The following is a 141,539-nucleotide window of genomic DNA, read 5'->3' as shown; positions in this document are numbered from 1 at the left end:
GCCCTGCAGTTTTCAGACCTAACTCAGGTGTGACTCTGTGGATTTATAGAGACTTTTACACCATTCGTCAGCATTTCATTTCACTTTTGTCCAAATATAAACATGACCACGGAGACGGGCGGAGGTGTGGTGCTACTTTGTACTGTCAAAATCCTTTAGGGCTAGTAATTATTCATTGCCCCTCTGAGACCAGGACTCGTCTGAAAAAGATATTCAAAAATCTCAGTGGGACTTTCCTGGTTAAATAAAAAGATAAACATTGATTTAGCTCCACACAGCCCTTCCCCTCTTCTTCTTCTATCTTTCTCCATGTAACATTTCATTCTCTCACCTGATTGGACCGTCTCTAGATCTCAGTTTGGTGAAAGCGTCAGATTAGAAACAGTTTACGCCAGACACGCGGGTTTAAATGAAAAATGTCGCCGTTACTATAGAAACAGGAGCAATTGCAGGTGAGGTGGGTTTCACTTGAGTAACCGCCTCACGCTTACTGTACTTCTGAAGGTGTTTTGTTATTCAAATAGATCCGAGTGAACCCGCTGCCATTCTCTGTGAGGTTTGAATGTTTGGGTTTCAGCCGAGGTTTTAACTCGAGCGATTCAAGGACTAAACCACATTCAGCGCCTCAAATGGGGACAAAACCAGGACAAAAACTGTATCTAAACCCAGACTAGATCAGGACTAAACAAGGACTAGAACAGGGCCAAACCAAGATCACATCGGGGCTAAAAATGGCCTCAGTTTGGTGTGTTTCTCCTAAGACCAGATCAATATTATAAGTTGTTCAAAGAAGGGCGTCTGGTTCAGGCCTTATCCAGAAAGAGTTTCATTTGCATATTGTAATGTTGTCGCGATACTAACATTTAAAACTTAATTTTGTACGAAGAAAAAGGTTTGATACTCGATCGCGATTGCAATATCACAATATTTTAGATTTTTTTTAATTTATTGCATTTTTAGACACAAAATAATAACACTAGTTTATGTCAAATGTCCTTAATGAGTTTTTAACTATGCTATAACAGTGTTTCCTCACCGTTTGTTTCATCAAAGTTGTATTTTAATGCATTCTAAATTCAGACTTTGACTTCTACAAACACGTAGGGTCAACAACAACAAAAGAATAATAGAAATAATAATAGATGTGTTGTTTGTTACAGTGAAAGAGGCTCTTAGGTCTGCAGGAAGTCAATGGTTATATGTGTATTATTCAATTCATTTTGGATCAATATTTCCTACCTGAAATTAAACAGTTCAAAAAAATCTTCTTTAATATTGCATGTGGTCTTATAGTTCTAAATCAGGACTTTTAAAACTTCTGTCAAGGTCCATATTTGTCCCATTTCATCCTACATATGCTTTTCCCCCCAGTAATTCTTGTAGTATATTTTCAATACTAGTTGTAGTATGTGGTATTGATTAGGCAATACACATGTCAGACCTTTCCAAAGCCAAGATCAAGGATATAAGTTGAGGACTATGGCAGAGTCGTACGGAGTTTCTTCTGGATCTGTAGTGTTCTTTTGTGCTGGTGAAAGTGGCAGACGATGAGGTTGATTTGAGAGCGTTTCGAGAAGTTGTTTTGAGCGTGTGAGAAAGTGGCGATTAGTGATGCAGTGCTGATGAGGCTGTGTCAGGTGTGTGAGCGCAGACCGAGCTGGAGGTGAGAGCGAGCTGACTCCTGTAACGTCTTTATTACAGAGGAAAACCGATCGGAGTCAGAGCTGGATATGGGCTTTTTTCCTGTGATATTGATTGATCACAATTTTTCAAGAGTAAAAAAGGTTCTTATTAACAAACAAAACAATATGAATTATGAATGAGACTTTAAGTTTCATTTACTCGGTTTAATTTAACACATAATAGGCTGATTCAAATGTATTCCTCCAAAGTCTGAACTCTCAATTTGACACTTATTTTATTTCATTTTTTTGGTGTCAACATAAAAGCTTTCACCTGGAGACAACAATACTGTCCAAATCTTGTACGTAACAATAATTTGACAGATCTTACAGAAGGATTTTTTGAAATTTCTGTGAAATTTGCTTAGTTTACTCAAATATTAAATCGTGAAATCCCCTCTGGAGAAAGCCATTTAAAACTGGCTCTATCCATTCTATCCAGATTTATACATATTTTTGAGCAATTTTGGCATGATGCAGCTTGTAATTGTGTTACTTTTATGTAAGTAAACTACAGGAAAAGTTTCAAATTGATATCTTTAAATGCAAGATTTTTTCCTTTTCACCTGCAGAATCTCGCCTTCAAATTTGACTATTGGTACAGCCCTATTTGACAGAAATGTAAATGATGTAAAACTAAACCAGGACAAAACCAGGACTCAACCAGGACTGAGCAAGAAATTAGATAAAACATTGACCAGGACTAAATACGGAGGTACGCACTTGCACTTTCACCATATCAAAACTAAACCAGGACTAAACCTGGAATAAAACCTTGATTAGATCAGGACTAAACAGGGACTAGAAAACGACCGAGCCGAGTCCAAGTCCGGGTTAAAATGGGCCCAATTTAAGACCAAATAACATCAAGAATAAACTAGAACTACACCTCAACCTCAAAAAAAAACCAGATTTAAACCTAGGCTAAACCAGGTCCACAAAACAGGCAAAACCTGGACAATATTAGCTCTACTCCTGGGCCAAACCAGTCCAGTACTAAAGTAGGTGGAAACAGCTTAAACCAAGACTAATCATTGACCAAACCGAGGCAAAAACCAGCACGTTCTATATTACCACAGACACAAAACCGGGTCACCTTACGCAGACTATCTGGAGTTACGTTTGGTTCCATTGCACTTCTGCCGCTCTAGGAGGAAGCGGCCATATTTGGACAGCGAGGGGCGTGTCTCTCCCTCTCTCGCTTTTCCTGGTCTTTTCCATTTCTCTGACACAGACGGACTGAGGAGCGAATGTGTTTGAGTGGTACATCTTTGCCTGTCCCGGGGCGTCTCTGGCTCTTTCATCTGCCCCTCGCATTTCCAATAACCGCTCATGAATATTAATGAGGCTCCTGGAGGTTATTAGCATACGTTCACCCCGCACTGCTCTCTGAGGTGCAACACAAGGGCAAAAAGACATTTTATTTCAATATCAATGTTCAATATACAGTTATGTGAGCTTTTTTTTCTTTTCTTTTTTAAATAAATGTTGTTTTAATGAATAGTGACTTCAAAGCCAGTCCACAATCTACCAGGATTTAATAAAGCCAGGACTGGAATAGAATAATATTTAGCGTTATTCTGGAGTCGCAATATGCAACAGCAAAGCCTAAAGTATAAGATGGGATACAGTTGTGAGCCAGGATTACATTGGAATTAAACCAATTTTAAATCAAAAACTAAACCTGGATTGACCCAACACATTAAACGATTAGTCAAACCTAATCATATGGTCTTGAATCAGATTTTATATTCAACTAATTGACCATGACTTTCTTTTTGTGGTTTTGATTTTAAAAAGGTGAAGACACAAACTGTATTTTTTGTCTGGTTATTGAACAGTTCCAACACCAAAAATTATTCAAAACTACATGTATCCATTTACTGAAGATGATTTTATGTAGGGATTGGTGATATGGCAAAAATAAAATACCTATATCACAATATTCTTGGAGCCAGATGACAATTTCGATTTTATCACGATTCATGTTCGCTTTGTCTTTTTCTATTGCCTTTCAGAGGTAAATAAGGTTGTTTGTTTCTTCTGAAAGTCCACTCTTCATTGTGATTGGTTAAATCCAGCTTCCAGCCTTATAGAGAGTGTGTAGGAAAAATAATGAGTGAGGAAATCTATAAATCACAATTTGATTTTATCTCAATATCACAGCCTAATTTTATGGTTCTATTTGGTTGTATACAAATATTCACACACACCCTCTGGTATCGTAAAGCTGGTGTTCACATACTGATGCAGAGAAAAAACTGCACCAAATCTTAAATTTTGGTCTAACTTTGGACTACGACTGATTTAAACCTGGTCTAAACTAGAACTAAACTAGCATTAATCCAGAAACCATAACAAAGAAAGATTCCTAAACGGGAAGTGTCCTGAGTGTTTAGTACTTTCCTTTGAAACATCTTAAACTGTAGTTGTCCTCAGCAGTGACCCTGCCTTATACTTTACTTCAGACTAACCTTTATATTTGACCTCCACTGGCCGTGTCTCTCTCTGCTGTGGTCTTTAACATGCTTGTACTGAATATTACCATGGAAATTGTGCTCCTCTTTCAGCGTGTCCAGTTTTACCCAGCATGCACTGCGATGGGGTGAGGGAGTGACTGGATGGTTTGCTTTGGACTCGTAATGCCAAGATTATTAGGTTATAAGCGGTAATTGTGATTATTTAGGTCGCAATATAATCATAATGACTAAAAGTTGTAATCATGACATTTTTTAGAAATAATAATACCGTAATAATAATTCTATTTGTAGAAAAGTTTTTGAACTTAATTAAGTCATTTTTTAGTTCAATTGAAGAAATACAACAATTTTAGAAGCAAAATTCTGTTTCCTCAAAAAAGTTAATTTAAAGTTTATTTTAAAAAAAAATCTCGTTGTTCATGTGAAATCAAACATTCAGAAAGTACTTAACACATGGAGTGGTAATGTGTTAAGTAAATGAGGAAAGGAAATGTAGGATTTTGTTTTGGTTGTGATGATAATAATCACAAATAATCGTTAAAACGCAGGGTTTATTCCAGCTATAATTGTTACACAAACATTTGAAATTGTGACATCCCTATTCTTCTAAACCCAAACTAAACCAGGACTAAACCTTGGACAAAACAGATCAAATAAACCAGGGCTGAAAAAAATAATTTAGCTAAACCAGGATTAAATCAGCAAAAGAACTAAGAACTACGATAATCTTGAACAAAACAGATCTAATAAACAAGGACTAAACCAGTACAAAATCAGGTCTAAAACAACAATAACGAAAGACTAAACCCAAACTTAACCAAAGCTAAACCATGAAAAACATCTCAAAGTGAATTCATCTCTAAATAACCCGAGGCAGGGCGTATTATGACACATCTTTGGAGCTGCTGTGATTTGTGTTGTACAAGTAGTGTCACGACTGATCTCTATCACAAGCTTAATCTGTGCAGTAGAAAAAACTCATAATACAAATACGTTTTAGATTTCAGTTCGACCTGTTGCATCCTGAAAGGTGACGTCTCTGTCTGAACCGCGTTACAGACTTGTCCCGTCTTGACTGCCGAGGATCACGGGAGATTAAACACCCGGCATAATTGCTTAGGTCATGTTTTGATGATTCTAAATTTAGATTGCGTATTTGTAATGTGGGCTGGTACTTTACTAAATGTCCACAGTTTTCATTTCTGCTTAATTTCCTCCATTTTACGTTGCCAATGACATATTTATAAACGCATTACTTCCTCATAATACGTCATTTATCTTGAATAATGAGGATGAAATGTATAAATATATGGAATTTGCTGATTGGAATTAGCTTTTTTCACTGTCTACTCCATTGAATTTTCCCGTTGTTGACGTATCAGAGCTCCTGTAGCGCCTGTACTATTGCTGTGTAGTTGACTGGAAATGGAAGTGTGTGTGTGTGTATGTTGTCATGTAATGTTTGTTGGTTGGTTTGTGTATCTGGAGCCTGTGGAATGTGCTGACTCCCGCGTCATGAATTATTGAAAACGCCACAGAACAGAACACACTCTCCACCAGGCCGTAGCTCTGGAGAGAGCAACAGTCAATGTGTTTACTGCATTTGAAGTTACTGTATGGTCAGTTGTGGTCGATTTTTAGAAGTTTTTAAGATTTAATAGTCTGCAATATTTTAGTAGTTGTAGACTTTGTACCGATTTAGCTCACGCCACATTAAAACTGGGATTAAAATGGAATAAACCAGCACTAGAACAGGGCCAAACCAGGCAAACCGAGTCTACATCAGGACTAGACTGTAGGGCTGTGGTAAACACATTCTTGGTCGATTAAAGACATGTCCTATTCACCAATTAATTGACTAAAAGAGGGCGTGACAAAACCAATCAAAATATCTCCAAGTGTCTGACCCAAACTGCACTCAAAACTGCAACTATTTAAACAGGAAAGTACTACTAAACAGTGTATGTGTTACAAGTTAGATTAAACTCATGATTCTTTTGAAATTCTTCATCTCGCTCACTCCAAATCATCACCTTTTTGCTATTGTCCCATAGAAATCCTTTGAATTCAAATCAAATAATTAGTGGACTGATACGATTTTTGGTGGACTGGGACGTGATCGTCCGATTAATTGACCAAACGACTGAAGGATTACAGCCACACTAAACTGGGCTCAAACACCAAGACAAGAGTGTAAATGCACTCGAGTCCTTGTTTAAATCAAAAGCAAAATCACCACATCAAAATTTGGAATAAACTGGGGACCAAACCCAGAACTAAACCTGGACTAGATCAGGGCTATGGTTTAGTCCTTGTAAATTGCAGATTTTGTCCCTGGTTTAGTCATTTAGTAGTTTAATTCTGAGTAAATCCTTGTTCAATCCTGTCTCTTGTTTAGTCCTAGATTAGTCCTGGTCTTCCCCATTTAGTTCAGGCTTATTTAATTGTTTAGTCATGGTTTATTCCATGGTTTAGTTCTGGTTTGTTCTGGTTTAGTTCATGTTTTGTCTCTGGTTTAGTTCTGGTCAAATCACGGTTTTATTCAGAATTACTCCTTGTTTTGTCTCTTTTTAGTCATTATTGTCCTGTTTAGTCCTGGTTTAGTCCTGTTTACTTGCTTTTAGTCCTGGTCTAGTCCTATTTAGTCCTGGTTTAGTCCTGTTTACCTGGTTTTAGTCCTGGTCTAGTCCTATTTAGTCCTGGTTTAGTTCTCTTTAGTCCCTGGTATAATCTTTCATTTTAATTGCTTCGATTTCCCTCTAATTTCCCCTTGAGACTTGTTTATTGAGTGTATTAATAGGTGCTTCACTCTAATGGTGGTATAGTGGTCCATCGCCGCGGTAACAGCCTCAGCGCGTAACCACAGCAACCGCCTCCAACTTCAGCATCAGTCAAATTCCTCTAGAGATGGATCAGTTTCGACTCTAGGATGATGTTTTAATAGATTTATTCTTAAGTGAAGAAGCAGTGCCAAAACTGAAGCAATTGTTGTAGCAATTTAAAGCATTGCTGCACATGAACAAAAACTGGACTAAACAGGGACTAAATTCAGGATTTAGCAGGCCAAAAACCAGGCTTATAGGACCAAAGTCTGGACAAAACTAGAACAAACTCCCTCAGAATAGACAGCTTAATCTCATCACAATAACCAGACTTTGACATTTTACTGTTACTTCTGTCTTATCACTCAATGCATCATTTAAACCCTTTTTTTTTTGTACAATGTTTTAGTTTGATTCAGATTAAGGGGTGATTTGTGTCATCGTCTTGTGTACATAATACTGCTCGACCTTTTACGTATAGTAGTCTACATGTTCCCCAAAGTGCAATCTACAGTTTCACATCTGATCGTGTCCGTATCTCTCGTAAAGGTCAATACTTATAGACACATAGCATTATTTCAACACTTAAGTGCAATGAGGGCACTCCACAAACTGTGAGTTGGTAAAAAACGTCCACAAATGATTTATTTTCCTTGGTATAGTTTCTTCTGTTGTAGTAGTAGTGATTTGTATTGGCAGTTGTTGAGATTGTAATCATTTCAAATAATAGATTTGGGGGGAAAAGATCCAAATTGGCCAAATTATCAATTTTTATCATGGTTCATGTAAAGTCTTAAGTGTCTTTATGTCTCTTTGAAGTGGTAACGTAAGTCATCTACTTCAAGCCATACTTCATTGTAATTGGACTTTTGCTGAGTGTGGTTGGGGGAAAAGTGTCATTGTTTGAGCTTAAAACTACATTCAAGTTAAAATGAGTGAATCACGATCTTACAAAAAAGATTACAGGAACGAGATTACGGTAACATTTTGTGTAGTTAGAGATGTTAATTGTCAACTTGGGTTCGGGAGCAGGACCACGCCTCAACATCTACTCCTCCAGTAATCACGCCCAACTCTTTAACCACGTTTAATTACCCAGAAGCCCTATTTATAAGGCCTGTCCACAGCATATCTTGTCGTCTCTGCTCTCTCGACCCCACGTCTCTATCATCTTCACCTTAACACCATCTATGGAGGGGGGGTTCTGAATCGGCTGGGCTGATTACCCGAGTCAGAGCCCCCATCCTGAGTTTCTACCCAGCCAACTCTCGTCAATCCATCGTCGATCCATCGTCAGTCCATCATCACTATTATCAATAAACATTCTTTCATATTCCATTGTTTTGATCTGGTCCTTGCTAATGAATGTCACCATATCGACCGGCCCGTGTGCATTAGATGACGGACTAAACATTTAAAAATACACACAAAAAGAAGCGATGCTAACGTTTGCGTGTCTCTCTTTCTCTCTGTGTTCCAGGTGAAGAGGAGCTGCCATGTTGGCCTCCTCTCTCCCCCCTCTCCTCCTCCTCTTCCTCCTCCCCACGCCCTCTCCTGCCTCTTCTCCTCCTCGGGGCGTGGATCTGGAAGGCACGCCCCTGTCGCACCTGCTGCTGGACCCCCGCTCCGGCACGCTCTACGTGGGGGGAGTGGACCACCTGTACCAGCTGACCTCTGACCTGCGCGTCACGGCTCACGTCAGGACGGGCCCGCAGCTCGACTCGCCGGACTGCCTGCCCCCCATCGTGGCCAACGACTGCCCCTCGGCCACGCCCACGCACAACTACAACAAGCTGCTGCTGCTGGAGGAGGAGGCGGGGCCAGAGGGCCACGGGGCGGAGTCAGGCAGCCTCATAGTTTGTGGGACGCTCTTCCAGGGAATCTGTGAAAAGAGGTGAGATACACTGCTTTTATTACAATAAAAGGGAAGTTGATTTAAAAACATTAAAAGGCACATTCTCTACCAAAATAAGTGGATAAGCCCTCGGGTGGAGGTAAAAATCACAGTAGGCTAACAGTGTGCAGACAATCCATAAAATGTCCCTTGTAACATTTAAAATATGGCTAAAACAGATAATGCCACCAATAACCAATCACCAGCAGAGAGAACACCTCATCAGCAATACACATTAACAAATTTAACTATTACCAATTTGCATTATTCCCTCAGACACCAGATCACTAATGACTACAACCCTGATTATATAGAATATTTTAGCCGCTACTGTGCTTTTGGCTGATGTAAATACACTGATTCAACACGGCAACACCATGTTTGGAGTTGAAACATGTTTCACTATATCAAATATTCAAGAACGTTTTGATTTTCATTCTAAATGCAGGTTATGCATATAGATTTATATTTTTACAATAGGGCTGCTGTTGTCAACCAAAAGGGGCTTGGCAGTGGCAAACACTCTCAGAACGTATTAAATATCACCTGGGATAGGCTCCAGTCACCTGCGACCCCGAAAGGGAACAAGCGGTAGAAAATGGATGGATGGATGGATGGATTTGACCATCATGGTGATATTGAAAAGAGGTGAGATACACCTCTTTTCAATATCACCATCAACAGAAACAGCTTGAGCTCTATGTGAGCACAAATAGGGCTCAAGCTGTTTCTGTTGATGGCTTTCAATCTGAATTTTCTTACCTTAATAAAGGTCTTCCTCAAGGCTCCGTCCTTGGACCACTGTTATTTACAATTTACATAAACTCAATTGGGCATAATCTAAAACACAGTAGTATCCACTCACGACAAGATAAGATAACATATTACTTTATTGTCCACACATGGGGAAATTTCATTGTTGTATGCAGATGATGCAATTCTGTATGCTAAGGGCACCTTGTGCACAAATGATTCAAAATATTCAAGAAGATTTTCACTCCATCCAACAAAACTGTGTTAATTTAGAATTATTAATGAATTCAAATAAAACAAAATGTATGCTGTTCTCCAAAAGACACTCTAGAGACCCAAAATATATCTATTCTTACGCTTGATGGTAATATGATTGAACAAGTACCCCATTACAAATACTTGGATACTCTCCTTCAACAAACACATACAAGAGCTGACAAATAATCTTAAAGGCAGATTGTCATTCTTCTTTAGAAATAAAACGTGTTTTCCTCTTCACTGTAGAAAACAGTTAATCCAGGCGACATTTCTTTCTTTTCTAGATTATGGTGATATTATATATATGCATTCTACATGAACAGTGTTAAAACATCTGAACTCAGTTTATCATTCAGCTCTGAGGTTCAGCTCTGAGGTTCAGCTCTAAGGTTCAGCTCTAAGGTTCAGCTCTAATGTTCAGCTCTGAGGTTCAGCTCTGAGGTTCAGCTCTAATGTTCAGCTCTGAGGTTCAGCTCTAAGGTTCAGCTCTAATGTTCAGCTCTGAGGTTCAGCTCTGAGGTTCAGCTCTGAGGTTCAGCTGTAAGGTTCAGCTCTGAGGTTCAGCTCTAAGGTTCAGCTCTAAGGTTCAGCTCTAAGGTTCAGCTCTGAGGTTCAGCTGTAAGGTTCAGCTCTAATGTTCAGCTCTGAGGTTCAGCTCTGAGGTTCAGCTCTAATGTTCAGCTCTGAGGTTCAGCTCTGAGGTTCAGCTCTAAGGTTCAGCTCTGAGGTTCAGCTGTAAGGTTCAGCTCTGAGGTTCAGCTCTAAGGTTCAGCTCTAAGGTTCAGCTCTGAGGTTCAGCTCTAATGTTCAGCTCTGAGGTTAAGCTTTGAGGTTCAGCTCTGAGGTTCAGCTCTAAGGTTCAGCTCTAAGGTTCAGCTCTAAGGTTCAGTTCTGAGGTTCAGCTCTAAGGTTCAGCTCTAAGGTTCAGCTCTAATGTCCAGCTCTAAGGTCCAGCTCTGAGGTTCAGCTCTGAGGTTCAGCTCTGAGGTTAAGCTCTAATGTTCAGCTCTAAGGGTCAGCTCTGAGGTTCAGCTCTGAGGTTCAGCTCTGAGGTTCAGCTCTAAGGTTAAGCTCTACTGTTCAGCTCTAATGTTCAGCTCTGAGGTTCAGCTCTGAGGTTCAGCTCTAAGGTTCAGCTCTGAGGTTCAGCTCTAAGGTTCAGCTCTAAGGTTCAGTTCTGAGAATCAGCTCTGAGGTTCAGCTCTAAGGTTCAGCTCTAAGGTCCAGCTCTAAGGTTCAGCTCTAAGGTTCAGCTCTGAGGTTAAGATCTAATGTTCAGCTCTAAGGGTCAGCTCTGAGGTTCAGCTCTGAGGTTCAGCTCTAAGGTTCAGCTCTAATGTTCAGCTCTAAGGTTCAGCTCTAAGGTTCAGCTCTGAGGTTCAGCTCTGAGGTTCAGCTCTGAAGTTCAGCTCTAAGAAGGTTCAGCTCTAAGGTTCAGCTCTGAGGTTCAGCTCTAAGGTTCAGCTCTGAGGTTCAGCTCTAAGGTTCAGCTCTAAGTTTCAGCTCTAATGTTCAGCTCTGAGGTTCAGCTCTAAGGTTCAGCTCTGAGGTTAAGCTCTAATGTTCAGCTCTAAGGGTCAGCTCTGAGGTTCAGCTCTAATGTTCAGCTCTAATGTTCAGCTCTGAGGTTCAGCTCTGAGGTTCAGCTCTGAGGTTCAGCTCTGAGGTTTAGCTCTGAGGTTCAGCTCTAAGGTTCAGCTCTGAGGTTCAGCTCTGAGGTTCAGCTCTGAAGTTCAGCTCTAAGGTTCAGCTCTAAGGTTCAGCTCTGAGGTTCAGCTCTAAGGTTCAGCTCTAAGGTTCAGCTCTCAGGTTCAGCTCTGAGGTTCAGCTCTGAAGTTCAGCTCTAAGGTTCAGCTCTGAGGTTCAGCTTTAAGGTTCAGCTCTGAGGTCCAGCTCTGAGGTTCAGCTCTAAGGTTCAGCTCTAAGGTTCAGCTTTAAGGTTCAGCTCTGAGGTTCAGCTCTGAGGTTCAGCTCTAATGTTCAGCTCTGAGGTTCAGCTCTAAGGTTCAGCTCTGAGGTTCAGCTCTAAGGTTCAGCTCTAAGGTTCAGCTCTAATGTTCAGCTCTAATGTTCGGCTCTGAGGTTCAGCTCTAAGGTTCAGCTCTGAGGTTCAGCTCTAAGGTTCAGCTATAAGGTTCAGCTCTGAGGTTCAGCTCTAAGGTTCAGCTCTGAGGTTCAGCTCTAAGGTTCAGCTCTGTGGTTCAGCTCTAAGGTTCAGCTCTGAGGTTCAGCTCTAAGGTTCAGCTCTAATGTTCAGCTCTAAGGTTCAGCTCTGAGGTTCAGCTCTGAGGTTAAGCTCTAATGTTCAGCTCTGAGGTTCAGCTCTAAGGTTCAGCTCTAAGGTTCAGTTCTGAGGTTCAGCTCTGAGGTTCAGCTCTAAGGTTCAGCTCTAATGTCCAGCTCTAAGGTTCAGCTCTGAGGTTCAGCTCTGAGGTTAAGATCTAATGTTCAGCTCTAAGGGTCAGCTCTGAGGTTCAGCTCTGAGGTTCAGCTCTAATGTTCAGCTCTAAGGTTCAGCTCTAAGGTTCAGCTCTGAGGTTCAGCTCTGAGGTTCAGCTCTGAAGTTCAGCTCTAAGAAGGTTCAGCTCTAAGGTTCAGCTCTGAGGTTCAGCTCTAAGGTTCAGCTCTGAGGTTCAGCTCTAAGGTTCAGCTCTAAGTTTCAGCTCTAATGTTCAGCTCTGAGGTTCAGCTCTAAGGTTCAGCTCTGAGGTTAAGCTCTAATGTTCAGCTCTAAGGGTCAGCTCTGAGGTTCAGCTCTAATGTTCAGCTCTAATGTTCAGCTCTGAGGTTCAGCTCTGAGGTTCAGCTCTGAGGTTCAGCTCTGAGGTTTAGCTCTGAGGTTCAGCTCTAAGGTTCAGCTCTGAGGTTCAGCTCTGAGGTTAAGCTCTAATGTTCAGCTCTAAGGGTCAGCTCTGAGGTTCAGCTCTAATGTTCAGCTCTAATGTTCAGCTCTGAGGTTCAGCTCTGAGGTTCAGCTCTGAGGTTTAGCTCTGAGGTTCAGCTCTAAGGTTCAGCTCTGAGGTTCAGCTCTGAGGTTCAGCTCTGAAGTTCAGCTCTAAGGTTCAGCTCTAAGGTTCAGCTCTGAGGTTCAGCTCTAAGGTTCAGCTCTCAGGTTCAGCTCTGAGGTTCAGCTCTGAAGTTCAGCTCTAAGGTTCAGCTCTGAGGTTCAGCTTTAAGGTTCAGCTCTGAGGTCCAGCTCTGAGGTTCAGCTCTAAGGTTCAGCTCTAATGTTCAGCTCTAAGGTTCAGCTCTAAGGTTCAGCTCTGAGGTTCAGCTCTGAGGTTCAGCTCTAAGGTTCAGCTCTAAGGTTCAGTTCTGAGGTTCAGCTCTAAGGTTCAGCTCTGAGGTTCAGCTCTAAGATTCAACTCTAATGTTCAGCTATAAGGTTCAGTTCTGAGTTTCAGCTCTAAGGTTCAGCTCTGAGGTTCAGCTCTAAGGTTCAGCTCTAATGTTCAGCTGTAAGGTTCAGCTCTAAGGTTCAGCTCTGAGGTTCAGCTCTAAGGTTCAGCTCTGAGGTTCAGCTCTAAGGTTCACCTTTGAGGTTCAGCTCTAAGGTTCAGCTCTAAGGTTCAGCTCTGAGGTTCAGCTTTAAGGTTCAGCTCTGAGGTTCAGCTCTAAGGTTCAGCTCTGAGGTTCAGCTCTAATGTTCAGCTCTGAGGTTCAGCTCTAAGGTTCAGCTCTGAGGTTCAGCTCTAAGGTTCAGCTCTAAGGTTCAGCTCTAATGTTCAGCTCTGAGGTTCAGCTCTAAGGTTCAGCTCTGAGGTTCAGCTCTAAGGTTCAGCTCTAAGGTTCAGCTCTGAGGTTCAGCTCTAAGGTTCAGCTCTGAGGTTCAGCTCTAAGGTTCAGCTCTTATGTTCAGCTCTAAGGTTCAGCTCTAAGGTTCAGCTCTGAGGTTAAGCTCTAATGTTCAGCTCTAAGGGTCAGCTCTGAGGTTCAGCTCTAAGGTTCAGCTCTAAGGTTCAGCTCTAATGTTCAGCTCTGAGGTTCAGCTCTGAGGTTCAGCTCTAAGGTTCAGCTCTAAGGTTCAGCTCTGAAGTTCAGCTCTAAGGTTCAGTTCTAAGGTTCAGCTCTGAGGTTCAGCTCTAAGGTTCAGCTCTGAGGTTCAGCTCTAAGGTTCAGCTCTAAGGTTCAGCTCTGAGGTTCAGCTCTAAGGTTCAGCTCTAAGGTTCAGCTCTAATGTTCAGCTGTAAGGTTCAGCTCTGAGGTTCAGCTCTAAGGTTCAGCTCTGAGGTTCAGCTCTAAGGTTCAGCTCTAATGTTCAGCTGTAAGGTTCAGCTCTAAGGTTCAGCTCTGAGGTTCAGCTCTTAGGTTCAGCTCTAATGTTCAGCTCTGAGGTTCAGCTCTAAGGTTCAGCTCTAAGGTTCAGTTCTGAGGTTCAGCTCTAAGGTTCAGCTCTAAGGTTCAGCTCTAAGGTTCAGCTCTAAGGTTCAGCTCTAATGTTCAATTCTGAGGTTCAGCTCTAAGGTTCAGCTCTGAAGTTCAGTTCTGAGGTTCAGCTCTTAGGTTCAGCTCTAATGTTCAGCTCTAAGGTTCAGCTCTAAGGTTCAGCTCTAAGGTTCAGCTCTAAGGGTCAGTTCTGAGGTTCAGCTCTAAGGTTCAGCTCTAAGGTTCAGCTCTAATGTTCAATTCTGAGGTTCAGCTCTAAGGTTCAGCTCTGAAGTTCAGCTCTAAGGTTCAGCTCTGAGGTTCATTACAGGAGAAGGATACAGAACTCACCACTGTGATTTATATTCTAAAGTAGATTCTAAACAGCACTGCCCTTTGTTTGTGTACAAGGCTGTATTTGGCATTTTGCCTGATTATTTATCCAGTTTATTGCACATTAGTTCAAGTATTTGTTGTTTGAGGTCTCAGGACATTTTTATCACAGAGACAGGAAAAAAGGCTTTCATCAACTTTTCTCCCTCCCTGTGGAACAAAACACAGAGACTTTTTAAATTAAATCATTTTATGCCTTTTCATGGGTTTAAAGCACTGGTCAAGGACGACCCTCAATGCTGATGCACTTGTACATAATTGTATCTCAGATTGTATGTTTAAATTTGTTTTAATGTATTGATTGTTTTATTTGTGTTTTAGTATCCTATGTTTGTTGTTAACTATGAAACTACAGGAGTTCATATGATAACAAATATTCACACCGAAAAGTAGAAAGCTGTGCATTTATCAGTTAAAACATCTCAACAAATCTCAAGAGAACTCATTACGTGCCTTCTCCCTTCTGCTGTTGTGACTATAAACCCTTTAAAAATCCTCCCATATGAATTACTAATAACAAATGACAAGTTCAGTCATGCTACACATCATTGACTGAACAATCTAAAGCTCTACAGCTCTACTTCAGTGACCCAAAGTGTGTTGTCGCCGGTGTCACCAACACCTCCAAGCCAATTTCAAATGGATCCATGGATACAGATCTGGGTCATGGATCCACTGTGCTGCCTCTGTTCTGCTCCTCCACTGACCGACTGGAGCGATTGTGTGGAATTGTCACCTCCTTCACTGTCAAATGGCTGACGACTTGCAAAAGGCCACGATTTTTCAGTGCAAATTTTGCGATTCTTGGTGTCTGAAAAAGTCTTCTGCATACTTGAAATGTCTGCAAACTCATACACAAATGCAGTTCCTATTTCCCTTTCTACAGTCAACAATAAAATGACTGTAAAATACTAATGAGCCGTTATTTGATTATAAAAAGTTCACTCTTCTTTGACTGCGGCTCATTAGCTCCCATTTGTTGCGCTGCCTTCTCCCTAACAGTGACAGATCAGAGCTTTTAAACCTGTTAGACTTTAGAACTAAAAGCTAATCTTCACTGGAGCTGAGTCACCACCGTCTCTAAGCACTTCATTACACTATTGATTACACTATTGATCCCGTTATCGAGCGCCAGTGTTAAGGTCCACTACCCGAATCGTCCCTAACCTGTACTTAAAAACAACCGCTTAGGGAAGGCTTTGTGTTAGAGGGCAGTTGTCTAGGCTAAACAAAATTATAGCAGATGATAACTTTAAGATAGTATGTGTAACGTCTGTGACTGGGTAAAGAACACATTTTTGGCAACTACATAAAAAGACTGGGACAATAGGGCTGCAAAATGTATTGGAATTGAATCGAAAATGCTATTTGTATGGAATGCAATCGACGTAATTATTTTATGATGCACTAAATATTATGTATTTGTGTTTTTTTATTATGTATAAACTTGCTTTACCTTCACAAACAAGAGCTGCTACTAATGATTATTTAAGTAGTCGTCAAGTCAGTGATTATTTTTTCGACTGGTTAAACGATTTTATTCTATTGTGCATTGAAACTTTTTAAATATATTATCAACCAAAGAAAAGTGGTAATATGGTGACTGAAGAATATTTACGACATTTTTTATTAAATAATGCCACTGCTTGTTATAAAAAAGGTATTTCTGTATGTGTTTGTATAGAGTCTGTATCGTCCAGATAACAACTGTGATTAGAGTTTATTTTTATACTCAATTAGTCACAATTGGTCAGTTAATTGTTTCAACCCTGCAAGTATCAGATTCTTTTTTCCAGTATTTTCTATATCTTTCATACAGTATTGATTGCTCACTTACAGTCTTCCGATAAACTGTCCACTTTAAATACTTTATTTTGCTGCTGCCGGACTTAGAGTTTCTTTCAGGATCAATAAAGTATCCATCCATTTATCTTATCTTTCTATCTATCTAGCTATCCATCTATCTACTCTGACTATCTGTCTTATCAGCGAATTTACCCAGACAGCGCCATCTGCTGTCCGACTTATTCAGGACAGTTTCCCAGGTGTGGGAGAGTAAAAATGCCCCCTCGTCCTGGTTTAATGGACTGTAGGTCTAAAAATACAATTGATATTGCCAAAACGCAAGAAAAATGATCCAACCCTACAAGATAATAACATGCCTCTAGTTACACGTAGCAGTCACACAAATTTAATCTGTCAATCCCAAAACCAAAAGTGTATTTCAGTCTTAAATCTCAGTCTGTTTTCTTTCCCAGGAGTCTGTCTAACATCACCGAGCTGCTGTACCGCACCACAAACCCGGTCGACACGCAGTACGTTGCCGCTAACGACCCTCGCATCTCCACGGTCGCCGTCATCGTCACCCCGGATGGGGCGGGGCCTACCACAGGAAGGGGCGGGTCCAGGATGCGTTTGATGCTGGTCGGACGAGGCTACACGAAAGGCCCCGGCGACATCCCGCCAATCACCACGCGGCGCTTGTTTCCAGTCACCCCGCCCCGACGAATGTTTTCCCAAGAAGAAGAACTCGGAAAACTTGTCGTCGGGAGCTATTCGGAATATAACAACCATTTTGTGAAAGCGTTTGCTCACGGGAAGCACATTTATTTCTTGTTTTCAAGGCGAGACATGTGGCACAAGAAGGAATATCGGACGTACGTCTCCAGACTGTGCCTTTCCGACCGGAGTTTCTATTCTTACGTGGAGGTGCCGTTGCTGTGCGAGGGCGGGTACAATCTGGCGCAGGGGGCGTGGCTCGGGAACCACACCGGAAGTCCCGCCCTCTTCATGGTGATGTCAGCGGGACAGGCCTCGACGCCAATGGCAACGAGCCGGTCGGCGTTGTGCGTGTACGGTATGGAGCAGCTGGACACCATGTTGATTAGGGCGCAGGAAGTGTGCTACACCCAAGCAGGAAGAGGAAGTAGCGGACAGGAAGAGGCTTACATCGAGTACCAGGTCTCCTCCAGGTGTCTCAAACTGCCCAAGGTAAAGAAATACACTACTAATGTGTCTAACCTATTAGAGCGTTCTCTGATGACATAGGATTCAGTTCCCAGTCCGCACATAATGGTAACTTTGCGTACTTTGAACGTTGATTGTTATAATATGAATGGAAAAATACTCGTTGGTGGCCTGGCTTCTATATAAGATGTGATAAAATGTTGAAATGTTTTTTTTTTTTAATTTAAGATATATTGGAGTAGTGTCACAATACTAACATTTCAAACACAATTTCAACACTAAGCAATAGACTTTTCAAAACCAATTTCAATTATATATATTTTTTTAATTGTAATTTTCCATACTAATTAATTGTACCTTCTTTATGTTACTATGTGGTCTTGTACTAATAGTTCTAATAAAACTCAAGATCATTATTGGAAGTATCGATGCTAAAAATTGGTATCTTTTCTACAGTTTTAGGATTTTTTTAGTATCGATACTTCCAATAAAACTGTGAATAAGAGCGTTGTCCCATTGTCCTCCACTGACATACAATACCTTATATCCACTTACATGAGTTAGAATGAGAAAATGAGTGAGATTTGAGCAGAAAAATCTTGTTTCAGTACTAGTTTTTGTATCAATCAACCCTATATTGCGACTACGATGATAAAATGTCATCTCGATCTTTTTAAAAAGTTGTAGAGTAGGAATGTCTAAACAGCTAGCACAGTTTGTTACATATAGAAAGTACTGTTCTTGGAAATTACGTCAGTGTTTTTCCTGTAACATTGTTTAGTCAACAACATAATTTCCTTTCTAAAAAAAAGTCTTTGAACGTGATCTTAAAAGACAACTTCCAAAGCCGACTTGCCTGTATTTTGTAACTTTAATCCAAGTGGGACCGACGACTTCATCCTCTCCCTCGTTAATGGCAGCACAGGTAATTTCACAGATTAACAGTCGGACGACATCTGCAGCCGCTGACCCTAATCCAGTCTGGATTAACGTTAATCTGCAGCATCTGCCTCAGACGTGACCCACATCTGTACGAGGGGAAACCAAAGGAGCAATGAATGTGATCTTACTGTAAATGTGATGCGTTTGAAATGAATCGGACGCTGCTAAACACTGGCACGGAGGAGCAGACAAAAGCAGGCAAACGGGAACAGACACTTGTTTATATTGAGGATGAACAGACGCGTCCAGAAGAGTGATAGTTTAGTTTAATGGTGGCTCAGAACGTGCCCAGATTGAGATGGTTTTCGAAAAGTAAACAGGAGGTAACGTACGGGTAGAAGTATGTAAACTTGATCATTTACTTCCTTTGCCTCTCTGCTGTTCCCTGGCTCCAGTCGAAAGTGGCTGCCGAGTTCCAAATGGCGTCGGCTGGCTGGTGTTATCGGCGCTGCATTTATTAGTGTCTTTCACGAGTCTCAAGTGCTTCTGCTGCTTCGTAGACCTTGAAACAAACAATGCAACAGAAGCAAGATACGTTTTCAGCCAGAGCCGTTCGTTTGTGACTTTTGGCGCTTCGTCGTGCTCGTACAGTCAGAGATAAGTGTGAGGAAGAGGAAACAACCACAGTACGCAGACAGGTCAGGAATCCAACTGTCTTCTCGAGACATTTGTATGTTTATTTTCCAAATTTACAGTTAAAGATGACTGAATTTATGTTGTCCAAACGTGCAGCTCACGTCGGGTATTCCTGGCTTGTAGTACTCAGAATAGATCTTCAGTGCTCCAAGGAAGGAAGAGAAGTGGCAGAAAAACCCTTATATTTGATTTCCTGCTTTGTGACATTTGACCCCTGACCTCTCTGACCCCTCTCCAGTCTGGTTCAGGTGTCTGCGCTGATTGTAGATCCGTTGGTGTTGAACAAGTTAATCCATATCGATTCAGGCCTTGTTTTGTCCTTTTTAGTCCTGGTTTAGCCCTCGTTCAGCCATGTTTTAGTGGTTTTAGTGTTGGTTCGGATCTGGTTTTGTCTTTGTTGAGTCTTTGACAGTTTTTGGTTTAATTCTAGCTTAGTTCTGGTCTTGGTTTTAGTCCTAGTTGGTCCTTATTTTAGAACAGTTTGTATTGACCCAGTTAATCTCTATTGATTCTCTTTGGGCTCGTCTCCGGGAGAAGTCTGTGAGAAAATAAAGCTGCATTAGTCAGTTTAATGAAGTGTTTAGTGGAAAACATTGTGAATCATTCCAAATTATGTGCGCCTGAAGTCAAGCTTGGTCCAATCATGGATAGTAAATGCGATAAAAATTGCATTTGCATTTAGTGTTTTGTCATATTCTCTCTTTTCTTTTTCTTTTTTAAGGATTTCTGGCTCATAGGCTTTATTATACATGACAGTGTAGAGTGAAATGGGGGTGAGAGCAGGGAGGACATTCAGACAATTGTTGGAGCCGTCATGTATCGCTTTAGAACTTCACTCAAACTATTTCACATTTAAAATTGTTTAAATCCTGGTTCAGTTTGTTTCAGTCAGTTTCCTGTATGGCTGCACAATATTATGTTAGGTACTGCAATATCCATGGTATTACTGTACAATATATACTCTTTGACACTGTGATTTCAGTTTTATTAAAAACAAATTTGCACGTGCTGTAATGACTTAGACAAAAAATAACAACAAAAAACAGGACTAAGTCAATTCTGTCAGATGGGGGACCTTGGTGTTATTTTGATATAATATTTTATATAATAAGTTATTTTATATAATCGGTTTGTTACGATATTGATTACTGCATCAGCCAATACTGCAATATCAATACTTTTACAATAGGGTTGAAAGAAGTTGACTGAAGGCTTCTTGTTAGATAATATTTACAAATGATGGACATTATTGATGCAAATTATAAATTGTCTATTCTTTTTCTACATTTTGATTTAATAATGCTGCCTTTGTTTTTAAAGGTTTGTGTTTTAGAGTCTGTATGGTCCAGATGACTATTAAAATCATCAAAATCACCAAAATTGTTTAGCTCTCGTTTCCCGGTTTTGATCCTGGTTTGGCCCTGGTTTGATCCTTGCTCAGTCCTGTACAAGACTGGGTTTGGTTCTGGTTCACTCTTAGATTAGTTCCTGTCCTGGTTTAGTCCTGGTTTACCCCAGTTTTAACCCCTCTTTGTCTTTGCCAGGCCTCTTTGGTGGATTACCCTTGTGGAGGGGAGCACACGCCGAACCCCATCGCCAGCACTGTCCCTCTCACAGCCAAGCCCAGTTTCACCTGCACCTCTCACCTGTCCGCTGTGGCCACGGCAACGGAGGCGGGGCTCACCATCGCCTTCTTGGGGGACCGCCAGGGGACACTGCACAAGGTGAGCGCTACCGGAACTACAGGCCTATTATGTCCTCTGTGGGCCACCATAGGGTACATGAGGATATCTGATCAGTTACGTACAAGCCTTTGTAGGTATCAACGTCTCTTCCTTCCTTGTTATCTATTGTTTCTTTATTTTAATGTATACATATATGTTTTTATTTGGGAGTATTTAAGAAGACGTGTGACGCTAAATCAACTTAAATCAACTTTTAGCTAGTGTTCCCTAATCCTAAAGTTACTCAAAGTTTGTATTTGTTTGATAGATTGTATTTTATTTGTCCTGCATTGTCCTGCATTCAAGACGCTCGGAAAAGTCCTGTTTTCACCTACCCCCTATCCCCACCCACATGCCTCTATTAAGTTGTGTTTTTTAAAAAGAGAAAAAGAAAACCATTACACTTGTCTGGCTCTAAAATGTCACATAGCCATTTTTGAAGAATAAATATTGTGAATGACAATCTGCTGCTTGTGACGGTGAAAGGTCGCGCTGAAGAGGCGGAGCTTATCAGTGCTGCAGTTCTTAACAGGAAGTCAATGAACCTGTTTCTAATCTACTTTTGTTGTTGTTCAATACTAAATACCTGAAAACACACATCTCCTTCAACATTTGAGAGAAAACTGAATAATGAACTGCTAAAACAATAGTCCCATACATAGCAGAACATATTTGTAGAGGTTTGTACAAGATCATTGCGACAAATCAAATTGCAGTTTTGATTAACTGTGTCATTTTGATTAGAAATATTAGAATTCAGCTCTTATATTTTGAATGAAGATGAAGGCAGCAAGGAAAGCAACAATTTAACTCAATTATTTGCCAAATTTGGTAGTTCCATTCATGACTTCTCCATTATTACCATTATCTTCTCTGGATAATGGTAACCGCTTCAGTTGACTCACACCAAGAAGTCATGGAACTGCACAGGGACAGCGTGCAGTGTCACATTTTGATTTGTTTCTATAATTACATTCCTCCAGCAGCGCAGTTCAACACGAGCCCGGAGGCTGAACACATAAACATTCTCAAATTAAGACAAATTCTCCTTCATTTATCAGCATTAGTATGAGTTTATACCTGGTGTAATCTCGGTCTGGTCCTGTTTTTCATACCATCAAATATTAAAACCATCCGGTATCAGCGCCAGTACCCAGAATGCACCTGGGGACAGTAACCAATCAGGACGGAGAGTTCCCAGAGGCTTTTCTTAGGGGGATTCTGACACATGTGGGTGTCCAAAGTGTGGGCCCCGGGGCAGAATAGATGAGAACAGAGAGAGTTTAGAGCTACGCTGCAGGCCATGCACCAGCTGCTGTTTTGTGGCGGTATAAACAACACTATTTATCATGGCCTGGTTTAGTTCTGGTTAGTCCTGGTTTAACTCTCATGTAGCCCTTGTTAAGTCTTGGTTTAGCACTGGTTTTGTCCTTATTCAGCGCTGGTTTGCTCGTGCCAGTACTGGTTTAGTCCCATTTTAGGTTGTGGTTTTAGTTCTGGTTTAATCCCGCTGTAGCTCTAGTCTTACCCTGTTTTAGACCAATTTTAGTCCTGGTTCAATTCTCATGTAGCCCTTGTTAAGTCTTGTTTTTTTAGTCTTGGTTTACCTCTCATGTAGCCCATGTTAAGTCTTGTTTTAGTCCTGGTTTAACCCTCCATGTAGCCCATGTTAAGTCTTGGTTTAGTCCTGGTTTAATTCTCATGTAGCCCTTGTTAAGTCTTGGTTTAGTCCTGGTTTAATTCTCATGTAGCCCTTGTTAAGTCTTGGTTTAGTCCTGGTTTAACTCTCATGTAGCCCATGTCAAGTCTTGGTTTAGCCCTGGTTTTGTCCTTATTCAGCGCCGGTTTGCTCCTGGCCCAGTACTGGTTTAGTCCCATTTTAGGTCTTGGTTTTAGCTCTGGTTTAATCCCGCTGTAGCTCTAGTTTTACGCTGTTTTAGACCAATTTTAAACCTGGTTCAGTCCTGGTCTAGTACTGAAATAGCCCTGGTGCATGGTTTAGGCCTTGTTTAGTCGTTGTTTAGCAATAGTTTAGCGCTGGTTTATACATGTTTAACCCACTTTCTGTCCTGCTGTAGCCCTGTACCCTGTTCTCGTCCTGGTTCGAACCCAGTTTAGTCCTGGTTTAGATCTGGTTTAGATATGGTTAATTCTTAGTGTTGTCCTGAACTACATACACTGGTCCAATGAAAGAAAAAGAGAAATGATCTGACGAAGGCTGTGTTTCTGTTTGGTTTCGGTTCTTAACTTCTCCCATAAACCACTGGCCTGTGTTGCCGCCTGTGTTTCTGAGTGAATAGATGCTAATACAGATTCCCTTGTGTGATCTCGGTTGAAATGCCGTGATATTTTCTCACCCGGCTTTTTAACACAGAATTTTCTCTGTCCCAGCGACAGTTCATAATGATCTCAGACTAATCTAACTCTGCACGGTCTAATCACTGGAGTGTGAGCGTGACACCAGCATTTAATCCAGTCCGTTCTGGGGTTAAGACTGTTTCATTCCACAACAAAGACTTAAAGGAATCAAGCAATATCAATAAATCATAAGAGGAAATACTGTTATTTTTCTATTATATCATTTTTTGAATGACCACCAGAAAATGTTCAGAAGGGAAATACTGTTACGAACCCTCTGTTAAAAAGTTTCGATTGCATACCGCTAATACCGCTACTACTATTACGATTATTACTACTACTACTATTACTACTACTAATGTTCATTACTACTATTGATACTATGACTGCCGGTACTTCTACTTCTACTCCTACTATGTACCTATAACCACCACCACTATTACAACTGCTACTACTACTATGACTACTGCTACTACTACTACTACTACTACCACTGCTACTGCTACTACCAGTACTACTGCTACTACTACTACTACTACTACTACTACTACTACTACTACTACTGCTACTACCACTGCTACTGCTACTACCACTACTACTGCTACTACTACTACTACTACTACTACTACTGCTACTACTACTACTACTACTACTACTACTACTACTACTACTACTACTACTACTACTACTACTACTGCTACTTTGACTTTTCTTTAATTGTTTTTCTTGCTTAGCCCTGAAAGTATTCACGTCCCGAGAGAAGCCTGCAGCAACAGAAGGATTATTTTTTTGAGCCGAGTCCAGCAACAAAATCAAATTTTCTATAATGTTTTTGCAATTCTCGCTCAGAGCAAGTATCTGGACAAGACCAGTCGTTAAAGTTGCACGAGTTGAAGACATCAAAGTGTGGCACTGTGTTTCTCTCTGATCCCAAAGCTCCTGTTTCCCCAGGCCTTGGACCGGTCTGGGGTCTTCAGCTGGTCTGGGACATGGTCTGGAGGGATTTGAACCAGGTTTTAGGGGTTTCTGGTTGTGTTTATGTGGTTTGGGGAAGGTTTTCTGATCGCTCTTTAATGGTTTTTGGATCATTGAGACGTAGGGAGCAGGTGGGCATTCGGGGGCGTCGCTAAAGGCGGATATTTTAATGAGGAGAAACTAGAACAACAATCTGGTCAATAAATCCACATTGGGTTCAATACCAAACAATAGAGAGGATTTTGGACAAAGGACGAGGCAAACAAAGCATTAAACCAAGCAAAAATCCCGTTCACTCATGTTAGAAAGTGCTTTCAACTTATGGAGATCAGGAGTTTAACCCACAGAGAAGCAGAACAAAGGCTAACCACTCTGCCACAGCAGGATGGGGAGGAGATACACAAACCGGTCAGGAAACTAGACTACAACAGACTAATAGAACAGTCAAAAAAGAGGAGTATTGCGAGTGTGATTAGATTTGTTATTAAAATTGTAATTATTTGAGATGGAAATATGAACTGCCAATTAAAACATTTCGTAACATGTTTGTGGAGGTTTTAACTACAGGGTTGGCAGGTTTTATGTACATAACAAGACAGGAGTTTTTCATTGTTTGCAGAGGAAATGACTTAAATAACTTTGATTAGCTAATTACAACCATTCAAACTGCGATTTTGATTCGATTGCAGTATATTGTGTTGCGTTGTTATGATATTGGCACATAAACAACATAATAGCGTGATGTGTACTTTTCCTTTTTTTGGAGAATAGATTTAACTGAAATTACTGTTGATGTTCACAGTTTTAGTTATAATGTGACCTAAATAATCACCATTATCAATTAGATGAATAACCTTGACATCCCTAGCCGTTACCAAACAGGAGTTAACCATGATTAAATCAGAACAGCACCAGGTCTAAACCAGTATTGAACCAGGACTAAACCAGAACGCACCCACTCTTGAGAGAGTTGTCGCAGGAAGGCCATCTGGTTCAAAAAGAAGTACACGTGACAGTCACTTCCAGGAACAGTAGAATGCAGTATATATTTATTTTTGGGTTTGTTAAGTCGGTTGGTAAGTTGGTGCGATCATGTTCTTCCCTCTTAGCTACTTCTCTTTGATTTTTTCTTTTTCTAATATTGCTGCTCTTTGGTCTCTCTTTAGCCTTTGGTTTAAAGGGATCATCAAAGAAATGTCAGTCCTGGTTCAGTCCTGGTTCAAACTGGAGGCCACTTCACGAGGATCACTCAGGGAAACTATATGAACAGTATAGCTCTAGGATGCACATGAGAGTGAACTTTTGAGCTGTATAGTCCTGTTTTAGTCCTGTTTTAGTCCTGTTTTAGTCCTGTTTAGCCCTGTTTAGTCCTGTTTAGTCCTGTTTAGTCCTGTTTCGTCCTGTTTAGTCCTGTTTAGCCTTGTTTAGTCCTGTTTAGCCTTGTTTAGTCCTGTTTAGTCCTGGTTTAGTCCTGTTTAGCCTTGTTTAGCCCTGTTAAGTCCTGTTTAGTCCTGGTTTTGCCCTGCTTTAGCCCTGTTTAGTCCTGGTTTAGTCCTGTTTTTTCCCTGGTTTAGTCCTGTTTGGTTCTGTCTAGTCCTGGTTTAGTCCTGGTTTTGCCCTGGTTTAGCCCTTGTTAAGTCCTGGTTTAGTCCTTGTTTAGTCCTGATTTAGTCCTGGTTTAGCCCTTGTTTAACCCTTGTTTAGCCCTTGTTTAGTCCTGGTTTAGCCCTGGTTTAGCCCTTGTTTAGCCCTGGTTTAGTCCTGTTCTGGTTTACAGGTTAGGTATGGTCCTGTTTCAAACATTCTTTGACTATAAATAAATAAACCTCATCTCTTTACGTCAAGTTGTCTATATATTTTTGCCACTTGTGAATACGCTGCAGTTTTATCAGTAGTGTGCAGAAAGGGTGGAGCGCCCTCTGGTGGTGGTATTAAAGCATTTTTATTGCATTGGAAAAAAATATTTAAAATATGTACACAGTGAACTATTTTCAGTGTCTATAAAAGAGCTACTGCATCATTTTTGACACAGTTGACCATTTTATTTTATTTAAGGCGTAATGGACGATTTTTTTGGCCCAAATCTGAGTCTCATTGTGGCGTGGACTGCCGATTAGTCCTGCCACGTATCAATCATAAAACTCACCTACCGCTCACCTGCAGCCTCGTTCTGGCTCCTCCCCAGGAGAGCAGCACGTTTCCGCGTGTCTAAGGGCATTGATCTATCATAATATAGTTCCCTCAGTGTACGGGACAAAATTAAGACGGAGAAAGACTGTTCGAGCTGGCGCATTAGAGACGGAAATCTACGGGAGACGAGAGATGCAATGTGATCCGTCACGCTAATAAACAAACGCATGTGTGTGTTGTATCAGTCCACACGGGGGAGTGCGCATGCACTTCATTTACTCGGATCAATCAATGAAGCCCTTTGTTAACTAAAGAAAGACTTCTGAGAAATGTTAAATGCTTTTGTCAAACTTGTTTATTTGTTTGTTTACTTGTTGTATTTATTCTAACTTGTAAATGCTTGCTTTGTATTGCTTGTGTGAACAGAGCACCATTGTAAAAGAGAGCATGACTCAACTGCATAAATAAAGGTTAATAAACTAATAGATAAAATGGGACAAAACATGGGTTGGGAATTGAGTTTCGCATTAAACATGACTGGCCTGTAAAATTCCCCTTAAAAAGTGCAGGAATATCACATTATACATTCAGTCTTATTCCCTGCTGTGTTTTAACCCTGTCCTGTGTGTGTCTCAGGTGCTGGTCCATGAAGACACCTCTGGTCACCTCTACAGCTCTGTCCCCGTCCACCCGAACAGTCCGGTCAGCGCAGACCTCCTTCTGGACCAGAAGCAGGAGCATGTTTACGTCCTCACACACAACAGGGTGAGTGCAGACTCTTACACAGAGCAGAGAGGAGCAGAGAGGAGAAGGCAAGATCAGGCGGGAGCAAGCGGAAGCAGGCGGGAGCAGGCAGGAGCAGGCGGGATCAGGTGGGTGCAGACAGGAGCAAGGTGGGAGTAGACAGGAGCAGGTGGGAGCAGACAGGAGCAGGCGGGAGCAGGTGAGGGCAGGCGGGAGCAGGTGAGGGCAGGCGGGAGCAGGTGAGGGCAGGCGGGAGTCGGCGGGAGCAAGTGGGTGCAGACAGGAGCAGGCGGGAGCAGGCAGGAGCAGGTGAGGGCAGACATGAGCAGGTGAGGGTAGGCGGGAGCAGGTGAGGGCAGGCGGGAGCAGGTGAGGGCAGGCGGGAGCAGACAGGAGCAGGTGGGAGCAGACAGGAGCAGGTGGGAGCAGGCGGGAGCAGACAGGAGCAGGTGGGAGCAGACAGAAGCAGGTGGGAGCAGACAGGAGCAGGCGGGAGCAGACAGGAGCAGGTGGGAGCAGGTGGGAGCAGACAGGAGCAGGTGGGAGCAGACAGGAGCAGGCGGGAGCAGGTGAGAGCAATTCCAATCAATTTCCTATTTTCCAAGTTCGTATTATGTATGTATTTTTGTTTGCTCTGAGCCAGCGCTTGAACTCAAAGCCTTTCTGCAGAATGTCAACGCGAATGTGCTCAAATCTAACCATATGAAAAGTACTTTATAGTTTTCAGTCCAGTTCAAAGAGTAGAAAGTCCAGATAACCTCTCTCAAATGTAGGGAAGTATACATAAAAAGTAACCACTGTAAAAATGATCAGAAGGACTGATTTTGTTCTTTGTTTCCTTCCATTACTGGTAATAGTTTACGATGACATAACAGACTATATGTATTGACTATACTTGTATTGTGAATGTAATGATTTTAACTGTGTATTTGTTGTTGTTTTGCAGTTGTCAAAAGTGTCAGTGTCTTCCTGTGAGAAACAGCCTGACTGTGGCTCCTGTTTGTCCATGAGCGACCCCTACTGTGGGTGGTGTGTACTGCAGGGAAGGTAAGAAAAGCATTTGAAGTACCATATTTATCAGATTGAAATTTAAAAACACAGATGTTTTTAAATGTCTTTTCTGGTCACTTCTCCTCTTAACCCTTCTCATATTTATCTCTGCAGATGCACGCGGAAACATGAGTGTGAGCGCCACCTACAGCCCAACCACTGGCTCTGGAGCTTCAGCCAAACTGACCAATGTGTGAGAGTGGAGAGTCTACAACCAGCCAATCAGAGCAGAGATACACAGACAGAGGTAATGCAAATAAGCATATTTATTTGAATTATTATTTTATGACCTTGCCTGAAATAGTTGTAGTGTTATTGAATGGTTACTACGCTGTCGTGGACATGTGTTTTCATTAATAATGAGTCTGATTGTGATTCCAGGTGACGTTATCTGTGCTGCTGCTCCCCTCTCTGTCCTCCACTGAGTCGCTCTTCTGTGAGTTTGGAAAGCTGCCTCCAAGCCCCGCCCAAATCACTGGAAATAACATCACCTGTCAATCACCTGAGCCCCGCCTCCTCCAGGCCACACCCCTAGGAACAGGTGAGCCAGTGGCTCTAGGCTTTATTAAAGATCCTATATTATGCTATTTTTCCCATTTCATAATCTACCCTAAGGGCATAGTTGATAATAATGAGTGTTGTGCAACACCCATAACATAATAGTTATAAAATATCACCCATATCGTTGACCCCCTACCCTACCCGGAAAGGGAGGGGTCCATTTAAGCAGAGCTAAGCGGTGAAGGCACATCTGTGCACCAGCCCCTGTAATATCATGAGATCAGGACAAGATCCAGTGCAACCATTGAAAAGCAACTGCAGCACCTTGAGAGTCCAACTGCATGATGGGAAATGTAGTGCTGTATAACACATGAGAAGCGCACTGACAGCTGATTGGGCAGATCTGTTTTGATCAGAAACATAACGTGCTGCTGTTCTGCTCGTTCCTCCTCCTCTCATCTGTCTACTTTTATATCATCACAGATCACAGATGGTCTAAATGAGAATTAAAGGCTGTTGTACAATAAAAACAGCATAGTAATATACGAACTTGATGTGTAAACAAGCCTAATATAACAAGACTTTTAAATAGCAAATATTAAGTTTATAAATGTAGTGATAGTTACATAAACTATAGCAAAATAATTCCATCCCACAATAATTATGTCAGTAAAATTTTATATTTTTTTCTACTTTCTCATTGGACACTTTTGTCGATCATCCAGACGAGGCGCAGCTGAATGTGCCGAGAGTCTCTTTGTGGTAGTTTACAGTAGCAGATGTCAATCACATGAATGACTCCTCCCCTTCTCGTCCACAGATCACTTGATCTTGCCGGTGGCTGTGAAGTTTGGTAACGTGACCATCACCACAGGAAAAATGACCTTTTATGACTGTGAAGCTGTGAGCCGCCACAACCAGACCTCACAGTAAGAATTGGATTGATAAACTGAACTTAAAGGTCCTGTACCTGACTTTGAACCATGAGTAAGGAACATTTTGGGATATGGTTTGAACTGTGTGGGATAGCCTCATGCTGTTGTTTTCATACAGTTCTCCAATCCCTGCATACTTTCTGCTTTGGTGTCACTCTTGATAATGCACCATGACAGAGAATCACGTGTCTGGGATAGTTAATTCTTAGTTAGCTACTTTTACCTCATGATGCATTTTTAAAGAGCATTTATCTTGGCTATAATACATTTAAATCAGGTACAGGCTTTATTGTTAGGAACATTCTCTCCTGTGTTACAATCAGTGATTCACACCAAATCATTTTAGCCAGTGCCTTTCTAAGTCAAACTGGTAGAGAGACCACCGACCTGCTGTGTCCTTGAGCAAGACACCTTACCCAGCTTGTCTTGAATGTAGAAGGTGATCATGGGATTTATTGACTTCAGTGATAACTTAATATCTTTGGCTGACAGTTTATGCTTTTCAATATTGATTTAAATGTATTTCTTGCAGAAGCATTAGGCAAGGCAAGTTTATTTGTAGAGCACATTTCATACACAAGGAAATTCAAAGTGCTTCACACAGCAGGAAAAATGCATTAAAATCACAAAGAAATTACAGAAACAGAAAATGTCATGGAATTAGACATGCACCGATGCTATTCCTTAACACATAGAGAACACAATTCAACTTAGAATATGAAACGACACAGAAACGTCAGACATTTGTATGGCATGCATGGGAGAAAACGCGGGGACTGTGTCAGCCAGGCCGTTGTAAGGAGCCTGGCTGATCCTCCTGCGTCTCACCCCCGCGTCTCACCCTGTTTTTTCCCATGCTGGTTGGTTTTATTAGATATTCTGGAATAGGCGGGTCACATTTCTCATTGGTCAGCCTCACATCAAGGCACTTGGTATTTTTTCGTAGAGATAAAGCCTGCAAAGGGGGGTGCAACTCCCCCCCTGGGGCAACATTCTTTGGCCCATCTTTACGACCCCTTCACAAACAAATGCAGTTTGTCACACACCCGTTCTTCTCTTAGACTAATGATGCAGATAAAATATCACTATTATGCAGATAAAATACATCACAGAAATATACTCATATATTCACATTTTATCACAGAAATACAATAAAATTGTAACTAAATAAAAAATAAAAATGAAAAACACCTAGCCAAATCCAAATTTATCAGACCACATTGACAGGCATTCCAGACACTCCTTCCCATATTTATTTGACATTGCAGCATGACAGGTGTCTCCGGGATGGACACATCACTTTTAGATCGATTTGTTCCCATATCTGCACACTTTCTGCAAACTGCACACGTCTGTGCTGAGCCTGATCGTATGTTTCTTTTACGACGACTCTCTCGTCGACGCCTCCACCTGATGTGTGGCGCTTTGTATCTTTACCGACGGACCTCGTCTCGTCTGCCCCTCCCTAGATTTAGCTTTAAACTAATTGTCTCAGACAAAACTCGACCAAAGCTTTAGTGTTAAAACCTGGCTATTGGTCAGTGTGTAGGTGCGCCAGGCTCTTCCTGGGCTTTACAGAAGGCTTACTGCCGACCGACAACCTAACCAGCGTGTGTTCTGACCCTCTCCCCAGGCACCTGCTATGCGGCTGCGCTCAATCTTATAAATCTGTATGTTCTGTGCAGATGCCTGTCCTGTGTGTCCAGTGTGTGGGGCTGTAACTGGTGTCCTCTGGACCAGCTCTGCTCTCACAGCTCCAACTGCCCTCACCATCACACGATCCTCAACCACAGAGTGAGTGAAGGAAAACATTTACATTTTTACTATTATGTCCACTTTTGTCTACAGTTTGAAATGTCCACAATTCAAGACTAAGTAAAAGAAAACATGACTATATATAACAAAAGTTAAAAGCTTAACTGAAACGAATAGAGTAAACAGTATTTCATTGTTGTATAAATCCTGTGATGTTCCCAGGACTCAGACGGCCTGTCGTCGTGTCCCCTGGTCTACGCTCTCCAGAGTCCAGCTCTAGTACCAATGGGTCTCACCACCACGGTCGTTCTACTGGGGAGAAACCTCGACATTTATACGGTCAGATACTCACCTTTTACTTTTACTATGTTTCTTTTAGCAGTGTCCATTGTGACTTTTTGGTCCTACATAACTTGATCCATGACACATCTGACCTTTTTTATCACCTTCACATCCGGTTTCTTAGTTGCTAACATTGTTCCCTTTACTCTTCTGTAGGATACTGCAGATTACATGTGTGTGGTGGCAGTTAAAGAAGTCCAGTTCAACCTGTCGGCTTCAGTTCAGAAAACAGACGACCACACTCACACCTTCACCTGCAGCCCCCATCAGGTAATCACAGTGTTTAAAGGGGCACTGCGTAACTTTTCATACCATGGATATGCTATTGCTTTGCCTGGAATGTTCCACAGTATCACACATTTAATTACGGATGTTTTTATTGCTCAAAACAAGTATTGACACAGATCTGACCTGAAACTTTGCTAAGTGGCATCACCTGCTTGTTTCTATGGCGATAAGTTTAATGCCATACTGTGAACCATTCTAGCAAAACAAGAACACACAGTTACCTTTAATTCTGGATAGGGTGAAAGGACTCAAAAAGAAAAACATTGTACAGGGAAACAGTGGTGTTGTTGATATGTGTTTGGTAGTTCCAAGTCCAAGGGGTTTTCTCACTGTAGGAACCTTTTTTCGTTCCTGGTACTTACATTTAGTTCCATTCCCCATTGCTCTGCGTTCACATTGAATAGGAACTAGGGACTGGGGCCACACTTTTTGTTAGCACCTGCTCTTGGCCAGGTAGCTTCAGGCTAACTCTGGTACAGTGCATCAAATGGCAACATGTACATCATCAACATCTAATTGTACATTGTCCCCTTTTTATTATATATAAATATACCTCTGTATCTACCTGCGTTGCATCAATGAAATTTCCCCATGTGGGACAATAAAGGAATATCTTATCTTATCTTATAAAATATGCTTTATTTGTTTTCAGACTTTTTTAGATCCACAAGAGAAATTACTTATACACATTAGCTCCAAAAATACAATTCTCCGTATTTTTCAGACTATAAGACGCACCAGCCAAAAATTGCATACTAGAGAAGAAAAAAACATATATAGATTGCACTGGAGTAAGAAATGCTGTTGCAAGTGTGAAAATAACAAATAATATGACTTATAATTATACTCCGGAGCGACTTATAAGTCTATTAGTATAAATATAAGTATAAGTCGCACACCCAAAAAACACGGTAGTCTCAATTAGCATAAAACTGAGAAAAACACAAAGCAATTTCAATATCTATGTTTTGTCTGACACATTCCTCTTTGTATATAGTTCCAGTTTGAAGTGTCTGAACTGCAGTATTCAGCCGCTGTTTATTTAAGACGAGGAGAAAGACGCATCGATGCCTCTCCAGGACTCACACGTAAGAACATCCTTTCAAAAAACAAAACACTTACAGCATCAAAAGACCAAATCTTAAAGTTCCCCACGTTCATTCTCACTCCAGTGCAGCTCTATGACTGCTCGGCCGGCCAATCAGATTGCTCCCAGTGCAGAGCCGTACCCCCAGAGTACGGCTGCGTGTGGTGTCCAGGAAGTCCCGCCCCCAGCTGCGTCTTCAACCTGTCGTGTTCAAGCGCCGCATCAGACACCTGTCCTCCTCCACACATCACTCAGGTACTGCAGTGTATAAAGCGTCTGTCAGGCCAAACCTCTCTGTCGCAGAGGAGTGATCTCTAATATGATTGTGCTGTTCTTGTAGATTGTGCCAGTCACCGGGCCACTAGAGGGCGGTGTGCTGCTCACTATTACAGGCTCTAATCTGGGGATGAAGTTCGAGGATGTGGAAGGGGGAATTTCTGTGGCAGGAGTGGACTGTGTGGCCCAGGCTGAAGAATACCACATCTCCACCAGGTAAAGACGTGACTGAAACAGGACTAAAGCACCAGGTAAAGACGTGACGATAAAGACGTGACTGAAACAGGACTAAAGCACCAGGTAAAGACGTGACGATAAAGACGTGACTGAAACAGGACTAAACCACCAGGTAAAGACGTGACGGTAAAGACGTGACTGAAACAGGACTAAACCACCAGGTAAAGACGTGACTGAAACAGGACTAAACCACCAGGTAAAGACGTGACTGAAACAGGACTAAACTGAAACAGGACTAAACCACCAGGTAAAGACGTGACTAAACAAAGGAGTACCCAGGGCTAATGTGCAATAAGACTAGATAGAAAGTTCTTCACGTTTCCATGGAAATAGAACATTAAATTAAGTTACTTCGGAGCATTTTCCAAGTAGATGGGTTTTATGCCGTACTGTGGAATATTATAGACAGGAATAACAGGCCATATGAGAGTACATTTTATGGAAATGCAACCTGCTCACAATAAGAACACATGTTTTATATGCCTTTAGTGCAATAAACATATAAAACAAAAAGAACATGCTTATATTTTACAATATTTTTTGCTTTTACTATTAAATTGCTGCTCTTTTTGATTTTTTTTTCTTTTGCAACCCTAATAAAAAAAACTAATAAAAGTTTTATCTTCTTGTAAGCAAAGACGGGACCAAATCAGGGACAAACAGGACAAAACCAAGACTAAACCAGGACTAAACCATGACTAAACCAGGATTAAACAAGGACTAAACAAGGACTAAACCAAGACTAAATAGGGACTAAACAAGGACTAAAACCAGGGCAAAAGAAGAGGAGTAAACCTCATAAACGCTCATATGTGTCAGCGATGAATAGGTCAATAGTAAACGTGTGTGTTTATGTTAAGGGTGGTGTGTGAGCTGGGTCCCAGTGGAAAACAAAAGAAAGGCCCAGTCCTGATCAGAGTGGGACCATCTGCATCTGGGCGGTCTACTCAGGAATTCACTTACCAGGTATCAATATATCAATATCTATTTATATGCACTGTAGTTACCGGATATAGCTGACTCATGTGTGAATACCTGGTTTAATGCTATTCTATGTCACTATCAGGACCCGCAGTTGTTGGGCCTCGTCCCAGATAAAGGGCCCGTCTCCGGGGGAACTCGGCTCACCATCAGGGGGCGCCAGCTGCTCACGGGGCAAGCGTCTGACCTCCAGGCCTTTCTGGGACAGCAGCCCTGCTTCATGTGAGTCATTCTTCTGTTACACAACAATGCTCCATTATGTTGTAACATGTTCTGCAGATGAAGTCACATTTGTCCTGATTGAGACGGCTTTCTCTTTTCTTTTGGTTGTTTTTTTATATACGAAACAACAGAACAAGACACAGAAAACGAAAAGATAAAACAAAAGAGAGTAGTCTGTGGAAAGTCAGTCTCGAATTTGTCCGCTTTTTTCGCTATGTCCGGCAAACTTGTACTTTTTCAAATTCACTGCGAAAGTCAGTCTTTTTATGAATGTCCAATGTTATTTCAGTCCAGTCCTTCACAATCGGCTCTGTCCCTGTCGTCCAACTCCTTTTTATTGCTTTTTTTTGCCATTCTACATGTATTTATCAATCCTTTCCATTCCTTTCCAGGAGTTTTACATCTGAGAGTTTTCAAAGCTTCATTGATCTCCCATTTCATTTCAACAGGGCAGTTGTGTTCCCCTGTGAATAATGTGCACTTTGACATGGTTTTCTAAAATGCTCTGATGAATTTGTTGTTGTTGTTGAATTTTGAGAAACACTTTGTGCTTCCCCATTGAGATGTATATGATCTACATGTTCCATTCTTTATCAGTTAGAACACAATTTCCCTGTTTTTATCATTTATTTTTGCTATATCTAATAAAATGACAGTAAGACAGTACTAATGATATGGTTGTTCCTTTCTCCCAGGTCTTGTATCATAGTAAATTATTGAGTTCTTGGGTCTAACCTTTTTGTCCCTCTGTCCCCCTTGTCTCAGAGTGGAGGAGGTGACGGACTCGCAGCTGGTGTGTCAAACGGGACGCTCAAACAGAACCGGCGGTGTCTCCGTGTCCGTGTTCTTTGGGAAAGCAGAGAAAGTGGTTCCAAATGGAGCGTTTAAATACATGGATGACCCAGTGATCACAGAGGTGGAGCCAGGAGAGAGCTACCAAGCGTAAGACATACAATGATGTTAAAAGTACTCAATCAATATTTATACATGGAATATAAGTTTTAATAATACTATTTAGAGCCTTTGTCATAGCTATAAACAATTCAAAATATTATAAGTATGGTTAGAAATATGTCTTTAAATGTATTTTCCTTATATATATTACACACACTTTTGTTAAGGCTAAATCTGGATTTTTAGGCTTTTCAGGAGGTAAAGTAGGTAACAGTATTTCCTTCCATTTTAATAGACAAGCTAAGTGACATTTATACACTGGAAATTGTTTGCTAAAAATCCCCAATAATGGTTAGAATTTATGTCCGCTAATAATTTAAAATATATTATGGCATTTCATCTTTTCCTCCCGTTGTGCCTCTAATCTTTTGATGACACTGCATTTTCCCCACCTCTAAAATGGAGCTGAGCAACAAAGGAAGTTTTAATAAGCAGTAATTGTCATCTCGTTCTAGTTTAGAGAATACAAATTGGGTCCTTCCAGAATGTACATCACTTTTTACTTGTCTGACATCACATACTAAAATAACTCTGATGAATCTAAAGAAAGTGTTTAAATGTTTAAATCTGGTGTGTTTGTTTCAGTGGAGGCAGAATGCTGCTGGTGGAAGGCAGTAACCTGGACGTGGTGCAGCGCCCTCTGGTGGTGGTGTGGGTGGAGCCGGAGACGCAGAGAGAAGTGAAGAGGAAGAGGAGGAGACAGGCTCTGCTCAGCGCCAAACAACAGGGCTTCAACCACTCCGTAACCACGGTGAGAACAGACCCTGGATGAGGATTAAAATGTCTATGGTGTTTATCAAAAGACACACCAATATCAATGTCAAGGTTTATTTATAAAGCACTCTTACAACTTTAAAACCCCAAAGTACAGCAAAGTGCAATAATAAACAAGTGAAGAGACCAGCAGCATTGCTGTTGCTTTTTTAACTACAAAATGGAAAATAGGTGCCCAAATAAAATAAATTAAAATATAAAAATTATTGCAATAATAAAAAACATAATCATTATTAACATTAACAAATCAGAAATATCTTGAAATAGCACAAAAACATAATTTTCCCCCCTTCTTTTTATATTCAATACCTCTTCATATTGTTCCAGAAACATTTTACTTTTATTCTTTTTGCAAACACTACTTCTTTGTATTTGTCCAAAAAGTTTTATATTGGTTTCTTTTTTATATTCACAAGTCTTGAAATATATTTAATAATTAGGGCATACTAAACAAATGAATCATGATTTGCTTCAACTTTGTATTTATTTATTTATGTATGTATGTATTTATTTATGTATTTATTTATTCGCAGGTGTCAGAAATGTGCGTCCTGGACTCCCCCTCCCAGATGTCCTGCCCCACCCCGAAAGTGTCCCCTCAGTTCAAAGTGAAGGATCTGTGGTTCCAGTTGGACAATGTCAGAGTGCACTACGAGACCATCAAGGTACTGGTATATCTGCCCCAGGTCCAAGACTTGTAAAAACTTCCATGGCAAATCTATGAAAATCTAGATATAAATCGTCAAACTTTAATACAATAACGGCGTCCTTCTTATAAACATGTTTTCAGGGTGAGAGTTTCGTTTACCACCCAAACCCAGAGTTGTACCCGCTGAACAAGGAGGCTCCAGACACGCCCTACAGATTCAAACCTGGAGGAGTTATAGCTGTGGAGGTACTTTTCCCCCCTCAAAATGCAGTTGACTGTGTTTTGATATTGTGCGTATATGACTTGTTTCCTGTGTGTTTTGACCCAGGGAGTGCACCTGACCAGGGCCATGTCTCGCCAGGAGGTGAGGGCCCGTTTAGGAGATGAAGAGTGTGAGGTGAAGACGTTAGACAGCACACATCTGTACTGTGAGCCTCCAGAAGCACAGCCGAACAGCCTGGACCACAATGACCTGCCCACGCTGAAGGTGACAGGGATTCATCCATTTTAATGTTTAGCTTGTTTAGTTTGATTGCCAAAGTACATTTCCCATTCTTTTTCCTCATAGGGTTTTAAATTTTGAAAGCATGTTTGAGGCTTTTTTGTGTTTAGTGGATATCAATTTAGTCTCCCATCAAGAGTTTTTTAGAACCTGAAAACCCAGCTCACGGTTTAGCCATTACATTCATGTTTGGGGCAAAATGATCAAATTTCTAAACTATGAATGTTTTGTGACCTGACCTGATCTATTAGACAGTTAATTTTTGAACTTATTTTTCATGATGTCAACTTAAGAGATAGTATGGATGTAAGAGAGACAAGAGGAGACAGTCGAATGATTTCTCCTGAGCCTCTCTTGCTGGTCCTTGTCCAGGTGCTGATGGGTAATCTGGAGGTGGACCTTGGTTTGGTCCAGTATGATTCCGACTCTCCTCTCCCTCCTGTCCCGCTGGCCGCTCAGATCGGACTGGCTGCTGGAGCTGCTGTTATCATCCTGTCTGTGCTGGTGGTCATCCTCATGTACAGGTACTGAACTATACTAATCACTAACAAGCCCATTGATTATGTAAGAGTGCACTTTTGCATTGAAGGAATCTTACGTTCTTTGTGTTGAATATGTTTTCCTTTATTCTCCAGGAGGAAGAGTAAGCAGGCCCTGAGGGACTATAAGAAAGTGCTGCTGCAGCTGGAAACACTGGAGATCAACGTTGGAGACCAGTGTCGCAAAGAGTTCACTGGTAACAAGCTCCAGACTCCTTCTCATCATTAGAGTGCTCAAACTCACTACGCAGACTTCATCTTACTCACAGCTATTGTTTAAACGAGAGAGGTCAAACGGACTTTTCTGAGCTTTTAATCATGTTAACCGTGTTCCCTCATTATTATCTTACTCAGAAATGGCAGGAAGACTCTGGGCAGTTTGAACCTGTTTCTATAAAATGTAAAATATAAGCTCTGTATGTTTAAGACTAAAATACACTGACATTGTAAAAGCATTTTATCGACCGTGAACCCAGAAGAAAAATGCTCCAGCACCTAGAGTTCTCTTCAGTTTGTCATTCTAATCCACGTGACGTCGTCTCCTAGACCTGATGACGGAGATGATGGACCTCAGCAGTGACGTGGGAGGACCTGGAGTACCTTTACTGGACTACAAGACATACGCCGAGAGAGTGTTCTTCCCGGGACAACAGGGGGCGCCGCTGAGTCGACAGTTAGACCTGCCAGAGTCCAGGAGGATCACGGTGGAGCAGGGACTACAGCAACTCAACAACCTGCTCAACAACAGGCTGTTCCTCACCAGGGTAAGAGGAGATGTTTCTGACAGTAAATGTGAGGAATGAGAATGTCAGTTGCATTTGGGCTGCTCGTGTTAGATCTTTGGGTGTGTTCTTCTGTAAAACCAAGCAAAGATCTATTAAATAACCTTCATATTTGATTGTTTTGGTACATTTCAGTTCATCCACACGTTGGAGGCTCAGCAGGGCTTCTCTCAGAGGGACAGGGGTTATGTGGCCAGTCTCCTGACGATGGCGCTGCACGATAAGCTGGAGTACTTCACCGAGGTGATGAAGAGTTTACTGCAGGACCTGGTGCAGCAGTACGTGGCCAAGAACCCCAAACTCATGCTTCGTCGGTACGAAAACTACTCATTTATATTTTATAATGAATGGCTTAAATTACTATCTCCAAAACCTTCGAGAAGCATGCAAGTTGATGCTAACTGTAGCACTAGAGCAAATACTAATCATTCAATTTGTGCTGAAAGTTAATTGATCAATTCCAACTAAATGATTTTTAACTAATTAACAAATGTAGTAATTGAATAATTGTTACTTGAGCTATATATACAGACTACAATACATGCAATGTGCTGAGAAAGCAGTTTTAAAAGGATTTTGTCCGTAAATGATCCATCAGTATGACTTCATGTGGCTTCACTTTAGCTTCATCTGGGTCTAAAACAAATCATACATTCACTGGTCTTTTTTGTTCTAAACAATGCATCGATTAATACAAATGGCAAAATAATTTTCCTTTGCAGCGCTAGATTCTGATTCCTTATCTTTTTTTTTTTTTTAATCCCCACAATTTTAAATACTTTTGTCTTGACTAATGCTGCCTGGTATAAGATGATCCTTTCCACTTGAAGTAGTAATTAGAAGTGTGTTTTTGACACTATCTTGACAAATATGCAAGGATACAGTGTAAACAAGATCATTCATAATTCTACATTTAATGTAATCAAGCTAAGTGGAAATAGAGATGCCATTCAAGGTTTATTTGCCATATCATTATGCAGGAATCCAAATGCAGTTCATGTCTTTAAAAGATGAATTATTTCCCAGTTTCCCAGTAGAAATGACAACATCAAACAGCCTTTCATGTGTAACATCCCAGTAGTAGTAGTAGTAGTAATAGTAGTAGTATGCAGTCTTAATAGTATTAGTAGTATGCAGTCTTAGTAGTATGCTGTCTTAGTAGTCTTATTAGCATGCAGTCTTAGTAGTCTTAGTAGTATGCAGTCTTAGTAGACTTAGTAGTATGCAGTCTTAGTAGTCTTATTAGTATGCAGTCTTAGTAGTCTTAGTAGTATGCAGTCTTAGTAGACTTAGTAGTATGCAGTCTTAGTAGTATGCAGTCTTAGTAGTATGCATTCCTGGTAGTCTTATTAGTATACAGTCTTAGTAGTCTTAGTAGTATGCAGTCTTAGTAGTATGCAGTCTTAGTAGTCTTAGTAGTATGCAGTCTTAATACTAGGGTAATAGCAGCATGGAGTCCTAATACCTTCTCTGATTCCAGGACAGAGACGGTAGTGGAAAAGATGTTGACAAACTGGATGTCCATTTGTCTGTACTCCTTCCTCAAGGTAACTCTCCATCTCCTATAGACATCTGTGTGTTCCACGTTTTCTTCTTGAAGGTGAAAGTACTCTCTTATGTTCCCGGCAGGATGTGGCGGGAGAGCCTCTGTACATGCTGTATCGGGCCATAAAGTACCAGGTGGACAAGGGCCCCGTGGATTCGGTGACGGGGAAAGCCAAGCGCACTCTGAACGACAGTCACCTGCTCAGAGAGGACATAGAGTACTCTGCTGTGGTAATTACTCTGGGCCAATAGGTTTAATGTGGGTCAAATATACCTGGCTAATCATAATCCTGTGCTTTATTTAGACGTGGACAAACTTTTTGATCCACTATTAGAAATTGGTTGGACACAGTAAAAAAAAAAAAAGCAAATAGCCGGCAGCAAAGCAGGTGTTATTTACCATAGTGTGTTCACATATGGTAAAAGTGCTTCTTGCTGTAGGTAAATCTTAAACTGTCTCTCACCCACTCACTGACATAGATCTGTGAGTGGGTGAGGGACGATATGTGTAAAGGGACAGCTTCAGAGGCGGATTTGTACGCTTTGAAGAACTAAAGTCTAAATCTAGTACGGCAAGGTTAGATTCATCTGACTTTATATCGCCCACACTTCTAACATGAGCCTCTGCTTCTCTGCTTCAGACGTTGACAGTGTTGGTGAAGAACGGCGTGGAGGTGCAGCACTGTCCAGTGAAAGTCCTGGATTTGGACACCATCACACAGGTAACTCACCACCCAACAGCAGCTTCTCCAAAAGTAATAAAGGACATTTAAGTGGCCTATAATTTTTTGTGTTTAGAAAATATGCCTATGACTTTCCCTGTCCTCCACTTACAACTTAAATGTGTTAAGTTTATGTCTATAATAATAACTGATATTCACTTTAACTCATTCGCCTGCCACTATAAGCACAATGGTCATCTAATAATGTTCACCTCCTTTGTTTTTTGTGAAGGTCAAAGACAAGATCCTGGACCAGGTTTATAAAGGCGCTCCGTTCTCCCAGAGACCTGCAGCCGACAGCCTAGATCTGGGTATGGAACTTACATACATATTATATACATCACTTTGACTTGGATAACTGTAAGGATGCATACAAATCTATCACAGACTAAACTCATATTATTTTCTAACATCTGACACGTGTATAGAGTGGCGCTCGGGTCAGGCAGGTCACCTGACTCTCTCTGATGATGATGTCACCGCTGTGGTTCAGGGAAGATGGAAACGGATCAACACTCTTCAGCACTATAAGGTAAATATCAACCAGTGAGGACACGGCTTCTAAATACATCTGACCAATCAGAACAAAGCATCCAAGAACATCCTATAATGATTCTGATCATGTTTTCTCATTTGTCCAGGTTCCAGATGGAGCCACTGTGGCCTTGATTCCACGATGCAGTGCAGGAAATGGAGTCAGCCAAGTTTTTCAGACTGGAGAAAGTAAGGATGAAATGTTTAATGAAAATAAACGTAATAGAAAGTAAAATCCTATCTAAACTTGTTGTTTTTATTCATGGCAGAAACACCAATGTTGGAGGGGGAAGAGGAGGAGGGTCTGCGTCTGTGGCATCTGGTGAAGAGCAGCGAGGATCCAGAAATCCCCAAACACCGAAAGAGCAGCATGAGAGAGCGAGAGAGAGCTAAAGCGATTCCAGAGATCTACCTCACCAGGCTCCTGTCCATGAAGGTACTAAACCAGCTCCAAACTAGGACCAGATCTAAACCAAGCGCAAACAGGGTCTAAATCCAGACTCTTTGCTTTAGGGAACTCTGCAGAAGTTTGTGGACGACGTCTTTGTGGCGATCCTGAGTACGAAGAGGCCTCCTCCAATCGCAGTGCGGTTTTTCTTTGACTTTCTCGACGATATGGCAGAGAAACACGGCATCGACGACCCGGAGACCGTACACATCTGGAAAACCAACAGGTCGGTTTCAGAACTGTGAACCAAGTCGACAGAAATAATCCCTGAACAAATGCAAATGAAATGTGTGGGTTTTGCAGTCTTCCTCTGCGTTTCTGGGTGAACATTTTGAAGAACCCGCAGTTTGTCCTGGACGTGCAGGTGACCGACAGCATCGACGCCGTTCTCTCAGTCATCGCACAAACGTTCATCGACTCCTGCACCACCTCCGAGCACAAAGTCGGCCGGGTACAAATCGCTTTCTCGTTTATTTTCAAATGTCTGCCTTCTGATTGGCTGTATCATTGTGCATCTGACCGTGTGATCTGTTCTCAACCAATCAGGACTCGCCGGTGAACAAACTGCTGTACGCCAGAGAGATCCCTCGATATAAGCAGCTCGTAGAGAGGTCAGAGGTCACTTCGTTAATAGAGAATGTGTTTGTATTTATCAACGTGTATGGAATATGGACTTGAACGTATTTATTTTTCGTCCACGTTCAGATACTACAGTGACATCCACAGCGCTGCGTCAGGCTGTTACCAGGAGATGAACTCCACTCTCACGGAGCTCTCCGGGGTTGGTTCCATTTTCATTTAAAAAAAAAAAAAAAATTCTGAGTTAAACCGTTTGCACTACACTGTCTTTTTTTATGTTTTCAGAGTTTTGCGTCAGAAATGAACACGCACGTGGCTCTTCATGAACTGTACAAATACATCAACAAGTACTATGACCAGGTAATAAATGTACTAACTGTTATTACTGTACTTATGATCAAAATGATATAACGTTGATCTAACAGACCTTTTTAATGTTACTGAATTGTACTTCTCTAACTTTGGGCGAGGGTGGGCGACACGGTCAAACAGGCATGTCCAAACTACGGCCCGGGGGCCAAATGCGGCCCTCAGACCAATTTTTATTGGCCCTCTGGCTTCCTGCTAAGTTGGTCCAAACAACAAAAAGTAGTACTTTTTACTGTAAAATTGGAAAAATTCAAACATTTCGATGTTATACCAACTTAATACTTATGTTCCAAGTCTTATTAAAAGGTGTGGAGGCATCGAAACTAAATTTTACATCGAGATCGAGCCAGCCCTATGCAGACTCCAGAAAACGGGCCACCGAAAATGGCTTCGCCGGTGGCAACTTCCTGATAATAAGACGTCGCATTATCACTGACCAGTAGGTGGAGTGGGTTGAGCAAAGTGTCAGTGTTTCATCTTAGAGCAGCATTAAACCAAAAAGTACAACATCCAATCAGGGCCATCGCTTTAAACTGGCAGATTACAGTCATCACATTGCCTGCTCTTGATATATACTTTTGGATTCTAGTCTGAATAAATGTGAAAACCTCTTCACTGTTCATCCCTCAGGTGATCATGGCCCTGGAGGAGGACAGCTCTGGTCAGAAGATGCAGTTGGCCTATCGTCTGCAGCAGGTGGCCGCTTTGGTGGAGAACAAAGTCACCGATCTCTGAAAGAAAAGGAAATACTGTTGAGCACGGAATTTACTGAGCCAAACACTGAGCAACCAACAACTTAATCAATAAAACCAACAAGCCAACCGCCGACCAAGCACCAGCTGACCGAGCAAGACGCCAAAACCTTCGCTGTACGGCTGTTAATCCGCATGTTCGTAACCGGAATCAGGGACGACGAAAGCACAAAGACGTTTTTTCCCCCCATGAGTCGTATGGGGCACAATCATTTCTGAAAGCCAAGACCTGCGGGGAAAAAAGCTATTTATGGATGTATGTTACCATTGGGAGAAGTTTAAAATGATGACTCTATGGTCAAAGAGAAGCAGAGTGGACAGAGGGACAAACTTCACGTGTCTTCCTGCTGAGTTTGTGTGAAAATAAGAAGATTTATCAATTTTTTTTTTTTTTTAGATTTAGACTCAGGATGTTAGCTGTTTGTTATCTTCAAACACTGACAGCGGGCAGAAAAGTCAATTCCGTACCATTTGTATACTTATTAAATCAACACTGAAGATGAATACATTTTCCCCCTAAAATAATAATGCTAAAATGATAATTTATGGACGTTGAATAAAAATGACTGTTGTTCAATGTTGCCAAATATACAAGTATACAACTCCAATTTTCTCTTTGGGGACCAGTGTACTGCCTTGACGATATTTCCCAGGGTTCCCTTCCACCTGTTGTTTGTGTGAAGGACTGCGAAAAGCACAGTGTTAAGCAACAGATCCTCTCAAACAATCTCTAGTTCATTGCTGCTGGTTCAAACTATTTTAAGTTGTGTGTTACAGCTGCGTAAAATGTACAGGAAAACAAAAATGGGACGCAATATCACAAATCAGGGACGTCAGAGAAGCTGGAGGTTCAGTGGGATTCTAGTTCCTGCTGAGAGTCAATGTTAAAAGGGACACACTGAACATTTAATTATGTTATCTTCGTTGCTTTGACTGGGCTGATACTTGACTGGGTATATCTTGTAGAACAGCCAGTTTGTTAATAATTGAATTCAAAATTGGAACTCTTGGTAAATCCATGTCAAAAACATTCAAACAAGGTCTAGGACTAAAATTAAGGTTAACAAAGTACCATTAATCCACTAGAAGTACATTTGTCCAAATTTGCTGCTGTTTTCTACTTTCCCAGTCTTGTGTTGCTGTAATTGAGTCACATATTCTATATGTACATAATTGTACAATGATTTATTTGCTCTGACAACAGATCAATGACATCAGTTCCTCAGCTCAATGCTCTGTGGTTCATGCCATGTTCCACCTATCAAAATATTTGCATGTAGTCTCAAATCAAACCAAGTCTAAACTGGAAACTGTGGTGGAATAAGGTGTAAATCAAGTATTTATATTGAACTCTTTTTGTTACATATTTTTAAGCTATTTAAACAAGTAGATCTAATACCTGCACTATACAAAAGTACTGGTGCATTCTGTGTTAATGACTTTTACTTATACCTAATGTAATGCACACACAATATTGGCTTTTGCTTTTTATTTACTATTTAACTCATTTTAACATGTCATACACCTGCTGATCATTTCTAGCACAATTTTCTTGCACTTAAACACCTTTTTTTCTACACATAACATTTGCCATAACTAAAATCCCACTGTATTTTCAACCTGCTGAACATTTGACCAATCAGAAGTTACGACAAAACAATCTGAGTCTGTTAATTTTGTGAATGTTTATAGTAACTTATTGTGTACATAACTGCTGTAAAAGTCCTATTTATTTAAGCCCGGCTGTGCCTTCTCTCTGCAGCTAGGGGGCGCCGTCTTTACTCATCAGTCTCTTTGCCTAATTTAAACGACCGACTTATTGCCTATTATGCCCCAATGACAAAATGGGAAAGTTTTATGGAATTAATAAAATACAATAGTGAGTTTTAGCTGTTAGTGGCCAAACGAATCTGTAAATAATAGATTTTAGACATTTTTTTAAGCACAAACTGAAATTTAACTTAAGGAGCATCAAGAATTTTGACCACTGGCTAATCCCTTTGATGGGAAAACTGGCTTGGACTCTTCTTTGCCACAGTAACCATGACTTCTATTCACCAAAATATCTCAAAAATAATTCAGGTAACTTCTCAACAGTGCCATCTGATCCATGTTAAATCTCTTGTAAATGCAATAATGGAATGAATGACATGGTAACCGAGCTTCCGTTTTAACTTGCTAATGCTTACTTCATATTCTGTATCCTGTATTCAACCCTCTGTGTTTTTGCCTGGCGTGTTTCTTGTGTTGGACCCGTAGGTGTAGTGTTTGCATGCGAGTGGACACAGTTACTTTTGGTGCTTCTTTTGAAATCAATTGTTTCCTGGGCCTTTGCATTTTTGGGCCTTTTTGTACAGTTTTGTAAGTGAATCTTGACTTCGAATGGTCAACGATTTGTTTTTATTTCACAAGGGAATGAACCAAGAGAATGGATAAATGTGTAGATAAATAAATGGGGGATAAGCACAATCGCTTTTCTACTGATGTGTACAGTTTGATAACAGTTTTGTGTAAATTAGTTGTAAATATTTCTCTGAATGAGTTTGGAATGAAATGTGTGTTTATTGTGAAACGGAATGAGCCCGACACAATTTGTACAAATAAAGTTATAATTTTAACTTTTAATTTTGTCATTTGCATTTCTTTTTAGGGTTACAATAGTTGTTGTAATGTTTGTTGTACTTGTAGTATAAGCAACTGAACATGTGGCACATTTTTGGCACGAGTTTTGTCAGTTTTCTCGGCCAATTGTTATCATTATGTGAGGCCTGTCATATCCATCTTTATCTTTGTCCGAGGCTGGTCGTGGAGGCAGAAGTCTGAGCAGGGTCCCTACAGCACACCTCCCCAGAGAGGCGTCCAGGATGAGGCTCCTGACCAGATGCCCGAGCCACCTCAGTTCCTCTTGATGTGATTTACAGTCGACCATAAGAACACTTTACAATGTCTACTCTCCGACCCAGACGCACTCAAAAAAATACAAGCTCAAAACATTTGTCTTAATAAATAAATACATTTTCTGGTGCTTAATATTAGTGGTGGGGAACTTTTGTTTATATTCTTATAATGTTAACATTTAATCATAATTAAGTTAAATAATTAGCATTTTAACTGTGGCTATACATTTTTCATTGTGTATGTATTTACTGTAGGTCATTGTATTAAAATGCTTCATTTAGAAAAGCAGATTATTATTTTTTACTTTTTGGTTGTGTCAGTTGCAGTGGTCTTAAGGATTTTTTTGAACGTTTTAATGATATAATATTTTTCTGTAGCTGTAAATTAAAATAAAAAATGTAATCCAGACAGGCCAACATCGTGGACAAATTCTGATCAGGATACAGATATTTATATGGTCTGGCAGATTTGTCTAAAGACAGTGCTGTTTCCTCATATGCAAAAAACATATGAACAAACATTGAAGAAACATTACAGAGTTATTTCTAAGTTATCTGTTTTTATTATTATACTTCTGATCTGCCTAAGCTGTGTTGCAACTCTGGAATTTCTCCACTGTGGGACAAATAAAGGTCCATCCATCCATTTTCTACCGCTTGTTCCCTTTCGGAGTCGCGGGTGACTGGAGCCTATCCCAGTGACTTCGGGCCTTAGGCGGGGTACACCCTGGACAGTGGCCAACTTGTCGCAGGGTTACAAATAAAGGTCATCTTATCTTATTTATTTTATCTTATTGCTTATCATAAGAACTTTTCATTGTTCAGGCCGGTCAGTTTGGGCAGTCAGCTCTTCAGCTTGGGACCCTGTAGGCAAAAGGATGGTTGCTTACCATTATTGCGGCTTCAGAGATTTGAAATGATGGTTTAAAAGCGGAAAACAAAATTCACTATTATCACAAATAATGTCGACCTTCTTAACCCAAGAATTTTTTCTATGTAGTCAACATTTGGAAATATCTGTAAATATATATGTGGATTGAAACTGAGGGTAGAGGGTTGTTTTGTTCACTTCACAGAGCACAAAGTGTGAACCAGCTCCTGTTACTAAACCTCTGGATAAGCTTCTTTGGCAGCAGACAGACCCTGTGTTTGTAAACTCTTGGACGGTGAAATGTCACTGAGGAGGACAGTTTAAGGGGATTAGCACGTTTAATTGTATCGATATAATCTGATCAAGACCTGTCTCGCCATTCTGCAACTTTTGTAGCATGGCATATAGTCTGCTATGGCCGTATGGGATTTAGTGCAGGTTTATAGACCAACATATTTATTCATTAAAAATACACTAATTGCTGGCAGGATCCATTTGAAAGTTGTTTGCTATTTTACAGTTTTATTCAGATAATCGTGCTGTAATTGTCTCTTTGGGCCCCCCGCCCCCCTCTCCTTACGTCTTCAAAGCCCCCATAATAGGTCTCGTGCTTGTTACGTAGCTGCGTCACTGCTCCTGATTTGGTCCATCTTCGGTTCAGTCCGTTCGGCCAGTGCGCATGCGCGTGCGTCTGTGCCGGTGTCCGGTGTCAGCAGTTGTTCGCTCCATAACGGAATCACACGGGGCTGTAACGGAGATTTACCACGCGGGGATAAACGCGCAAACCCGGGTTAGAGACGGAGCAATCCGGACCGAACCTCCACGTCCTCGCTGCTGTTCGCCTTTAGCTCCGAGCGCTAACAGCTAATCACTGACAGCCACCGACAGCTGTTCCCGAGCAGGCCGCTTCAGTGGAGCCGGGGATCCGCGTTATTTTGGGGATTTACAGGCGCGTCCAGCCCGGGGTGTCTCTGCGCTGGACCGCCCTCTGAGGCGGACTCAACCTGACCACACCGAGGCTGAGGGCTGACGGAGAACCACATTAACCTGCTTTGGCGTGGTTCGGGACACGGCTGCCGGGATGTTGATAGGTAATGTACCGAGAAGCAGGGGGTGTAACCCGGTTCGACTGTCACCGCCGCAGGTCCCGTTAGAACCGGGGTTTACGGAGGCTGATGCTAAGCTAACATGCTAAAGCTAACGGTGCCAGGCTGTGACACACGTTCAGAATAAAAATACTCTCAGCAGCAGCAGCAGCAGCAGCGTGGCTCTGGGGCAATATTGTTATGAGCAGGGCCCAGGACAATGTGATCATAATTACAAGAATATTACACTGCATATTTAGTTTTGTCATACTATTTATTACAGTATTATCACCTCTAGAATTCTGTCATCTCACCTATTTATTTGTGTAATAATTGATATTGTATTTTTCATAATTGCCCCTACACTTTGTGCATTGCGGTCTAATTGTCAAGGTATTAATATCAATCACCTCTGATAGTTATAACATATTTACACTGTTATAACCACAAGAGGATATGGATAAGATGTGTTTACAGAGGCTGGCAGAAGGCGATGGTGACCACAGTGCAAAAGACATACGACCCCATAACCCTAGTAACAAAAGAGGTCTTATTACTCATGTATGGTTTACCAGATTAATTGACCTTATGCCTTCAAAGTAAAACACAGTGACATAGAAGTGGATTATACAACAGAATATACAGCATGTGTATAGCTTTATAATATTTTTCTCTAGTAGTGTCTTCTGTAAATCTCAAATGCAAGATCACATTTTTTATATATGTATGTCATTTATATATATATGTAATTCCCTTGTTCAGGGATGTCAGGATTACTAGGTTAATCGAGAATCGTGACTATTTAGGTCACAATATAATGGTAAGAACTAAAAAACAATAATCGTGACAATTTTAATATTTTTGTTCAATATACCCAAGAAAAAATAGACCTAAATGTACAGAACTTTTTTGTCTGACTGTTTTTGTCTTATTTAATTTAATTTTGCCCTTCAAGAAGTAACATTTTGTAAAGTCGGTCACAAACTTGAGGAATAGTAACATGTTAGACCACGGCAAGGAAAGAAAATGAAAGATTCCTCTGTTTCATGATCATAGGGAATAATCATTAAATCATGATATTTTTTCACACAATAATTGTAACATTAAAATTTGATATCATGACATCCCTATTCTTGTTGAATAACCATAAACTACCTGGACAAAGTCACATAAAGCTTGTTTGGAAATGACAGTGATTGAAATACCAGACTGTATTGCTGTCCAGCTAAGATTAAAATTTAAAAGTAAAATAAAATGTGTTGTCTGTGTTTGATTTTATATCATTAAAGTGTTTTTTCTTTGTCTTTTCTGTGTCTGAGCAGCAGTGGGAGCAGGGCCTGGGAACCCGGCCGGACCCACCAAGAAACACAGAAAACGAGGAAAGAAAAACAAGAAAAACAGAGCAGATGAAACCAGGTAAGACACTACATGGTGTTGTGGTGCACGTGTTTGTTATTTGTATTTACTCATTTGTTAAGGATTGACAATTAACAATGTTGGTTTTGTCCTGTCTTTGCTGTTCATCAGACTGACATCAACATGACACAATCTTAAAGGACTTCTAGTATTACATTTAATCATTTGGCCGCTATAATGCACGTCTGAATACATGTTAATTTTACAGAGAGGCAAAAAACACGTTGTCTTTGACCGAGTGTCTATATTATATCATAAATCCAAATGACCAATCTTGCTTAGGGTTAGGTATACTGTATTTATATAAATATAAAAAACAAATAGATCTTTCTAGAACTCTTCAACTAAACCATTAATACTTGCTGTTGTATTAGTAACAATAACAATATTCCGACAATATTATGTTAATCCAAAATAAATAAATTTAAAGTTGTCTTTAAATGAATTAGTTGAGGTTTAATAATCAGATAAATGTGAAACGTCTGTCAAATGAATCCCAAATGGGCAGAAATATCACCATATACCCTTATTTTTAAATTGTTTTTTTTAACCTTTTATTAAACCAGGAAAACACCCATCTCTTTTTCAAGGGGGACCTGGCCAAGAGGTCAGCAGCACACATCAGGCGCATTCACAGTTTACAAATGTACAAACATTAAGCACAAATAATGTAAGAGCAGAATTACAGTGCAACATTCATAAGCAGCTTACATAAAGGGCAATATTTGTAAAGTGCTATAGTTTCAAGTAAGGTGTACAGTTTAATCTTAAAATATTTAAAAGCACAAACACTGAGACGTAGAGTCCCATTGTCTCTTTAGAAACACTGAACAAAATGTGTTAGAAGAAACTAAATTCGACCATTTCGTTTCCGGTTCAAAAGTGTCCCAAAAAGAAGGAGCAGAGAAACTAAAGGCTTGTTTTCCCAGCTCAGTTCGAATACGAGGGACATGCAAGTGATAAGTGTTATTTGAGCGTAAACAGTAGTGGCTCGTGGCTCTCTGAAGAAGTGAAGATAAATAAAATGGAACCATGCCAAGAGGGCCCCTGTACAGTAAGAGTATCTAATGTGTGTAACTCAGTGAAGGCCTCTGGGCTTTGCTCTGGAGCTCATAGTGCTGAATGAGGCATTGCATCCTGTCACAAACCTCACAGCACCATGACTGTGTTCACTTTTACTTATTTGAACGTTTACAACATAACCTTTTTTGTAGTAGCATTTTTTCACTATAAAATATGAAATCAATTTTCAAATACATTTTGAATATCTTCTTAACATTCATGATATTATATATATTGGCCACATTCTAACTGCTACTCAATTTAAATCAAACAAACATCAACATTGGTTTGGTCACATCTATTAAGGCTGGCTATTAACTCAGGAATTAGCATGTTTCAAATAGATCTTTTACTACTCTAGTATGTATTTGAAATTAAATTCCATCACCACAGTCTTTTTTTTTTTCATTAAACCTGCTCTTTCTTTCAAAATTTAGTTATCCCTGGGTGTCAGACATACAGAATCCTTATAGTTACACTGGTCGGGTCTATATTAAGACGCGTGTAGCTGTGATTTGTGGCCTGTCGTCTCAAGTTTTCTTCCACAACATCACGTTTGGGCCGTGGATGGAGGAGGGGGTGTAGTGAAGTGAGACATGCATTGATCTGCTGGAGAATCAGAGAAGGAAACATGAGCTGAAGGGAAGGGCCTCTCCAGAACATATCTATTACTTACTGCCTTTGGTCAATATTTTTATTGTCAGTGTTTAGAGTTTTCTAAAGGGGTTTGTACCAGGAATCAGTTTAAATAAAGCAATTTTTCATTATTAAATATGTCCTATCTTGTGCCATGTTATTGTGTTTTAGTGAAAAGACAAATGTGTTTGCTAAGTATGTTACATGATCTGTTCTGATGGCAGTTTGCATGTTCTCTCTGTGTCGGGGTGACTCAAAGCTGGTGATGAGTTCTGGCTCAATCAGATTTGGTCCACTGCACCTGACATGACTCCAGCAACAATTACACTGGGACTGATTTTCTAACGATGATCAATGACATTTATCCATGAACTCCATGAAGCATGTAAACGTGTCATTTTGCTACATTGGACAGCAATAGGAAACAGATTAACATGATTCTGTAATGTCTGAACAAGTGTTGTGAGCTCAGAGCAGAATCAGCAGCTATTAAATAGCTGCTGATTCTGCTATCTATCCTGATTTATGATCAGTAAAAGAATATAGTCTGTGGTCAGCAGGGAAAGTTAAACATGACTCATTCAGGTTTCCCCTTACCCCCCAGACTCTCTGCTAATGCTAAGGCTAATGCAAACCTCTAGTGTTTACAAAGTACAGTACAACAAAATAAAACCTCCAAATCTTTCAAACCTCATGCTTTTACTGGGGTCAGCTCTGTGTTCCTTCGGCCTTATGTTCCGTTTGTATGAAACTGTTTGTAAAAAAGGCTTTGTTGCCAAATGCACATGTTTCCAAGTTTGTGGGGACATTTTTTTATTTCTTATTGGTTAGTGTTGTAAAGGCCAAGGCCATGGTGAGGCTATGGGTTATGGATTTACTTTCTGAAATATTGTTTGGTACTTCGAGGTGTGAGCTCTCCTATTATTGTCACACAATCGGCTGTGGAACTGTCTAATAAAAATACCTTAATTTCACACATAAAAGAGACTTTTGGAGTATGAATTGGCCTTTTGTTTATCTTTAGTCTAGGCCTCAACTTGACATCAATCAAGGGTTAGGGTTATTTCATGGAAAACAAATACATCTTTTTGGACAACTTTACTTCACCACTCTTTATGAGCAGTGTCTCATTGGATTGGGTGCTCCCTTCTACCATTGAATATGCTCAGCTAAGCTAAGCTAAGCTAGCAGATGTAGGTCTGGAGTAGAGCCTAGAGAGAGACCAGGTCCATTAATAGGCCTGGCCTGAATCATGATCCTGCTCCGTCTATTTCAGCTGCAGCAGACCCCAACAATGTGTGTGTCAGATAACAGACAACACTGCAGTGAGAAGAGTTTGATCAAAGTTACACAGTTCTAGTTTATATTCCCAGTCCAAATGGGCAATAAGTTAGGCCTAGCCATGTTCTTCACGCACTGAAAATCCACTTTATATACTGTAGCAAGTAGTTTCTAGGATGAAAAACATTTGGATAATGTTTGATGCCCCGCTCCTGAACTCCATTTTCACCAAAGCTTTCCAACGTCATGGTGTGGGTCCCAAGGGTCCCTGGTCAGTTATTTTTGATTGGACTCCACTCACTGTGTGTTATTGGCCCTCTATAAAATATCAAAGTAAAATTTTTGCATTGCATGTTTATATGCACGGAATGTGCATGAGTTTTGCACATTCCGTCATTATCCGTTTACAACGACAATGTTAAATTTTCCCACTACTAATTAGTATGCAAGGGACGTGCATGAGTGGACGTTAGTGCGTTAGTGAGTGTTCAAAAGCGGGCGACCACTTCGTGCTCAATTTTGTGTGCATTTTTGCAGCCGTGCTTTGTAGGGCCTTATGGAAGTAATAGGCCTCTCGCCAGCCTGTGGCGCTCAGGCTTAAAAAAATACAACAATAAAAGCAAGGAGGCAAGGAGTTTTAATCTTTTAATCTTGTTGCTAACGGTGTTTTCTTCTCATTAGTGTATTGTCCTGCATTTCAGGTTTGAGTTCCCAGAAAACTTCAGTTTTCACCTACTCCCTATCCACACCCAGCTTTTTTTTTAGAAAAAGGTTTGGTCGTACCGGGTTAAAAGAAAGTCACAGACTTTCACAGATTTTTCAACAATAAAAAGGGTTCGAATAGGCGGAGCTCATCAATAAGGGGATTTAGACCCCACTACCTTTTAAACTATTTGAGCACACATATCAAATAAGTATTTTTTTTGTTTGTAAACAAATGACATGATATCAAACTGGAGAATGACTCTTGAGCATGTTTAGCCTTATTATTATTCACTGCTTGGTGCTCACCTAAATGTAAAATTATACAATTTGATATTTCAAAAGTATTTTTTACCATCCCTGTTTCTTGTGTCTCAGGCCTGATGAGATCTGCCAACTCCAAAATATCAGCAATGAGAACCAGTACGAAAATGGCAACATCAATCCACAAATTGCACAAGAAAGCACAAACATCGAAAAAACTTCTAGTAACGAAGATCAGACAACTTATAACCACAAAATCCAGCCATTGCCTGACGACGAAGAGAAACCGCCAACCTTTAACCATGACGAAATCTGCCAAACCACTACACAAGAACCAGAATATAACAACGGAGCTGAAGAGAATAATCATTTTAGGGATACTTCTCCCCACTCTCCCACATTAAAGACTGAAAAAACAAAACCCAATTCACAAAACGACACTGAATTGTTTCCGCTTCCTCCGTCTATCGCTGTAAACGACCCACAATTACATCCAGGAAGAGAAACCCCGACGTTATCTTCAGAAAACTGCATCGAACACCAAACTATTCCCTTTCCTGATGACCCGGTTCAAGCCAAAAATCACAACCAATCGCCTCCCTGCAAATCTCCAAGCCCCGCCCACAGTCGATCTCCAAGCCCCACCCATGAACTCTGCCCTTCCCCAGATGCTGAGTCAACGCTAAATCTCTCTTCATCGCCGCACAGGGACGAGGAAGACGAAGTCCCCAGCTTGTGTTACGTCAGGTCCAACTCGCCAGTCGATTTCGAGGCCGAGGCGTTGAAATTCGCAGCAAATTATGGCACGAAAAATGCGGCAGCTCCGCCCCTCAGTCCAGAGCAGTTGCTGCTCAGCTCCGTCACGTTCACGTCCACGGTCTCCTCTCACCTGTACTCGCCGCTCTGCACAACCTCTACGTCGTTTTTGAGCCCGTTCGACTCTCTTCCACCCTCCTTGGGGCTGCCTCCGATGATGTCGTTGGCTCCGCCCCCTCCTCTGCTGGCCACACCCCCAACTACTCTGAGCCCGCCCCCTCCTGAGTTCACGCCGCCTCCCACACAGCTCCTGGGGTCGGACGACGAGGAGCAGGAAGATCCTTCAGACTACTGTAAAGGTAACATTCCCATTGACGACTGATGCACATCATTTTAAAAGACGACTTATGGATTGTGCAGAAGCTTTCTTTGGTTGAAAATATCTAAAAAAGTCTCTGTACAATAGAGATTCTCCTTGACTAGTCGACTAATCGAAAAAACAATCACTGACTAGTCGACTACTAAAATAATCGTTGCAGCCCTACCAATCTACACGGTAACGTGAACACAAGAGATGAAGGAAGTTCAAATTGTATTCTTGTCTACACATACTGTACACATACTGTACACATACTGTACACATACTGTACACATACTGTACACATACTGTACACATATGCTTATACAATACATTAGTAAACCTCTATGTGTCCATGTTTTGTGATAATTACAGTATAATTTGACTATTTCAGCTATAAAAGGAGTGGGCAGAAAAAAACATGAAGTCTCCCTGTACATCAGTTACTGCAGGGGTGTCCAAACTTTTTCTCACTGCGGGCCGCATTTTGAAACTTATACGAAGCAGAGGGCAACAGACAACCCGACAATGAAGTGAACCTTTCAAATTGTTGACATAGTTTAATAAGACTGGGAACATTCATATTAGGTTGGTATAACATCAACATGTTTGAATTTTTCCTATTTGTATGCCTACTTAGCAGGAAGCCTGACAGTTTGGACACCCCTGAGTTACAGTGGCTCATCCATAGTGAATCAACATTTTAAGTCCTTTTCATTTCCTTATGCTTATTGTTATAATTCATCTAATTTCATGTGTTTAATCTCTCTGTTCTGGCAATATTAGTAGATACAACAGTAATAGTAATGTAATCTGGCTCTGCCTCCCTTGTCTTTCAGGCGGTTACTACCCGGTGAAGATCGGGGACCTGTTTAACGGACGGTACCACGTTGTGAGGAAACTGGGCTGGGGTCATTTCTCCACCGTCTGGCTCTGCTGGGATCTTCAGTAAGACACATTTTAACATTACAGCCATAACAGTCTATTAAAAAGTGTATTTAGACTGTTAGTTAAAGGAATAATGGAGGATTTTTTGGCGCCAAATAAGATAAGATAAGATATTCCTTTATTGTCCCACATGGGGAAATTTCATTGGTGCAACGCAGGTAGATACAGAGGTAGATACAGAAGAACAGATCACTTATAGGAAGTCTGAAAAACACTTTCAGTAGAAGATCTCCTATAAATAAATAAAAACTCCCATAGACAAATAAATAAATAAATACATAAATACCATTGCATGTGATCACGACAGTAATTGCACATGAATATGTGTCACAACAGCACATAGATTGCACATGAATTTCACAGTAATTGCACATATGACAGAATTGCACATCAGTATTAGGTTAGGTCAGTATTGCGAGTGTTCAGTACTAACAGTTTTTGTTAATCTGAGTCTTTGTAAATCTGAGTCTCTTTCCTCGTGGCGTGAACATCCGAGTAGTTCATTCACATGTCAATCATAGGATGCACCTACTGCACAGCTGCAGCCTCGTTTGCTCGTCCCTGGCACGTTTGCCTGGCTGCGCACGCGTGGTTAATATGCCGGTGTGTGTCTAAGCGCATGGATCTATTATAATATAGTTCTCCCTCAGTGTACAGGACAAAATGAAGATAGAGAAAGACGGTTCGAGCTGGCTCAGAAGAGACGGAAATCTCAGGAGACGAGAGATGCCATGCGATCCGTCGCGCTAATAAACAAACGCACATGTAGCAACGAGGCTGTTGCTACACGTACTGTACACATACAGTACTGTACTTCCGCTCGAGTTCTCAAATCGGCGAAAAATCCTCCATTATTCCTTTAATGCATACATCTTTTTCAAATTAGGTGATCTCCATATGATTCATTTTAGGAAATGCAACAGTCTATTCTACTAAGGATGTAAAAAGTACTAAAAACCGGATACTACTGTATTGAAAAACTATAGTATGGAAAGAAGATACTGATTTAATTTATAAAGTATCAAGCCTATTCCTCAGTTTCAAATTTGAAATGTTAGTGTTACTACTAAAACACCACTGAACTGCCACGAGACCTATTGACACATTCCATATCTCTGCATTTCAAACCAATTGCTTTCATGAGATGTAGGTTTTAGTGCGGAGCAGTTTTAGATATAATGATTGACTTTCCTGTTCCTCTCGTTTTTGCAGGAGGAAGCGTTTTGTTGCACTGAAGGTGGTGAAGAGCGCTCCACATTACACTGAGACGGCCATTGATGAGATCAAACTGCTCAGATGTGTACGCTTTACTCACATAACCTGCATGTTAATTATGCTTCTATAAAACCGATCATATTATCATTATTATTATTCCAGGTGAGAGACAGTGACCCCTCAGACCCACACAGAGAAACAATTGTTCAGCTCATTGATGACTTCAAGATCTCAGGAGTCAACGGCGTCCGTATCCTTCAATGATGAGCTAACAAAGACTTAAATATATTTTAATGATAGCAGTTCATTTTCAGAGTTATTCCTGAGCGAGTTGTCCTCAGATGTGTGTATGGTGATGGAGGTGTTGGGCCATCAGCTTCTCAAATGGATCATAAAGTCCAACTACATGGGCCTGCCCCTGGTCTGTGTCAAGAGCATCATCAAGCAGGTGATAAAGAGCTGTTCCCTGTGGGCTCGTGTATCTTCTCTTATGGCACAAGAGCTAAATAGTTGGCTCCTGTTCTCTGCAACAGTTTGCCAGAAAATACTGAACTGTTTTTGTCCAGCCATGAATAGGAAGCTCAAGTTTAGACAAAAATGATGATGTATTTGTCCTACACTGAAGTAACTAATCCTATATTGTCCTGTGCTCCAGGTGCTGCAGGGCCTGGACTACCTCCACACCAAGTGTAAGATCATCCACACAGACATCAAACCAGAGAACATCCTGCTGCAGGCGGACGAGGTGTACATCCGCAGACTGGCAGCAGAGGCCACCGTCTGGCAACGCGCTGGAGCCGCGCCCCCTTCAGGCTCCTCGGGTGAGACATGACTCCAGAATGTTTGCGCTCACAGGGTGTACGGTCATGAGCAGATGATATAAATAAATGCTCAGAAAAAGATTCATTGAGACTGAAAATGTACATAGTAAGTCTGCAGAATTGTGGTGTATTTAGTTTTAGATAAACGTGTGTATTTCCTTTGGATTATGTTGTTTTCATGTTATATAATCTGAAAACTAATTTACATGATACAGGCAGGAGGTATATGTTTCAATGAGCTGACTCTTAAAATCTGGGAGCTGTGTTTTTCTTTTGTCTTTGTCCTTTTGAACTGCCGTCCCTCTCCCCTTCGCTCTAAATGTACCCGTGTCCTTTCTCTCTTTCGCCTCATCTGTCCGTTCTCGCTCTCCTCTGGCCTCTGTCCTTTCCTGTATCTACATTTTCTGGCCCGCTGTACGTTTTCTGACATTTTCTCCTCTGTTTCTCTCTTTCTGTGTGTCGCCTGTGTGTCTCTAGTGAGCACGGCTCCCAGGGACTGCCAGGTAAGACTCTCCTCCCACAATCACACTATAACTTAGATTTAGACACATTTTTCTTGTTTCTTATTCTCATCTTTCCCTCTCGACATGGATAGAGTCTAGTGCTAAACATGTTCTAACTTTCCTTAATAATGTATCTGTTGCTTTCACAAAACATTTCTGCATTATTTTGTCACCTGATTCCAAGTACCGATAGTTCAATATTTCAAACATTAAACAGTACATATATTGTGAATACTGTATATTAAACATAATGTCGTGGTGTTGTCTTCAGGGTGGCAAACTGTCCAAAAACAAGAGGAAGAAGCTAAAGAGAAAAGCCAAACGACAAGAGAAACTATTAGAGGAGCGGCTGGTAGATATTCAGGTATAACACGTGTGTAAATCAGTAAATCTCTATTTAAAGTCTTGTTTTGTAGGTCAATATTGTATCAAATGTGTCATCTGGACTTTCAGATTGTTTTGTGGATTGTAGATTTGTATCATTTTTATGAACTTTGCAAGGGATTAGAAGTTATATTCGAATGTAATCTTTGTTTTGTTCAGAAATTGGAGGAGGAAGATGGAGTTGACCCGCCAGACGAGACTGACGACAATGGTAATGGTCTTTACGCTTTAATGGTCTTTAAGATTTATAAATACCTCATTTGATAGCGTAATAACAAAGAGCGTTATGAGTTCAAAGCGACACTTTTCTGCATGTCCTTCCTCAGTCTCATTCCCATTTTACGCTGCACTGTTCTGTCAAATAAAGCCTATGGATCAAATAACCTTAACAAAACTAAACCAGACGAGACCAAACAGCAAAAGCTAAATTAAAGCAGCATTAAATCAGGACAACTTGGAGCTCATCTCTTTCCCCTCAACTTCCAAAACACAATTTGGTCTGAACTAGGATTTAACGTTCATTTAATGTGCTTGTAGTTCCAGGTTCTCACATGGTGAACGGCAACGCCACAACCTCATCCAATCACAAGGCGAGTCCCGAGTCGTCGTCTTCTTCCTGGTTGGATGACAGGTGCAACGGGCACGCCCCCGGCAGATTCTCTAGCCCCGCCTCCGGACTGTCGGGCTTCTCTAGCTCTGTGATGTCAGCCACGTCTGAGTCCGCCGTTTCCACACAGTCCGGGTATTCCAGCGGCAGAGATGGTGAGCGCTTCATTTTCAACACTAAATCTTACAGATATATGCATTTTCGAACATTGTTTTAGCAAAAGCTGATTTTTTTGTTTTACTCTCCCCAGTGTTTACTGCGTCAGACTTTGTGCTCAGTCCTCTCGATCCACAAAACGCAGACAAAATCCAAGTGAAGATCGCCGACCTGGGGAACGCCTGCTGGGTGGTGAGTTCACTTCCTGTCTCTGTGATCACCTGACTCTGCCCAACCAATCACACCTCTGTGTATATTTCAGCACAAACACTTTACGGAGGACATCCAGACGAGGCAGTACCGAGCCGTGGAGGTTCTGATCGGAGCAGAGTACGGTCCTCCGGCGGATATCTGGAGCACAGCCTGCATGGTAACTGCTCTGAGCCTTATGAATGGAGTGGAACGTCAAGTTTATTCATTCATTTTCTACCGCTTCTTCTCGTACGGGGTCGCGGGTGACCGGAGCCTATCCCAGTGTCTTTGGGCCTTAGGCGGGGGCACACCCAAGACGGGAGCTAGCTCATCGCAGGGTTAACACAGAGACATAGAGACACAGACAAACATTCACTCTCACATTCATTCATTCACTAGGGGCAATTTAGAGTTGCCATTTTTGCCTAACACATGCATGTCTTTGGAGAACCCACGGGAACACGGGAAGGACATGCAGACTCCGTCCCTGGTCTGGCCCGGGAATCGAACCCACGTGAAGTTTATTTTGTTTGTATTGTAGGCATTTGAATTGGCGACAGGGGATTATCTGTTTGAGCCGCACTCAGGAGAAGACTACACCAGGGATGAAGGTAACTCTAATGCTATAATCAGTTTAGTTGTCTGATGTTTCTCTGTTAAAACAAATGTAAACCCCTCAGACCACATTGCTCACGTCATTGAGCTGCTGGGACCAATGCCTCTGCCCTTCGCTCTGTCCGGGAGATACTCCAGGGAGTACTTCAACAGGAAAGGTGTGTGTAACTTGTGTGCTACGATCTGTAAACACCGCACTGCTTTACTGAACCTGAACATCATGATTATGTCCCTTCTGCGTGTGTGTGTGTGTGCATATGTGCAGGAGAGTTGCGCCACATCTCCTCGCTGAAGCCCTGGGGTCTGTTCGAGGTGTTGCTGGAGAAGTACGAGTGGCCCCTGGACCAGGCGGCTCAGTTCAGTGACTTCCTGTTGACCATGTTAGATCTGGACCCAGAGAGACGCGCCACAGCCAAAGTGTGTCTACAGCACGCCTGGCTACAAGACTAACACTCCGCCCCCTAGAGGACAGGAGTTACTACAACACGCCTGGCCTAATAACACTGGAAAAACTGAAACTTTAAATATATATTTACTTATTAACTCTTCCACCACCACAGCCCCATTGGCCGGCTCCGAGGCGAAATCACAAAAATATATTTCTATACAAGCAACTCACTACAGCCCTGCAGTGGAGGGGACGCGGAACTGCAGGTATTTCTCTGTGACCAGGATCCTCGCTGTGAAGTCAGCCCACAGAGGGAGAGAGAACCGGATTAATGCATGTTTACCCTGCGGAATATGTCGGGGAGAATGTGTGTCATTGTGTATGATGAGATGTATCATACAATTTCAAATCTAACCATTTCGTGGAAAGAAAGTGTAAGTCATTTTTTTGTGTGGTCAGGCCACGGGAAATTAAATGTGTTTGCCACTGGCCTACCAACAGTAGACAAGGTACAATTTTGGAATGGTGATAGTTTGAGCACTGGTTATGTATCGTACAGCTGTGAAGGATTCTGGTACATGGGGAAAATCTGGATTTTATTGGAGTGAATGAACTTCTATTATCAAGACTAAATATATTTACATACAAACCACCACCATCACTCCTAGAGGAGAGGAGGAGACCAGTCTTTCTGCTTCTTGTATTTATTTATTCTGTTCTAAAGCACTGGTTTGAAACTATGGGCAGGGATATACTTGCCATAAATGCTAAAGTATTAAGTAACAATATCTAAGACAGACGGTGCCACAAACAATAAAGTAGAGAGGCAATTTTACGACTGTCCTCAGTTTTTTGTGTCCTGTGTGAATGTGTTGGTACGATTGTGTGATTGTGGGAGGTTGAAAAGGCCAATGGCGCAGAATGGCAGGCACTTCTCCTGCAGCATGCCCCGGATCAGCTTGGTACAAAAGTGTCTCACCACCACTGGAGTGAAGTAGTGAATGAACGATGCATCTGATTTAAAGCGACTTTGAGTGCAGAGTAAAGCAAGCAAATCAGGCCATATCCTTTTTTTTATGGTTTAATGAATTTGTCTAAACGGCAAGTATATCTTTGTGCCCACATTTGGCGCTTACTGAGAAAAGCCTATTAACTATTTAGACTATTTAAGTCAAGGATTTGGGGGGGAATATGTGTGTGTTAAGATTTTTACAGCATGTAAACTGGTAAATTTGACTCTTATTCTGGACAATTTGTGCAATGGTTTTGAGCTCTTTCTTGGTCCTCGTCTGTTGATTTATCGCTGTTGTTTAAAGATTCTTGGTTTCACAAAAGTGCTTCATCACGTTTACATCATCACGTGTTTGATCTTAGTCAGGAAAAGAGTTAAGGACCCACTTCCGCTACCTGTGGCAACCCTTCTCTCACATGCAGTTTTTATGTGAAAAGTGAGAGAAAATAAACTGCAATACTCTCTTAAGTTGCATTTTGTTGGAAATTCAAACTATTTTGTTAAAAGAAAAGATGTAAAAAGCATTTGGAGGAACATAAAATAGTTGGATACAGTTTAACATTTGTCTGTTGGATCAGGAGGAGAGGAAAGCTCTTTTGTGAAACCACATTTTGAATATTTCTGATAAAAAATGCTTATTGTCTGTTTCTGTTTTGAGTCCTGGATTCCTAAGTTTGTCCACACCTATTGCTCCGCCCTTTCCCCCCCTCAACCTCTGACCTCTCCCGTTGCCGTGTGGATGAGTGACCAGTGCCTTGATACCCGCCCTCTGACCCCGGACATCATGGGTTCTTTTGTATGTGTGTGTGTTCAGTGTGAATAATGATACTGTTGTTTCAATAAAGATCAGAACGAAAGCACAACAAAACACGTCTTAATCTCTTCATTTTAGTGATCGGACAATTTTTGAATTTGTTTAGAAACTTGCCGTGATGATTGTTTTAGATTGTTGTTTTTCTAAAGTTGAGTAAAAATATTTGAGAGAAGTTTCAAAAATGCTGACAAAAGTTCTGACTCTTGTGTTTGCTTGTGTCACGTGATTTAAAGTTGCACTATGTACCTTTGTGTTATCTCCATGAAAATGTAACCGCTTCAACTGAAATGTTTCACAGTATAGAATTAAACTTGTCTGTAGTCACGGAGACAAGAAAGTGACAGGCCAGGCCAACTTGCACGTCACATCTTTGGAGAGGCGAGCCCGTCTCACAAGAAGAATGCACTTTTTTCAAGAAAGTTTTTAGCAATAAAAACACCTGTAATTTATCAAATGTAAGATATAAAGGTTTAAAGTCAAATTGTGGAACATTCCAGACAAGGCGATTACCGTATTTTCCAGACTATAAGTCCCACTGGAGTATAAGTTGCACCAGCCAAAAAAATTAAATAGAGAAGAAAAAAACATATTTAAGTCACACTGGAGTATGAAATGTGGTTACAAGTGTGAAAATAACAAACAATATCACATATAAGTCGCTCCGGAGTGTAAGTATATAAGTATAAATATAGGTTTTAGTCGCACCTCGCCCCAAACTATGAAAAAAGGAACAACTTATAGTCCGGAAAATACGGTATACACTTATAGAGACACATGATGGACCCTCCAGCTGAAAAGTGACATAGTGCACTTTTAAATGCTTTTATCTGTAAAACATTCCAGTCAGATACAGTATTAAAATGTCATGCCCCGGCCTCCAAAAGCAAATATTGTACTGGCTTATTTAGCATTTGTAGTTTGCAGTCGAGGACATAACTTCATACTATATATTCTATTGTCTCATATATAACACAATATTACATAATAAGAAATATACAGTACACACATTTCTTTATCTGTGACTGTGACACATGCAGCCATTTCTGCAAAGTTTCCATAAAGGGGCAGACGGAAATGCACTGCAATTTTCAACCAGACGTTTCTTATTCAAGTCAAAATATATCAATAATATTCAGAAGAAAGAATGTTTTTTCTTTTTCTTTCAATGTAAAAGTGAGAGCTGTGTATTCAGGCCTTCTAACATGGACACACCCATCTTCTTTTGCTTGTCCGGGGCCGGGTCGCGCGGGCAGCAGTCAAAGCAGGGACTCCCAGACTTCCCACTCCCCAGACACTTCCTCCAGCTCCTACAGGGGGATCCTGAGGCGTTCCCAGGCCAACCGAGAGACATGGTCCCTCCACCAAGTAATTGTAATTCATTTATTATAACCCATCATTCAATTTTCCCATCACCTGTTTGCCTTTACGTTTGACTTTTCACATTCCAAGTAATAATGTACTGCAAATGTAAAAAAACTGCTGAAACTTGACTTTTACCAGAGTAATTGTACTTTTACTTGAGAAGTGACCTTCACCTCGGCTTAAAAATGTGTTTGGAGTGTTTTTTCTTTATTTAGGCAAGAGTGTGATTTATTCTGAAACAGTTTGTTGTTAAAGCTGTTTGCAAGAAGAAGAAGAAGAAGAAGAAGAAGAAGAAGAAGAAGAAGAAGAAGAAGAAGAAGAAGAAGAAGAAGAAGGAGAAGAGAGCGTTGGAGGACGAGGAAGAGGACGAGGAAGAGGAAGAGGAGAAGAAGAAGAAGAAGAAGAAGAAGAAGAAGAAGAAGAAGAAGAAGAAGAAGAAGAAGAAGAAGAAGAAGAAGAAGAAGAAGAAGAAGAAGAAGAAGAAGAAGAAGAAGAAGAAGAAGATGAAGGAGAAGAGAGCGTTGACAAGAAGCTTCTTTACAGAAGTGGCTCTGTTTTTTTTCCCCTTTTCTTTGAATTTTATTTATTTTATTATCAATGCAGTAAAACAATACCTAGTATTTGACCAAAAGTGTGCATTTGTTGAACAGGGCTGAGTGAAGGTGTCGTCTGTGGAGAAACTCAAATGTTGCAGTCCATCCGGGCGAGAGTGTGGCTTATTCTGACACTCTTTGTGGTCAGAGCTGTGAGAAGAGGAAGTTCCTCAAAGAAGTGGCTGAGAACATGAGATGCTGTACAGTTCTGCTCCAGCTTCTCTGTGAGTATTATTTCCTTCTCTTTTCAGTTTATTGCTTTTATTATAAATGTTGTAAATGCAGTTATTTGATTGTTCAAAAACGTGCATTTGTTGAACAGGGCTGAGTCAAGGTGTCGTCTGTGGAGAGACTCACACAGTTGAAGTCACTGAGGGAAAAGACATCACTGTGGAATGTCAAATTGTCTGGAAGAAAAAAAGTCTTCTGTAGAAATGATAAGGTCTGATAAGTGTTTCTGTTCAGCTCGTGTCCCTGTGAAACCACCTGCTCCTCGTGGCCCTGCTGTGACCACACCCACAGCTGCTGTGACCACACCCACAACTGCGGTCAGACCCAAACACACTCCTGACCCAAGTCCTGACCCTGGTCTCAACCCAGATCCTGATCCTGACTCAGGCTCTGGCGCCACCATCAAACCTGCACATGAACTGCAGTGTGAGGCTCCACAAACAGGTATCATCAAGTAAACAATAATAAACAGCATTATTTAAATGATCAGGGTTGATGGGTAGATTCTCACACATGACGCACTGTTAGTGAATGGAGGAGTCCACAGTGGCTCAGTGGTCAAACATATGCACAGATGTCGCCTTTTACAAGTCATTACAATAGACTTTGATTACCTGAATGTACGTCTGGCAAAGAAGGATAACACGAGAATGTATGACACAAACTGAATCCATGATCAAAGACTGGACTGACATTATTATTCACCTTCAAAACATGGAGAAAATGACATTCAGACTCAATTTGAAAATGGAAATATTTTACAGACTTTGGACCAAATGGACTGAATAAACCGGACTACATGTCAAGGACTTTCTAAATACCATATTTTCTGGACTATATATCGCACCAGCCAAAAAATGCATAATAGAGAAGAAAAAAACATATATAAGTCGCGCTGGAGTATGAAATGTGGTTGCAAATGTGAAAATAACAAATAATATCACATATAAGTCGCTCCGGAGTGTAAGTATAAGTATGTAAGTATAAATAAGTATAAGTCGCACCCTGGTCAAAACTATGAAAAAGGTGCGGCTTATAGTCCAGAAAATACGGTAGTTTGAATGCTCTCTGTGTCTTTGTTCCTCATTCTGTGTTTATTTTTGTTGTGTAAAATGGAAATCTAAAAAAATCATTTGAAAAGACTGATTACCCGTAGAGATATTTGAAAATTAAAAAAGTGAATTCTCTTAAAGCTTTTGTACCTTTTTATTATCTAATTTGGTCACTGCATCTCAAAAGGTTTCTGTACTTACGTAACTTAAGTGTCTAGGATTTTACTCAGTTACAATTACAGGTATGTGTTTAAAAATCTACTCAAAAAAGAACTACTAACCCAAAAATCTACTCAGGTACAGCACTGTGAGTATTTGTAATTAATGACACAGTCCTGGTGCTTTTTTATCAGCCGATCCTGTTACTACGGTTACATTTGGACAGAAACAGTTTGTAAGAGGTGACATCAAATTCACACTTTAGAAAAAATTGAAAATGACTTTCGGACTTAATTTGAAAATGGAGACATTTTTCAGATTGGACCGGGGGGAGGGGGACTAATGTGTCACGATTATGTTTGTTTGAATGTTTTGTGCTACTTGTCTTCTTGTTTATTCTGGTTTTACTTTCTAGTCACGTTCTACTCGGTGTTTGATTTGATTGATTTTTGTTTAAATTGAAAAACAACAAAAAAGAACATTAAATTAATCAACTGAGACTTGAGTAATTGTTTTGTACAATAACGACCTCTGTCTAGTTCCTCTGTTTGTGGCTCTGGCTGTGGCTGTGGTTCTGGGCCTGGTTTCTGCTGCTCTGGTTGTGCTTCACTGCAAGAAAAGAGTCGGCAGAACTCAAGGTGAGTCACAAGTGTTTACCGTATTTTCCGGACTATAAGTCGCACCAGCCAAAAAATACATAATAGAGAAGAAAAAATATATATAAGTCGCACTGGCGTATAAGTCACATTTTGGGGAACGTTTATTTGATAAAATCCAAGACCAAGAACAGACATTTAATCTTGAAATGTAATTTAAAATAATAACAGATCAGAGAACATGGTGAATAGGTGTACGTATGCTAACGCTAACACCTTCAGCTACATGAGGCACAGACAGAACTGTGGTAAGTGTCTGGTGTGTTAACGTAACATATTAACAGTTATTCAGATAACTATAGCATAAAGAACATGCTAACACGTTTACCAAAGCATCAGTTTTACCCCAAATCACTAAATCTATAAAGTTCTTCTTCCTCTGTGTCACTTCTAAACAAACTCCAGAGGAAGAGGAAGTGCAGATTCTTCTTCTGCGTCGCTTAGAGCCTAGAGCGCCCTCTTGTGGTTGTCAGTGTGAAAATAACAAATAATATCTCATGTAAGTCGCTCTGGAGTATAAGTCGCACTTCGGCCAAACTATGAAAAAAGGTGCAACTTATAGTCCGGAAAATACGGTAATTTACTTTGAAAGTGGATCTAGGAATGTCAATAATAATCAATTTGGTCATTTTTATTCCAGAACCTTCTGTAAATACACAAGTTCAACAGGTGAGAGCCAAATGTCCACAGACACATGTACAGTTGAAACGTCTCTAAATGTCCACAGACACATGTACAGGTGAAACGTCTCTAAATGTCCACAGACACATGTACAGGTGAAACGTCTCTAACTGTCCACAGACACATGTACAGGTGAAACGTCTCTAACTGTCCACAGACACATGTACAGGTGAAATGTCTCTAAATGTCCACAGACACATGTACAGGTGAAACGTCTCTAAATGTCCACAGACACATGTACAGGTGAAATGTCTCTAAATGTCCACAGACACATGTACAGGTGAAATATCTCTAAATGTCCACAGACACATGTACAGGTGAAACGTCTCTAAATGTCCACAGACACATGTACAGGTGAAACGTCTCTAAATGTCCACAGACACATGTACAGGTGAAACGTCTCTAAATGTCCACAGACACATGTACAGGTGAAATGTCTCTAAATGTCCACAGACACATGTACGGGTGAAACGTCTCTAAATGTCCACAGACACATGTAAGGGTGAAACGTCTCTAAATGTCCATAGACACATGTACGGGTGAAACATCTCTAAATGTCCACGGACACATGTACAGGTGAAACGTCTCATGAAAGTCATACAAATGCATTTAAAAGTTCTTGTTTATTCCTCAGATTGTTGCTACTGGAGACGGCATTTATCAAACCCTGGACCTGGACTGTGTGGACCCAAACCAAACATATAGCACTATTTCTGTCCAGCAGGGGGCGCCATGACATTCACAAAAACATATATTAAAGACAGATTGATGCCATTTTATTCTTGTGTGATAAGTTACATTTGAATAAATATGATACATCTTTATTATATTGCATTTATTTCCCTGTTGAATATCATTTATTACCATCATTAATAAGGATGATGTGTTATTGTCTTATGGGAGGAATGTGTTGCTATGTAAAAAATGTGTATCTGTTTAAATTACTGATAAATAACAAAAGTGTATACAAATATTTTGATGCAAATGAATGTGTTCGGCTGTTTACCAGGTGAATATATTACCAATGAAATGTACTTATTTGTGGATAAAGTTTGTTTAAATTGCCTCGTGCTTCCTCTGTAAAACATGTAGTGAGTCCTTTTGTCTCTGGTTTGAAATAATAGTAATAAAACCTCATCTGGAGAATTCAAATTCATCATTATTGTTGCTGTCACACTTTTGTCACTGACAAAAAATGGGTTTTGGGTTAGTTGTTAATATTTCTTTATTCATCTTCTGCATATTATGTGTTGTGCATGTTTTTCTTTAAATATTTTTAAATGTTGAGACATTTTACAAAACTCATTTCCCCCGAGTGGGACCATGAAGAAACTCTGAACCTCGTCAGTGACGTCAGAAGGAGCCTAGAGATCAGGGAAGGGCACCTGACTTAAAAGTGTGTTTGGAGAGTACTTTTTATTGTTAAGTATGAAGTAATGAAAGAAACATTGTGATATGGAGCTGCAGTAAATGCTGCAGTCCATCCGGGCGAGAGTGTGTCTTATTCTAAAAGTGTTTGTGGTCAGAGCTGTGAGAAGAGGAAGTTCCTCAAAGAAGTGGCTGTTTTATGAGAACATGAGATGCTGTACAGTTCTGCTCCAGCTTCTCTGTGAGTATTTTTTCCTTCTCTTTTGAGTTTATTGCTTTTCTTATGAATGTTGTAAATGCAGTTATTTGTTCAAAAACGTGCATTTGTTGAACAGGGCTGAGTCAAGGTGTCGTCTGTGGAGAGACTCACAAAGTTGAAGTCACTGAGGGAAAAGACATCACTGTGGAATGTCAGTTCAAATTGCCTGGAACAAAAAAAACCTTCTGTAGAAATGACTGTGGAGACAAAAGAAACATTTTGGTTGAGACAACAGAGAAGAGAGTTGAGAACGGCAGATACACAATTCAATTTAATACAAGGAACTATAAAATGATAGTCAGAATCAAGAAAGTGCAGCTGTCTGACTCTGGACTTTATCAGTGCTGGTTGGAAAGGACTCTTTTTTCTGATGGCTGGGCAGTTGATGGTACAGAAGATATTAAAATATCCGTTACTAAAGGTAGGTCCAAGTTTAAATAAATAACTTTCACAGATTCATTGTCTTGCTGTTTGTGCCTCTTTGTGTTTAAATCAAAAGACCAAAAAAAAGGTTTATCTTACCCTATATTTGCATGAGAATGTGAACATGGTGTCGTTTCACAGTTTAAGAGACTCGTTGCACATTTTAAGGGAAGTGTACCTGAAAAGATGAATACAACGTGGTGCTGAAGGTCTGATAAGTGTTTCTGTTCAGCTCGTGTCCCTGTGAAACCACCTGCTCCTCGTGTCCCTGCTGTGACCACACCCACAACTGCTGTGACCACACCCACTGCTGCTGTCAGACCCAAACACACTCCTGACCCTGGTCCTGACCCTGGTCCTGACCCAGGCTCTGGCGCCACCACCATCAAACCTGAACACAAACAGCAGTCTGAGGCTCTACAAACAGGTATCATCAAATAAACACTAGTAAACAACATTAGTTTGAATTGTGTAATGTCGAGATGTTTGTCAAATATTAGAGATATTTGCTCATAATCGCACCTCTTTAGATCCTCTGTTGTACGTGGGTGTGGCTCTTGCAGTTATTCTGATGCTGTTCTCAGTTGCTCTTTTAATATTTTGCCGCAAAAAGAAAGAAAACAACAGCAGAGGTAAACGAGCAATTCTTTACATACTTTTTAGGCTATGAAACACGTTTATTATTTTCCATTTCTGCAGATTCTCCAGAGATCTCTGAGACTGGGGAAGATCCAGAGGTGAGATCTGACATAAAACCCAAAAAACCCAGTTGGTGTGTCTCGAAATGTGTCTCTGTATTAGGTGCTGGAAGTGAACTTTACAGCACTTTGTTTGAACTTCCCTCTATGTGAGAATGTGTGACTAACTAAAACATGTGAACTGTTTTTCCATTTCCACTTGACAAGCAAAAAACAGTAGCTCTGGTAGGGCTCAGGTAGGGTTTAACCAAATTGGCCCAGAAACACTTGGCAAAGCTGTCCAGTTCAGTTTGGCAAAAGATGAGCTTCACGGTAAAGTTTCTGTTTCAAATACAAGTTTCGCTTCATGCAATTGCAGAACAGCAGCGAGATCAGTCCAGGATGCAGCTGGAGGCCTTGGCCGGATGAAGAACAAAACATTATAATTAACAAAGGCACTTTTTTCTTCACTGCATTATTTCAGGGGGAGATGGAGTACGAGGAGGTCCCGGAGCAGCAGCAGGTCCAGTGTGGCTCTGACATTTACAGTTTGGCCTCAGCCTCAGCTCATACGCAGCAGGTGAGTCACGTGACCTGGCACCGTTATAAAAAGGGAAGTCTGGGTATATGAAGGGTAAAGCAACAGTGACATTACACAACACATAACACAAAATACACAGTCACACGGAATGTTTTTGAGCTCAAACTCCAGCTCAGAGCAAACAAAAGTATAACCATGAAATTCACTGGTAAATTGATTTGAATTGATATTGTTGACCAAAGACCTTTTAAATGTGCCTTTTACTTTTACTTGAGTAATACAATTGTACTTCTTCCACCACTGACAGGACTAACTAATACTAAACAAAGACCAAACCAACAGAAATACTACACCAACTTAAAGAACTCATGTACTATGTGCCTTGTCTGTTCAGGTGGACCCTGTCTTGTACTCTGAGGTGGACCCTGTCTTGTACTCTGAGGTGGACCATGTGATGTACTCTCAGGTGGACCATGTGTTGTACTCTCAGGTGGACCATGTGTTATACTCTCAGGTGAACCCTGCAATGTAGTCTCAGGTGGACCATGGGGTGGACTTTGAGCTTTGGGTGGACTTCAGAGAGCAGCGCCCTCTACAGCCAGGTTGCTGCTGAGGCGGCGCTCTACTCTGCAGTACAAACTCAGGACAATCAGCTGTACTCCACTATTTCTGCACCACGGCAATAATTAAGGGTCCATAACATTTGTTCAGAATATATTCTTATTACTTCATGCATATTAAAAGTAAAATGTGTTTATGTACAGTATCACTTTCTGTTTGAACAATTGGAGAAGTTGTGGGAAATGTTGAAATGGTCTGTTAGCATTGTTGCCCATAGCTGTGTCGCTAACTGCTGCCCTCCATGCCTCGGCCCCTCAGTAGCTCTCAGACCTGCTGCACACTCTGCTCAGCTCCTGCATCTCTCTTGTTGGTGTGTGGATATGTACAATATTGTGAGGCGGTTAGTGTGTCTTGAAAAGCACTATGAAAATCGTATTATTAAATCAGGTGTCAGGCTTTGTGAATGAGGCCTAAAAAAAAAAAAATCTAATCTCTCCATTCATAAGTGTATGTTTAAGACTTTTTTTTAATAAAAATTACATATTTTTGAATTGCAATTCATGAATTACAAACGTTTATGACCCATCAAACTTTGAACAAGACAGATCAATACAGCTGTATCACCAGCTTTATTTAAAAACACACAAAGACGTTTACCTTATTGCTTTCAAGTGCAAACATAACATCTCATTTTTTACTACTTCTTTTAATATAAAGTCTGTGTTTTCTGTGTTATTCCATGCTTGGAGGAAAAAACGGTCCTGCATTTTGCGATGTGTAACAAGTCCCAAGATGGCAAACAAGAAATTGGTATTGAAGCATGATTTCATGTAGTTAATCAGTAAAAGTAGTCCATCTGCCTCTCAGCTCCTCTGGGTTAAGATAATCATTTAGTTTGAGTTGTTATTTTTTCTTCCGTACGACCGTCCAGCCGTCCTCTTCCTCCTGGTTCACAGCTGAAGAAGATGAAGGGTTTGTCGTAGGATGTGTCCCATTAACAGCTGGGGCAGCCGCATCACACTCCATGAACTGAGGAGAGAAGAATAAACATGGGTCTAAAAAGTGGAGCTCATTTTTACATGCATTTTCAAGCAGTAACAATTTCCCCACTATTGTTGACTGATTGCAAAAATGCAATGTTGTACACCAAATGTAAGTGTCATGTGAAACTAAGAAAGACAAACCTCATCGTCACCGTTGCTTTCTTGGCCCGAGTCTGACTCCGGAGCAGCGGCCGTGACCTTTACCCTTTGTTTATTCTGACTATGTTTGTCTATGGAGACCTGCAGCTGCTGTAGCGCCCCCTGCTTCCACTGAACGAACATCTGCAGCAAGTCCTTGGATACCTACAGAACAAAGGAACATGGATAAAACTTGGAGTGTAGTCGCATTCATTCATAAATATCACAATAATCAGATGTGTCTGGATTGAAAAATAATACAGCCAACCCATTTTTGATGGATGGGATTTTTTTTTTCTTCCCCTACCTGTGGTAAGCTTCCATCATCCACCACCGTGTCAAACTCCTGATCCATCAGAGTCGAGATGTAGTCCTCAACCTCAAACTGCTGCAGGTCGGCTAAAATACAATGAAACAAAACAAATACAAGTCGTAAAAATCTTGCAAACTTTGACATTTTCCTGATTTAATACATTTAGGATAAGTCACATTCATCAAGAGCACACATCTTTGTTCAATAATTTACTATGATTTTTGAAGAGTAAAAAATAATGTACAAGTTCCTCACCATTGTCATGAAAATACTGCTGGAGCACATCCACCATCCAGTCTGCTTTCTGTTGACCATAAACACCTCCAAACCCATTATCTACTGCAATCTGAGAGGAGATCAATGCACAAATTCATTATTCAAACACACACACAACTCCATCAACACAAATGTACAAGTAGCAAGACACGTATTGCTAAATAGATTTAATTGCAAAGTGATTTGAATAATCTTCTAATATACATTGGAACTCCACGTTCATTAAAGTGGTATGGAATGTAATTATTAGCACTAAGGATGCAAATATTGACCACATTTATAAAAAAAAAAAAAAAAAAAAAAAAAGGAGTATACCAAAACGATAGTTGGACAATCCATGGATTCAAACATATCTTAATTTGTTTATTTGTTGAGGATCAGACAAATGTAATATCTGTCAAATTAAATCAAAGTGCAGAAAGATACCATTATACCCATATTCCCGCTTCCAAACTAATGAAGAGAACTGACACACTGAAAACCTATCACAGAAAGTCCAATCCGCATCGTGTTGTTGACACGAGCGGTGTTTGGCAGGACCTTTCTGTTTCTAGCGGTTTCGTGTTGTTAGCATTAGCTCGATAGCCATGGCAGCTAAATGTGGTCCCCCGCTGTGTTTTTCGGCTCTTCTCTCGTACTTTGTCCCTTTCTCGGGCGTCACAGACTCTCGCCTGCAGTTGGACAGTCTTTCTCCGGGGACACTCACCTGTAGGACGGGCCAGTTGTGTACAACGACCCGCACTCCAGCCGTGAACAGCTCACGTGAAGCTGAAGAGGAGGCCGCCATATTGGAACTGTCAGACAAGACGCAACGGCGACTCGAGAGGGACAAACCACACACAGCAGGTTTAGTACTGAGCGTAACCGATAACAATCTTTCCTTTCCTTTTTATTAGGCAGTGCCCTAAACAACTGTAGCGGGAAAAACCGTTGATTTACAAATATCCGAACCAACTTTTTTATTAAGAACCAATTTATAAGAGTTTTTAGGCATTTTTAGGTTTGTGCACGATTGAACAGCTGGTGGCAGCAAATGTCTTCTGGTGCATTTTAATAAAACTTGATTTGTATTTCATTTTAATTCACTTTTAATCTGCATCACTTTATGTGAATGGGAGACTCATGATGTCACTGAATATGAAAATACAGATGTAATGTAATTAGTGAAATTAGCCAAGGGCAACAATCTTACAGTATGTATATCAGGTATGTTCGTTAACATGCACTGTCCCTACCAAATAAAAAAAATAACAAGAATACAAATTTTAGGAGTCAAAAAAATGTAGCAATGTATTTAATTGAAAATACCTTCTTCATTCATTTGACATAAACACACAATTGTCACATCTTTTAACTCAAACTTGCTTGGCATCAGTTGTGCTTCATTTTCAATATCAAATCCCAAAAGAAACATTTAATCATCAACACAACAAATATCTCACTATAACATTATTTTAATTTAAGCCACATGATCAAAGACACAAACAACACAAACGTATGTCCCGAATAGAGTTCCTCCTAAATTCCAGTTTATATGTGCGAAGAGACTTCCACGTTCAATTTTCAATATATTTCTCTGATAAAGTTTCTTCTTATAAACGTCTCTGGTTGGTTCAAAGGATGCCGGTCTTCAATCAGGTTCTCACGTTCATCTTTGCATAAGGAAAAGCCCCAGTACATCCAATAGGACACAGAGTTCACCTGTGATTCGTTGCTGGTGATGAGTTTTGATGATAAATCGGTCAAGATGAGGTTTTCTTGCTTCTCACGGATAATCTGCCCTGTGGAAAATATAAAATAACATTACTTACTCAACCAGGACTAAACAAATCTTAAACATGAAGTAAAGGAGGTCTAGGCGTGTTCCATAGAAAGCATTACAAGGATGCAGAGGTTAGAGTTGACAGAAAAGACTAAAGGGGAGATTTATGGATGAGAGAACATGAAGTTAGTTGATAAAAAGATAATTAGCTGGAGCATAAGAAGAGCACTATAACATGTACAATACAGATATGGTGAATGTCAATTGTGAAATATTTATAAATGACATTTGCGAGTTGTCTTGTGACCTGAAGACATCTTGTATGAGTCTGAACTGAGCTGTGATTGGCAGAAAATGGCACCGATCAAAATAACATAACAATTCAATTATGGCTGCAGCTGGAACACGAGGGGCGACATGCAGAAAAAGACCTAAGTGAGGTGCGGACTGGACTAGGACTAAAACCGGGTCTAGTTTGTGCCTTGGTCTGGAGCTATGAAAGTTTAATTGTGAGTTAAATATTGAGCAGACGGGAGTTGGAGATGTCAGAACTCATCTGTTCCACCTCTGCAGTGTCTGGAGGAGGAGGCCGTTTCATAATCTGCCTCCACGTATGTTATATGTGTAAAGCTATTCCATTTACGATGGTCAAATGAGGCGAGAACATTCACCCAATATTTCCAAATGTATCAAACTCTGTAAAATGTAAAAAATAAAATAAAAATGGGAGATTCATTGCAATGAAAAGAGACCTAATCGACTATAGGTGTTAGTCCTGATCTAGTCCAGCTTTAGTTTCGGGTTCAGTCCTAGTTTAATCATATTTTTGATGTGGACGCACCCTTAGTTTCCTTAACAAATATTGATTTTTATCAGTAAATAAAATGTTGCTGGAATAAATTAAGGGTTGTTTAGAGTCTGCTTTAGTTTGAATTTTCTTGGACTTGGTTTAGTCCTGGTTTATATTTATTTATATTTAAAAAACATTCATAATTTATTGATATATACACTCATATTTGCACTGGTCCTGTTGCCATCAATGAGACTCAATAAAATGCATGTGTTTTATTAACAAGGATTTAGACAATGCATTAAATGGACATATTTAGACCCTGGTTTATTTACTTTTTAATATGTTTTAGATCTAGTTAGGACCTGGTTAAAGGTGCACTATGTTAAGGTGGTTATTACACAACCTGCTTTGTCTCCGTGGAGATGCTATTGCTTTGCCTAGAATGTTCCATAGTATAGCAATAAACTGATTTATCTTGTATTGATTCAATTACGTGTGCTTGCTTGCTTTATTGCTCATCTCCGTGGATACAAACGGCAGGCAAAGTTTCATGTCGTACTGTGGAACACTCTTGGCAAAGCAATAACATCTCCATGGAGACAAGCAGCTGATGAGCCGTCCATCTGTAAAGTTACATAGTGCACCTTTAAGTCATGGTTAAGTCCTGGTTTCATCGTCTACACGTACATTTCCTCTGGTCCCATGATCAGACGCACAGAACTTTACGTTCTTTTACCTGTTTGTCGTACATGTTGAAAGTGCCATTATTGCGTCCTGTCAGGCTCGATTTTTGTCTCTCCGTTCTGTTTTTCATTGGGAGCTTTTTTGGAAACGCGAGTGGCTTCGACCACAGCCTGAGGACAAGACAAGAGGATACGACAACACAATCAGTGTCCAAGATCATTATGTTTAAAGTACACGCACAGGATGAAACAATATGAACGATTCTCCACTCATAGTTTATTACTACGTGACGGTAAATCCAGCATAAGACCAGATCTGAGCCAGGATTGTGCAAATGCTGGGTGTGCGCTAAACAAAACAAAGAGCAAATGTAAAAATGTTGTCATGGAAACTACTGAAGTAACGGGTTGTCATGTATTTATCAAAAGGCCTAGAGAATCATTGGGTAAAAAAACAATCACAATTTTACATTGCATCACTATAAAACAAACTCACAAAGCAATATAAATGTGGAAAATTACCACATCCACAACTTTGTATCAATAACTTAGTGTTTCCTAGATTTCTGCAGAAGCTATTTGAATACTTAAAGAAAAAAACATTACATTCCTGAAGGCAAAAATGAATATGCAAACTGTATATTTAGTTCCTCTTAAATAATATAACATTTTATAAACAGCTATTTTTAAATCAACAATAATAATGATACATCAAACTATATATCACTTTTTTGGACACTAATTCAGTATAATATAGTAATGTATCAGTAACGCATGTTGAAGTGCGATGCGTTGCTTCATCAAATCATCACGATTTATAATAATAATGAAACAGCTTTATGCCACTAAAGCTGCAAAATCCCAATAAACCCTTTTCTTTAACATACAATATCTTTGAAAAACATGAGCTGCGACAAATAAAAAAACTACTGAAACACTTATAAAGGCATCTAAAATTGTCATAAAAGTTACTTAATTGTCTCTCTGATGCTTAGATCTTATTGTAAGACATAAAAATAACAAAAAAATGCCCCACTAGCGCAATGAAAGAGGAACAAATGGCAAATACTGGGCCACAAAAAATAATGTTCCAGCTTCACTTTATTGAATTCTACTGTGTTTGCCTGGTACAATTCCATCGTACACAAACTCAGCCGGACGTGTATGAGAAAGCAGTATTCACCTTGAAGCTCTTCTTCCTCTTCTGCACGTTCTGCTCCGGGTGGAAGACGATGACGTAGACTTTGGGCATGTAGAGCATCCCCAGACACACGGAGGCGCTCAGGGACATGGACACGGTCAGGGTGGCCGTCTGGATGAAGAGCTGGAGGAGACACACAGCAAAACCACTACTGACCGGCCAATGGACCATCACGTCATCACAGTTACATGCGACGGAGAAAAAAGATCATATTTCAATAGATTCTTCTGAGACATTATATTGTGTGCAGTAGAAACGATTGAAACTGCAAAGTTGGACATATTGGTGCCACTATTGCGTTTGAATAATCTGGTGATAAAGAGCAACACAATTTCCCCTGTTTTATTGTTTTTAAATATTTGATAACGTTTCCATTATTTCGCTTGTTTTGTCTGTGTTGTGTCCGAACAAGGCGCTCGTGAGAAAAAGAGTCTGGTACTTTCTCCAAGCTTTCTCTGTAGTAATAAAGAGGAAATTGACCAAATTAATTTAAAAAAATGCTGCAAAAAGAGTTGATTAGAAATAACAAGAATGGAAACTTGCAGTGTGACCTTCCAAACGAGGATTTAAAGTTACGTTTCTGTACTTTCTGTAACATTCACAGGCATAATACATTTACATTTCTGATACACCGAGATATTCCCTGATTAGCAGTAAGTAAACTGTCTGTTCTGTCCTTATAGTTAGCAGTTAGAAGCAGGAAAAACTGGTGCTCTGCAAAAAACAAATGCCCACGTATTTATGTGGTAGGAATTTCTTTGAGTGGGCAAAAATGTATATTGATTTTTTTGTAAATATAACTGTAGATTCATATTTCTTTTTGCATTTCAACAGACAGAACAGTTGTGCTGAAAATGTGCCTGTAAATGTCTTGGTAGAAGCTCAAAAACTGTTCAAATGTGTTTCCCTTTTAACGGTTAAAAAGTAGGGAAAAGAAAAGAAAGATAATTTTGAATACCTTGATAACATTGCAGATTTAATTTATTTTTCTGAGATCTTTTTGCAGATTTCTATTGTTTTCTTTCATTCAAAACACCAGATATTCAGATATTCCCATTTCAAGAAAGATATTTGCCATTTGTACACAAACAAAAGTCCGTACACATTGGAATTATTGTGCAGGGGTTTGAAACAAGTTAAAAAGTTTGTGGAGGAAAATAAATAAATAATTAATCTATACAAACTCTACAAACTATTTACATATAGTTTTGTAGAGAAATTAAACCCCGCTTGTTTCAGTTTTCGAAATGTTAAAATTTCCAGACGGCGGTGGAGGGAAAAAGCAGTTAATTAATGTTCTTCTTGAGCTTGTTCCGAAGTACAACATAAACACCCGAATGCAACACAACTCTGTCCGATTTTGTTCTTTCATTTCTCTTTGCTGATCCGTGCAAACACCATCTTTCATCTTCTGTGCAGCGTTTTTCAAGGATTTTATGCCGCACACGAAAATCTATCAATTTTAGAAATCCCCGTTTGTATGTTTGCCTCTGCCGCCTCTGTTTGTGGGATTTTGGCCAGACTTCTGTCCTTATCCCAAATCACATTCACTGCAGTCCAAATCGAGTGCCGGTTTGAAGCAGTGACTTGGTTCAAAATGAGTTTTTTGCCGAATGGATGATTATAATTATTTGGGTTTTTAATCTGGTTAATCCCACAGCGCTCCAGTTTGGGGGGTATAATTCTTGCATAAGTGTCCTTTTTGTGGCTACTGCGTGCTCCATTTCATCTACTCTTTTTAATTATGGCTCAATAAACTTGACCTGTTATGAATAAACTCAGTGAATTTACGTGAACCCCAGATTTCCAATGACCCATGAAATGATGTAATATTAGGTAAACAACCAGCCACGTGCCACTCAGATATTCTAACCCACAACCTCTTTAATGTGAATGGGACTGTAACAAGACTGGCTCAACAGCATGCTTCAACACAAACAAAAGAGTGGGGAAAATGGCTACAAACGCTCGGGCCGTTTAAGATGATTTATTTTAACAAATAAACATAATAAAGAATGCCATAACAAACAGAAGTACAAAGCGTAATGTAACTGGAACCAAAGTTTAAGACAGAAACCAAACGGGATTAACTGGGGAAGAGAGCGTAGAGAAGTGAGTCTAAGCACAAACAATTTATCTGACTCAGGTGCCACCGATCAGGCGGCCCCGCCTGCCATGGGGCGCCTCCCACAACAGGCAGGAGAGGGCTGTGACAGGGACGATGACAATTAAGGGACGATGATATTAGAATTTTACCAGTGGGCTTAAAAGTGCTCAAGTGGCACAATCGGTAGCGCGCGGTACAAAGTCACTGATAGTTATGCTGAGGTTGTGAGTTTGAGCCTCACCTGGAGCCAGATTTTTCATTAAGGCGTTAGTTGTTTTTTTATGGCAAGGCAAGTTTATTTAGAGCACATTTCATACACATACAAAGTGCTTCACAAACAGGAAAAACATGCATTCAAATCACAAAGGAATTACTGAACAATTAAATCACAAAATAAAAGAAGAGTGCAAAGAAAAATCCTTTCAGTCATATGTGCAGCTAAACAAAACTGTTTTTAGCTTAGATTTGAACATTGTCAGAGTAGAACCTGTCTCACATCTTCAGGAAGACTTTAGCTGCATAAAACTGAAATGCAGATTCCCCATGTTTAGTCCTGACTCTGGCACCAGCAGGAGGCCGGTCCCTGAGGTCCTCAGAGTCCGAGATGGTTCATATGGCACTAACATGCCCAAGATTTTAGAGCGAGACTCTGGAGGTGACCGCTAACACTTTCTCTTTTGTTTCTGTGGCCAAAAACGATGATTTCAGTCTTGTCTGAGTTCAGCTGGAGAAAGTTGTTTTGCATCCACAAACTGATCTGTTGGATGCAGTGACAGAGTGAATCCACTGGTCCATAGTCACCTGCCGATAGTGAAACATAGATCTGAGTGTCGTCTGCATAATTGTGATAGGACACATTTTCACTGCGTATCAACTGACCTAACGGCAGCATGTAGAGGTTGAACAGAAGGGGACCCAGGACTGACCCTTGGGGCACTCCACAGGTCAGGGTCATGTGGTCTGAGACACAGCTACCAATTTCAACAGTACTGTCTTCCAGATAGGACCTTAACCAGTTTAGGGCAGTGCCAGTGATGCCCACCCAGTCCTCTAGTCTCTGTAAGAGGATCCCATGATCGACAGTGTCAAAAGCAGCACTCCAACAGAATTAAGACTGAGGCTTTGCCCGTGTCAGAGTTCAGGCGGTTGTCATTTGTCATCTTGACAAGAGCAGTCTCTGTGCTGTGATGAGGTCTAAAACCTGACTGAAAAACATCAAATGAGTTACTTATTAAGAGGAAATCTGTGAGCTGTTAAAACCTAAATTGAGGTTTAGTTAGAGGTTTTAACATTTCACAGCTGTTTAAACTTTGTAAAGCTACAAAAATAGTGATATCAATGTATAGTATGAGGTGTTGTTGAACGTTCTTACAAAAATCACCAAAGAAATGTGGATTTCTATCATGTCTCGAGATTTCTGCACTTTCATCTGCCTCCATCACATCATTACATACCATTACGTACAAACACATATTATATACTTCATGTAGTGTGTTCCAGTGGCGCAATCGGTCAGCGCGCGGTACTTATAAGACAGTAACTACAGTGAGTGATGCCGAGGTTGTAAGTTCGAGCCTCACCTGGAGCAGAATTTTAAGAGTATGAAAGTGGTTTTCATGCTGGACGTAAGTACTGACAAAAGGTCCAAACATGTCCAAACCACAGCCCGGGGGCCAAATGTGGCTCTAAGACCAATATTTTTGGCTCTCTGGCTTCCTGCTAAGTTGGTCCAAACAACAAAAAGTTGTACTTTTTACAGCAAAATTGGAAACATTTAAGCATTTTCATATTACACCAACCTAATATTAATGTTCCAAGTCTTATTAAAGGAGTTGAGGCTCATTGAAACAATGTCAAATGCAGCATTTCGAATGAATCACTTTGTCATTCAACAAATTCAATATTGTCGGGTTGTTTGTGGCCCTCTGCTCCGTATAAGTTTCAAAATGCGGCCCTCAGTGAAAAAGGTTTGGACACTCCGGACTTACAACATGTGAAGCTTTCTTGAATGTAGACTGTCCCTCTTGATTGATTGATTTAATTCAAAGATGGGTGATGAATTATGCAGCTTAATGTGTTCTTTTGTGGCAGAATTGCTGTAAGTTTGTGAGACAGAAGAGAGAGCAAAGGACTGAAGAGGAGCTGAACCTTTCTCCCATGTTCATTTTTGTAAATTTTTTGAAATTTATGAAAGTCAAGCACGCTAGATGAAAAAATAAAATAAAACTAACACTTTAAAACCTGCAATTTGTTTTTAATTGTGATATTGATGTATAGTATGAGGTGTTGTCATTGTTAGTTATTATTAATGTCCTTACAAAAATCAACAAAGACCTATAGATTTCTATCATGTCATCAAAACAAATAATAGATTAAAATTAAAAAATGGGCTTAATATGTACACAAATTTACAGATGTAGTGCAGTGAATGTTTAAGTTATGGTTAAAGTGACAGCGTTTAAGAAGTGTTCATGAGTCCAACGGCAGAGGGAAAGAAACTGTTCTTGTGGCGGGAGGTTCTGGTCCGGATGGACCGTAGCCTCCTGCCTGAGGGGAGTGGCCTCCTGCCTGAGGGGAGTGGCTTAAATAATCCTAAACCTGTGATCCGACCTGCTCGTCCCAGAGCCCTGGAGACGTACAGGTTCTGCAGAGATGGAAGTCTGCACAATGCTCTGTAGTCTCTGTTTGTCCCTGGCTGTGGCTCCAGCGTACCACACAGTGATGGAGGAGGTGAGGATGGACTCAATGATGGCCGTGTAGAACTGCACCATCATCTGCGCTGGCAGCTTGGCTTTCCTCAGCTGCCACAGGAAGTACATCTTCTGCTGGGCCTTCTTGATAAGGGAGCTGATGGTGAGCTCCCACATGAGGACTGGGGGGCTGTGACTTTCCTGAAGTCCACGATCATCTCCACTATCTTCTGGGCGTTGAACTCCAGCTTGTTACCGGGACACCAACCGGTCCACCTCCCTCCTGTAGACAGACTCATCCCCTTCCGAGGTGAGCCCAATGAGGGTGGTGTCGTCCACAAACCTGAGTAGCTTTAAGGAGTCAAGGCTGGAAGTGCAGAAGTTTGTGTACGTGTAGAAGAGCAGTGGAGAAAGTACACAGCCCTGTGGAGCTCCTGAATGAGTTTTCATGTTGGAAGTAACTACTTACAACATATGAAGCTTGAACTGTCTCTCTTGATTGATTTAGATATTTAATTCAAAGATGTGGGATGAATTATAAATGCAGCTGAATGTGTGCTTTTGTGGCAGAATTACTGTTGTGTTAAACATGCTGTAAGTTTGTGAGACAGAAGAGTGCGTGAAAGAGTCTGAAGAGGAGCTGAACCTTTCTCCCATTTTCATTTTACATCATAAGAAATAGACAGTTAAGTTTTTTTTAATTTATGAAAGTCAAGGCACGCTAGATAAAAAAAAAGAAAACTAACACTTTAAAACCTGTAACAAAATCTCAACTTTGTAAAGCTGCAAAAATGTTTAAATAGTGATATTGATGAATAGTATGAGGTGTTGTCGAACGTTCTTAAAAATCACCAAAGACCTATAGATTTCTAACATGTTTCGAGATTTATTATTATCTATTATTCTCAACACATATTGTCAAATTGAATTAGTGAGCTCCAGTGGCGCAATTGGTCAGCGCGCGGTGAGGCGCGGCAATTGTGAGTTCGAGCCTCACCTCGAGCAACACTTTAAGAGAATTAGAAGTTTATTGCCATTGTCAATGAACAAAATTCAAAAACATAGGAACTTGTCTTGGTGATCGATGCAACACAAAACAATAAAACCATGAACATAATAATAAGCTATCAGAGATTAAATAAATAAATAATACAATTAAAGTAAAAAATAGGTGTAATATGTACACTGATGTACTGATATAGTGGAGTGAATGTTTAAGTTATGGTTAAAGTGACAGTGTTTAAGAAGTGTTCATGAGTCCAACAGTAGTGGGAAAGAAACTGTTGTGGCGGGAGGTTCTGGTCCGGATGGACCGTAGCCTCCTGCCTGAGGGGAGTGGCCTCCTGCCTGAGGGGAGTGGCCTCCTGGCTGAGAGGAGTGGCCTCCTTCTTGAGGGGAGTGGCCTCCTGCCTGAGAGGAGTGGCCTCCTGCCTGAGAGGAGTGGCCTCCTGCCTGAGGGGAGTGGCCTCCTGCCTGAGGGGAGTGGCCTCCTGCCTGAGGGGAGTGGCCTCCTGGCTGAGAGGAGTGGCCTCCTTCTTGAGGGGAGTGGCCTCCTGCCTGAGAGGAGTGGCCTCCTGCCTGAGAGGAGTGGCCTCCTGCCTGAGAGGAGTGGCCTCCTGCCTGAGGGGAGTGGCCTCCTGCCTGAGGGGAGTGGCCTCCTGCCTGAGGGGAGTGGCTCAAATAGTCCAATAGAACCAAAAAAAGAAGAAAACTAACACTGTAAAACCTGTAACTACTAAACCTCAACTTTGTAAAGTTGCAAAAATGTTTAAATAGTGATTTTGAAGAATAGTACGAGGTGTCCTTACAAAAATCACCAAAGACCTATGGATTTCTACACCTTCATTCGTTACATACTTTTACATAATAAAACATTTAATTAAAGTTGTCACAGCTCCAGTGGCGCAATTGGTCAGCGCGCGGTACTTATAAGACAGTAACTGCAGTGAGTGATGCTGAGGTTGTGAGTTCAAGCCTCACCTGGAGCAACGCTTTAATCCTCTTGATAATCATCACTAAAATTAATATGTGACATCCCTACTAACAAAACAAAGAAAAGTCACCCAAAAGCTAATAAGATGATGAAATATGAGGAACCTTATGTAGCACTTGGCTTCACTGGGTGGGAGACGAGGAAAGACCACCGTGTCTAACTGTGTCTTCAAATGTTAAATAAATTACACATCAATAATACACACACTTTGCTTCGCCAACATATCGGGCGTGCGCAGTTTATACGCTCACAGTATTTATAGTCGCTGCGGAGAGTTGGGGGGCGCAAAGTGTTTTCTTCTTCCTAGGAGGGGCTTATCAGAAAATAATTGAGAAGCACTGATGTAACTAGTGACAACATGTGAAGCTTGAATGTAGACGGTCCCTCTCGATTGATTTAGATATTTAATTCAAAGATGTGAGATGAATAATAAATGCAGCTGAATGTGTGCTTTTGTGGCAGAATTGCTGTAAGTTTGTGAGACAGAAGAGCGTGTGAAGGAGTCTGAAGAGGAGCTGAACCTTTCTCCCATTTTCATTTTACATCATAAGAAATATACTGTCACGGTTTTTGAAATTTCTGAAAGTAAATTTATGAAAAGTCAGGAATTTATGAAAGTCAAGATCAGAAAAAGAGAAGAAAATTAACACTTTAGAACCTGTAACTAAACCTCAACTTTGTAAAGCTGCAAAAAATTTTAAATAGTGATATCGATGAATAGTAGGTGCCTCCATCACATCACGTCATCGTTACATACTATTACATAATAACACATTTAATCACATTTAATGTGAGCTCCAGTGGCGCAATCGGTCAGCGCGCGGTACTTATAAGACAGTAACTGCAGTGAGTGATGCCGAGGTTGTGAGTTCGAGCCTCTGAAGGTTTTCAGACAATTTACCTTCTCTGTGGACTGGGCCGTGCCGAAGAATATTGGCACGAACGCCAGCCACACGATGCAGGTGGTGTACATGGTGAAGCCGATGGGTTTGGCCTCGTTGAAGGTCTCCGGAACCCCTCGACTCTTCACCGCGTAAACTGTGCACGTCACCTACGAGACAGGAAAAGAGTCAACCACGGCCGAAGTCTAGTAACAAGTACTGTATGAAGTAGCAGTAAATTGAAGAACAGAAACTATGAGCAAATCGTCAGTGGCAGGAACACAGAGGGCGCCAGAGAGTCTTTCACCCACATCCATTGGCCAGAGTGCTGCACTTCACAATGTTCTTCTGTGTTATACTAGTTTAGTTTATTCATTTAAGGAGACAGGGACGATATACATTCACCTGAACAGTATTCCCTGTGCAGGCTGATGTTATAGTTTATTAAACCTATTCTCTCAGCAGCATAAAATCATCGTTCACACGTGTCTAATCACTCCCTCTTTTCCAGAACATCACAGCCTCTCCAGAACAAACATTATGAGAGCAAGTTTGTAGTGCTCAGTTTACGGATATATTTCATACTGGACTCAGCTTAAGTCGTATGGCAGTTCTTACCATGAGTACGATGCTGTAGCTGAGGCAGCAGATGATGGACAGGTCCGACATGTCGCACTTGAGGATGCCGCGGGCCAGGTCGGGGTTCGGGGGCCGGAGCTCTTCGTAGTCGATGTGTGTGTGAGGAGGGACCACGGCAAACCACACAAACACACCCACCACCTGGATGCACCACATGTTGATTTAGCAGACACAAATGGTGCTACATAGAAAAGAATATAACTCACACCAGCCTTGCCAATATATGATGGTGGCGTGTGTTGGATTAAGGCACGTGTGTTCTATAAGATTGCTTTGGAGACAAGGGTTTGTTTTTGTTTTTCTTCTTATTGATAGGACAGTCAAATGATTAGACAGTTAAGGGCTGGACTCAAACCCATAATGTCACGGCGATAGCAAGCACACGTGCAACACTCTTAACCACTGCACCACCATCGAAGCACAAGAATTGTTTTTCATATCTTATCTTAATTTAAACTTCACTTGCATTTTATTGTCTCCATGTTTCAGTCCAGAAGGCAGGATTCCAAGTTACTCGAGCAACAAAACATAACAGGAATACTGCACTTTTTCATTCCTTCAAGTTTGCGTTTTAAAATATTGCATTGTTGGAATGGTTCTTTGTATTTTTTATGTATTTATTTAACACATTTGTTGCTATTTTAGTGTTTTGCTTTTTCGTTTTGCTTTGATTCTCAATTCTGAGAACTTTTTGTACTTTTTTGTTGTGGTTTTGTGTTTGTGCAGCACTTTGGAAACTAATTATGTTATAACATTTACTACATAAATAAAGTATTTTTTATAATAATTGCAAAAGAGAAAACTACCTCATGGACTGGGATGGAGCTAACATAATTGGCAGGACTATGAACCGAGAGGAAGGGGCCTTTTTACTCTTTCACACCTCATTGTACTGAAGATGTTAGACTGCAGATGGTGCTGTGTAAATCATCTGCATATGTATGAAAAACACATTTTGGTCTGAAAAACCCACAGAATAAATACCAACAGACTCTCACCTGCACTGAAATGAGTATGAAGGTGATGACGAGCTGGGAGGTGGGGCTGATGAATTTGGGCGGAGTCACGGATCTCTTGCCCTGTTCGAAGATGCGGTAGATGCGGTTTGTTTTGGTCAACATGGCAGAGTAGTTGATGGCCATTCCCAACCCGAGGAAGAGCCGTCGAAACGCACACACCACCACGCCGGGCTCCGCGATCATAAAGAACGTGATCAGGTAAATCAGGAAGATCCCTGCAGACAAGAGGGATTCGATTTTCTCACTGTAACTTATGTTTATGTGGTGGTCTTTCCAATGTGTTTTTTAACTGCAAAGGGCAAATAAACTAAACTGAAAATATGATGACTCGAGGGGTATGTACAAATATATAAATATATTCATTTCTATGTTTGGTCTCAACAAAATAGACTCTTTGAAACATAACAGAACCTTTCAAATTCATCAGAATGTTCAAGATTCCAGAATGGAGGGAACATGAAGTAGACGTACCACTTTAATGTATTATTATTTAATGTACTCTTTAATGCCCATGTGCCACATTGACCCAAGCTTGTGAATGTCTTTTACATGTAAAATGTAATAAAAGGGTCACGTTAAAGATCAGGACATCAGTCTCTCTCTGTCTGTGTGGAGATTATTCCTCCCAAATGAATGAAAACATGATGAAACATCACAAAACTATGAGACTCATAGAAGATATTAAAGTCATGGAATAGTGAGGACATACTATTTCATAAGCAGAATTTAGTAATCTGTTACGTTTAAATAACCTGTGATAATAACCCTATGAGTGAACAAAGTATTAAGAGCGACATCCAATCCAAGTGTTCTTAGTGAAAAAAGAGAGGATTTCCACATACGCTTTACCTCAAATTATAAAATGTAAAACATCAGTGCAAAGGAAATTAAAAGGAAATGAAAAGGAATTGACTAAAAACTGAATATTGCCCTAAGAGATAGGACATTTTCTCTTATTTAATAAATGGGTACTTGATGCGACGTTCATTTTTAGCATTGTCAAATTAAGTTCTAAATTCCTCAAAAATTAAAATAAACAACGCACAAAAATGTCAATAAAGTACATATAATTTTTCATATGTCAACATTGTCATGAATGTGCTGCAGTGTGACATCTATCTAGGTGACATGTAATTAAAAGAGTTAAACCCAAAATGATGTTATAACTGTGGAAAAACCTTCCTTACACTTTGTTTTAGAAAATCATCTTTATAGTTTTCTACAAAGACCCGTCACACAGAAGGACAAAAAAGAGCCAAACAAATCCACGTGTTCAAGTCTTTCTTATGCTCACAGTGTTTGCCCGGTGAATCTTGGCATTGCCAGATGAAAGGACAACTCGCTCATTCAGAATACTCGGTAGTCGGCACATAAAATATCTGCTTTTAGACTCACAATAAAATCAGAGCGTATTTACAAAATGAAACACAGGAGGTGTTTCTTTGACCAGGCAGTGTGTTTAAACCAGCATTAACCCCCGACTGACCGGCGAGCAGGAGGTAGCTGAGCTCTCTTCCCGCCGCTCGGACGATGGGCGTGTCGTTGAAGCGGATGAAGGTGATCACCACGGCGACAGTGGCCAGGATACCGAGCAGGGCCAGCGAGGCGGGCACCAGGGCCCAGGGCGAGTGCCACTCCAGCTTTATGATGGGCGTGGGTCTGCAGGCCGTGCGATTGAGCAGGGGCCGCATGTCTGTGGGGCACAACTCGCACGTGAACTCGTCCAACTGGAAGTGGTAACCGTCACAGAGCTGAGGACAGAGAGGGAGACGGGGGAGTTAGGCCTGTAAAAGTGCTGTGCCAAATCTTTTTTTATGTCGTAGAGTCAAATCTGTCCCACAGATATATATTGGAAACGTAGTTCTTAGGGTTAAATCAGACCACAGCTCAATGTGTGCATCTTATTATACAGTCATTTTATCTCTGGCCCATTGAGAACCCAGAACTAACAGTGGTTTGTTGAGGCGAAAATTCGCTTTTGCTCCTGCAAGTTGTGAAACACTCTTATATATTAATAGTTAGTATGGTGTGGTCGACTAAATAAATGATTGGTTAATTAAAGACATGCTCAGTGCATCGGGTCGACTAAAAGCGGCGTGGCGCTGACATTATCTAAGTAACACACACACATTTCAAATTTAAACAACAAAAACAAACAGGGCAAGTGAGAACAAAATTCCGGTAAGTAAAAATAGAAAATAATGAAGAGACCTCTCCTTGGTTTCATTCTAGACCAAGGGCTGTCTCTTAAAGATAATTTTTAAAGAATGGACGGACGGTAAAGCTTGGGTTCTTTTATCGTAAAAAAGCCGGTGTAAACATCTGGTATTGGTCACATTCATGCCTGTTGGATTATGGAAATGCAACTGTAAAATGTCTGAAATCCCTGGATACTGTATGTCCCTGTATTTGAGCTTCACCTCAGGTCGTAGCAGGCTCACTCACATGTGAACTCTGCCAAGGCTGGATGGCCTTCTTTGGGTGCCAGGAGTTCACACATTAGATATTTTAGTGCATAAAATAAAATGTGAATATACCTACTACCTACCTACGAGTGTGCCTCACGCAGAGAGCAGAGCATTAACTTATTAGGACTGACTGCTCCTGCAGCTGGAAACACCAGCGCAAACCAACTGCACTTGAACCGTACCAAATAAGATCGGTGTGAAAGCAATTGTCTTACAAAGCAAAAGTCTTGATCTTGTTTATGGTCGATATATTTATGTGTACAGGGCTTTTAGGCAAAAACATTCTGTAAGGAAACAAATCAATACAAATGAATAAATGAGAAATGCTGAGCTGATGCAACATGAGAAACTGGTGATAATCAAAACACATTTCATATTATGTGTTTCGAAACAACCTGAGTAAAAATGGACATTACCAGCATTCAACCCCTCCGACCACCACCATCCCCTCCCTGGTGTCACCCACCTGCCGTGGTTGTCTTGCTCAAGGACACAGTGACAGTTACTTGAAAGTTCTGTATCCTGGCTCAGACACACAAGTCTAATATAGGATGCATTAGTAGCTTCAGATTCCAATCACAAATGTCATTTATCACCAAAATGTGAGAAATGTTCAGTCAATAAAAGGATATTGATGAGTGAAATGGCTTTGTTCATTTTGAGGCACATTTTAGGCGTGTAATGTTACCCTCCATTTCCGCTCCTGTCTCATTTGATCCATGGGTTACTACAACTCGCAATTTCCTGTTCTGATTTTTATATTGCAACTAAAGTTATTATTCATCTTTTGCAATTCCCTTATGGAACAGATAGATCAATTTTATTTTTAGCAGCTTAATCCTAACAGTCAATAAAATAAAAAGTCAAAACTTTAAAAGTTGAATTGCGTTACACTTTAATCAAAGGGGAACAGTTACATACACTTCCTGTCTGCAATGGCCCGCTCTAAAGATGATACAAAGCAGAGTTATTGTACTAGAATATGTCATCTTACTTATGTGACATATTTGTGGCATTCTTGTAACAAAACTGAACAATCGTATAATGTTTAAAGGCACTCAATACATTTTCATTGTTACAAACATTAACATGATATAATATGCTATAAATGATAATGATTGACACATTTTTCTGTCCTAATCATGGGACGAGTCACCAGAGTGAGAGCGTGTTCACAGATATCTTTGTCTGCGGCATAAGAAGTTGTAAATTGATAATACTATAATATATTATTTATGTTTAAGCTGTAGGAGCATTCATTTTAAATGCAACGAGTCAGATTATTTATGTTAAAAGTTTCAGGGGCTCAGTCTGTTAACCGATGAAATGGCTCAAATATATCTATTATTACTGAAATAAGTTTGTGATTTATTGTGTAATTTTGATTCGTATACAGTAAATCCCTTACAAAATTATGTAAAGACTTTGGTATGCTTTTGGCAGGCTATCATGTCAGTATGTTAACAAAAGAAAGAAAAGAGAAATGACTAATAAAATATTGATCATCAAATCAAATAATAATGTCACACCTGCCTACATCTCGTCAACAATAGTTCTCGCTCCATAAGTACACAGAGGGGAATGTGAACGTTTGTGAAATATGAACCCAGAAATCCTGTTCTTCCACTTTCACAGCCGCTGGAATATGAAGATGACCTGGAAAGGCCCATGTCAAGGAGGATCAGCCCAGGATTTGTTGACCTGATCTCCTGCTTTGACGTTATGGGTCCTTCAGCTGTGGTTTTCCTGGCAACAGAACAAGAAATGAGTTCATTCTATTCAGGCACGTGAGAGCAACTAAACGCTCAAATAGTGATTAAAAATGGTCTTCTATTACATTTATACATGGAGAAATTAGCATGATGGCAGACAATTATTACAGATCAAGGGACAATTTTAATGATGATTATTATTACTATTATTTATTTTTTTAAACTGTGATAGCATTTGGGTATTTACACAGAAATACAATTGCTCTAAAAGCACATAGTTGTTAAAACCATGGGGCTAAAGTCATCAAGTAAGTAGGAAAGGAGCCTTGCTGAGAACATTCATTTCCTTGATCATTGTTTTATCACAGATTAAACATTGTTGACATCATTTTGAGGCATTGAATAAAACCTAATACAGTAAAAGTTTGTTGGTTCATGTCGTTCCTCCTCATGACACATGAGTTAGGCCGCATGTCAAAGCGGTGATGAGATGAAACAAACTACGAGGCAAAATGGGTTTAGGAGTGTTCTCCAATAAATGCAAACAATTATTGAATGTATAACAGGCAAAACAAAAAGAAAATCTGTAACTGGTCAGTCTGTTAGAAAATGACAAGAATAATGACTGTCTGGTTTGAAAGTGGCTTGTTTTGTCGCTTTTATCCTCACGGTTTACAAGGGCATCATGTGACAGCTCCCTCCATATCTTTGTGCATATATTTAAAAAACAGATGGACCGTATTCTCTGCGATCTCAAGACTCTTGCTGTTGCTTTTCTGTACCAAATGTTCACACAGACACTGGGAAAAGGGCATTTCAATGATCTGCAACATGGAAAAACTTACAGACGGTCTGGAATCTAAAAGAGCTGATTTCAACAGGTCAGTTTAAATCTACAATGAGAAGTCTGGAAATGAAATGTATGGTTTGAAACTGTTTTTTGGAGAACATATTTTTGCGACTGTCTAAATGTGTGAATGATCTGTGCTGCCGCTTTGGCCAGGACTCGCATGCTAATGAGAGGATGAAAGGTTGAATAAAAACATAAAATAACCGGTACGATTATGCTTTGGTCAATAATTATATGTTTTAACAATGTCCATAAGACTATTAAAGCTATAACATGTTTCTTGTATAGGTTATCTTACCAACAAATACCCTAATATTATGAGTTTTATGCCATTCCCCTTCACCATAATTAGCAGTATATAAGTATCTATATTGAAGATCTACAGTGTATTATAACATTTTAATTGATGCCTATTACAATGCAGATTCATTCATTTAGGCTTAATTCTTAAGTAAAACAGTTTTCATAACAACTACAATCAAGGGAAATTGACAGATATTTCTTTAAATGCTTTTCAGTCGATAAAAATCAATAAAATTTGATACCCAGATACTAATAATAAAACTAGTTTTGAAACCAAACCAAATACTAAAAGAACGTAAACGGGACCAACAATTTGCATCGAGCTTTCTCAAGGAATCAAAATCAAATTTGATTGTTTGTATTATAACAACACTAATAGGAATTTACAAAAACACTATTATATACTCATATATATTTGTATCTTGTTAAAAAATATTCAGACAATATCATGTCAAATGTAGTAAAATATTAGAAGAGGTCCAAGACAGCAAATTTGAAATTATTTTGAAATGAGGTACAATGTGCAGAAATACCACCTTCATACCTTTGTCAGAAGATGATTGTTGAGCGTCCTCAAGTCTTGAGTCCTAAACCCAAAAAAGATAACAATTAATGTAGATGTTTAGAGGTTGTACATCTTTATTTCATAAAAATATCAGGACTGAGATACTCGCATAGTTTTATTTGGCTTCAACAAACAAGTAAATGCTAATGTGTTTTGGCATGAGCCTTCCTCAGAGCGCTTACAGTCTTGGCCTTGATAGGTTTCTACCAGGTGGAAATAAGTGTTTGGCCAATCATTGTTGTTTTCTGTTGAGACAGCTAAAATGTATGAATTAGTCAAAGAAACATTTCAAACAGAAATAATCATTTAGTCTATCTGGTGCCATAGTGTTCCATATTGAAATCCAGAGATTTGAGCCAATCTTTTCAAAAATATTGCCTCCTATAATTGGCATTGTGACCCCTTCAATCCCATCAAACTTAAAGGAGGACGGTGATCCATGATTTTACTCTTTGTAGTGGTTGGCTATTGCATAATCCATGTTTCCTGTCCTGATGGCTGTTTTGTCTTCCCAAATCCACAAATGCCACATTGGTACAAGCCTATTGTGGTTGTTTCAGCTTTGTTGATTTTCTTGTACATTACCTTGTCTTTTATTGTGGGTGCTTTTATAAATTAAACTATGATGAGGTTTTACAGACGTCCTCCAAAGATGGCTCTGCCTGAAGCACGCGCTAATGTCAGGATTCAGTGTTTCTTTGATTTTTGAGGCTCAGTTGTTATATTAGCCCATTGAATGGCGTTGTGGATTCAAGTGGGGCTGTAGTCTCATTGTCCTACTTTGCCTCTCAAACTTGTCAGGATCAGAGCAGTTGCGCTTTAGTCTTAAAAAAGGCCCTGCTGCATTGACCTTAAGATATTTTGGATGATCACTATGTTGCTGAGAGTGGTGTTCCATTTCTTTTCAGTAGATTGATGTTTGGATATTTCCTTTTTCATCCTTGTGCATATTCAGATCCAAGTAGCTGGTTTGATGTGCATCATAGTCATATGTGAACAGATCTAAACTGTTGTTCACATATGGAACAAAGTCCTTCAATTCATTTTCTGTTCCTTGCCAAAATAAAATAATGTCATCAATGTATCTTTCATACAGTTTAAAGTTTGTATAGTATGGATTCTTGTGTGGGTCATGTATAGTTCCCTCCTTCTTTTAAACATCCAGAGAAGCAAGTAATAAGCACTTTAGTGTTTAGCTGGATGATCGACGAGAGTTGACAGCTGCAACGGAGGAGGAGCTTATGTCTGCTGCAGAGACAAACAATAACTTCAAAGTGGGTGGAATTGCGTTTTCTTTGCACTCATCGATGACTTTGAACTCGACAAAAGCAGCATGGATGAACCCTAACATGATCCTGCAGAGTGAATATTGCCTCCACACACAGTTCCTTGTGACCTTGCTGCTATTTGTCATCCAGTGTTTGAAGCACCGCCTCTGGCAGTCAGCAGGCCTGAAAGAGAAGTTGTGCCGCTCGGTGGCTGAGTGGAAAGCACGTGTGCTCCATGAGTGAGTTTGAATCTGGCTCTCGACAGTTTGATGTGATGTTGTTGGTGCCACAAGGAACCAACGGAGTACTTTGTTAGTAACTGTGTAAGTAATGTGTTAACACTACTTTACTTAAATGTAATGAAATGACAGTAACCAAGTATTAGCATCCAAGTTACACACAGTTAACAATTCATTAGTGACTTATCTCTAGTCAAACTGCTGAACTGCAGTTTCATAAGCCGGATCAAGAACAGATAATGGTACTGAGAGTAGTTCTTTTTGAGAGCATATTTTTTCACATAAAAACAAACAATTTTGTAACCTGTGCCACATATAACTGGTCCAACATTTTAAAGAAAGGTGATTTGGGTGTCTTCAATTAATACTTAACTTGAGGTCAATATTGCATCTACCTCTTCAAATTATTCTTCTTCCTCCATATTTGACTGTCCCTGTATTGTGTGTGTAGGAGATGACTTCTCTTTGGAGTAAGTAGACAGTCATGTGTGGTCAGAAGGTGGACGGCACCGGCCCCTCCTCCATGTGGGCACTTCCTTTTCCAATGTCCAGAATGCCCATCATTTGGAGCTCTGCCTTTAGGACCTCCCTGTGGTCTGCCTAGGCCATGTCCACACCCTCTGCCTCTAACTCCTCCGCTCCAGCCACGCCCCACAGGACTGCTGGAGACATAGATTGGAGCAACCTTACAGCTTTGTTTCTTTTTCTTTGAGCACATTACAATTGATCAGCATGTTAAGTGTTTTTAATGCTTTGGTCAAACCTTGCAGTATGACACATAAGCATCTCTGTAGACTCCTGGGAAGAGGGTAATTTACTCAAGTAAGAGTACTGTTACATCAACCCAAGTATGACTCAAGTAGAAGTAAAACCAGAGGTGGAATAAGTAAAAGTTTACTCACTAACAAGTAGTGTTAGCAAAATTGTCCTTGAGTAAAAGTAAAACATACACATGAAAACAGTACTTGCGCCTCCCGTGTCCCGATTGTTGTATCATTTCTCTGAAGTTGAGACCCTGATTTGCTCTGTGGCTACATCAGGCCTTTGTTCACTTGTCAGAACCTTAGTGCTGTTCGAAGGAGAAGGGAAAAGAGAACAGAACAGCAGCAGAAGAGCAGGAGGGAAACACAGGCTTTAGATTGTGACCAATGAAAGTATTTGTTATTAAAGATTATGGCTCTCCAAAGTTATGAACGAAACATTCAGCTGTAACTGACTGAAGCATCAGCAGAATTATGTTTAGCGTGGAAGGCTCTGACTTCAAAGGTGCACAATGTAACTTTTCTGACGGAGGTGCTTGTCTACCTAGAACTGACCCCACTATTGTACTATTTGGTATATGATATCTCCATGGCGACATGGTGCCCAGTTACAGGTCAGATCTGGGGAGAGGTGACTGTGCTCACTCAGGAATACTCTAACCCTGTTATTGAATTAAAAAAAAGATAGATATGTTTAATGCCATATTGTGGAACATTTCGGGCAAAGCAAGAACACCTCCATGGAGACGAGCAGGTAGCGGACTCCCAGATCGTTGCATAGTGCACCTTGAATATGACCAGGATTTGTCCTTTCCTATTCTGCTCAAAGGGCTCGATAGAAGCCTCAGAGCTGTGCGACATTATCATTAAAATATATAAAATATACTCAAAATATACTACAAAATAGGCTTAAGAGAGTGTGCGTAGGTTAAATAGACGAGGCACTTAGTTGTGGACCTGAGGTTTAGTTCATAAGACATGGTTTACTCACACTTCCTCCAGCCGTAGGAAACCTGCAGAAATGCCCCAGAAAGCAGGAAACATGACTTGCTTAGCCCCCTGAAAGTTAGATCCGGCTCAGAAATAAACAGTTTAAAGCAGAATTATTAAAGTTGCTCAGTGCCAATATTTGTAGGTGTAAATGAGCAGATGCAGCGGAGAGACGAGCGTGCAAAGAGACCATTGGAACTTGGCCACTAATTTGAAGTACATGTACAGTTAAACGTAAAAAACTTACTTAAAATAGTACAATTACTGTACATGCAATTGGCTGTAGCAAATATTGTGGCCAATGATAGAACACAGAACATGAACGTAATAGTAGTAGTTGTATATGTTGTGGATAGTTACCACGCAGTGCCAGCAGCAGGGAACTCCTTTCACCATCTTCTTCCTCTCTCCAGGTTTACAGGGGAAACTACAGATGGACTCAGGCAGGGACTGGTCTCCTCCAGACCACTGCATCTCCTCCAACTGTGAGGGAACGATGCAATACATACAACACTCAGACATAATAATACCACTTCGTCATGGCAGCTGTTTGGGGGTAACTAGTGGGACTGGAACCTATCACAGAGCAGTATTGTGGTCAAAACAACTCAAAACAAACATGGCGGCGCAGACAGCCGGACTTTGGCCTATTTTAGGAAAAATAAGGATATTTTGTTTTTCAAAAACGTGCACACAAAGTGCTTTGCACATTTGTGGGTGAGAAAGGAGCTTTTCTGAAACCTGCATCTATAACGTTCTTGATATTTCTGCATCTTCCTTTGTTGTGATGCTTCGACCAATCAGCATGAAGTATGCCATCGCTTTCGGCGACAGCCTTCTCAGACTGATTCATGTGACGAACACAAGTCAGAGTGACACACAGATCAATCGGGCGTGAGCCAGGTTAGTGTTAGATGTATTTCTCATAGGCTTTGCAGTAAATAAATAAAACGTTAGATAAGTTGTTCAGTGCTGCCTGGTAGTCCAGTGGTTCAGGTGGCAGCACACACGCCAGGATGCTAAACAAACTGGGGGCATTAGTAACCACTTTGCTGCTTTCCCCTTCATTGTGTCTTTAAATGTTTTTTTTATCTAGTCTATGGAGAAAAAATGGATGCAAATTTGCTTCTGGAACCGGCTGGCTTGGCAGTGGGTGGGACTGTTGAGCTCAGCTAAACTGTGGTTGTTTTACGAGTGTTTCCGACTAATGGAACGTAGAGAGAGGTTGATCTGCTGTTCAGTGTTCACCCTTTTAACATCCTGCTCCCGGCGTCTGGCTTTTTGCTTTCTTCGTCTCATCATTCTATCATTCTTCTGATCTGATAAATATGTTTGAATCTGCCCTTTGTTGTTGTGATGTGGTCTTAACTAGTGAGACTTACATTTAGTCTGAGGTTGTTGGTCCACTGCCCGATCACCCTGTAGCCTGGGTGTGTGTGGTTGGTCATCTGAAACTGGAAAATGTCGTAGCGACCAGGGGCGTCTCCATTCTCATTAAACAGCACACCAGTCCCTGCGCTCCCTGAGGACAGAAAAAACAAATGAAATGTCTAATTCCAAGACCAAGGCAAACCAATTCCCAAAACTATATTGTGGCTTGTTGTTTCAATTGACAAAAATATAGTTCTATCTCTGCATCATTGTTTGATAATGTGCATATATTAAAGGGACATATTATGCTGAATAAAATTTTAACTTTTAAACTTGTACCTCATCATTAGTTTACTCAAAGTTGTATTTTGATTCCGGCATGTTTGAGTTAATCCTGTATTGTTCTGTAACTGAGGCTGAGGTGAAGAAAATGTACGTTTTCATCTACCCCTTATCCCCGCCCACATCCCTGTACTTAGTTGCAACCTTTAGAAAAATTAAGACTACGACTGATACATATAGAGTTCTAAAATATCACAGAGCCACTTTTCAGAAATAAAAACATGTACATGACAATCTTGTTACTTGTTACAATAAAATTAGACTATGAAGAGTTTCTGCAGTTTTGAACAGGAAGTCAGTGGGTCTGTTTCTATTACTAAGACATTTTAGATCAATATTGTAATTTACAATGAACAAAGTGTACAATAATGATCTACTTTTGTCATAGTTCAATACCAAATACCTAGTTAAAAAGCGTAATACATCTCCTTTAAGCATCTCTGTGCCGTATTAGCTCATAGGCACAATTCAGTGAGCACCAGAAAAAACACCGGAAAAATCTCCAGTAACTCAACTACACGACAACTACTAAGCAATTTCTGGTTATAATTGTCTTTCCACACGGTTGTTTCAGAAATGAGAAGCCGCTCACTGCATCAGTCGGGTTCAAATACTGTGTTTTCAGCTGAAAGATCATTACCTGCAGCAGTTCTCCAGCAGGAGGCTCGGACCTATTGTATTTGCCTAGTTGAATCCAAGTGGCACATTTTTCTTTTGTCCAGACAGTGTAGTATGAACTTTCTCATTAATATGCATACATAAATCTCCTTTAATACTTGTGTGGTTTGTCATTATAATCTGTGAATGACTCTAGAAAGCATGTGGTGATTCCCTTTAACCAGAAGTGCGTCACTCTTTAGCCTGAGCTTGGATACAGGCACGCAACATCCGTTTAAAAACAGTTAGATTCACTCTGATGCTCACTGCGGAGTGTCTCAAGCGTCTGGGCCAGATGTACGCGTGAATAATTTACCAGACGCTCCGCACAGTGAACATGTAAAGTGCATTAACTTATGACAGAGAGGAACCGACTTCAGAACTGATCAGAATCAAGCGGGAGAGGAGAAAGAGAGCGGAGAGGAGAGAAGATGAAAGAGAAGACAAGGAGAGGAACCAGGGGAGAAAAGATCTAAGCATTTCCTTCCAAACACCTGCAGATATGTCGGCTATTTAATGTTAAGTGCAAATGTATTTAAAAACAACAATACTGGACTCTGAAGCATGTTGGTCAAATTATGGAACTTAGTATTGTAATGCGTTACTGTGAAAATACTTAGAGAAGGAGAGATGGGGAGAAGGAGAGAAGGAGATAAGGAGAAGGAGAGAAAGAGAAGGGGAGAAGAGGAGAAGGGGAGAAGGAGAGGCGGGGAGAAGGAGAAGGAGAGAAGGAGAAGGGGAAGGAGAAGGGGAGAAGAAGAGAAGGGGAGAAGGAGAGGCGGGGAGAAGGAGAGAAGGAGAGAAGGAGAGAAGGAGAGAAGGAGAGAAGGAGAAGGGGAAGGGGAAGGAGAAGGAGAGAAGGCGAAGGAGAGAAGGAGAAGGAGAAGGAGAAGAAGAGAAGGAGAAGGAGAAGGGGAGAAGAAGAAGGAGAGAAGGAGAAGGAGAGAAGGGGAAGGGGAAGGGGAGAAGGGGAGAAGGGGAGAAGGGGAGAAGGGGAGAAGGAGAGAAGGAGAGAAGGGAAAGGAGAAGGAGAAGGAGAGAAGGAGAAGGAGAGAAGGAGAAGGAGAGAAGGGGAAGGGGAGAAGGGGAGAAGGAGAGAAGGAGAAGGAGAGCAGGGGAGAAGGAGAGAAGGAGAAGGAGAGAAGGGGAAGGAGAAGGGGAAGGAGAGAAGAAGAAGGAGAAGGAGAGAAGGAGAGAAGGAGATAAGGAGAGAAGGAGAGAAGGAGAAGGAGAGGATTTGAGACTAATTCAATATTTCATTTGTTGTTTACTTCTGCTTGAATATCAATAAAACATATACACACATATTTGATTCATTTATATAATATTACAAATGAAATCCTACAGTAATCCCCTTGAGGCAGTAGCAATACAGTTTTTTTAAAAGTAACTAGTAATGTGTAACTAATTACTTTTTCACAGTAACTTCCCCAACACAGTTTCTCATGTACATTAAAAGTAAACCCACACAAAGCAGATGACTTTGTGGTGCTTGGTCTATTTTTCAAAGGCTTTTTCACTCTCTGAAAATCTAATCTACTTCAAGCTGAGTCACAACCGAGACTTGTTGACCTGGTTTTACCTCAGAAAAGTAAGTGGATTGTTTTAGCCTGAAGCTGCTGGACGTTTGTACAAATTTGGGCCGTTTATTCTTCTCCATCTATATCTATCTGGCTACAATATCTATTTTTGTCTGCCTTTACCTCTATTAAACGCTATTCAAACATTACTTTGTGGATGTCATCTAAAACTTCTCAATGTCCCTATTCTGTTAAAACAAGCTGTAAGTTAAAGGACTTAACTATAGAAACATTGCATTCTCTTCAGTAAAGAGCTCAGTATTCTTCTATCCTGTCTGCACAGTACAGTTAGTCTGTGGTTAGTCTGAGGTCAATGTAGTGGATCTAATGTCAGGTCAGGAGGGTTAAACACTGAAATGGGTTTTTAGTGAGCTGCTTAAATATTTACACACAGTGAATTCTCTCTCTCTCTCATATTAAAAATACAGCGTTACAGCTGTTAAACCAGCACTGGCCAAGGAGGATTCAAACATGCCTCAAATGACTGAGGAGCTGTGAGACAAACGTGTGGCAGAACTGACAGAGTGTTGTTCAGATGATAAAATTACATTTCTTTTTAATGTGACACATAACGGATAATGTAAAACGGATCTTGCTGCACTTTTATTATTAACGTCAGTAACGTTTATGTATTTATGTACTGTGTTATTTATTGTGTAGCGTTGTTGTGTGAGTGTGTGTGTGTGTGTGTGTGTGTGTGTCTGTGTGTGTGTGCCTGTGTGTGTGTGTGTGTGAGTGTGTGTGTGTGTAAGTGTGTGTGTGAGTGTGTGTGTGTGTAAGTGTGTGTGTAAGTGTGTGTGTGAGTGTGTGTGTGTGTAAGTGTGTGTGTGAGTGTGTGTGTGTGTAAGTGTGTGTGTAAGTGTGTGTGTGAGTGTGTGTGTGTGTAAGTGTGTGTGTAAGTGTGTGTGTAAGTGTGTGTGTGTGTGTGTGTGTGTGTGTGTGGGTGTGTGTGCGTGTAAGTGTGTGTGTGTGTGTGTGTAAGTGTGTGTGTGTGTGTGTGTGTGTGTGTGTAAGTGTGTTTGTGTGTGTTTATGCCACTCACAGTGTGCTATTGCGGTGGTTCCCAAAGCGGGGGTCGCGAGGCATGCGCTGAGGTCGTGAGATGACTTGGAAGATGTTGAATTTTTAATTATGACCATGTATTTTTAATAGAAAACTGAATACTTTTGTGAATTAAGTGAAATTAATGAATGAGCCTCAAATAAACACAGTTACACTTGATTTGAAATGTTTTGTTTCTTGATCTCAGATGAACGTTTCATTTAGCAGTGGCGGTTCTGGATCGGTTGCACAGTTATTTTGGCTGTTGGAAACCCCTGTGCTGTTGGATCCCTTTATATCTCCTTCTGGAGCAGGGGTCGGCAGGGTCAGCAATTATTTTTCCTCTGAGGGCCATATTCGAATCGAGTGAAGTGGTGGAGGGCCAGACTGCGTTAATTGGTGTTACAAATTCTTATCATTATAAGCACTTTATTTGATGTAGCCTCTATTAAGGACACAAGTGCAGACACATGTTACATAGCTAAGACAGTCAAAGAATAGAAACTAAAATCTTGAGGGGGGCCGAATTAAAACAGGCCGAGCGCCACATGGGGCTACAAATGCCCAGGTCTGTTCTAGAGGATGAATACATTTGACTTCAGCAAGTTTTACGTTCAAAACCGACCCCCAATAGCAAGTTTAATCATCAAAACTGTGAAACTTTGTTCATGTGTTTTCTTGTGGTCTTTCCTTCATTGGCGCTGCAGCTCAGAAGTCTTTGTCCTGCTCTCACATACCAAAGCTCTGACCGCTTTAGTACACTCTCTGGTTGGAGTAACTTACGTAACACTTGTGAAAACATTTTGAACATTACAGAGTTGCGAAATATATTTTGAGAAGAGAAAACTTGAGAAACGTCAGAAAAGCAAACACATCAACACTAGTTTGGCTCTTGAAAATCCAATGTGGTAACCGACATCACAGGAGAGGAATACTTTCACTGACCGTTGAAGTTGACGGCTCGGATGTAGCTGAGCAGAGCCCTGCCCTCGACGGGGTCCATGTTGGCGCAGACCCCTGAGGCGCCCGGGCACAGCTCCTGGATCATATTGTGCAGCGCGTGGGCCACGGCGTAAACTGCATCGATCACAAACTGCACCTTCCCCTCCTGCTCGTACAGAGAGTCCCGGCCAATACGCTCCTCTCCTGCAACACGCACATGCAACCACGACAACATATTTTATCTTATTTATGTACACATCATGTCTATTTTTAACTTTATTTTATATATCTGGCAGCTATTCATTGTTCATTGTTTTGTTGTTTGTGTTGCATCGAATCACAAGGACAAGTTCCTATGTTTGTGAATTTTGCTCATTGACAATGGAAATTAACCTTATTCTGATTCTGATTTATGTTTATGCTTTTCGGCATGACCGGCTCTCACGTCGCAAGTTAGTCATCGCAATACCTCATGCTTACATTTTCCTGAAAAAACTGGACAATTTAAATCTCACGAAATAACTTAAAAGAAATAAGAAATCAGACAAAATAACTTGGAAATATATATTATACCGTATTTCCGGACTATAAGTCGCACCAGCCAAAAAAATGCACAATAGAGAAGAAAAAAACATATTTAAGTCGCACTGGAGTATGAAATGCGGTTGCAAGTGTGAAAATAACAAATAATATCACATATAAGTCGCTCCGGAGTATAAGTATAAGTATACAGGTATAAATATAAATATAAATAAAAGTCCAACCCCGGCCAAAACTATGAAAAAAGGTGCGACTTATTATTGCTTGTATGTAAAGTGTCAATTTCTTCCCCTTTTCTTTAGATTTTTTTCTAATTTATCTCGTATTTTAAAGCAAAACAAAGGATATTATTCATCTTTATACTGAACAGTGAATCATACAGTGAGACAGGCTGAACCGCAGTAAAACACATGAGACGCCGATCACGGAGCTCGTGACTTAGTATAAGTATAAATCAAATCAAACCAAATCAATTTATTTAATAATCAATATATTTAAGTATAAGTCACACCCCGGCCAAAACTATGAAAAAAGGTGCAATTTATAGTCAGGAAAATACGGTACTAAGCTTTTGTCTGCTATATAGTAATAATCTATGAACCAAAGACCATTACTTTATAATTCAATATTGATCTAAAACGAGAAACGACTTCATGAAGTATAAACCTTTTATTTGTCTCCTTAGGGAACTTGGCGCTTTGCAGCAGTTTCTCCAGACTTAACACATCAGCAGAGCATACAAACAAAACATTGACATAACGATTAGCAGATTAGCAGTCGCTCATTTGCATAATTGTGTACGGCAGCAAGATGTTCAGTCATTCAGGAGCATCACTGCTTATGGGGCCAAAGAAAACTGCTCTGCAGCGTGCCACAAACCGCAAACCTGAACAAAGTGCCGCACTCTTGACCCGCGGTTTTATTTTTATCTCAGCCAAAACGCCTATGCAGCGTCGCTAAATCTTGCATGAAAAAAAAAATCTCTGAACAAAGTGAGAGCGGTGGACATGTATCTATTATTATTATTGTATCTTTATGTAAATGAGAAGGGAAAGCAACGAAAACATGGTAATCATATAAGTCGATTTTGTCTACAATGTAAGTCAAAAACAAACGGCTGACCAGCTTTTTGCACAGTTGTAGCCGTCCGTTTAATCGTAATTGACTTAATTAAATGAATGACTCGACTACATGACAGTTCTGGTTAAACTTTACCCGTGCACTTCTTCTTGTCCGGGTCCAGTTTGATTCCCGGTCGTGTGAGTTTACACCTGAAGTCGTCCTCCCAGAACTCATTAAACCAGATGTTCCTGCGGTTGTTCTCCAGCGAGCGGGACATAAAGTACTGATCAAAACCTACAGAACAAAACAATATATTACAATTCATATTTTCAACCCCTTTCAAATCCTAGGTTTTAAGTTTGAGAGTTTTACCCTCTATTGAAGCTCTTTTGGGCAGAATGGTGACCGCGCCCTCAGCCACGTCCTCCAGCTCCGACACCGGCGTGCTCTTGGCCCCCCAACTGTCCGAGCCCACGAACAGGAAGTGACCCGTGAGGTTGGCCCGCTTCGCCGCCTCCAGGACTCTCCTGAAACGTAGACAGGATCAGACCACGGCCGCAGGTGAACCGCAGTTGAATCGAAAACACAATGGAACGGATGCGGTTGTGATGGTAAAATGATAACTTTTATGAGCTTTTAATGATATTATTCAAGTTTTCCCTCATCATTATATTAGTTAAACTTGTGATTTTGATGCGTGTTTGAGTAATCCCGTATTGTCCTGCAACTGAGTCTTTGAGGCTCAGGTCTGGTTACCCCCGTCTCCCAGTCGCCCACTTCTCTGAACCGATACATACTTGGGATTATTTTACAAACTTAGACTCCAGGACAAACACAAAAGGTTCCAAACTCATGTCTCATAGCCATTTTTCAACAATAAAAACCCATAAATGACAACCTGTTGCTCGTTTCAGCGCTGTGGGTTTGAACAGTTTCTATTATTAAGATCAATATTTGGGTTTGCAGTGAACAGAATGTAAAATAATTATCCGTGCATGTTTTAGTTTAATACTAAATACACGAAAAAAAAGCACAACATGTCTCCTTTAATACTCAGAACTCAGTGTTGGCCTGAATCAAACTACAAATAGAGACGTTGAGCAAAATGACAGAGTGATCGCAGTCTTTATATTGTGCTTTAGTCTTGCTTTCCATATTTACTTGATGTCATCCTCATTGGCAAAGATTATGACTCCTCTGGCGTTACTGGTCTCCATGAGTCGTTTGATGATTTTGTCGAACTCTCCGGGTGTAGGTTCACGAGGGATTTTCACAGACTGGGCAATACACACTCCTGAAAACACAGTAGAGATCAACATGTGTGCGAGTTTTAGATCACAACAGCTTTCAAACAACAAATGTAGATCATAAAGAGTCAATTTCTTCCCCCTTTCTTTTTTCCCCGCTCTTTTTTCCCCAGACACTTTTGGCCAAAAGTAATATTTTTTCACATTCCTGAAAGATTGCAAAACATGATACATTTATTTCGTACTTTAAGCCAAAAAAAGAATATTATTCATCTTTATACTGAACAGCGAATCGCACAGTGAGACAGGCTGAACCGCAGTAAAACACATAAGACGCCAATCACGGAGCTCGCGACCTGGGGATTGAACCCGCCACCTCCTTCCTGGTTGGGCGCCCCACCTGCCTCCCTGGAGATCTGCATGAAGGCGTCCACCCCGCTCTCGCCGTAGTTGCCCTCGGACGCCAGCGTGGAGACGTAGTTCCAGCCCAGGGCCTTGACGATGTCCAGCATGGCCTGGGCCTGGTACGAGTCCGGGGGAACCACTCGCGAGAAGAAGTCGTAGCGGTTGTTGTCGCTGAGCTCCGGGGCGGTGGAGGCGTAACTCACCTGCGGGATCTGACACCGGGAAAAACACTTGTAATTTTGTGTCTAGTTTTAGTCCTTAAAGGCGCAATGGACGATTTTTCGGCGATTTGAGAATGCAGGCGGAAGTGCGCATGCGCACTCCCCCGTGCGGACCGATACAACACACACGTGCGTTTGTTTATTAGCGCAACGGAGCGCAACGCATCTCTCGTCTCTCGTAGATTTCTGTCCACTTCTGCGTCAGCTCGAACTGTCTTTCTCCGTCTTCATTTTGCCCCGTACACTGAGGGAACTATATTATGATAGATCCATGCGCTTAGGTACGCGGAAACGTGGGGACGAGCCTGACGCGGCTGCAGGTGAGCGATAGGTGCGCGACAAATGATTTATCCACGCCACGAGGAAATAGGATAAAAAATTTGCTGAAAAAAATCGTCCATACCACCTTTAAGTCAAGTCTACAGTCTTAAGTTGATACAAAATGAATACCGTATTTTTGGGACTATAAGTTGCACCTTTTTTCATAGTTTTGGCCGGGGTGCGACTTATATTTATACTTATGTGTGATATTATTTGTTATTTTCACACTTGCAACCGCATTTCATACTCCAGTGCAACATATATACGTTTTTTTTTCTCTATTATGCATTTTTTGGCTGGTGCGACTTATACTCCGGTGCGACTTATAGTCCAGAAAATACGGTAATACATTAATCTAAATGCATGTTATGTTGCTCTGTGAACAAAACTGACTAAATGAAAGGGGCTGCACTCATTTTTTTGTCAGATAATACATTTAAATCTGTTTTGCCCCAGCACATGTTTTGTAATGAAGACCGCGTTGTGCTGTCTGCGTCTAATCATAGAGAGAAGTAAAATGGTGCTGTTAGCATGCTTATTTTTACCGTAATGGCCAACTTTGCGCTGAAATTTGTGAATTGCAAAACTCAATTATACTTATAAACTCATCGTGCTAAATAATAAAGATGCTAGGAATGCATTGTGTGAGTGAACAGTACATGTGGCCGGCGGCAAACTATTTTAAAGGAACTAGTTCTATTTTGTTGCGTCCAGCACATTTCAAGTAACTATTTAAATGTGGTTTAGAAAGAACATTAAAGTAAGTTTAATTTTTTCAATTTATTTTGTGTTTTACCATTTTAACTGTACATAAACGTTTCAGTTCGAAGTACATTTTCTTCCTCTCTTTTGTGTCTTAAACTGTGTTGTGACAGCTGAAATAACAATTATTTTCAGTGATTTATTTTATTTTCAATACCTCAAATTGATTCAACTTAAACTGTGTCCTGTTGCACAATGGATCCATACAATACCTACGCTTTCATTAGCCAATAAAAACCATCAGCACATTGAGGATTTGATATTTTTTTCAGTTTTGTTCAGTCTAGTTACAGGTTCTTTCGCATATAGGCTTGATGTAACTCGAAGCTTAGGGTTTAGCATCGACACTAAAGTAACCAAGCAAATATCCCTCCAACCTAAAAGGAGGATGTTATTTTTATTGAATCATGCATTGAGCAATCACAACCCGCCCACAACTGTACACCGTAAATTAGAAGCTTGCAGTGTGAAGAGAATCAGCTGTGCACTTTTGAACTGGAAGGGAGCTGTTTCTGTTATCATTGTTAATGTTTACTAGTATTAAAACATAAAGCCTAAATAAATACGAACAAGGTATAATATCTGACATGGTTGAACTGGTGAGAGAATGAAATAGATACTTCTCATCACGAAGTCAGTGAAGTGTCTAAGTATGAGTTAGTGATTGAATGTGGTAACTCCATCCACTGGCTCCATATCATCCACTTCCTGTTGCAAACCCGTGACTCACATTAGAGCATGACGTCTTCTCAAATGCAACGAGGAGCTTTGGTTTCTATCGATTGAACTTTGATTAGAAATGACCCTTGCCCCACTGACCTGGCCCACCTCTGCTCTGCATCCTCTGCTCTCATCTGAGGAAACTCTTTCAACACTTCCATAAATCTGTTCTTCTGTGCCGCTTCCTGGGAGAGAGTCTCGTCCTCATTTCATACTGTACTGTATAATTGAGCCTACAGGCCAAAAAGGTCTTCTTCCACATTTGAGTTCTAACCACAAACTTCTTCTACATCTACAGTATTTTTCTGGTCTGTCCCTCCTCTGCACAGACTTTTGTCCCATTCAATGAAACAGGGCTCTGTAAACAAAGCAGGGGCATCACAATGGGACATATTAGGTCATCTGCATGGAGCCCCAGTGGCCTAATGGATAAGGCACTGGCCTCCTAAGCCAGGGATTGTGGGTTCGAGTCCCATCTGGGGTGAACATCTTTTAGTCTGGGCCAGGGCTGTTCAATTTATGGCCCTGATGCCAAATGGGGCCCTCAGAATTATTTTTGATGGCTTCTTGCTCATCTTATCCAAAAGAGAGTTCATTTTACTGCAAATGTAAGTAATTCTAACACGATAACCTCAGCAATGCATTATTATCTGCATTATGAAACTGACCTCAAAGGAATGTGCCAAGGCTTCTTAAAAGTACTGCAGTTCTTTCAAAGTTATGTTAAATGCACCCATCTGATCTGAATGACTCACTCTATTGACCTCTTGTCTGGAGCTATATACATTTGTCTATATTAAAGCTGTAAATTATGTTCTGAAATGCATATAATTCCTAGCTTGGCCATTCCTATTCAAGAATTTCATCAAACTGTAAATTGCAATACTCGCCAGAAAAAATTGCAACATGTCCTTTTCATCGTGGGCCTAAAGTTGCCAGGATAAGCTCCACTTTACCCCAAACTTAAGCCAAGTTTAACCCTGATTTACAAGCTACAACTACAGCTACACTATTTAATGATTTACATGGAACTTTTTTGGGCTCTTCAAAGACACTTGACATTGCAATATTCATCGACTCCACAGACGGTGGTCACAGCGGTGTCACCACAGCTGCTCTGGCGTGGACTGACCACCACCTCCACCACCTCCTCATAGTCAAGGTGCTGAAGGGTCTTGCTCTGGCCGCACTGGTCCAATCTGGAATCGATTATACAACCCAGAAGAGGCTGAGGACGAGAACTCAGAACAGCCTCTGCCGCTGCTCTCGTATCCACAGCTTTATCTTTATAATATTTTAATTTAAATCATCTGTCCACTATTACCGGTGGTTTGAACTGGAAACAGCTGCTGAGCTTTGGACTGGGAGCAGTGGCACCGACAGGATTATTCTGACAGAGAAGAGTGAATCTGTGTCAGAGCTCACGTAAAACACAATTACATTAACCCAGAGAGATTAACCTCCATCAATAAGACTTCATCAAAATCATTAACAACAAGCCCCTCCCAACATGGCAACCAGGAACAGGCTAAAGCCACTGCATCACACGGTGGCAGGAGAAGAAACCAGAACTAAAGAGACGCAGGACATTCTAGGCGATGTACTGATACATACATTACATACATTACATACATTATCAACTATGCAAACTGTAGAATACATTTTTTGGGGGAGATATTTAACCAAATGGCAGCAAGTCACTACCAACATGCGAATAATCAATGAACTCGGACATAGACTGAAACAAGTCTAAATCTGGACTAAATGTTCCGGTAAAGTCCAGAATGATATTTCACACTTCGTGAAGGATTGTAGTGTATTCTAAACCAAGACCCAAATCACCTCCATCCAAGGATGAATCAGGACCAGTACAAAAATTCGACAAAAACAGCACCAAACAAGGGTCTAAACCACCACAATGTTTGATCAGTTGTTCCATAGATGCAGATGGTAGATTAAGAAATTGACAGCATTTCTCCTGGGATTTTTAAAAAACTATTAGTATTTACATAATATTTCCATGTAAACACATTTCATTTCCTTTTCACTACCCTCCGGTCGCAGGTTCTCAGTATCCTCTGTGTCTGTGGGTCAGTGTTATGGGGATTTGCTCGTTCACATTAATCCAGCGAGCGGTTCTCACTGTCTGTGTCCATCACGCAACACAAAGGCTTCTCTGACAACAAACTATTCATACATCGTGTGCACTCAGACCAGGTTGTTCTTTGATAGTAGAAATGCCAGAAATATTAAGAAACATTTACATTTGCACCAGGTAATGCTTGAACTCATATCCTGTAGTTAATGTCTGATAAGTACCACACGCTGGAGCTCGAAAGGACTAAACCATGACGAAACGACTAAACGAGGACTAAACGAGGACGTAATGAGTACTAAACGAGGACAAAGCGAGGACGTAATGAGGACTAAACAAGGACAAAACGAGGACGTAATGAGGACTAAACAAGGACTAAACGAGGACGTAATGAGGACTAAACGAGGACTAAACAAGGACAAAACGAGGACAAAACGAGGACCTACTGAGGACTAAACAAGGACTAAACGAGGACTAAAGAAGGACTAAACGAGGACTAAACAAGGACAAAATGAGAACGTATTGAGGACTAAACGAGGACTAAACGAGGACTAAAGGATGACTAAACAAGGACAAAACGAGGACGTAATGAGGACTAAACGAGGACTAAACGAGGACGTAATGAGGACTAAACGAGGACTAAACGAGGACTAAACGAGGACGTAATAAGGACTAAACGAGGACTAAACGAGGACTAAACGATGACTAAACGATGACTAAACAAGGACAAAACGAGGACAAAATGAGGACAAAACAAGGACGTAATGAGGACTAAACGAGGACAAAACAAGGATAAAACGAGGCCGAAACTAGGGCATAATGGGGACGAAGCGATGACGAAAACGATGACGAAGCGACTTATGTTTAAAGATGTTTCACAATAACAGTGCTTTGCCAAATGCTGAGTAATATGACATTACATATCTAATTGTGAACTGATTCTGTCGACTATTTGCTATTTGGTAGCTATTATGGTAAAAATAAAAGTCACTTTGCATGACCCTCTGTTCGCCACTCACCAGTTTTGGAAACCTCTAAAAGCATTACATGTACACAAAAACTGATCAAACTGAAACTGTGCTCTGGGCTCTAAAACATTCATCCATCATTAACGTTTAACTCTAAATTGAATGTGTTGGTGCAGGTGAGGCTCAAAATCATCATCATCTTTTACCTCGCACTGCTTTCATACAGCTTTTTAATTCTATGACTTTATTCTTTCCACGATTAGGTTACTAAACTCTGTCTGATGTGCTTTTAAGGATTACCTTTTTATGCCTTTATCTCGAGTGAACTGCAACGAATGGCCCTAAAATGTTCTGATTATAAAAATAAAAGATCTCAATCTGATAGATTTAATATGCTGAATAAGAAGTCTAAACCAACATTTATTTAGGAAAGAAGAAGAGCGCGGTGGCAGAGTGGTTAGAGTTCTAGCCTCCTTTAGAGGTCATGGGTTCAATTCCTGGACCGGACCAACATCACATGATCCTAGTGGAGTCTGAAAGTGAACGTGAGAGTGGATGGTCGGCTCTGTGTTAAGCCCTGAAGGATGTCCACGCCCAAAGTCTCTGGGATAGGATTCAGTCACCCCTGACCCCTGACCCCTAATGGAACAAGTGCTATATAAGGAACAACATGAAAACTCTGCAAAGAAAGGGTCCACACTCACTGGGATTTGAACAAAGCCCTGTTCTACAGTGAGGACAGAGCACTAACCATCGCACTGCCATGTCTAATGTTTGCTTTCCTACTTAACTTTCCTACACTTGTCATCATGAATAAATTCTACATCCACATTTGACCTCGCAGAGAACACATGCAGATCACATTCTCCACAAGTTCTCACCATGACTTAAAGTACTCTTTCCTTCATTATAACTCTACCTTTAAAGTCCTGCTCCAGGTGAGGCACAAACTCACCACCTCAGCATCCCTCTGCCAGTTACTGTCTGACTGACGCTGCCACTGGAGCTGGTGCACAAACCCGTAACATTCATGAAGAACCACTGTCCACAAAAGCAAACTCACCTCGAAGAGCCTGAGTATGTTGGCCACCATGATGGACACTGAGCTGGCAGAGGCTCCGATCACAGCCACCACTCTCTCTGGTTTCCTGATCAGAGGAGAACTCCCGTCTGAGCAGTGAAAGTCCGAAGTGTCCCTCTGAATCAGCGCCTGGACGAAGGTGAGCGACTGCTCCAGGGCGTAAGTGTCTCTGGAACAAGTGTCCAGGATCCTCGCGCCCAGATTGATGTTAGGCAGCAGGTCCGGGTCCTGGTTGATCTGGTCTAAGGCGTACAGCATCGCTTCCATCCGGTGAATGCCCTTCTCCTTCTTCAGTTCTCCACAGGGCAAACCGTGGGGCCCCCGGGAGTGGATGGGAAACAGGCCGCCCAGGGTGATGTCGCCGGACAATTTGATGGAGTGCGGGTGGAAGTGCTGGTGGGAGGACCCAACGGGGCGACCCAACAGTGCACAGACAGAAAGTATCCAGAACTGGAGAGGGCTGGGCCAGAGGGAGTGGAAGCAGGAAGTGAGAGACATGGCAGGGATCCAATCAGAGCCAAGTGTTCATCTTGAATCAGCACCTGAGGAAACATTTCAATAAGAAGTGATTGAAAAAACATACTTTTGGTCATTTTCCATGGAGATAGAGATGTTTTAGGCCATACGGTGAAATATTACATCCAAAGAAGCAACATTTACATAAACAACAGCAGGAGGGACAGCTCCATTCTTCACAAATACTGGACGGAGATCAATGAAGCACTGCAGAGATATTCCAGTATCCACAATTTATTTTTTACCTAATTTATTAGTAAATTCTTAATTTATTTATGCCATATTTGATTCCATAGCCATTGCTATTATTATTATTTAATTATTCTTTGTTTTATGTTGGACTCCAAAACAAGTTCCTATGTTTCCGGACTTTGGTCAATGACAGTAAAACTTTTCTGATTCTGATTCTGATTCTGATTCCATACGAATTTAAAACATGCACCTTCGATGTGAGACTCCAGCGATGGAGACGATTAATGGATCACTTTGGAATGTACTTTTGGCTGCAGCAAAAAATGCGCCTACAAAGAAATCGATGACGGGAACTTAGCCGAGATTACACTAGACATTTATAAAATAAAAACTTACTTTTTTAAAACTTTTTTTTAAACTTAAACATGGAAAAACACTGGGACAGATGGGATCGATACAATGGGTTACCTACTTTACTGTCCAAAAAGCTGCTTGAAAACAACACACCCTTTAGAAGACTTGCTCCAGGTGAGGCTCGAACTCACAACCTCAGCATCACTCTGCAGTTACTGTCACGTAAGCACCGCTGACCGATTGCACCACTGCAGCACCGGGTCACCACAGCCTGGACTGACCAAACGTCCCCATTTACCCGGGACTGTCCCAGTTTTGAGCCCGGTGTCCCATGTCCAAACAGCGGTGTCCCGGTTTTTGACCACTTTGAGACCCAGTAAAGAGTGGAATATATTGTTGTTTCTTTAGATCAAATAGAGAAAATGATTGAAGTCTCTCAGATTATAAGCTGTGAGCCGTGAAAGAGGTGTGAATAAACCATGGATGCACCTTTTTACCCCTGGCTTTTTACTATTGTATTATTACCTCCATCACAACCCGGGTGTGTCCCAGTTTTACATTTTGACATTTTAAACAGTAAAGTTCGTCTTAGAAAAATACAGAGGGAAATCAATCTAAATCTGACATAAAGTTCTAAAACCGAGCATCGAATAGAAATCGGGCTTCACAGGTAAATTTAGATCATTTCCCGCTGAAAAATGATGTTCAGTCCATGACATAAAAGAGAAACAGTCTTACCTCCACCGGAGCACATCTCCCGGTCACGCCTCACTCTCTCGCCGTGCTGGAGTGCTCTCTCCCGGCTTACCTCCGTGCTTCCCCCGCGGGTTTACCTGGAGCTCTGACTCTGTTCCGCACTAAAACTATGAACATGCCATAAAACACGCAGCTCTCTCCAACTCGCTTTTCTCTCCACACACGCTCTCTTTTCTCTCCACGCACGTTTGATCCTGAATAAAAGACGGGGGCCCCGACTCTATGGCGCCACCTTCTGGTCACGCGGTTCCAGGTGACGCGCAGGTGTCTAAATAAAAAGTAACGTGAACAGATTTGTGTAAATATTCATCTGTCATAAACAAACTGTATTATTTACAGTGAGAACAGCCTCCTCTCGACCTCCTGCTCATTTCACAGCTGTTTCATGCTCACGTCCAAAGAGAGAATTGTTTTTGACGTTTTGATATCACTCATATTCTGCTTAGTCTTCATACATCATTTGAGTGTACCGTAACATTTGAATAATAAAGTTGTATTCAAAATTCTAAAATGACGGTAACTGGAGGCAAAAATGGCTCAGAAAAAAGTCATCAAAGTATGAAGAAGAGGTGGTTTTGTCAAATGAATGAATGAATAATAATAATAATAAATATAGCCGCAAGCGGCAATGATCGGCCCTCGCCACGCCGCCGCCACACCGCCGCCACGCCGCAAGAGGAGGGGGCGCTAACGCGCCCCAATTGTCCTTTTATTACGCCTACTGCTGAATCTGTGACGCTGTCACATCTTCTCCCCTTTGTTTTACCATCAAAAAGCTATTTTATTTTGAATTCTTGGCAAAATGTGCGGCTTTGCCGCACAGACACCGTGACTCTTTGAATGAAAATGTGGATAACTTTTGATGGTCTTGAAGATGAGTCCCACCAAATTTCAGGTTAATAGGGCTGACGCCCTGGGAGGAGTTTGTGAAAGTCTAAAGTGTAAACATGTTCTGGCGATTTCCCCATTGGAATAACATGAAAGGTTTCGGTCATCGTTGGGCAACGCCATAACAATTATGACATGGGTCTCATTGACTTTTTTGATGGGGATGCTAAAATTGAGTTGTGTGTCAAATTTCATATAATTTCGCAAAACTAAACATTTAACCTCCATATAAAATCTGTAGGGGGCGCTGTGGCGCCAAATGAATTTATTTCACTTCAAGTAGGTTTAGGGCAAAGAGTTTAACAACTGATTCTAATTTGATGCAATTCGGACTTTATCTGCGCAAACGGCAGAAATTTTAAATATGGGAGATTTCTGAAATTTTAGTTACAGTTTGCGGCTTCGCCGCACAGAGACCGTGAGAGGTATCAATGTAATTTGGATAACTTTTGATGTCCCACTCCTCAGTAGCATTTTCACCAAATTTCAGCTTTTTAGGGCCAACGCCCTGGGAGGAGTTCGTAAAAGTACGACGTTTGGAAAAACTCCGAAGTCATGTTTAGCCATTTTTGAAGCAATATGGCCGACATTTGGTTCGGGGAGCGGCGTTGCCGTAATAATATTTTTTACTTCTCTTGTCACCATCTACCTCTGCGCCAAATTTCATGATTCTACGATCAGATTTTTTTTGGGTCATTTCCCATCTCTCAATGCATTTTTGGTACATTTGGTGGCGCTGACGCGCCAATTTTTTTATTTTAGAAAAGGGAAATAGCCAGAATGTAGAGAGGCACGATTTTTAGAGGTGTGCAAATTTTTGTGACTTTTCGTCAATGTTCACTGGGTGAAAAATAGGGGGGTTGGTCCCGAGAAGAAGAAGAAGAAGAAGAAGAAAGAAAGAAAGAATAATATTCCGATGCGAAAACAATGTTTCCCATTTTTCAAATATCATAAACTATACATTTTCGGAAAGCGCTCGCGCTTTCCTACCTCATGGTGTGGGTCCCTGGTCACTGACGGGTACTTTCGATAATTTTGAGTGGGCTCCGCCCACTTTGTGTTTTTGGCCCTCTATACAGTAATAATGTTCAATTTTTGCATTACATGCTTATATGCACGGAACATGCAAGAGATGGGGAACGTATTCGTGAGCTACTTAGCGCAAATGAGTGCTTTATATGGGGATGACGACCGTTTCGATCCCAATGTAAAGTGCTCGTTTAGTGCGAACTTTTGCACGGGCTTCGCCCGTTTACAACGGTAATGTTCCATTTCCCTACAACTAATTAGTATGCACGGGGCGTGCATGAGTGGAGGAGTGCGTTAGTGAGTGTTTGGAAGTGGGCGAGCGCTTCGCGCTCGATTTCGTGCGCGCTATTATTCTATTTCATATTCATTGTTTATTTAATAAGATGCAATTATGAAAGACACTTAGCAATTAATGATTTAAAATTTTATTAGAAACATATTTACAGAAATCTTGACCCAATATATTTACCAAAATTTCCCCATGTGTGGACAAATAAAGGCATATCTTATTTTATTTAAATTGTATTTATACAGTAATCTAACATGGACCAACTTTGCCACAAACTGTACATTTTGTGACACTACAATAGAATACAATAGTATTTAGAGGCTATCATTGGTACGCTGAACATTTTTAAATGTTGCATATTTTTTGTTAATAAATACTTTATTTGTACAAACCATTAGCATAGATCAAGAGGGATGGAGAATGGCAATAAATAATCAAAGACATTTCATGAGGGGTCGTGATTCATCATGTGTACAAAACATTATCATTGCTAATTGTAAAAGTATTGTTATTATCAAAAATAATAGTTCGTTGGTCTTCTGTTCCCTGACACATCCACAGTACGAGTCTGGTTCAACGTTTTACACCAGATCAGGTTCGGATCAGGTTCCATTTTCCACACACACTCACTGCTCTTTAGTTCAGAGACAGACGGTCAGAGCACACGGAGCGCACTGACCACACACGCGCGCCTGAAATGAGTGCACTGACCACACACGCGCGCCTGAAATGAGTGCACTGACCACACACGCGCGCCTGAAATGAGTGCACTGACCACACACGCGCGCCTGAAATGAGCGCACACCATTCGGACCCGTTTTGCTGCGTGGCGTGTGTAAAAGCTGCTCCTTGTTCAGCCTCTGGTCCAGGGGGTGAACTTTGAGAGAGAGAGCGCCGTCCCCGTGCGGGTAAAACTGACTGTGAAGACTGTTCAAAGCCGCTGCGTCTTCTCTCTTTACTCAGCCTCGCGCTCGCTCTTATTTACCCGGCGATAAACCGCTAAAACCCCGTTTAATACCCGCCAGGTGGAGCTAGAGCTGAAGCAGAGGACTGAACCAGGGGTGTGTGTGTGTGTGCGCGTGTGTGTGTGTGTGTGTGTGCGCGTGCGTGCGGCGTTATTTTGAAACATAAATATGGAATTTTCTTCTATAATAAATAACATGGAAGAGATGTGATTTATTATTTAGGCGCATGTTTGAAAGACACTTACAGTAGGTTGAGTCAGTGAGAGGACCACGGGACCAGGGGACCAGGGGACCAGGGGACCAGGGGACACGGTCAGTTAAAGGTGGGTCAGTCATAAAGGTGAAGAAGGCCAAAACAACCACGTTTTCAGTAAGAGCACAAATCACAGCAGGGTGGCGACGTGGTTAGCACTCTCACCTCACAGAAAGAAGGTTCTGGGTTTAAGACAAAGAACCTCTCATACACAGTGAGATAGTATTTGTATACAGAGAATACAGAAACAATCATTTATTGCCACATCTGAATCATGTCGGTGTAATCCCTCATTCGCCCAGGAGTGTTCCATTGTAGAAAAATATTTAGTTGTATCATCATCTGGATACAACTGATACTTTCGACATCCAAGAGTCATTCTCAATCTGCAAAAGGACTCGGGAACTCAGATTTTTATCCTACTCTGAGTAAGCTCCGCCCACCGGGCGGGTATTTGGTTTCAACATAGATCTGAAAATACCCTCTTTGTTTTCTAACATCCCTGTAACTATATATCCTACTCTGCTTACACAGAGTAGGATATATAGTTCCCAGACTCGATTTGCAGATTGAGAATGACTCTTGGATGTCGAAACGTTTTGTTTTTCTAAAAACAGAGTCCAGATGATTCAACTGAATCTTTTTCTACAATACCACATCTGAATGGAACCGAAGTTCATAAACATAAATGTCTTCGGAGAATGTAAGTTTTAAATAAATCTTTGTATTTTATAATAAAGGACTTTTCTTTACATATAAACAACTTGCATTATGCTTGATCAAAAAGTTACGTTTAATCCTGGTTGTGATCATCTAGTTTCACCTGCGTTCTGAGTTTCAGTGTGTACTTTTGTCCTTTTTCTCTGCTCTGATAGGCCCCTGAATCCATCCGTATTAATCTGGTATTGGACGGTTGTGGTTACGTGACTTGATGATTTAAAAATTGTCGCCGTGCGTTTGAAGTCCGTCCACTGGAGCAGGATCCGAATATTCGCCGCGTGGCCCCAGGTTTCGCCCAGCGCGGGTACCAGCCGCGGCCCCTCCCCCTGGACGCGCGTCGTCATCTGGTTGGTCATCACAACGGCGGCGTCGCGGGTGGTTGCCAGGGCGACGAGCTGGTGAGCGGCACCGAGGAGGAGGCGAGTTCTCAGGGGCAGGTCCTCCAAATGGAGCCGGAAGGGGAAGGCGATGCTGTCGATGATGATCAGACGGACTTTGGGGTGATTGGAGAGGAACGACGGGAGGCCAGAGATCTGAGACAGGAGCTCCACCGAGTCGTCACAACGCACCTGAAATGAGAGACGTTTTATTAGAGAGAAGGTTTGAAATGACACTACTGCCCTACCAAAAGAGGTGCCAAATATTGAGGATACGGACGTCATCAGGACAGAACCGCAAACAGAAATCAGTCGCCGAATTTTCTCATTTATCAAACAATATAATTCTCTACATTTTTAATAGGATTGGCAAAAGTATTGAAGATCAAATACTAAGCTATTGTAAAACTGGGCCCAAAACTAGATACCAAAAAAATCTATAAAAATGTAATTAACTGGACAGAATTTGACTTTTCCTAAACAGTTTAAGAATGAATAAAAGTAGAAAGTACTATTATTTTGTTACTACTTTTATCATGTGCATGTCCTCCTCGCTCACCCCCATTTCACGCTAAAACGGTCCTGTCTAATAAAGCATACACACCAAAAATAGCTTAAAAAACAACAACAAAAAACAGATCATGACTAGTATCTGTAGTCTAAAAAAAGAGCATAGTTTCTGCAGTATTTCACGACCATTATCATCCGTAGAAATTGGTGACTGTATTCTGAACTGGTTTGTAGTTTGTAGTTGTGATTGAATCTACGGTCCCCATGGTGACGGTGAGTTCCGGGCACCACGCACCACAAACAGGTTGGAGAGAATATAGTCCACAGTGAAGGTCCTCGTGGCGTCCTGCTGCGCCTGGTTTTCTGTGAGCAGTGAACAGCGTCTGACCGCAGCCGCTGCCATGTCTCGGAGTCGCTGCAGGAAGAAGGTGCCCTCTGTGTCGATGAACAGGCACTGAGCCCCCAGGCCCCCAAAGCATTCTGGGATCTGCACGTTCACCGCCAGCTGCAGACTGGAGACAAAATACACAACGCACATTAAGAGCACCATCTTTGTAAAACATACTGAATATCTACACTATATTAACTATCATGGTAATGTATTTAAATATCACTGTTTCAAGGAAAAAGTAATTCTTAGAAAGAAAATAAGACCGAAATGTCATTTAATCAAACATATATGACGTCTACTCTGCACCCTGAAAGTGTGATGATTTGTTTTACTTTTTTAATTAAATATACTTAACTACTATAAACCACATAGATGTAATCACAATATGTTTTCGTAATAGTCGGCAAATGCAAATGATCAAAATAGAATTGGTTATTTATTAAAGCTGCTGTTAATAAAACATAAATTGGTATTGGGAAAGACCATATAATCCATATTCCTAGACAAAGGAGGGATTACACCAACCAATATTCCCAAAGCAGAAAAGAAAAGGATTAAATACAGATCAAGTTTTGTTTAACATCACAAAGATCTACATTTGTTCTTCTACACTCCGTAACTCTCTTCGACCTCCGTAACTCTCTTCCGCTCTTCAATTCCAGACTCAAAACCTGTCTCTCCAGAAGATCTAACTCACGCTCACACCATCATCCAGCTTTGCACTGTGTGTTTTATGATGTTGCTTTTAATGTTTCTGTTTTTTAACTTGTTGTTTTGAAAGGCACCTACAAACAAATGTATTATTATTATATTATTATTCTATGAGAACTTCTATGGAAAGTAGTTTTATATATAGCGATTGGCAATAGTTTGTAGACAGCTTTATAATATATAATAAACTCCATCTTGACATTGCCTCTCACCAGAGCTGTGTTTTGCCGATCCCGGGGACTCCACAGATCTCAGTGGTCTTCCCCAGAGCGATCCCTCCTCCCAGCGCCTGGTCCAGCTCAAAACAGGAGGTCACGATGGGCTTCAGCTCCGTCTCTCTCTGTAGCAGCTCCAGAGCAGTGACAGAGACGGGGCAGCGCTGTGGGTTCACCAGATCCAACACCTCCAGGGCCTCCTCCTCTGTCACACCAGCCTCTGCAAACACATTTTAGAATACTTTACACCACTCTGACTGAAGCCTGTGTGAATAAAGAGTGTGCATTTCACCTGGATGTCACCACCTTATTGATGAATTGATCTTCAGGATGTGGTGTTGGAATTGTATTGAGCTTAAAACTTACTTTCCCCCCCTTCTTAATGTTAATAAATCAGCAATGAACATGGCCCAGGCTGAGATCAGATACATTATTACTGAATGATATGAATTACTGATGAACTAAAGGTCTTATGGGAGTTATTCTTTTATGGGAGTGTACAGCGTTACCTGTGCTGATCTGTCCCGCTGAGAGCTGCTCCAGGTCGGCCGTGCACTGGAAGCCTCTCCGGGTCAGTTTGGAGATGACCGCGGAGCTCAGGGGGAGACTGCACACGGACCTCTGCATCCTCGCTAACTTCTTGCACGGACAGATCTATTGAAATAACTAAATGTAACACAAAATAACCGAACCATGGTGAAATCGCTGCTGTCAGGCTCGTGATAGTTGTGATTCAAAACACGGCGCCACACGTCCAGTTCATGATCCAGGTCCAGGTCACACACGGTGCATTTCCTGTAGGTTTAGCCAAATGCTAGCGTTAGCTGTTTAAAATGTTTTGGTATTTTTTAAAGATTTAAACTCTACCAATTAATATCACAGCTACATTACTCCAGCAATGATTTATTTCCAATACAGCTTTTGTGAACCTCGGTTTAGTGAATTTAGTATGTAGATCGGGACGACAACTTAGATTTAGCCAAGGCAAGCTAACGAAAGTAAACGTAAAATTTCACCTTATTAATTTATGTTCATATCACTTTATTCTATCAATTGTGTATTTTATTACGCTGGAATTGTTTCTGGTCCTCAAATATCAACTCTTATTCTGGAAACATGTCATAATTTCGCCAAACATTACATTTAAACAAAAAAAAATCCCCAAATTTTATTGTGAAGGGCAAAGAAAACACATAATCAATCGTCATCAAGAAGCGACAGTGTGTTGTGTTTTTTTCTCACGTGTGGAACAGTGTGGTCAGTATATATTTTGATCAGCTTTTACAAGTAATACTCAGTATTATTGTCTTGAATCCGTTATCTTGTTGCTTTTTTCAATATTGGATTATAAACTAAATTAATCTCGAACCAAGGATCAATTTCAGTTGTACTCTTCTGAAGTAATCACATGTATTAGTTTGTACTAGTTTGTTTGTTTGTTGACCCTTTCACTCTTACACTTAAGGTTGTTTGCATGTTTTTTTAACATTATTTTTATTACAGATTTAATGAGCTGATTGCTGACGCAAAGATGGAGAAAAACGATGCAGGGGACTCTCTAAAAGTCGCTGATGTGGAGGATTGCGAAGAACAAGTTGAATCAGACGAACAACATGAGAACAGTGAGGAAGAGGAAGGAGACGAGGAAGAGGAAGGAGACGAGGAAGAGGAAGGAGACGAGGAAGAGGATAAAATAGACTCTGGAAAAGGCAATGCTGCTGAGCCAGAAGGACACACTGATGGAGAGTCTAAGCAAAAGAAACAAAATTTGGGAGCAAAAAGTGGGAAAAAGGTCGTCCCAGGGATCATTTACCTGGGACACATTCCACCCAGACTCAAACCCAAACACCTGAGGAACATGCTGTCTGCTTATGGAGAGATCGGACGCGTTTTTCTACAACCAGAAGGTATGTTTGGGCATTGTCACAAAATATATATTATAATTTAACTACTACAATTGGATACATTTACTGCATGCTTTTGGATTGTGCTAACGTTACTTTACCACCTCTGAATGATCTGTAAAGTCTTTCTAAAGCTGTATAATAATTCTCCGTACTTGCAGATGGTACGGTGCGTAAGAACAAGAAGAAGTCAGGTCTGCGTCGCTGTGACTTCACCGAGGGCTGGGTGGAGTTCAGGGACAAACGTGTGGGAAAGAAAGTGGCCGCTTCTCTCCATAACACTCCGATGGGAACCAGAAAGAGGCAGCGCTTTGCTTCAGACCTGTGGTGCATCAAGGTGAGGGCTTGTTGGTGTTGTTGCATGGTTATATGTAATGTGAATTCTATAGTTGTCTTCACCTGCATCTTTTCTTTTGTAAGAATAATACTTTTCTTTTGTAAGAATAATATATTTTCAATTACACACATGATTATTGCTCTAATTGATTACAAAAACGGTGTTATTGGATTGTTAATATTTACTCTGAAGTGTATTCAATGCACACATTATTCCTTCTGTATAATAGTGATACTCATAGTTTGTACTTTGTAAATGGGCTGAAACAAGCGATTGATTAATTGCAACTGACCAGGATGTCTTCAGCTTCTTTTTTTGCTGGCTTTTAACCATTGCACCACCAGCAAAGCACGGCCTATCGTATTCTAAACAACCGTCCGTCGTAGCGGTACGCATCCCTACAACTGATCCATTATTCAAAAATGTTTTGCAAGAACAATCGGTTAGTGTATGTTTACTGTGAGACGCATAGATAATGACTTTACTTCTGTTTATATCCGTTTATATTCTTCATGTTAAGCATTCTGACGCCCACCTTCTCTCTAAGCAAATATTATTTTTAATAATCATCATTTACATTTTTATGTCAATATTGTGATTATGATTGAGCAGATTGTTCTAAAATATATCCAAATAAGCCTGTTTTCTCTCACTTCTGCTGCTGAAACTTGGCTAAACTCACTGTGTCTTTTAGTGGCCGCTACAGGCCGCTGTGCAGTTCTGCGTGGGACGCATGATTCTGCTTTTCCCACAGCGGCCCGTTCATGCTCCGCTCTCTAACATGAGCTTTTAGAACCAGAGCAGCTTCCGCGCTGTGTGTTTTACTTTTCTATTATCCACTAAATATTGATGAACACTCCAGGTCTGCTTGCCCATCCTTAAAAGTCACAGCACGCAACTGTTAAAAATAAAAAGTATGGCTGGATAGAAACATTCCTGTCTAAAAGGATTGAGCATGACAAATATTTCACTGCATTAGGAATGTGCTCCATACACTTTGTTTGTAGCGGTTATGAAACAACCAAATGAATAAACTGTCCCAGGACATCATCTCTTACATCATCTTCTTTGAGAGGAAAGAAGTAGATGAATTTGAATTGAGAATTTGAGTTTTTTTTCTCTTTTATATTTAACATTTGTCCCTTCTGCCTTCAGTACCTTCATCGTTTCCAGTGGACCCACCTGAGCGAGCGTCTGGCCTATGAACAGACGGTCCTCCAGCAGAGACTCAGGACCGAAGTGTCTCAAGCCAAAAGAGAGACCAACTTCTACCTCAACAATGTGGACAAGGGAGAGAAGATGGAGCGGCAGCGGAAGAAGAGGCAAAGGGATGGACAACAGGTACAATTATTTTGTAATTTGTTGTGGTTATGTGCAAACAGTCCTTTATTCCTTTGCAGCTTTCACAATGTTTCTACAATATTTGCTTACATTTTAATTTTTAGCAGCCAATTCCAATTATTTCACACATCTTGACAGACACGATGACCAAATGAACCAAATCATGAAAATCTCAAATGTCCTTTCTTTGTTCAGGAGGAGGAGAGAACTTGGGACTTCACTCAGCGTCAAACTGAAGAGGAGATTCAGAACAGAAAGAAGAGGAAAATTAAGGACTCAGTTTCACAGAAACAAATGGACAGGTCCCACCTCATACAGCAGAAGAGCCAATCAAATGTCTCTTTGCTGGCAAAAATCTTCAACACCAATCGATCATAAGCAGCCTGACAATACGCTGGGAGCAAGCGATTTTATACTGCAAATGCATTTTTTCCTTGCCTGTCACTGGATGGTGTAAGAGTCTTTATTTCAGATCCAACCATGAAGTCTAAACCTTGTTGATTATGTAAAGAAACTTTTTATTGTTTTATTTCAAACAATGAACTGTAAATGTAGTGAAATTTAGACATGTTTTGAAAATATCTGCAAATAAATTCACCAATCGCAATAGGAAGCTGTTTATTAGTGATTACATTCTTAAGTAAGATTTACTAAATTGTCTCTAAAATCCATTTAACTTTTTTTCTTCTTTTAATACATTTAAACATTTAAATACAAATAAATGCAGATATATTGTCAAGATTGTTTTCTTTTTGCAGTGATGCTTTGCAAAACTAATGTGTGTTTTGCTAAATTATTCGCGGTGAAAAAGTGATTCTAGAACTCGGCTGATTTCAACAACCACTAACCAACAGTTACAGAGGGGAAATTAAGTAAAAGTAATTGGATACTTTGAGAAGTATTAAAGTGTCAAATGTTGTGATCTTTTTGGTCAAAGGAAGTGACTGAATCAATTACTTGGTTTCAAAATTAGTTTATAAAATGTTTAGGCATTTCAGGCAGTTTCAAACCCGACATAAATGGAATTGATTTTTCAGTCACATTAAAACAAAGTACAGATGCCAACTCTCAAATCAAATGTAGTGAAGTAAGAAGTATCCGATGTATCAGTACAGATACAGTGCATTTATTTTTTTACTTTGTCACTTTCCACCACTGAGTAAGGGGAAGGATAAAGTACACTTTGTTGTCCCCAACGCATCAGAAGTTGTATTAGACTGGCTATTCAAATGCCAACAGCTCATGCTGCGTCAGAATGAAGAATCAAAATGTCTTCAAGGGATGATGATTTTAAAACTTGAAAATGCAGATTATTGCACAGCCTTCAAAGACAATCTATTTCAAAGTTGTTACAATGCAATTATTTTCAGCTTGATCATCAGTTGTAGGCCAAGACTAAATGTAGCCTAAATTAGATTGAGTGAGTGAGTGATTGAGTGGTGGTCGAAGAGGGAATATATATATATATATATATATATATATATATATATATATATATATATATATATATATATAAAATAGATAATAAAAATACAAATATGTATATATATATATATATATATATATATATACATATTTGTATTTTTATTATCTATTTTATTTTATTTCCCCCCCCTCCATTCCCTATTAAGATAGAAGAGTTTTGTTAATAAGAGTTTTTTGTTTTGTTCATAAGAGTTCTATTAAGAGTGTGTTTTGAAAATTCCTATAATCTGTCCTTTCCTCATGTTCTACTGCGTTGTAACAACTAAATTTGGATATTAATTGGATATTAAAGGTTTATCTTATCATATCTTATATATATATATATATATATATATATATATATATATAATATATATAAACTAAAATAATTAAACCTTTTCTAAAATAATTTAATGCCAACAAATGTTAAATTTTACTATTAAAACAATGTCTTCTATTCAGCGCAGGCGCTATTAATATATCTGCAAGCCAATAGCCAATGACAAAAAGAGACAAACTGCCAAATACATTTACATTTCACATGGAAGCAGAAAACATACTATATTGGCCAAGGTTATTTGATCAAGAAACATTAAAATCGAGGTTCAAGCCATCGACAAAATATGTTAAAATTTCTTCTCATTTGTGATTTATTTTATCATTATTAATATTATTTGTATATTATATGTGTTTGTCATAATATAATATTATCACGTAACGTTCGCAGAGAAACGTCCTTGCAGCTGCATAATGTTCTAAAGTGCGTGCTTCAGCCCCACGCTCAGCCCGCTCCGTGGAACCTTCCGCGCGCGCTCAGGCTGAGGAGCTCCGCGAGGAGACACCGGGAGGACGCACGGCGAGGACGCACCGGGAGGACGCACTGGGGGCGGGGCACAGCACAGCGGCAACATGGCTGCAGATTACTGGGAGCCAGAGAGAGAAGAGCCGTAGACACACTGAACCGAGCCAAAGAAGCAAGCGGCGGGACCGGGGCCACTCTTCCCGGTGAGTGCTCCGGACTGCGGTGCCCCGTGTTCAAACGGGGGGTAACGCGCGGTGGCAGCTGGATGTTACGGTATAACGGCGGTGGCGTTTGTGTGGAGCAGCAGCAGGTTCGGGTTAAAGCCGCTCCGCCTCCGGGAGCTATTTATAACCGAGCCGTGACAGTCGCTGCGCTGCGGGAAGTAGACGGGCCCCGCGCCGACCGATCGCAGTTATCTTTACGGACCACGGCAGGAATTAGCCGGTGATGCCAGAGTAGCAGCTGTCAGGGCGATGAGCTAACGTGTGTTAGCCTGTTAGCTGTCAAAACATCCCTCCAGCCCTCAGGGGCCTCACGGCTACAGCTCAGCCTCAGCTGCGGCTATTATAATGTAATAATGTAATCATGAGCTTTGGATTTAACTGGACATTTGGACATAACAAATGTGTTCAAGTGTTAGTTGTTTGTTATAATTATAATGACTCGGTGTGAATGTGCAAGTACGATGGTGGTTTCCTGTGGTCTGCTGTAAAACCGTGTCATAAATAATACTGTACCAATGATTAGACTTTAACCATCCTTTGACAATAATTGACCACTTTTCCGGATTGGATATCATTATGTTAAGGTAATATTTTGAAAGCTTAATGTGAAGCCTAACTCCAACCAAAATATGCAAGTAACAAAAATGTTTCCAACACATATTTTCTACATAATGTCATACCTGTATTTCATGTGGAAGTTACAGATTGTCAAGTGAAAAGGGGAGGGAAAACTGAACTATGGATTCAAAGTTGGGTTAAAACTTGTACTGTCCAAAATTGTGATTAAAAAGAGATTTTGTCTCTAGGAACTTCCTGAACTTCCTAAAACTATACATTTGTCTAGAATGCTTGTATGTTGTCCCTGTTTGCCCTCCTTTCTCTCCCCATTTCATCGACCTCACCAGTGTGTTTGTTTTACCCATCTCTTTCTGTCATTATTATCTGTACCATCTCTTTCTGTCATCATTACCTGTACCATCTCTTTCTGTCATTATTACCTGTACCATCTCTTTCTGTCATTATTACCTGTACCATCTCTTTCTGTCATTATTACCTGTACATTGACCTGTATTTGACCTCTATGTCAAGGTGTGCAGTCCGGCCTGGCTGCCCCTCCCGCCTCTTCAGCGCGGCCCCCCCTGCCCCCCCTCATGGAGCGGGTGAGGAAGATCAAGCGACAGCTCTCACTCACTCTGGGGAGGGGCGGGGCTGGGGGAGGAGACAGGACGCTTACTGAGGTTAACCAGGATGTGACATCTCACAGCGATTCAGGTAAACAATACTACAGTACTAGTCTATGACCAGAAGAGACACCAGATGAACCATGAATGTATTGGAGAAGTGGATACTTGTTCGTATAGTAATCCTTAATTTATCCAGGCAGAAAAGGTTATAAGTTATTCATCTGTAGGGCTGTATTTGACTAATGAAATTCTTGATTGACTGAAGTCTTTCTTTGTGCATCGATTTATCGACTAAAGCTGGCGTAGAACTTCTCAAATCTCTATGATGCAGCTGTACATTTGAACCAAAGTGCAATGACAAGGCAGAATAAATAAAATTCATCTTTAGCTCACTCCTTGCCTGCTCCTCTCTTCTGCTGTCCACATAAATCCTTCATAATCTGAAAAATAGAGATGCATTAACTACAAGTTCTGGTCAAGGAAGACGCCATCGACTGATAAATTGACAAAACGATTATAGGCTTACAGCTCCACCCGGAAGTAATTTTCAGTCTGAATGTGCATGTTTTTGGAGCTGAAATACTGCCTTGAGGGAATGTAGAATAGTCCTGCTCAAGGGAGGAGTCGTTCCCTGAAGCGTGCTCTGACCTGGTTTACTATAAAATAAAATCTAATTTGCAGCAGCACAGAAATATTGTTATATTTTATTGCACTCTGCATCTACAGTATTTATAGACCGTTATGGCAAAACAGGCTCTGGTCTCTAAAGGATGAGAAAAGGCACTTAAAAACTCATCGCAGTTAATAATTAGCATGCTAGAAATGGATTAGATAAAAGAGCATTAGTGGATCGCTGCCAACTGTTTAAAATGAACTTGTGTTTTTCATGTTTTTAAGAGGTAAACATTGGGGTTACTTCACAAATCTTCAGAGTAGGTTACAACAAATACATTTCTCCAGATACATTCATGAGTTACTTACGCATGCTGCATGATTCCCTGTCTTTGATCTGATTGGTTGTTTGGCTTGGACATTTTGATTGGTTCACTCGGCTATCAATCAATTAACCTTTGTTGTTGTTCCTTTCCTTTCTTTTTCTTCCAAATCAACCAATCATTGCCTCCCCCACACTTGTTCTTTACCCCTCACCTGTCCCTCACCTGTGCGGGTCCCAGAGGTGGGCTCTATGCGCTCCTCCTCAGATGTGAGAGGGCGTGGTGGCATTGGAGGGGGCGGAGCCAGTTCGTCCTCAGGTGTGAAGGGGCGTGGCAGTGGAGGGGGCGGGGCCAGCTCCTCAGGTGGGAAGGTGCAGGCTCTGCTTCAGTCGTACAGCAGCTCTCTGAGGAGACCACGAGGACTGGGGAGAAGTCTGAGCTCCTACCTCAACCACACCACACGGCTCGGTATAAAAATACTAATAATGTAGACAATTCAAATATGGCCTCCACACAACATAATTCCATGGTTTAACAACTATTTTTATGAGCTTCTAATACCACATCATTTAAAAAAAAGTGGGAAGAGAAGTCAAAAAGGATCATTTATTTGTAGTTTACAGTTTCGAGTAAGTTTTGCTGACTCGCAATCTTCTTCAGAGTTGTCACGAGTATGTTGCTGTACGGAAACGTGCCCACTGGACTATAAACCGTTACAAGGGGGGCCTTTTTACTCACCCACACCTGGGATACTGTGACAAAGAAGTCAGACTGCAGATGGCGCTGTTGCAATGCCTCTAGTGATAGGAAGTCGCCACTAAACCCTGTGTGAATCACAACACAACTCTGAAGAAGACTGTCGAAACTGTCAACATAAAACTTTTGTCACACGTAAAAGTGGGAAGAATAACATTTACTCGAGTAAGAGTACTGTTACAATGTGAAATATATTACACAAGGACTACTTGAATTATTCATTTATTTGATAGGGACAAGTGTGTACATTAAACATGGAACACACAATATTTATACCCTGTTCTTATTTGCAATGTCCGTTCTTTACTCAAATTAACATACCTGATTAAATATAACTGTTTACTACTCACCTCTGGAAATGTATTTAAAAAACAAACAAAAAAACAATCATGTTAGTACTTACACCATCTAAATCATTAGGACTTAAAACAATACATTCTTGTCACAAAGGAAAATGCAATTAATCATAAAGGTAATGTTTCATATACTGTAGCTGATCTTGTTATGTTTGGTGGCTCTGACCTGTGTGCAGAAATAGTCCACGAGGATGTGAAGATGAGCTCAGATGGAGAGAGTGAACCGGTGTCTTCTGCTGACGAGGTCCAGCAGAGTCCAGTCCGAGTGCGCCTCAGGAACAAGAAGGTCTCCAGAGAGGTACGCGCATCCGTTTACCAATGCTAACGCTAACTGAACAATAGAACATTAGCTTGGTCTATAAACGACACTGCTACTGCCTAGAGTAAAATATTCCTCTGAGTACCACTTGATCTAAACCAGGACTATTCCAGGTCTAAACTAGTGTGAAAGCAGATCTGAAATAAGAATGTTAAGTTTGATTTCAGGCCTACATTAGTTCTAAACAAGGACTTAAAAGTACACAATAGCAATATCCCACTCCAAAACAAACCCATCCTCTCTAGAAATACATAGTGATTTTGTGTCCTTGAGCAAGACATTTCTAACTTGCTTCTCTATCAGTACAGTACAACCATTTTTATTTTTTCCACTCTAAAGCAGAACTACCACGATAGAGCTCCCCCTGCAGGTCTCTTGCAAAAATACATTGTCAGAAAAAATAGACGCAAAAGATTTGTTCACACTTTTTTATCCCTGTTGTTTCTTTATCATAATAAGGCAGTATAATCGCACATACAAAAACATTTTATGTTGACAAATATTTAAAAAACGAGCCAGGGTTTCTCAGGAGAGTTGTCTGGTCGATGTCGGACACTTCGAATGCCCCACAAATACATATTTCACAAACACAGGGACTTACAAAGACGTTCAATAAGGTTACTTATTGTTACTTCGTTCTGCTTTAATATGCTGTTATTCTGTAAGCTGTTGGTTTGAAATGACATGATAATTGTGTCTCTTCTAGGACATAAACAAGCGCTTGTCTCTTCCGGCCGACATTCGTCTTCCTGATGGCTACCTGGAGAAGTTCAGTATGATTGGTCCAGGCCTTTTTGATCAGCCAATCAGCAGGCGGCTGCGCAGAGTCTCATTGGTACATTTTCTTTATTTCTATGTTCTGCTACGTTATTTTCTTTTGTTTTTTATTTGTTGCATTTATTGACCTCACCTCTTTGTATCGTTAGTCTGAAATAGGTTTTGGGAAACTGGAGACTTACATTAAACTGGACAAGCTGGGAGAGGTGAGAATAAGGCTAACTTTTCCTTCTATACGGCCACAATTGATCACAAATTGGTCCTCTCTTCAGGGAACGTATGCCACTGTGTACAAAGGACGGAGTAAACTGACTGAGAACCTGGTGGCTTTGAAGGAAATCCGCCTGGAGCACGAGGAAGGAGCTCCGTGCACTGCAATCAGAGAAGGTACTGCTTAATCAATGCTTTTCTATTGATTTTAAATAGACAAACAGATAATCATACAGCAAATAGTGCAAAAGGGCTTCATTAAATCAAGCACTGACGCCACAGCCCAGAATTGTTCAGTGAATAAACAAATAATCTATACATTGATTTAAATTGTGTTATTAACGATAAGCCAAACATTTCAACCATGTTTGAATTATCATTATCATTGTTTCTAATGTTTTTTCATCCTTGTATTTGCAGTTTCTCTACTGAAGGATCTGAAACACGCAAACATTGTCACACTCCACGACATCATCCACACCCAGAAATCCCTTACGCTCGTCTTTGAGTATCTGGTGAGGCTGCAATAATCAATCCTTTATTCCTGGTGTTTTAATTAATCTAAAGGTTTTTTTCTAAATTGAATGCATAACCAACCCACAACGTTTGTTATTACATAAAGTTAAAAAACAACCATGTTTGTCTGCTTTACATGCAGATTAAATTACAATAATTGCATGTATTTTATTTCTTCCAGGACAAAGATCTGAAGCAGTATTTGGATGACTGTGGAAACACTATTCATGTTCATAATGTCAAAGTAAGTATTGTCTTTTCACTTTTATGTTTCTTTATAGGCTTAAAACAATCTCATCTTTGGGGTTGCAATGGCACGACTTTTTAAAGCTATTGTCAAAAAACTAAAATCGTACTTTAGTTACGGTAATTTATAGACTTGAAAGGTGTCTTTAAATTTTGTGCAAATTTCTTAATTATACCCAATAATTACCTGGAACTTAACTACAAACCAGGTCAAAAGATGTGCAATTAAGCTAAATAATTGTACCATTGTATTCTGACCTGTCCTCATCTTAATTTAAATGCTAAGGATTATACAACCACAATAGCAATCCAGATTACCCAGTGCAAAATACATTTATATCTGTAATCTTTGCAAAACGTTTAAAATCAGGTGCATTGTGTTGTTTATTATATATTTTTAACCATTCAAAATGTGAGTAAATAAATCTTCAAAATCATCTCGTAAACCCCAGCTCACAGCCTCACGACCCCCAATTTGGGAACCACTGATCTAGACAAGAGATGTTTCAATTGCCATCAAAATAAATAAAAGCCATAAAAGTAATTTTCAATCTGAAGGTACTGGTCTGGGAAGCTGGAATTTATAGCACTCTGAGGAGAGCTAGATTACATTGGTCTTTGCTATTGGTTTGAGCTGATTAAACGCCCACTCTAGTCTAGAAATGATGTTCGCTGTAGCTTCAGAATGAGTCAATCAATATCATTTTATTCAACCCTGAGGAGCGAGAGTGAGAGTTTCACTGTTGAACGTTCATGTCTGGATTGTCTGTTACATTTGAAGTGCAATTCATTTTTTTTTTTATGATAACCCTTTTATGAATTAGAGATGGTGAATTCAAAGTCTAGACAGTCATGGCCGTTTCCTCTAAGACCTGCTCACTTCTGTTGTTACCGACACGTTTCACTGTCATCGTCTAATTGAAGTGTTGTACATTTTCTGGTTCAGCTCTTCCTGTTCCAGCTGCTCAGAGGACTGTCCTACTGCCATCACAGAAAAGTCCTGCACCGAGATTTAAAACCACAAAACCTGCTCATAAACGAAAAAGGGGAGCTTAAACTGGCTGACTTCGGTAAGACATTTAAATAGTTTATAAGTGCGCTGGATCTGTTTGAGTGGAGTGTAATAATGATCTTCTTCTTTCTCAGGTTTGGCGCGAGCAAAGTCTATCCCCACAAAAACATACTCTAATGAAGTGGTGACGCTGTGGTACAGGCCTCCCGATATTCTGTTGGGAAGCACCGACTACTCCACTCACATCGACATGTGGTCAGTCGCCTAAGCAGGACATCGGCTAAAATTTCCCTTTTAAATCCTTTTGTTTTGAGTAATTAAACCGAATTAACCATGTTATACTGTTGCTTCCTGAGATGATCCGCTTCTCCGTTGATGACATCAGCAGTTACCTGTGTGTGTTTTAGGGGCGTGGGGTGTATCTTCTACGAGATGGCCACAGGACGACCTCTGTTCCCTGGATCCACAGTGGAGGAAGAGCTGCACTTCATCTTCAAACTATTAGGTGAAGAGCACAACCAGATTACAATTAAGATCAATCAAGTGATGATCAATTAAGATACAATCCAGTGATGGAGAAAAACTGTTTAGGATTTAGCAAATAGGCCAAAAGTGGCAGTAGCTTACGGTAGTTGTGGGACATTTTGTCATTAAAGGGGACATAATATGCAACATCTACTTTAACCATCTTTCTATAATGTTTTATAGAATGTTTTATCCCCGCCCACATCCCTGTACTTAGTTGCGATTATTTGACGAATATTATATAACTAACTAATATGTGAATGACAATCCACTACTTGTTACATTTAGATGTCACTATGAAGAGGCGGAGCTTATCACTTCTGTAGTTTTGAACAGGAAGTCAGTGGACCCGCTTCTGTTACTAAGCCGTTTTATATCAATATGTCTGTTTACATTCAACAAAATGTCAAATAATGTCTACTACTTTACAGTTTAATATTAAGTACCTGAAAAATGACAGCATTTCTCTTCAACTAGAAGGTTTGTGGTTTGATCCTTGCCGATGTGTCCTGAGCCTCGACTGTCCAGATAAGTGTGTAAACGATGGCACTAGTTCAAGATTCAGTTCAGTGTGGACACTTGAGAGACGGCTCAAGTCTGAACTGCTAAATCAACACCAATGTTCTCCAGAACACTCTTCCTCTTCTTCTTGCTCTTCTTTTTGTTCTTCTTTTTGCTCTTTTTCTACTTGTTTTTGTTCTTCTTGTTCTTGTTTACTGAGGAAATAGTATAAAAATGTCATTGTGATTTGCTCATTGCGACTGTATAACATCGGCTTATGCACTGTGATCATGACTCGCTGCAGTGACTCTGAGATTCACTCTGTCGTTGTCGGTTCCGTCCGAGCCGAAGCTTCGATGGACGGTGTCGTATCAGTTTTCATTTGGACTGGCGCCGTTCCTCCTCTGCAGAGAATGACCTCATCATTCTGTCCTTCTGTCTGTATCCAGGGACGCCCACGGAGCAGAGCTGGCCCGGGATCAGTGCAAACGAGGAGTTTGTGGCGTACAACTATCCACAGTACAGAGGAGAGCGGCTCAGCAATCACACGCCCAGGTACAGGACCGAAGTGTTTTTACAGAACCCAACACAAGTTAATACTGTCCAATAAATGCTACTAATTATGCTACTAAAAACTATTATCTGATTATAATGTGGCAATGCATGTTTGTGTTTGTACTTGACATTCTAGTTTTGTCTAAGATGAAGGCAAATGTGGCTTCAATGATTATGGTAATTGACTAATCGTGACCATAGAGACCAACGACCAAATTCATTGTTTTCTGATAACCGTACAGACCCTAAAACACATGCAAAAGTCCTTTTTATAACAAAGACCGCTGCATTATTTAACCAAAATGTCAAAAAAGATTAAACGACTTCAGATTTGTATCAATAACACACTTGTTAATGTTCTCCTTCTAGAAGTCTTCACCATGTTTTAACCATTTGATTTAGTTAAAAATGCATTTCAAAAGTCTCAATGTACATTTGAGTAGTCTTTTCGGACAAATTGACTACTTAAATAATTATTAGCGACAGCCCCAAAGGCAAACAAAATGAAACTGAGAACATTTGAAACCGTAAGATTGATTCCAGGTTTTCCTCCTCTTGAATTCTCCTCTTGCATTTGAATAACTCTCTCACTCGTCCCGTGTTCCTCCAGACTGAGCAGCGAGGGAGTCGAGCTTCTGTCTAAATTCCTACAGGTCAGTGAACGCCTCCTGCCTTTGGTTAAATCACAGTTGGATCTGTCTTCATCTTGATGTTATATTTTGGTTTCGTGCGTCGGTGCAGTTCGAGGGGAAGAAGCGCGTTTCAGCCGACGAGGCGATGAATCAGCCGTACTTCAGCGTGCTCGGGAAGAAAGTGCTCACGCCCGACTGTAAGAGACAACAACTCATAGTGATGGAATAATCAACAAACGTGTACTAAATGAGAAAAATATGATTTAATTGAAACTTTGTGCTTTACTTTAGCCACATCAATCTTCAGTATCCCAGAAATCCAGTTGGAGAAAGAGTTGATACGACCGCCAGCGTCAGTGGATCCAGGTACTTACTTTCCACTTGAGTGAATCTGATTGCAAATACATTTCTTTTATTCAGAGTAGCCGCAGGGTTATAAAAGTGTTCAAAAGTGTTCAAACGTGTTCAAAAGCGTTCAATTTCACAGTGACAAATTTAAGGCCTTAAAATCCTTAAATTCTACAATAAAGTATTACATTTCAAAATTAATTGTTTTTAATTTTCTTGCGTATTTGAGTCGTAATGTTCTGTTTTTTGTCCAAATAAATGTTCTTTGTTTCATTGCTTCCAAGTTGGATGTCTGTCTTAGATTTGTAATTGTCTAATAATACTGCATTCAAATTAGAAAATATTGTAAGATTTGGGTAAAGTCTTCCATAACAATAATGTATTAGAATTAAGATTATAATTTGCATTTATTAGTATTGGTGTATTCTATACAAAAAAAAGAAAAATTGCCTGGCATTAAATTGTACCTAAACTGCATTAAAAAAGTCTTTAGAAAGTTTAAAGTTTCACTTGCCCAAACTAAACCCTTATTATTGTGGATATTAATGTTAACAATCGAAAATGTCAAACTCTATTTTAAAATGACTCAAAAACACTTTGACATGTAATCCCCATGTAAACAAACCTTGTCTCTTTAACGTCTTCATATAATTATTATAGTTGTGTATTATAGCCAATCAGCTCTCACCCCAAAGCGACACAGCCAATCAGCTCTCACCCCAAAGCGACACAGCCAATCAGCTCTCACCCCAAAGCGACACAGCCAATCAGCTCTCACCCCAAAGCGACACACACGGCTCTTTCTTACAAATTTGTGATCGATAAAATATTTTACAAGAACGGATGCAAAACAACAACATTTACATTGCATTTAATGGGGGCAGAACCAAATGTACTTATTTAAAAGAGAAAAGTTGCTTAATGAAGCTTTAAAAAACCCTTCACTTAGTATCTAGATTGGTTTGAATCATTCCCAGTGGAAGTATAATAACGTCTCTTTATTTATTCTTTCCAGTGGGTCAGATCAGTCCCTCGCATCGTCGAAGTCTGCTCTTCTGACGTCTCCATCCTTTCTGGACAAACAAAAGGGAAGTTTTACTGTTCTGAGACGTTTAACACGTGCTACTGTTCAAACGACACCGAGTCCAGAACCTACCATGCACTTGGAATGAAATATTTATCGCATATTTCGATCTCACGGCGACTGTTTGGATGCAATAACGAACCATGTAGGAGCAGCCATTCTTCTTGAAGCAACAAGCGCACGAGGAGCCAGTGGATCCGAGGCAGACGTCTTCCAGAATAAATATTTTGCAAAGGCCGAAGGAGAAGCAGTCCTGGAAAACCTGGAAATGAACCGCAAATGATCTGGAATAATCTGGATTCTCTCGAGGCTATGTCCACTTTGGAAAGCAATAGATGAATCATTTTAGTTATTGCTTTTATAATTTCATAAATCTAACATTTCTGTAAATATTAATTAATTTAGAATGCACTTTATCTCCTGATTTGCAACAAAATAATGAGTTGCATCAGGATTTAACATGATTTTTGTCTAAATAATTTCGCCACATTTATTATTATTATTATTATTATTATTATTATTATTATTATTATTATTTTATCCATCTTTTTAATTTCTAATGAATTTAAACAATGCAATTTAGAATGAATCACTGTGAATTGATTTGAACCTAAAACGTTATCGTGGACATAGCCTGACCTGCAGTTACCGACTCCACCACTAGGAGCTGCTCTTCCTCGAGCCAATAACGATCTCGCGGACATAATACCGACTTCACATTTCTCCAGGTTTGTCCAGATTTCTATGGATTCTACCGTCGCCATGGAGACTGTTGCAGAGGAGAAGCCATAGACTGTTATTGTGCACGTCTCTAACACTGGTCTATAGTTAAAGGCGCGCCGTGGAGCTTTTCTGGTGGAGGGTCCGGCGCCCGCTCGTCTCGTGAACGCGTCATTGCGTTGCCAGGTGTCGCCTACTCGTGGAGACGTTTCATGCCATTCCGTGGAACATTCCGGAAAAAAAGCAATAACATTTACATAGACGATGGAAGGTTCCGGACCCTCCACCTTGAGAAGAAGTACACGGCGCCCCTTTAAACCCACATATTCACAATAACTGCTGAGGACGTATACACAAAATCTATTTATTTATATCAAGGACAATAACTGAAGAAGTAGTTTTACAGTCTAAATGAATGTATATTTAGTTTGTGGATGGTTTATCAACTCTTTAGTGACATATTTGTTGTTTTTATACGTTTTCTGATGCAATAGAAGTTATTACTTTTTCAGCGTTGGATTGAGACTACGTGAAACATTACGTGACTAGACCCTCTCAATACTTTGCGCTCTTATATACGTTTGTTTTAAAAGAGAATTGCGCATTGAATATTACATTTCTGAATCTAAAATGATCTCTGAATGTACGGGAAGGTAATTAAATCTTAAAGTGGTGCGACTAAACGGTTAAACTCCGCCCCAAAGCAGTGGCCGCACACACCCACTTTTGGACCGTTTTAGACCACGTAAAAGTAAATTAATCTTGTTTACTCACAAAAAAGGTTACTAAAATGACATGTAAAAGTTTAGTTGCAAAAAAAAGTTGATTGTTGATTGTTTAGACCCGTTTTAAAGCTTAAAGCGTAAAACTTGAACCACCTACACTTCCCCTTGTATCCAATGGTAGGATTTTCACATGTGTTTTGTGCTTTGTTTGTCTTGTTTTTGCTTGTTTTCCCCCTCTGGTAGTCTCTCTCCAATGCTTTAAACAAAGCCACTTGTATTATTTCTTTGCCCTTGGTTCTGATTGTAAAACTTTAACAACATCTCAGTGTTCCAGGTCTAGTCCCTTTTTTCAGGTTCAATCTAATCTGAATCCTTAGTTTTTTTACCGCTTGCTGTTGTGGCCGACGTGAAGTTGAACATGTGGAGGATTTTAGCAATAGACAAGATGAAATATTTAAAACTGTAGACTCTGAGGCATTTATTCAGCTGTCGATCCGATATTTTTGATGTATGCAGCGTTTATATACCGTCAGTGGAGCAATAGCTGTGAACTTTTTTCATTTTTTATGGGAGAATCGGATGAGACGTATGGACGTTTTGAAGTAAAAGTTGGGGATCGTTACTGCGGTCGGTTCGTGGGACTTGTGGACCTTTGGGTTGTGTACGTTGGCGTGGACTTGGATTGTAGTGACCCGTTAATAACTCTTTGTCATTACCAAGGAATGCACAAATCGTCGCAATAGAGACTGTCAACGCAAAGACGGTGGCATTGTTTACTTTACGTGTACACCAAAAATCTAATGAATTAATGTCCGATTTTTGATTTGATGCGAGTTATCTCTCCTCGGAATTTGTTTCTTCTTTCTTTTTTTTTTTTTTACACATTTTAATGAGGAAAACACTGCAAAGCACAAATGGTTGGAGCAAGGACGGAGATTGAACATGTTAATTTTAAGATATTCTGTTTATTTCCAAAACCAGCTCACAAATAAACACTTTAATGGTCAGTTTACTCCGGTTATCTGATGTTTCTGTAGCCACTGTTGATGCCACTTTTTAATAATAGTGGTATCTATAATCAAACCTGTTCTACGTATGGAAAAGCGAGTTTGAAACGTTTGTATTTGGCTCAGATCCGACCTGCGTTTGTGATTCTTTAGATTTCGATCGAGGAGGTGATCAATCGGACAATTTCCCTTTCACGTGAGGTATCTTAGCCTCGCTTTTGTGTGCACTGGTGTTTAAACATTGCACCGAGCTTTAAGGTATTCGCGGTTCCAGGTTTAATGATGGTATCGATCGATCGCGTTCTACCGATTATGCAAAGAGTTCTCTGCTGTCCACAAGCTCCACAGAGCCGCAGCGTAACAGCCCCCTCCTGGTTTGGACTTTCTCCAGTCGTTCTCGGTTCAAACGGAGGTATTAAAGTGCATGAAGAAGGTGTAGTGACCGAGAGAGTCCGGGCGCCTGTTGAATGTACGTCACGTGGTCAGTATTTCAATTGTGTGCAGTTATAGATATTATTATGAACTCAGATCGTGGTCGCTTTTGTAAAACGTGCTCGATTTCCAACCAAAGTTTTCCCGCAATATACCGCAATGCATGCTGGGAAGGCGCCAGGCCCAATGACACAGCGTCTCTTCCATTCGCCGAGAAGCACTTGGTCATCGAGAGCCACGGACTTGAACCGGTCCAACGAGAACCACTGAGATGTTTGTGTTTATGTGACAAATGCTGTTTACTACATGTACCACAGATATTTACAGTCTGCAAATATATTCAATAAATCTTTATTTATTATCACACGCCGAAGTCTGTGGATTGTGGCCCTTGTTCATGCACGTTCGGTTTAGGACAAAAGGCTTCAGGTTCGAAGATCAAGGTGTTTCCAGAGATCGTAGTTACTTCTGGAGCACCTCGGAACACATTTTAGATACATTTCTTACTATGGACCGCTCCAGGAGGAATGAAGTATTGACATCGCTCCACATTTTGGTGAAGAAACTTGCAACTGGTGCCGGAATTGACGAAGAATTCTACATAGGAGCTGAAACATCTGGAGCTTAAAGGCACTCTATGTAACCTTTATTCTGGTGGCTGCTTCTCTCCAGGAACCTCCTACTGGTAAAAATTCATAGTGCACTTTTTAAAACCTTGGGGGGTGTGTTACTATAAATGTATACCTGGTCAGTTGGTGCAGTGGTTTAAGGCGTTGTGTACTGACTCAGTTCTACTCCTGTGTCAATCTGGAAAAAATCTTTCTGAAGGAGATAAATGGTAATTAAAAAAAGAAAAAACACCAATCGAGGCGCCACAACAAGCAGGAGAAAAATCTATATCATGTTGAATCAAGCATAGATGTATTTTATATCCATGAATGCACAAAAAGCCTCTATGTGCAAGTTTAAACCAAAAAAAAAATAAAAAATAATAAACTGCTGTACTTCTGCTAAAATAGTCCAAAGTGTGTCTGTCGATGCCTCCATGTTCCCTTTTATGAGTCTGTCCAATTCAAGGTGACAAAATCCCCACTTTTGATTGGTCGTCTGTACCAAAAATACCAATAGAGGACGGGCTGAGACTTATAATTATACCTTTTTAATGTTTGCTTCATTGCTAAATCACTAGCACTACATTAACAAAATGATCACACAATTATCTCTGAAGGAAACGGACTCATTGTTAAGTAACTGCATATTTTATTGTGTTAATCCAAAACATCAGACACATTTCACAAAGATTTTGTACAGTGCACCACAACCTTTCACCTCTGACCTTCCCATGACCTGTCACCAATATTTACATCTTTATCCCCCCGCCCGCCCGCCCGCCCCCCAAACACATTCATCCATCCATTCACTCTCACTCACTCCAGGGTGTGTCGACGTCAAAGGAAGTGTCCGGACTCTTTCCAAATCAAAAGTCCTCTTCAGCAGAACGTACACAGGAGACGTTTATAAGAAAAATAAATTCCACCACAAAAGTTCAGCTTATCTTTGCACATAAATACATACGAATATTAATAATAGTAATCATCTACATTGTGCTTTCGCTCAACGCACGTCTGTCTGTCACCAAAGCAGCACCGTGAAAACATCGGACATGCAAAAGACGAGGGGGAAAGGGAGACTCCGGAAGCACCGATAATAGTCTAAGTTAAAGTTAAATCTTTACATTTACACGGCAGCAGCGAATCTATGCAGGAGCCCTATGTTCCCCGGTGCCTATGTTCCCCAGGCCCTGCAGTGTGGCTGGATATGCTGCTATATGTTATGCTGTAAAAACATACATTAATGCACAACTATTGGGGATGTGGAACCGTATATGTGGCTGAACCAGGAGCATTATTCTATCATTCAAGACAACAGGCCTGCACTCTACAACATGCATGGAATGGATGCACCGGGGAATACTGGGGCCTGTTTAAATATGAGGTACTGTAGTTCCCCCGTTCATAGAAAAGGGGGAACATAGGTACCGGGGAACATAGGTACCGGGGAACATAGGTACCGGGGAACATAGGTATGCATTCCAGGAGACTGTAATTTTGAGTCAAATTACAGTCAAATTATTTTCTCCAGCCCAATACCAAAGTAGTCGCCTCATACTCTCGCATCCATCTCTTTGTCATTATAAAAAGCTGGTCAACAATAGGTTACTTATTCATGCTTTTCAGTCTCATTTTATTGGTGCCATTTTGAGGATTTTATTTTTACCAAACAAAAGATGTAATATTTGGTCTTGAGTAGAAATGTTGTTTGTGGGTTTCAGCTTCCTGTTTCATGCAACATATTGAGCAATTCAAAATTATAATATTTTGTTTAAGTGGGCTCTGTACACCAGTGCGCTGGCTAACCCGCTGTGTCTCAAAGCTAATGCTAACTTTTATTACAACATTAAATAAAAATGAACATTTGATTAAAATTGTATGTAAAGACTGCCTGAATGTTTTATGTGAAGATTATTTCAGTTTGGTGTTTTTTATTTTGGTATTAGGCATCCGAATTAGCATTAGCAATAGCACAGAGGTGTCCTGCGGTGAAATATTCACATAATTTGTAACGTTTTTAACATCAGTGACATCCACCCACAACTTGCTGTCTGTCTAATCTGTCAGGATTTATTAATTTCAGAGCGACTAAGCAAAAAACCCCTCTTCAAGGCGCTAACACTGAGCGAGCCGCTGTGCACAGAGCCCATGAAGAGCAGTCTCCCCCAGATCTGAAGATGGAAAATCACAAACTTTTTTTTGTTGCATTTTGTGGATCCACTGCTGCTGTCACCTTAATTTACATGATGACAAATTTTAAGGCTTAAAAAAACGTACATTATAATAGATATTCAAGGTAGCATTATTGT

The 141,539-nt window shown here is 40.5% G+C and overlaps 8 protein-coding genes and 3 non-coding genes across 15 annotated transcripts in view; 8 read left to right on the top strand and 3 right to left on the bottom strand.

Moving 5' to 3' along the window:
- The window catches only part of plxnb3 (plexin B3), a 109,947-nt gene extending 63,376 nt beyond the window's left edge, over positions 1-46,571 (top strand). For 2 of the 3 annotated variants that reach the window (XM_072449391.1, XM_072449392.1), the window contains exons 3-40: positions 8,465-8,878; positions 16,906-17,638; positions 20,737-20,916; positions 27,016-27,144; positions 28,070-28,170; positions 28,288-28,420; positions 28,555-28,714; positions 29,495-29,603; positions 31,295-31,403; positions 31,587-31,703; positions 31,863-31,976; positions 32,992-33,082; positions 33,167-33,336; positions 33,422-33,573; positions 34,455-34,560; positions 34,661-34,797; positions 35,563-35,739; positions 36,337-36,502; positions 37,059-37,190; positions 37,316-37,420; positions 37,503-37,661; positions 38,049-38,200; positions 38,312-38,412; positions 38,762-38,979; positions 39,133-39,311; positions 40,478-40,544; positions 40,627-40,773; positions 41,184-41,264; positions 41,497-41,575; positions 41,693-41,796; positions 41,906-41,987; positions 42,068-42,234; positions 42,312-42,472; positions 42,550-42,697; positions 42,793-42,857; positions 42,952-43,027; positions 43,111-43,185; positions 43,825-46,571. In XM_072449391.1, coding sequence (XP_072305492.1) covers positions 8,481-8,878; positions 16,906-17,638; positions 20,737-20,916; positions 27,016-27,144; positions 28,070-28,170; positions 28,288-28,420; positions 28,555-28,714; positions 29,495-29,603; positions 31,295-31,403; positions 31,587-31,703; positions 31,863-31,976; positions 32,992-33,082; positions 33,167-33,336; positions 33,422-33,573; positions 34,455-34,560; positions 34,661-34,797; positions 35,563-35,739; positions 36,337-36,502; positions 37,059-37,190; positions 37,316-37,420; positions 37,503-37,661; positions 38,049-38,200; positions 38,312-38,412; positions 38,762-38,979; positions 39,133-39,311; positions 40,478-40,544; positions 40,627-40,773; positions 41,184-41,264; positions 41,497-41,575; positions 41,693-41,796; positions 41,906-41,987; positions 42,068-42,234; positions 42,312-42,472; positions 42,550-42,697; positions 42,793-42,857; positions 42,952-43,027; positions 43,111-43,185; positions 43,825-43,929 — 5,685 coding nt within the window. In that variant the 5' untranslated portion in view covers positions 8,465-8,480 and the 3' untranslated portion in view covers positions 43,930-46,571. Of the gene's footprint in view, positions 1-8,464; positions 8,879-16,905; positions 17,639-20,736; positions 20,917-27,015; positions 27,145-28,069; positions 28,171-28,287; positions 28,421-28,554; positions 28,715-29,494; positions 29,604-31,294; positions 31,408-31,586; positions 31,704-31,862; positions 31,977-32,991; positions 33,083-33,166; positions 33,337-33,421; positions 33,574-34,454; positions 34,561-34,660; positions 34,798-35,562; positions 35,740-36,336; positions 36,503-37,058; positions 37,191-37,315; positions 37,421-37,502; positions 37,662-38,048; positions 38,201-38,311; positions 38,413-38,761; positions 38,980-39,132; positions 39,312-40,477; positions 40,545-40,626; positions 40,774-41,183; positions 41,265-41,496; positions 41,576-41,692; positions 41,797-41,905; positions 41,988-42,067; positions 42,235-42,311; positions 42,473-42,549; positions 42,698-42,792; positions 42,858-42,951; positions 43,028-43,110; positions 43,186-43,824 lie in introns of all 3 variants that reach the window. The other variant, XM_072449393.1, reaches the window with a different exon arrangement.
- A 1,809-nt stretch (positions 46,572-48,380) lies between these two features.
- Positions 48,381-62,983, top strand: srpk3 (SRSF protein kinase 3). The gene is made up of 17 exons (XM_072449389.1): positions 48,381-48,805; positions 50,122-50,215; positions 54,275-55,275; positions 56,114-56,222; positions 57,435-57,522; positions 57,600-57,687; positions 57,779-57,885; positions 58,093-58,258; positions 58,736-58,761; positions 59,033-59,125; positions 59,305-59,356; positions 59,683-59,907; positions 60,003-60,100; positions 60,171-60,278; positions 60,642-60,711; positions 60,781-60,873; positions 60,981-62,983. Exons 1-17 carry the CDS (start codon positions 48,796-48,798, stop codon positions 61,163-61,165), a joined length of 2,613 nt encoding a protein of 870 aa, XP_072305490.1. The 5' UTR covers positions 48,381-48,795; the 3' UTR covers positions 61,166-62,983.
- A 6,459-nt stretch (positions 62,984-69,442) lies between these two features.
- LOC140363073 (uncharacterized) lies at positions 69,443-71,806 on the top strand. Its single transcript, XM_072449398.1, has 6 exons — positions 69,443-69,705; positions 69,967-70,140; positions 70,244-70,345; positions 70,413-70,450; positions 70,875-70,970; positions 71,326-71,806. Exons 1-6 carry the CDS (start codon positions 69,582-69,584, stop codon positions 71,461-71,463), a joined length of 672 nt encoding a protein of 223 aa, XP_072305499.1. The 5' UTR covers positions 69,443-69,581; the 3' UTR covers positions 71,464-71,806.
- Positions 71,807-72,102: 296 nt separating this feature from the next.
- tsr2 (TSR2 ribosome maturation factor) lies at positions 72,103-74,108 on the bottom strand. The gene is made up of 5 exons (XM_072449399.1): positions 73,969-74,108; positions 73,242-73,332; positions 72,981-73,072; positions 72,677-72,838; positions 72,103-72,521 (listed from the first exon to the last, which is right to left on the bottom strand). Exons 1-5 carry the CDS (start codon positions 74,047-74,049, stop codon positions 72,396-72,398), a joined length of 552 nt encoding a protein of 183 aa, XP_072305500.1. The 5' UTR covers positions 74,050-74,108; the 3' UTR covers positions 72,103-72,395.
- Positions 74,109-74,622: 514 nt separating this feature from the next.
- Positions 74,623-113,484, bottom strand: grm6a (glutamate receptor, metabotropic 6a). Of its 2 annotated transcripts, none has more exons than XM_072449395.1 (16): positions 113,342-113,484; positions 111,524-112,083; positions 105,369-105,585; positions 104,883-105,015; positions 104,094-104,248; positions 103,875-104,015; positions 102,123-102,323; positions 97,569-97,708; positions 96,547-96,669; positions 88,517-88,781; positions 87,010-87,245; positions 85,991-86,152; positions 85,393-85,542; positions 77,684-77,824; positions 76,554-76,671; positions 74,623-75,043 (listed from the first exon to the last, which is right to left on the bottom strand). In XM_072449395.1, exons 2-15 carry the CDS (start codon positions 112,037-112,039, stop codon positions 76,582-76,584), a joined length of 2,670 nt encoding a protein of 889 aa, XP_072305496.1. In that variant the 5' UTR covers positions 112,040-112,083; positions 113,342-113,484; the 3' UTR covers positions 74,623-75,043; positions 76,554-76,581. The 2 variants fall into 2 exon arrangements, with proteins under 2 accessions (XP_072305496.1, XP_072305495.1); XM_072449394.1 differs by having other exon boundaries at positions 74,623-75,038.
- Positions 81,302-81,396, top strand: trnai-uau (transfer RNA isoleucine (anticodon UAU)). The gene is made up of 2 exons: positions 81,302-81,339; positions 81,361-81,396. It is a non-coding gene; the product is annotated as a tRNA-Ile (tRNA).
- On the top strand, positions 84,392-84,486 carry trnai-uau (transfer RNA isoleucine (anticodon UAU)). The gene is made up of 2 exons: positions 84,392-84,429; positions 84,451-84,486. It is a non-coding gene; the product is annotated as a tRNA-Ile (tRNA).
- trnar-ccu (transfer RNA arginine (anticodon CCU)) lies at positions 107,809-107,881 on the top strand. Its single transcript has one exon. It is a non-coding gene; the product is annotated as a tRNA-Arg (tRNA).
- Positions 113,485-117,545: 4,061 nt separating the features above from the next.
- Positions 117,546-120,497, bottom strand: rad51c (RAD51 paralog C). The gene is made up of 4 exons (XM_072449388.1): positions 120,217-120,497; positions 119,705-119,927; positions 118,686-118,902; positions 117,546-118,072 (listed from the first exon to the last, which is right to left on the bottom strand). The coding sequence occupies exons 1-4, from the start codon at positions 120,332-120,334 to the stop codon at positions 117,593-117,595; spliced, it is 1,038 nt and encodes a 345-aa protein (XP_072305489.1). The 5' UTR covers positions 120,335-120,497; the 3' UTR covers positions 117,546-117,592.
- Positions 120,498-121,223: 726 nt separating this feature from the next.
- Positions 121,224-123,763, top strand: abt1 (activator of basal transcription 1). The gene is made up of 4 exons (XM_072448541.1): positions 121,224-121,614; positions 121,773-121,948; positions 123,104-123,289; positions 123,485-123,763. Exons 1-4 carry the CDS (start codon positions 121,239-121,241, stop codon positions 123,665-123,667), a joined length of 921 nt encoding a protein of 306 aa, XP_072304642.1. The 5' UTR covers positions 121,224-121,238; the 3' UTR covers positions 123,668-123,763.
- A 1,854-nt stretch (positions 123,764-125,617) lies between these two features.
- cdk16 (cyclin dependent kinase 16) lies at positions 125,618-137,624 on the top strand. 2 transcript variants are annotated; one of them, XM_072449396.1, is made up of 17 exons: positions 125,618-125,758; positions 126,869-127,051; positions 128,139-128,366; positions 129,187-129,308; positions 130,036-130,164; positions 130,256-130,312; positions 130,379-130,493; positions 130,737-130,831; positions 131,014-131,076; positions 132,025-132,148; positions 132,225-132,345; positions 132,498-132,595; positions 133,566-133,671; positions 134,282-134,324; positions 134,413-134,498; positions 134,590-134,669; positions 135,667-137,624. In XM_072449396.1, the coding sequence occupies exons 2-17, from the start codon at positions 126,931-126,933 to the stop codon at positions 135,708-135,710; spliced, it is 1,632 nt and encodes a 543-aa protein (XP_072305497.1). In that variant the 5' UTR covers positions 125,618-125,758; positions 126,869-126,930; the 3' UTR covers positions 135,711-137,624. The 2 variants fall into 2 exon arrangements, with proteins under 2 accessions (XP_072305497.1, XP_072305498.1); XM_072449397.1 differs by lacking the exon at positions 128,139-128,366.
- Positions 137,625-141,539: the final 3,915 nt, after the last annotated feature.

This window comes from Eucyclogobius newberryi, unplaced genomic scaffold (assembly GCF_026437365.1).
Source record: "Eucyclogobius newberryi isolate DKJ021-1_F unplaced genomic scaffold, fEucNew1.0.hap1 SCAF_17, whole genome shotgun sequence".
Classification (NCBI taxonomy): Eukaryota; Metazoa; Chordata; class Actinopteri; order Gobiiformes; family Gobiidae; genus Eucyclogobius; species Eucyclogobius newberryi.
Note: the sequence above shows the minus strand (reverse complement) of the source record. Positions and strands in the feature narration are given on the sequence as shown.

Bases quoted from the DNA above. Each gene is read 5' to 3' on its own strand.
- srpk3 (XM_072449389.1), top strand. The intron at 57,688-57,778 runs GTATCCTTCAAT...AGTTGTCCTCAG, and splicing joins CTCAGGAGTCAACGGCGTCC to ATGTGTGTATGGTGATGGAG. The intron at 60,279-60,641 runs GTAACTGCTCTG...TTTGTATTGTAG, and splicing joins TCTGGAGCACAGCCTGCATG to GCATTTGAATTGGCGACAGG.
- LOC140363073 (XM_072449398.1), top strand. From the start codon at position 69,582: ATGATAGTCAGAATCAAGAAAGTGCAGCTGTCTGACTCTGGACTTTAT. The intron at 69,706-69,966 runs CTAAAGGTAGGT...CTGTGAAACCAC, and splicing joins AGATATTAAAATATCCGTTA to CTGCTCCTCGTGTCCCTGCT. The intron at 70,971-71,325 runs GTGAGTCACGTG...TTGTCTGTTCAG, and splicing joins CCTCAGCTCATACGCAGCAG to GTGGACCCTGTCTTGTACTC.
- tsr2 (XM_072449399.1), bottom strand. From the start codon at position 74,049: ATGGCGGCCTCCTCTTCAGCTTCACGTGAGCTGTTCACGGCTGGAGTG. The intron at 73,073-73,241 runs GTGAGGAACTTG...ATTGTATTTTAG, and splicing joins GCAGTATTTTCATGACAATG to CCGACCTGCAGCAGTTTGAG. The intron at 72,522-72,676 runs GTTTGTCTTTCT...TTCTCTCCTCAG, and splicing joins AAAGCAACGGTGACGATGAG to TTCATGGAGTGTGATGCGGC.
- grm6a (XM_072449395.1), bottom strand. From the start codon at position 112,039: ATGTCTCTCACTTCCTGCTTCCACTCCCTCTGGCCCAGCCCTCTCCAG. The intron at 105,016-105,368 runs GTGGGGCGCCCA...CTGTGTTTTCAG, and splicing joins GCAGATCTCCAGGGAGGCAG to GAGTGTGTATTGCCCAGTCT. The intron at 76,672-77,683 runs GTGAATACTGCT...TCTTGTCCTCAG, and splicing joins AGAGGAAGAAGAGCTTCAAG to GCTGTGGTCGAAGCCACTCG.
- rad51c (XM_072449388.1), bottom strand. From the start codon at position 120,334: ATGCAGAGGTCCGTGTGCAGTCTCCCCCTGAGCTCCGCGGTCATCTCC. The intron at 119,928-120,216 runs GTAACGCTGTAC...ATGTGTTTGCAG, and splicing joins AGCGGGACAGATCAGCACAG to AGGCTGGTGTGACAGAGGAG. The intron at 118,073-118,685 runs GTGCGTGGTGCC...CTCTCATTTCAG, and splicing joins TTCTCTCCAACCTGTTTGTG to GTGCGTTGTGACGACTCGGT.
- abt1 (XM_072448541.1), top strand. From the start codon at position 121,239: ATGGAGAAAAACGATGCAGGGGACTCTCTAAAAGTCGCTGATGTGGAG. The intron at 121,615-121,772 runs GTATGTTTGGGC...CCGTACTTGCAG, and splicing joins CGTTTTTCTACAACCAGAAG to ATGGTACGGTGCGTAAGAAC. The intron at 123,290-123,484 runs GTACAATTATTT...TTCTTTGTTCAG, and splicing joins GGCAAAGGGATGGACAACAG to GAGGAGGAGAGAACTTGGGA.
- cdk16 (XM_072449396.1), top strand. From the start codon at position 126,931: ATGGAGCGGGTGAGGAAGATCAAGCGACAGCTCTCACTCACTCTGGGG. The intron at 129,309-130,035 runs GTACGCGCATCC...TGTCTCTTCTAG, and splicing joins ACAAGAAGGTCTCCAGAGAG to GACATAAACAAGCGCTTGTC. The intron at 130,165-130,255 runs GTACATTTTCTT...TTGTATCGTTAG, and splicing joins GGCTGCGCAGAGTCTCATTG to TCTGAAATAGGTTTTGGGAA.